The sequence below is a fragment of the Platalea leucorodia genome (assembly GCF_965183815.1).
Source record: "Platalea leucorodia genome assembly, chromosome: 1".
Lineage (NCBI taxonomy): Eukaryota > Metazoa > Chordata > Aves > Pelecaniformes > Threskiornithidae > Platalea > Platalea leucorodia.
The window spans coordinates 50,406,632-50,528,527 of NC_138823.1; the positions used below are offsets into that span (position 1 = coordinate 50,406,632).

At 43.6% G+C, this 121,896-nt stretch overlaps 1 protein-coding gene across 1 annotated transcript; it reads left to right on the forward strand.

The window, feature by feature from the left end:
• Window positions 1-71,195: 71,195 nt before the first annotated feature.
• KCTD1 (potassium channel tetramerization domain containing 1) lies at window positions 71,196-103,855 on the forward strand (the record flags this gene model as incomplete). Its single annotated transcript, XM_082311411.1, has 4 exons — window positions 71,196-71,374; window positions 99,340-99,484; window positions 101,789-102,094; window positions 103,697-103,855. The coding sequence occupies exons 1-4, from the start codon at window positions 71,211-71,213 to the stop codon at window positions 103,853-103,855; spliced, it is 774 nt and encodes a 257-aa protein (XP_082167537.1). The 5' UTR covers window positions 71,196-71,210.
• Between the last annotated feature and the right edge of the window lie 18,041 nt (window positions 103,856-121,896).

The following is a 121,896-nucleotide window of genomic DNA, read 5'->3' on the forward strand; positions in this document are numbered from 1 at the left end:
TGATTATCTGACTCAGAGATGAAAGTTTTACCAAATGAGCCTTCTTGAGGTAATAAATACATTTTCTTACTTCTTAAGAAAATACACCTTTTCTTATCTAGTGCTGACATCATTTGATAAACTCTTCACTGCAGGTAAAGTAACAGCACAAGGATATTTTTCGCATTTTTAAAGGATGCTACATTGCTATCTTTCTTCACCTTTCTCCATAATGGCCACTTGCAAGCTTAAAATTAAAATTTGTTCCTTTACTGATTTTTTCTTCTCTGTATTATGCAGGTCGCTAATGAGTGCCAGGCTGCTGGCATTGCTTTATTTATTTATTAGAAAGAGAAGAGCAGTGAAGCATTTAAAGCAGTCACATACAAGGAGCCATAAAAATAAAAAACACACTGTAAGACAGAAATAAAGTTAGATCAAGACACAGGTCTACTGAACTTTGTAAACTGTTCATTTCATCTGGATGGCAAACTTCAAAAATGTTCTTTATTGTCTTTTAATTGACAAGCCATGAGAATCTTTAAGTTATTAAACCAGCTTTAAGTACTTAAAAATGACTCTGTTGCTAAAGCTGCATAACATTAGTAAGGGTTGTAATGACCCTGTTCCACATAATCCCACTTGGAGAAGGCATAAATGGTTGAGGGGAGTTTTTCCTCTTGTGTCCTACTGCTTTTTGGAAGAATATTAAAAATAAAATATGAAGATGAAGCCATGTTGAGTGTTTCTTGGGGCAGGTAAGTGTGTGGTGGCTTGAAGTTTTTCCTTTTAATTTCTGTCAGCCGTTCCTGGTTAATCAACCAAACATATTTGTACTCGTTATATCGCAGTAACAAAGCATTCACAAATGGTGTGATTCCTGGGTGAGAAGTCCTACCACGTTATTATGCTGATCATTTAAAGAGAAGAGAAAGGACAAAAAGAATGTATTGGGTTGGATGTATTTTTAAGCAAGGGAATTAGTCATTCCTTAGGCTGCAGCAACTGCCTTAGGAGAAAAAGGCGATTGTTATATTTTGCATAAAGTAATGCTTTAAAATACTAAAAACATATAATAAAAAGCTAATTGTAGGTATTCGCTGGACAGACTGGTTCTATTCAGGGGCTTTATCGGGCAGTTTTGGCCTCACAGGCTGGTCTTTTTCATAAGAAATGTCAGCAAAGTCTCTGAATTAATGGACTGTGAAGTGCTTAGAAACATACCGTTTCACAAAAGTATACTGGGAGGATGTGACACTAATGGGAGGTGACCCATGGGTTTATGACAACATAGCCCACTCTAACAACAAGAACAACAAAAAAATGCAGCTTCTATACACAGTAGCTTTGAACAAAGCAATATACAGTGGAGTGGGAGGTGAGGAATGGTAGAATAAGGGAACGCTGATGAAGAATAAGATTTGTAAATGACTTGGTTACCCCCGCTTTTGTTTTCTTCAGGAGAAGGGAGCTGCAAACTCCCAGCTGAGGGAAAGGAAGAAGGCAAGGCTCCGCCGTAATGGCATAATTGGAGAAGGAAAGTTAGTGGCATTTGCGAGCGATGTCACATGAACCTAAGTGGTAAATTCCTGGATTTGCTTACATGGATTTGTTTTCTTTTAATTTTGCTGCTTAAAAAAAAAAAAAAAAAAAAAAAAAGAAAAAGAAAATAAAAAATGCAGTGCAACTCCTTCAATCTTTTTTGCAATTCTGCATGGTTGAACATTTGAAATGAGTTTGTGTATCACCCCCAGGCATTGATTCAGACTTGATTGGGGCAAAGCAGACTCCATGTGCTTATTTTTATACACGTCATTTGGGAAGTTATATAGCCAAGGGAACAGAAAATGTGTTGCTCCACTGCCAAATTATCACATATCCCTCGATCAAAACGGGAGGTGATCCTAATCAACAAGTTGCGCGACCTTAGTGCAATGGCAATGTCAGGTCAACTCGGAAAAGTGAAGAGACAGATCTAAATACAAATAAAAAGAAAGAGAGAGACAGAAAGAGAGAAAGAAACAACCAACAATCCTTATAATTATCATCATCTGCTGCTTTTCCCTCTTCTGGCAAAGAAACACTCCATCCATTTGCAGAAATCGCCCGCGGAAACGTTACATCAAAACTAATCACAACGATTAAAATCAGCTTTTCTGTGCAAGAGGAGAGTAAAAAGCAAGTTGGAGGCTGGAATGAGACTGTTTTTTCCACCAAAAAAATCCGAAAAAAAAAATACACGCGATATGTATCTATCTATCTATATGCACGTTTCGAAGGAGATCAATTTTATGCCCGTGTGATCAGTTAATTTAATTTAACTTTTATTTCGGAGATTGATTCAGACTGGAGGTAGAGACATGAGCTAATTGTATCCTGATCCTTGCCTTGAGGGGTTTCAAAGCCCTGGAGCAACTATTCTCTGTATTTTGCTCTGTCTACCTTAGCCAAGCTATTGCATTTCTCTCTGGTGTAGCGAGGAGAGCAGACCGCTGCCGGGAGAGAGAAATATCGGAAGTGTGAGTTGGGGGGGGGGGGGAAAGGGGAGAAAGGGGGGGAAAAAAAAAGGAGGAAAAAAAAAAAAAAAAAAGAGGGACACTTTTGCGGCTCCGATGTTCCAGGTAAGGGCTGCTCGGGATTGTTGTTGTTTGCAGCGGAGGGTGCGGAGGGACTCGGGCGCCGCTCGCTTCCACGCATGTGCCGGGCGCTCGCACCCCGCGCGGGGACGCGGCGCGGCCGCCTCGCCCGCCGCGCTCCCCCGCGCAACCCGCGCCCCCGCGCAGCGCCGCGGGGAGGCGGGAGGGAGGGAGAGAGAGGAGGGAGGGAAGGAGGGAGGGGGCCGTGCGGCGGGCGGGGGGGGCTCCTCCTTTCCCCACCGCCTCTCCGAGGGGGGGGACGTGGGGGGGTTGGTGTGTGCGGGGGGGACTTATTTAATTTAAATGTGTATGTTTTCGCGCGGGGGGTGCGCGGCTGGCATTGTTCTCCGCCGGGCTGCAGGAGGGGGCCGCCATTGTGTGTGTGTGCGAGAAAGGGAGCGAGCGGGAGGCACCTTCCCCCCCTCCGCCACCCCGGCGCTGCCGTCGCTCCGCGGCGCACCCCCCCCCCCCCACGCCCCGGAGCCCCCCGCGGCTCCCTTTGTTGCCGGGGCGGCGAAGGGAAGGGCGGCCCCGGGGCCGCGGGGCAGCGGCCGCCCTTCCTCCGCGCCGCCCGCCCGCCCGCCGGCCCCCCGCCGCCGCCGCCGCGGGGGATGAGGCGGCTGAGGCGCCGCCACCGTTGGCGGCGGGACGGCGGTTGCCCCCCCGCCTCCCCGCACCCCGGGGCCGGCCGCCGCTTCCCCGGCCCCCGGTGTCCGACGCCGTCCCGGAAGAGAAGGAGCCGCGTCCGCCGTCTCAAAAACGAAAAAAAAAAAAAAAAAAAAAAAAAAAGGAAAAAATCCGCTCGCCGCCTGTTTCCAATCAGCGAGATACAAGTTTATTTGAGCGTGGCCTGCGGGCAGCGAGCGTGCTCGGATTGTTCGGGCAAATTAAAAATGGGCGAAACGCTTCTCCCTTCGCAGCGGCGGGGGCTGCCGAGGGACCTCCGGCTCTGCCCGCCGCCGGGGGAGGCCGGGGGAAGGGGCCGCAGCGCCCGGTGGTGCGGGCGGGGACGGGACGGGGCGGGACGGCAGCGGGCGGGTGCGGGCGCTTTGGGGCCGGTGGCTCCGGTGATTATTTGTCTGCTCTGTCACAAGCGCGGGGGAAAGGCTGCGCCTGAAACGCAACTTTCCATCTTCATCTTCCTCCCCTCAAGCGCCGGGGGCGGCTCGGCGGAGGCGGCCGGGGGCTGCGGGGTGCGGGGAGGGCGGGCGCAGCGGGGAGGCTGCGGGGCGAGCCGAGGAAGTTGGTGCCTTGAGCACGCCGGGTCCGGGGGGGGGGGGCGAGGGGGGAAGAAAAAAAAGTGGGAGTTTAATTGGTGCCGGTTGGGTTCAGCAGCGGCGGTGCGAGGATGCTCGGCCCGCAGGTCGGAGGCACTTGGCGAAACTTCCCCTCGCCTATTCAAAATGACTGCGGTGATTTTGGTGTATTAATGACGCCCGAAGCACAACACAAAATGTTCTAGCACACACTAGAGGTCCCTCTCAGAGCTGTCAGACGTTAGGGTGTTTTCAGGTTGGGTTGTTCTTTATGATTCCCCCCCCCCCCCCCCCCCCGGTTTCACTCTTTGATCAACATTGACTATTGCTGCAAATATCAGCGCAGCGTGCGTTATTCAAATAAGGGTGAAGAAGGGTGTGCGACGTTTCTGTTTGTGCCCTCGTTGTTTGGGCATCAGTGGGTCAGTTAATACGCACATTCCTCTGTGCTCTAAAAAACGAATCTAAACGGGATTAATTTCGTGCCGTGATTTATGAGTTGTGTTTGAAATATCCTCGCAGTTTGTTGTTGGGGCAAAGTTCCAAATTTCGTGCTCGCTTTTCTCGTGTGAATCCTGCCATGGAAGTAAACAGCGTAAAACTTAAATAAGGATTCCAGGCTATGGCTCGTGGTTTTAAAAAGAGAAATATGCAAGCAAGCAAAAAGCTGAATATTAAGATTATAAAAAGTCAATAAAGGTGATGGAGGCAACTAAAAATGATTGATCCCCAGCAATTTTCATATCCAGACCATGTTAGGGAACTAACTAGTTCCCTCAGTCTTCATGTATTACAAGCAGTATTATCACCATTTTAGGGATGGAGAAACTGAGAAATAAAAAGAAGGTCACTGACTTGCCTAAAGCCATATAGCAAATAAAAGATAGATCTGGAATCAGCTAGGACAGATTTAGATCTCTTGCTGATTTGCACTGCTGTAACCATTGATTTCAGTGGAATTCTTCTGGATTTAAGTCAGATTCGGACCTTAGGTGTTGCTGTTTCTCTTAGAACACCGCCTTCGTCTAAATTCCATTTTGAACATGACTGAATTAGATGGAAGATTTTTGGGGGAATATTTGGTGTACATCTAATTTTTAAAAGACAAATTACTGTGAAACTTTAGAACTTTGTTGGCTCCTGATTCTTCTTTTCTCTCTTTTTTTTTTTTTTTCCCACCCATTACAATTTCATCTGTCACATCAGTGCATTTCCCTAGTTGGTTTTTGGTATTTTCTTTTTTTTTAATAAGCAATTTCCTCATGTCTGGTGCAGCTTTTGTTGCTGGTTTCTGAGAAGCACTTCTTACTAAACGTCTCTGAATGAAGCCTTCAGTTTTAGGTCAGAACAACCTGAGAACAAATGATTTTGCACGAGGAAGACTTCCATTCATTGTGGATCTCACTCAGGCAGAAATGAAAAATTACATGACTATCGTATGCAAAAAAGCCAGCCTTCCCCCTGCATAGGGGAAAGGCTGCATGTAGCAGACTTGCACACATAGGCTCTTTATTGGATTATGATAAGTTTATGTATGGAGAAAATGCAATGTGAAAGGAAATATTCACTGATTGTAACAAATGTGAGTACGTTATTCAAAGTGGGGTCTCTCACAATTAACAAAATATCAGATCTGCCAGTCACAGTCAGGCAGCATTTCACATGAGCGCAGTCAGGCAGCATTTCACATGAGCCCAGCTGGGAAGGAATGATAATTTCTGCTTTCTGTATTCCAACTACTTTAGAAACATTTTCAGGATACCATAAAACAGACAGAGATGCACAGATTGTGATTATGGTGCTTTACATTTATTAATGTGTGCTGGTATATACAAACTGCCACCACTAAAGCATAATGTAAAGTTCCTGCTTTTGTGTAACTAGCTGTCAGCTGGATTGAGTACGATGCTGATACTTCAGGGAGCTGGTAGTCCTTCGGTGTTGCTGACACCCCTGCAATGAGGGTCTGACCCCACATCTTAACATGTAGGGAAGCAGACATAGAGCATAGGTGTAATTAAGAATATTCCCCGCTCCGCCCACCCCCCCAATTTGAGTTTATGTGTCTCTGAAATAGAAAGCATTTAAGTGGGAATTAGCCCCACAGAGTGTATGTGGTTTGTTTAAGACAATGTACTGGCTGAGCCAAGTTTTAAATGCCAGAGCTTTAGCCCCCTTTCTCATGTTCTGTGCAGTAAACTACTGTGCCTCACTTGCGATATGTGTTCAACTCTTCTCTGGTACCAGAGGAAAAATAATGTCGATCAGAAGCAAATTTTAGCGGAGATGCCTGCTGTTACTTATTTTGGATCCTTTTACACTGCTGCAGCGGAGCCAAGTTGGATCTCCTTCCAGGAAACAAATTTAGTTAGTTGTTGTTTTTTTCTGACAGAAACATAATTCTTACTTTAAATGGAATCTCTTCTGTTGGTCTGCATTGCACTTATGTTTTCTTTTTACAGCCTGGGTAAAAATCATCTCTGGTACAGTGCCATTGACTTCTGTGTTGTTTCACAAAGAATTAATTTGCCTTCCTGTGTTAAAATACAAATTTCTGTCGCCCTACTTTCCACAGAATACAATTTCATTTTTTTCGGTTTGAAGGAGAAAAATATAAAATGCACATCTTCATTTTTATTTTGTCCAACTTCGCTACTTGTGCAGGCAGAGGTACCTCTTCTTTCACTACTTCTCTGTTAAATTAAGTTGAATATATATATACATTTAGAGGATGTCTGTAGGTGGGAGGAGGGAGTAACTACTATCTTCCTAGCTGATAATACCTTCAAAAAAATTTTAATGTATGTGAAAGCCATTAGCACATTCCATATTGATGATGTGTGTTGTAGCTTTAATAATCCTGGGTTCTGTAATGTATATTTTAATCATGCTTTTGATCCAGAAGTCAAATAAACAACATTCCATATCCAACTGAACCAAAGTTGATGCTGTTGCATGTTCAGTTGGTGTAAGCCCATGTTTATGAAATGAATGGCTCACCTGATAACCTTTTCCTGATAGCTCTTCATCTGGCTGGCTACCCCCACTGGCAATGGAAGTTACCGGTTTGATGTGGTTGGCAGGTTAGCGCAAATGCGGCTTTGCAGGTGGTTTGTATGTAGCCGAAGTCTACGGGTGAGGGATACGAACCTTAGAAGTGCTTGTTGGAGCAGAGGACAACTCATCCTGACAAATTATTTAGTGGCTTTTACTCAACTGGTTTTCTTTGCCCAACACACTCATGAATAAGGAACGGCCTTTAAAAAAACGAAAAGTAACACTGCACAGCAGGGTTGCCCCAAGACGGTAGGGAAGCAAGTTCTGTCTCACCCAGGTTAATGGCTCTTTCTGCTTCTGCTTCTCAAACGAGACCTTTACAATTGTGGCCGTTCCCCCTCAGCCAGCATTGGTGACTCAGTTCTGCCCCAAACCTCAGGTTCCATATAAGCATCTATGAGTTTTCCTTAATTTTCACGGGCATAATTCAGGCTGATTTGCAGGATAGCTAACATGCAGGACTGTAACTGGTAGTACGTCGGGACAGGCGTGTGCATCCCGCTTCTGGCTCTGTGTGAGTGTGGTTGCCTCTATCAAACAGGCAGCTGGAGTGGGGACACAACTGTCTCCTACTGCTGTAGTAGGTTTTGCCAGACCTCACCTGTCACAGCCTTTAGTTCTCACCCGAGAACTGTGAAGCCACGTTGTGATTTGGCCAGGCAGAAATGATAGGAGGCTGTCTCAGGCGAGGTATTTCCAGCAGACATGAGGAAATGTTAATAATTCTGCGTGAGGCATGGGCGAAACTTAATCTAGAGCACAGTGTGCCGCTCTGAGCATCCATCTTTGAGAAAGGTGAACTTAAGCTGGAACCACTGCTAGAAGGATGATCGGGGAATGGAGTATCTGTCTTGTGAAAGGAGATTCAAAGAGGCTTGAATGTTCGTGTTAGCAAAGTGTAGTCTGGAAAGAGATAGGACTATTCTATATAAATACATACAGGTAGTAAATCCCACAGAGAAGTGAAGTGACTGTTCAAGCTAAAGGACAATAAAGACGTATATAAACTGGCCCTGTTTGGGCAACAGTTTCCAAGAACACTTTCCGATTCAATATCTAGAAGATTCAGCATTGAAAGTGTGACCTTGAATTTGGTAATACTCAGCTTTGGTCATGTCTTTAAAACCTGGGCTACTTAGAGAATATTTACAAAAAAAGGACTGCCAACCTTTTACCTTGGTGACCTTACCTGCACAGTCCCAATAGGCTACAGTTGACTAAGTTTTTTCATCAGTGTTTCTGTCAGTGGAGAAAAGGTTTCATTTTTTAAAGAAAAAATACGTTTTAACATATATATAAAAAAAAAAAAGGTCAAAAAGCAATTTGAGATTCTTTTACAAAACTGAAACCGGACCTTTCTCATACCTGAAAACCACTATTTATTTTGAATTTTCATTAGATAGAATTTTGAAAAAGACCATCTGACAGAAAAATGAAAAAAAAAACCCCTGAATTTTTCACTGAAAAAAATCCTCAATGTCTGTTCTTATGATCAGTGAAAATTTCGCGAAGTGTTTGTCAATGGGAGGAATTTCTGATTTGCCCTTTAGATAGGAACCATCATTTCTTCTCGGTTCCAGCTGCAAAACTATTTCTCTTTCTATAGTTCTTCATTTTTTCCAAGTTAGAACTTCAATGCTTACTGTTTTCTTCTGCTTTGTTTAGTGGCACTCACTTCATTTTCATCATATTCTGTAACGAGGAGAGGAGAGATTTAACAAAGAAAGATGAACAAAGAGCCCTTTTCTCTTTTTCTCACCTTCTTACAAACATTAACTTAAAAACATCCTCTTCATCATCCGATCACCTGGTAAACTTTCTGCATGCTGGTTTACTTGTATACCCAGCTTATAAATCCTGGCGGGGAAGGACCGTCTCTCCTACTGCAGCAGAGCACTGCAGGTATTCAACAAGTAATTAATAATAGCTCCCGCTATCAGTGTTGCCAGAGGAGCAGGGGAAAGAGAGGAGAGGAGTGGCAGACGTTGAAAACATAAATAACTGTTGGAAACCAAAGTATTCAGGGGCTGCTAAAGTAGCTCAAAGTTAAGGCAAAGTGCTCTTATGAAATAAAACCAGCTTTATTTCCCTGTGTGAGCTGAACTTGGCAGTGGCATTAGATGGAAGAGGTGCTGTGCATAGCACGTCTTACGAAGGGAGTACAGGCCCATGAGCATGATCACGCAGCCAACCAGGGAGGGAGGTAAGAGTGCCGTGGTAGCCCAGACTCAGAGAAAGGAATGAAATGGGGGTCTCTCAATAAAATACTGATGCTGATCTCCCCAAGGTGCACTGCTTTCTAAATAAGCCAGGACTCACCTAGAGGTTTAGTTAAGGTGTCCTAAGAGAGATTGATGGCCCATCCATTCAGCACCTGGGACCAGTGCTGAATAATTCAGAGGATCATTATCATTTCTGTAGCCCGTTGTGTACCCATTATACCAAACACTTTTCTAAACACTGCAGAGAGATAATCCATGCACTAAGGACCACTCACACAAGGTAAACAGACCTTCCTAGCTTGCCAGTAACAAGCAAATTTGACATGGTTTTTCTATAGCAGTCTGTTTTGCTGTAAGTGGTAAGGCAAAAGGGGGAAGGGGTTAGATGGGCTTACCATCTCTATCAGAGGGGGCCCTACAGGTGATGTCAAGGCAGCTGTACCAGCTGGTGACTGTAGGTGAAAGCATGAAGACCATTATAGGAGAAAATGAGAAAAGGGCAGACTAGATCTACAGAGGACAATTAACACCCTGATTATCAAAGGGAGGTCATGGATGCAAGGAAGTTAGGGAGAGCCTTGAAGACTGGTGAAAATTGGCAGATGCAGCACCAATGGAGGGATTCAAAGAGAGTCAAAAGGGAGAGCTGGACAGTTAGGGCTCCATTCTGTGCAGACAAACAAAAGGCTGATGGATTAGCCCTAGATATCCAAGAGACGGGCATTGACGAGATCCAGGTGGGATCTTACGTGGATCTGCGGCTTGGCTCTGGAGAAAGAGGAAAAGGGAGGAAAAGCAGCAGTGGAGTTTGGAGAGGGCTGCAGATGTAAGCTGAGGGAAAAAGAATGAGACGGTGCAACCTTCCTTACCCTCCAGCTTTTCCTTACAGTGGCCTCTGCGGTACAAAGACAGCTTGGGATTCTTGGAGGCAAAATGAGGACGTGATTTTTGCTATTAGCAGAAAACTGAATTTCTAAGGCTGTTGAAGCTGTTCTGAGGAAGAGGCTTCCTGAACAATGTGTAGGCAGAAGTGTTCCTGGTTTGGGGACACATGAGAAGGCAGCTGCAGTTTTTGCTGGGCCTTCTGCACTCGAGCAGGTGAGACTCAATCAGGAATAAAGAGAGTTATCTCTTTCTCAGGGTAAGAGGTGGTTCTTTTAGGTGAAAACCGTAGCTTTGAAGAAGTATTTTCTATAGCTCAGAAATCTTCTGTATTTATTATTGGCTACATACATTTTTTCCTCTTTTCTTTAATCTTTTTGAACAATTTGCATCAGTGTCCTGCAACTGAGAGTTCCATGGGTTGCTTGGAGATAAGCTGGAGAGTGATATCCTTGTCCATTTATAAGCTAATGCCTTTTTAAATTCCATTAGGTGCCCTCTTATTTTATGAAGGGCATCTGATTTCTCCTTCACACCATTCATTATTTTATATACCTCAATTCTATCATCTTTTACTGTTTTCCTTTCTAAATGAAATAGTTCTGGTCTTAATCTTTTTGTTTAGGAATACCCCCACATGCCTCTAATCATTTTTGTTGCCTCTGGCTCTCTAGTGTAGCTATCTAGCACTCCCATCATTGCGTCTCACTGGATCTTTTAAAGCTAGTTCCAAAGTCATCAGCGTGAAGGAGACTGAAGGATGGTCTTGTGGTTAAAGTACATCACCGAGAGTCCAAAGTTTTGCTTCCAGATCTCCTGCCCTATGACCTTGGGCTAATCACTCAGCTGCAGAAATCCACAGTTCCCTTTTTAGTCCCAGGAAATCGTATGGGGAAATTTCAAGCAAAATATGTTAAGTGTTTCTCCACGCCTGGATGGAAATTATTATAGAAGCACAGCCATATTAGATGTAGTAGTTTCGACTGTTTTTCCACAAGGCAGCTGCGTGTGTGTTGAAATTTGTAACTTCTCCCTGACTGTTTGATTGTATGGCACTTGACTGTTTTCTATTTGTTACACTGCTCTGATATTGGGTTCCAAACAAATTCAATTAAGCCATTTCTCTTTGTTATTTTATGGTGAATTTCATATGGAAAGTATGAGTTACAAACGATTTGGGCCGAACAGACACATGGCTTTCATGCCTCCTTGGGGACTTGGAAAGCCAGCGCAGTCCTGCTGAAAGTGAAAAACAGAATCAAAGTCTGACCTTTTATGTGTAGGACATGGCCCATTCCTGGGAGGCGCTGGGTACCCCTCACTCCCACTCATACTTTGCACACGTGGGATCAAGACTAAGGTATTGCTGGCTTGTCTTCAGTTTAAATGAACTAATTATCCACAACCTGTCAAGACTCTCACAAGGAATGTAAGACTCGCCCATCTGGTTTCCTCCTCTGACGTTTGCAGCTAGGCCTGGCTGTTAGATATTTCTAGCACCTCTGTCACTCTCCAAAAGCCCGCTTCAGGTCTGGGGCACCTCACTGCCTTGGTGTATGATTCGGTGCCTCGTCATTTCTGGCACACAGGAGCCTGCAACACTGCAGCTGGGTGTGCGCTGCTGTCACGGCCCCGTGCTCCAAGGGATCTCACAAGTAAATGCATTCCCAAATGTCATCACTTGCTGCAAAACGGGATAGGAGATCTTTGAGGTGTCTGAACTATAAAACCTACTTTTTTAAAAAACATCTTGTGCCACAAAAGGTGCTAAAAGAATACACTTCTTTGATAGGATGCTACTCCAACAGAGTAGCAAAAGCAAGCTGCTTAGATATTTGTAGCATAAAACTAAGGATAACTAAATTCTGATTTAAACTGCATTTTTTTGTCTGCTTGTTATCCTCCTAGCCCTGTACCTTCTTTTTTGCCTTGATGTTCCTCTTTCCTTTTGTAAGCCAATAGTCAGCTACTGCTCCCACGAATACCCCAGATGGCACTGCCTGCTCCTTTTGCTGGCTGGCTCAAGCCTCTGCGCACATTCCCACCCAAGCCCTGGGAAGTTTGGTGCTCTTCTGGTCTCTTTGAAAAGGGGCCAATCCTACACGACTCTCCTGATAACCCCAATCACGTCAATAGGCCTGTTTGTGTGATTAAGGATAACACATAAGGATGCTCAGGGGTTTGGTGCATCAAGAATCTTTGCAGCTTTAAAAGGGGAAAAGGGTGGTTTGGCCTTTGGTGGGGCTTGAAGGGTTTTGTTTCCCTTATGCCTTATAGCTGGCATTTTGTCAGAGCCTTCTGCTCACTAGCATTCCCATGACACAGGAACATGCTCAAAGAAAAATTTCCTGTGAGAAATCAGTGGGCTTCATTAAATTTTCAAAGTTTAGAGCTGCGATCCTCTTTGCCCCTCTCCACGGGCAGCTGGCCCTGCCAGATTCTGATGGTTTATGTGAACATTTGATAAATCTCACTGTGGACTACATTTGCTCTTTCACCCAAGCAGTTATCAGACGCATTTCCCTAACACTTTAAAATTATGCCTGCCAAACATTTTCTGATGTAAAGTTAAAAGTCATCTATTACTGAAGTGATTTTTCAGCCCTCATGGGCATGTTTTTCTTTCTTTTTTTTTCTTTTTCGTTGTGTAGTTCAGATAGTTTCAAGCTCTTTTAAACAGGCCGCCAAGGGTCAGTTTCGAAATATATATATTTTTTAAATTTTCTGTGCCTTAAAAATATGTTGGTGTTATTCCCTTTTTATACATCTCCTTTTAAAGTCGAAGTCAAGTGAACATAATGTTGCCTTACTGCCAAGGCCACAGAGAACTTAATATAAAACTGGAGGTTGCTTCTTCCTCTCCCATGCAGGTCTCAGTCCTGCACTTAACATCAGGAAGGACACTTTTTCCACTGACTTCAGTTAGCCACAGCCAAATAGGCCCCATACCACTGTGCCAAAGTCAATGACACTCTTTCTGAAGTGACCTCCGCTGTGTGGGGTGGCACTCGTGCCTGCTGTGCTCCCGAGACGTCCAAACGGGGGACGTGGCTTGAAGGGTGCACCAGCTCCCACCTGGCTGCCACACCGGCTCACAGGGAAGGGAAGCAGGTTCTTGCCAGAGATGGGATGGGACTGGATCAGGCATCCAGATTTGAAACACTCCCAGGTCCCCCGCTCTAAGTTGGACCTGTGTGGGTTTGGTTGCAACTTTGCAGTCCAGTAACTTGGTGTCGTTCATGGCCAGCCTTTATATGCAAACCATTTGTTCGTGTTTAGAGCCTTGCCTGACCCTTTCCTCATTTTTGCCCCTTTTCACCTTCTGTATGGATCATAATTCTGCTTTCAGTGAGTGAGCAGAAGGCAAGATGTCACTTCTTTCCTCCCTGATCCTCTTGTTTCCCCACTTCTCAGTATTCCTGGCATTTTCCTTTAAATGCCTCTTTTCTTACTCTAGGTCCCAGAGCTGTGCACGGTTTTTGAAACTGATTAAAGCAGTTTGTCCTACAGTGGCAGGGAGATGCTAAAACAAAGCATGTGTGTCTCTTGGTTTTAAACCAGGATTTTTTTACTCTTTTCCCAGTTTCTTATTTAGCAAACATGGTTAAACAGGATCATGGTGTAAAAAAAGCAAAGCAACTCCTCCCTTCCTGGCGAGCACCAGCCTGATAACATATCCAGGTTTTTTCCAAAACCGTGCTAGTGCCCTTGAACTTACTGAAGTATGCTCCAGCATCTACTGGTCTGACCAATCTGAATTTGTCATTTCCATTCAAAGTGCCTTGGCAGGATGTTTATTTGAAATTGGATTTGCCACTTATTTGTGTCACAACTGCGTTTCATGCAGGATCTAAAAGCATACAGACTTGGGTCCGGGCCAGTCTTAAATAAAGAAGCTAATGCAAATACCCCCCACCCCAGTAAAACACAAGAAACGCAAAACATCATTCAAAGCCTTCTAGGGTGGAGATAGAAATCTAATAACTAGCTAACACTTAAACTGCACTACAATTAAAATACAATCCTTTAAATTTCTTGGATTTGAAGGGAGGAGAGGGTTGGAAAGAGGTACAGAGAAGGAAATGAGTCAGAAGTGAAGACATTACAATCCTGAGCCTCAACATGGAACTACTTAAGCATACCATAATTGCATCACAGAAGGTATGCATACCCCGAAACCAAAAAGGAAGCAGGCAAGAAAAAACAAACACAGTATGATGAACCAAACAGGTAACCTTTGGGAAAAGGAAATCTAGCCCTGGCTAAACCGAAAGAAAGGAACGTAAACTGGCAAGGAAAAATGAAAGATGGGAAACAGGAGGAGTGAGAGGAAATTTCAAGTGCAAACAGACACATTTCTGCAAACAAATGCGAAATATAAATATCTGAAAGAGAATCAGTGGATTTGCTGGACCAAAGGGGCAGTTAAAAATGACAAGGGTGTTGCAGAGACTGTATTATATCCTTCCATCAGTCTTTACTGGTTGGAAATACATTCACTCTCTACATATTTTATTTAATTACTAAGGATGGGGGCCTGTCAAACATTGAGGTATCAGAAGAGAAACCACAAGACTGACATGCTAAAGTAACAAACCTCCCAGAGCAGATGGCATCAATCAAGGCTGATCGCTGTTAACAAAATCATGCCGGTTTCCCTTAAAAATAGACTACTCTCCTATACCAAATCAATGGAACATGACATGTATTTTACTTTAAAATCAAGATCATCTCAGCCACATGAAAAAGAAAGAAAGGCTGAAGTATAAGTTAGTGAGTTATAAAATCTGCACACGAGCTTAATGCTAAGCATGACTGATCCAGTAACAGAAAAGCATGCCTTTTTTAACTTTCTAAAAAAACCTTGAAGTATCTCGCTGAAGCCATGGATTATGCAGAACCATTTAATATGAATTTTAGAGGAAATTTCAGAAAGTCTTTGATAACTTTACTCAAAAGATGCTGTTAAGATAATCTAGCAGTCATGAGGCGAGATGCAAAATTCTGCCCTAGCGCCTGTTTTACAAATGAAACCACGTGTTGCAGGAACGAAGAGTGAAAGGTTAGCAAGGAAGGCAGTAGAATACCTACAGATAGGCCCTAGGGGCGGTCTTTAAAACTTTGATGAATTATCAGAGCAATAAGCTGGGACATTTGGAGGTAACAACATTGTCAAAATTGTCTGGCCCCTTGGCCACCCAGGGTGAGACAAGGCTCTGAAAAAATTGGGGACCCAAATACAGTTATGTGAAGAGGAAGATGACATTCATTTTTTACTTTGATAACACAGTGACAAATGTGAGAATAAATATTTCGAGTTCTCTATACACCATCAGGTTATGAAAAACCTCTTAAAGCCTTATTTTACATGTCATGTCAGAGCAGAGCAGCGGTGGAAGAGGCAGACTGTGGTGCCCGGTTGCTGAAGGCAGAGCCACAGAGACTCCAAGCAGCACCGGGACCCGGAGGGCAGGGAGAGGGGGCTCCCGTAACGCAGCCAGACTCCTCGCCCTGTGCTGGGGCTGCCCAGGACCAGTGGGGTACAAAGCCTGGCCTGCAAGGAGAGAGCCACTGACCTAAGTGAGCAGGTCCAGTCACCCTGTTGTACAAAAGTTAGAGTAAATACAGAAGGGACCCAAACCACACAAAAACACAGAGGCATGGAAAGTCATCACCTGGCTGTGTGCAAGCTGGTTTGTGTAGAGAGGACTGAGAGTGTGATGAAGGTAGATGATATAAAGAATACAGTCGAAAAAATAAATTATATGTTTCTTTTTACTCTTTCAAAATATTAAGAAAAGGTTTGTGTGGCAGTGTTAATTTGTAACAAAGAAACTGGTGTGATTCCTGGAAGACTCAGCTTTCCTAAATTTCTGCCCAGAACTGGCTGCAGCATCACTCCCGCCTATTTCCGTGTGTTTCCCTACCTCTGCAAACTGGAACAGCCAGGGCAATGTTCTCACAAAGATCAAAAATACAATAAAACATACAGCCAGCAAGTCTAAAGCTGGTAAGAGGAATTACATTTTGATACCAAATGGAAACTCCCTGATGCAGGATATAACTGACAGCAAATACCATTTTGCTCAGCGTGGGCTGGCACAGTGAGGTTCACCCAGGCTGGTCCTTGGGAGAGAGACAGGAGAGAAGGCTGTGCAAAGACTGGACTTAGTGCCCTACAACAAATCTCTGATCCATTTGTAAGGAGAACTGTACTGGTTCCTTCATATTTTTTGTCTACAAAAATTACAAAATTTTGTAATTCAAAGGTTCCTTTCACTGTTCTTGTGTGTTTTCCTTCCCTTACTCCTGCAGTGGTCATGTTCTGCTGCAAAATTACTAGCAAAAAATGTTTGGTTTGGTATGAGTTATTTGAAATTTTGTCAGTCCTGGGGTGGGCAAGAAAGAAATGGGGAGATACTTGAATGAGAAGAAATTCTAGTTTATGGAAATGAATAAGACATGATTAAAGCACAGCGTAAGCTCCTTTCATCTCACAGCAAATACAATATTTGTGAGATGTCAGGATTACAAGTTTCTTGTGAATGACTAGAGTTCAAAATACTCCTATTTGTAATTTTGAGGCTAGTGGCACTTCAGGGTCCAAGAGTCACCAGAGGAAATTACAGAGAGGAAAATAATTTAGAGAAGAAACTAAAAGTTTATTATGACACAAATCACAGTGGAGAAACGGAAGGTGAATTTTATTCCCACATACAGTACCTGCTTTAGTCTGCAAGCTAAGAAATGATAATACAAAACCTCTCTGCCTAACCTGATCTACAAATAAAATCAATTGACTTCCTCCACCTTTCCCTGGCAGTAAAGAGTGACAGTATAGGTAAAATGTAGGTGACTTCAGGGTGATATTGCCAATGCTGAATTTTTTTGTTATTTAGCTAAAAAAAAAGGAAGGTCACATTTTGACCTTCTTAATCAGTGTTCCCAGTGGATGTTTCTGGTCTTGCTGTTACAGAGTATTTTATAAGAAACTGCATCTGAGAGCCCAGTATTTGACTTCTTTTTTTGTGTAACAAACAGGACTGATAATCTTAGGTGCAAAATTGCTAACCTGTGAGAGTGCCGAGATGCCAGGCCTTACAAGGGCCACCAGAAAATAGGACGAAAATATGTGATGAACTTCCCACAAACTCTTTTACAGAGACTCCTAGGGTAACACCTATTGCTATGTGTACATGAGAAGGGGAAGGGAGGAAAGAGAACAGCCAGATCACAGTTTTATGTTCTCAAGGGCATATCGTGTAATCTCCATAGGTGGGTGCACATCTTTAAATATATTCTGAGTATTAATGAGTTTGGCATTCATGTCTGCCAGCCACAAAATAGCAATCTGCAAGCTGCTCCGAGCATCCCTCGCTGTGCCAGCGTTCCTGTGGAGGTGGTCAGAAACTCACAGGATTAGATACGCTGGACAAAACCTGCTATATTTAGCTGTGCATAGGGAGTTCCCCCATTTCCTTGGTTATCTATTACATTTGCAAATAAATGTTCTGCTGAAGGCATTAATAAATGCTATCAATAACTTCTTCACTCTGTGAACTGATCACAAGCAGGGTAGAACTGACTGCTAGATAGAAAGTGCAACTATGTCCCAGTAGACTGGCAAACAGAACAGCAGGAGTCACTGTCCCAAGGGAAAGAAATGAATACCAGGGTCTGTCCAGAAGTTAAAACCGAGCAGGTGGAGCATTCCCTAGTCACACGCGGAGGAGGAGAGGGTTGCTTGGTGCACCATGCATTTATGAGAGGTTATGGGTCGGCAGTTAAACAGAGAGAAGTGCTTTTGTGCTCTGTTCTGAGAGAAATGAGAGAAACAAGTTCCCAAAGAACACAGATTTACCTGGAGAGGCAGCCATGGAAATTGTGGACGCGTTTCCACTGTGCTCAGGAGAACCTCTCTTTTGCTATGAGCAGATGACACCAAAGGTTAATTTAAAACGATGATTATTTGAATAGAATAACCACAAAGCAAGATAATGATAGTAATGATAATGGCCTCCTCTTCTGTTGCATTTTTTATCAGCAGATTTCAAAGTGTATAACAAAAGAGGTGTTTAACTTTGGATGCATTTTACAGAGAGGGAGCCTGCTGCACAGAAGATGAAATGACCTATCCAAATTCAGCCAGGAGGCATTTGGCTGAGTCAGGAATAGAAACCAGAGTGCCAGCCCAATGGGGAAGGCTTCCTAAAACAACATGGAACCAAGGAGAAATGGGAACAAAGTCCCTGCATTTCAGCAGTGAGAAGCACCAGCTGCCTTATTCCCCATTTCTTTAGAATATTAGTACACACATTTTTTTTTTTTAAAGATGAGTATTTAATTAATTACTGAGCTGGCTCTGCAGTTCCTCTGCAGGATGAAAACAAACACTTAAACAAGTCTCTCCTGCCAACTCCACCCAACACCTACTCAGTTACAACAGATGGATGAGTGCCACAGACCAGATGTCAAAATGATACCAAATTTGACACTGCACAAGAAACTGTAGCACACTGCAGAAAAGAACCGCTCCCACGGTAACATTATTTAAATGCCAGATTGCACTGATCCCTGTTAGAAGTGATGTGCACAGAACCCAAACAGCAAAGCGTGTAGTTGCTGCCACAAAATCCTGAAATCTTTCCATCTCTTTTAATAGTCTTGCCTAAATTTTGTCATCTTCCAAGGGTGGGAAGCTTTGCTGAAAAAGGATATAGAAATACCTGGCTGGAGTCCAGGAGGGATGGAATGACTATCATCTCCTCTCCTTGGAACAGCTTTGATTACACCTGTGTTTGTAGTTCCTAGCAAACAGGGCTACTCAAGGTGCTCCTTGCCACCCTTGGACACTGGCCTTGAAGGACAGGTGATCTCTCTTCTGACAGATTGTTCCTGAAAGATGAAGAGATTCAGATGTAGCATGGACAGGGACATATGTATGTGAAGAAGGTATAAACCTTTGACGTTTACATAGGTAGTGGCTTCATTCAAATAGTTTATATAAAGTTGCACCGATTGGCTACTTTAAATCTGAAGCAGGGTACCCTTCTGAGCAAATCTGAAGGCCTTGCAGGTTGGATAGACGGCCCAGGGTTACTGGGCTTTTGAAGGAGACTGGTCACCCTTGGTAGCATGGGATGATGACCTGAGCCAGGTGAACTCCCCTGGAGCTCTGGAGCATCTGTAGTTGGTACCACAGAGTTCAGATGAAAGAGGTGCCTTTGCAAGCCTAGTTTGACTTCACCCAAAGCAACAACCTTTGGAAACAGAAACTTGTACGGTGGGACTGGTACGATCTTCCCAGAGAGTCTCAGCAGTCCAGATAGGAAACATGTACAAAGCAGTTGTCTGTCAAGAAAAGTTCTGTCAAAACTGAAGCTTTTTGCTGGAATGTATCCATTTTGATGAAATCCTAACCAGGAAAGGTTTCTCAGTTAAACTGAGTGTACAAATGACCTAGAAATGCCAAAAGTCTGCTGATTTGAGCGACTACATGGGACAACCTGAACACCTGGAAGCTGTATGAGGGGTGCCCCACTCAGAACTGTAAGTGGTTTTCTTTTTGTCCTAATGGGGATTTGAAGCCTTAACATCTTACAGAAAGGAAATACCATTTCCCAGAGACATAGTTGTAACTGTCACACTGTCCCCATACTGCAAGAAGCATTTTGCATAAAGGAAAGGAAGTTCAGGGAGATAATGGCTAAAACTGTCTACTAATTTTAAGTTTGAGCTGCTGAGTGTCTATCTTTTTTGAGAATATTTAGCATTTTTGTAGCATTCTGCTCCAGTTGCATGCAATGAGTGCTTAGCTCTTTCACAAATGAGATCTCCAGTAATTTGATTCAGGCACCCACAGCATAAAAAAGAGGCTCTTGGTGTCCACTTTGGTTTCGTTTAAGTGACTAGTCCAGTATCTTAACATAGGAACTTTGTGGCAGAGCCAGAGATAGAATCAAAGGATGTATCTTCAGCTCCAGGCAAATATGCAGACAAACTGTCAGACTGCAGATGCCTATTCAATGAGTCCCATCCACCCTGGGCACTGAATGAGGCAAAGGCCCTGTAGAAAAAAGACGATGTGATTAGATCGTTAAGTGCAAAAGTAAATGTGGCAGTAGAAGAAGAAGCATAGCCATGCTGGCTTTAATCTAACTAGTGGGGAAGTGGTTTTATTGTAGATGTGGCTGTATGGAAGACTCCAGTGTTGGGTGAGTTGCATTAATGTCACACCCTTAGTTTGCTCAGCAAACTTACCATATTCTCTTTGGTGCCCACAAACTCTCAGCAACATAATAGAGTCAGGATCCATCCTCAGATCAAAGCTAAATCATGTTCCTGCTGCCTTATCACATTCTCTTTATTTGCAGCATGTGCATGGATCACACAAGGCAGGCATGACCTGAAATACCAAGGCACTACATGTAAAATAATGGCCGGTCTTCGGCAGCAAAGTTAGGAATGGTACACATTTTTAATATTCTGTAAGATTTTTGCTTTTTACCACTGTGCAGTCTTGAAGAATATAATCTATTTCAAAATCCTTACAATATATCTGTGTATTCCTGCATTTTAGAGAAACCCTGGTATTATGTCCATAAGGCATAGGAGTTAATCCATGTTAATCATTAACTGACTCCAGAACAATGGCATGTGAATGCAAATTCTTTGTGGATATTGGACCTCATTACTCTGTTCCCGTTGGAGCAGTGACCTCACCATTTTGGCTTGTATTGTGTTAGCACTGTCTAACACTGTGGAAATGGAGGTACCAGAGCTTTTTAAACATGGTTATTGGATCCTGTGTGCTTAAGGAGAGGTTTTTTATGCCACGCAATTTTGTAAGACAAAAGTTTGTAGCGTGTTGCTCTAATTCCTAAGATGGAAGGCAGGCTCCGTCACGTATCAAAGATCAAAGAAGTGATACCCGTTTGTAGCTGCACAGCACTTGGGTGGTGATCTTCTCATCAGAAAGGTGGCTTGTGTAGGTCATCTTCACAACAATGCAGCTGTGATAACGGTGATGAGACTCTATCAGTACAACTGTTGGTCAAAATAAAATGAAAGCTCTTCCATTAATCAGTCACATTAGTGTCCTGGTTTCAGATGGGATAGAGTTAATTTTCTTCTTAGTAGCTGGTATAGTGCTGTGGTTTGGATTTAGGATGAGAATAATGTTGATAACACACTGATGTTTTGGTTGTTGCTGAGTAGAATTTACACTAGTCAAGGACTTTTCAGCTTCCCATGCTCTGCCAGGTGCACAAGAAGCCGGGAGGAAGCACAGCCAGGACAGCTGACCCAGACCAGTCAAAGGGCTATTCCACACAGTATGGCATCATGCTCAGTATATAAGCTGGAGGAAGAAGAAGGAAGGAGGGGACATTTGGCGTGATGGCGTTTGTCTTCCCAAGTAACCGTTACACGTGATGGAGCCCTGCTTTCCTGGAGATGGCTGAATGCCTGCCTGCCGATGGGAAGCAGTGAATGAATTCCTTGCTTTGCTTTGCTTGTGCGTGCGGCTTTTGCTTTACCTATTAAACTGTCTTTATCTCAACTCATGAGTTTTCTCACTTCTACTCTTCCGATTCTCTCCCGCATCCCACCGGTGGGGGGGAGTGAGCGAGCAGCTGGGCGGTGCTTAGTTGCTGGCTGGGGTTAAACCACGACAATTAGTAAAACTGTTAAGGGTAGACAAGTCCTGAAATGGTACAGGAAGCCTAGTAACAGAGAACGGAAGGGACATGGGAGGTCTTTTGGAGGTCTAGTTGGTAATTTTGTACTAGTTGATTAGCAGGTCGCTGTAATTTCTTGTAGTAAATATTTTCTTCGTGACAATTATGTTTGATAAGTGTTGGAGAGAACAAGGCAAAGTGAAGAGCACCAGGCAATGCATATGGATTCTCCAGGTCATGGTGACAGAAGTTGAAAGAGGGGGCAGAGAAAAAGGGATGGTCTGAAAATAAACAGAAGGAGAAAAAACATTGGAAGTATGAGGCACAAGAGAACAAATCAGGGAGTTCCTTGGCAGCTGCGGTAGGTGAGAAGTGCCAAATACGTATCTCTAGACTGCCCCAAGTTCCCAGTGGAGCCCCCAAGTAAGGGTGGAAATCAAAGTTTCAAATGTTTTCCCTCAATGCACTTTCCATCCCATAGTCTGTCCCCAGAGCCAGTTATCTACCCCCAGACATCCAACAGCCCTTCAGGAGCTCTGGAAGGTGGCAAGGGGAAGGAGCATCTGAGGCTGTGGTTTCTGTGGTTGAGAAGACTGATTTCCCTTCATTTAAGGATTTCTCTTTTTCACAGTTCTAAGGATGACTGCTCAAATGTTCTTAATCGTGTGTGTGCTTCCCTGATGGGAAACATGCAAGAGCATTTGGGGACTGTGGCTTTGGTACATGGCAAATGGCAATTAACAGAACAAAATCTGCCTCTGGCAAATTAACCTTGTTCAGAATTCTAGAAGTTTTTTTTTCATTGGTTTTATTTTGAAGTGACTTTATTTGCTGAAATGCAGGAAATTGAGGTTATAATTTCAAAACATTTGGGGGGATGGAGTCTTTCTTCCCTGCCATGTGCACTTATTTTTCAGTCCTCCTTTCCCACTTCTATTTGCCTAGGCATTGGCCTGCATCCTTTTGTGTGTATTGCCTGTGATGTCTGACTCATTATGGCAACAGAAGTGTTGATGCCAGGCCCAGAAGCAGTACTTAAAAACCTGCTATTCTCTCTCCTTCAAGCTCAAAGCTAACCCAGTTTGTGGCAAATGAAAGAAATGCAATCATTTGGCACCTTGTCCATGCATCAGTTTGGAAACATAGGACCTTTCTCCTCTGCTTTTCTGAGTCTTTTTCTATTTGACTACACTGTCATAAAGACCACTAACTCTAGGGTGTGGGGTTTAATGCTTTGGAAGGAAATGACTGGTTTATTGCATTCTTTCTTGGGTTGCCAAGCCGCTTCCCCCACCTCACCTCCCAGTATATTTCCCAGTGCCTCATATCCAGGAATGAAGAGATTCTTGGATTTCAAAGGGAGAAACAATCATCCTTAGCCCTCATGTTTGGGATGGAGGGTGAATGGATAGGGCAGTGGGAGAAGAGGAAGGCAGAATAGGACTTGAAAACAAATGCAATCTGAAAACTCAAAACCAGAGGTTAAGTGAATACTCTCAAATACACTGTTTAAAAAATAATCAACACTTTTTCTCTGTCTTCATGCTTTGTTTGGAAACATCTTGTGGTCATAAAAATACTTGAGATTGACAAGGGCTGGGCGCTGTTGTACCCAAACACTTGCAAGGACACGTGGCTGAAAGCACAGAGATTCCCCTACGTATGGTGAGGGAGATCAGTACTGGCAGACTGCTGCAGGGCTTGGTGCCACCTTGAGTAGAGCATCACAGTTGTTTTGTGCCATGTGCCCAGGCGAGGAGTTGGAACCTCTTGAGGAGGCAGGCAGGGTTATAAAAAAATGAAGGAACTTGGAGAAGGAGGGGGAGGATCATCCTGTCTTTCCCACAGATATTAGCGCTGTCTGTTCAGCTGTTTTTATGCCTCCATAGAAACAACAGAGCAGCTGGGGATTCTCCTGGAGAAGTGTGGGAAGTTGTCCACCCTGAGATACAATCATAGCTCAGAAAGGAAGGGGTTTTTCTCTTTGTCTGCTTTGAAGCTGACAGGCATGCAATTTTTTCCTGCCAGTTTTCAGGGGATTGCAAAGGAGAAGAAATAAAGCAGAAGGAGAAGATAGTAGAAGAGATGTTCAAGGTAGCTTTGCATATCAGCTCAGAGTATTTTCTGTCTCATTTTTCCCTGTTTATCATCTTCCTGATCCCCACCAACAGAAACCTAGGAAACAGTTCAGGCAGCTGGGCACGTACCTCTGCTCATTCCTGAAGGAAGAACAGGTGGTGAAGGAGAGGGTATGGGAGAAAGAACAAGGTGATTTGGAGAGAGTGGAGGACAGATGCAGAGAGGAAGCATTGTCCCAGCTGGGACTGATGTGCAGCATTTCCGTTACCTGGGTGTGATGCACCAGGGAGAGGGGAAAAACTAGGGAGTTTCTCATAGAAGAATAACAGCAGAAAGAACGCCAGGCCCACGACATTTATCAGCCAATTTTACCAGCACTGTCTAGAGTCCTTATCAGTGTCCCAGGAGAAATCTTCTCTTACCTCTGCAGGCACAGCAAATTTACTTAGGCTTTGGTTGCGACACCAGCAGTTTGACTTGAGAGAAGGTTGCTGGAGCTTTTGAGCAGAGCTGACCTGAGGCTCCAGCAACGCAGAAGCTGCTGAAGGCAGCAGATTACCTTGAGGAACAAACTAGCTCTGGCCCCAATTCTACGTCACCTGTGCCAAAGCCGTAGAAAATGAGACTGGCTCCTGCTGCTGCCTTCACCAAGTCACTGCTGGGAGGCAAAAGAGTCAGATCCCTCCTCTTGTCAGCTGTGGGATGAAGGAAGTCTGGCTCTACAGCAGCCTTCTTCTGGCTCTGTCACATCTGTCCCCTCTCTTTTCTGTGTCAAATGTGCTCTGGCCCTGAACCCTGTCCACCACTGCCCCTTCACTGGGACAGCAGAGTTCAAATTTAGTTGTGCTATGGAGAAACATTCACCTGTTCCAGGTATAGAGCTCATGAATATGCCTGTATGTGCCCAAGGTTCATAGATGGATCAGGGCGATAGGAATGCTCCCACAGTGACTCTTTCTATTCACTGGGACTGCTGATGGGAAGAAACTGCAGGCAGCCAGACCACATCTTCTTCTATTAAATGTTCCTCTCAGAAAAGTATAGGATGAATTGCACACAGTTTGACAACAGGATGGCTTTAGGGCTGTAAAGGTTCAGATAATTGCCAACAGACTTAGGGGGCAGACACAGGGACTGTTGGAGGAAAGCATGACCCGAGTGGGAGTAATTTCAGAACTGTTTCATATTCTTCTGTAGTCCAACTCCAGCCCCCCACCTTTTCCTGCCATTCACCGTTGTTCCAGCTTATTTTCCTTGGTTAACCCAGCCTGGCCCTGACATCCTGGTATCAGATCTTCTCTGATACAGCTGTGGCAGTGGTTCAAAAGGGGCAAGACAGGATGCTAATGGAGGAAACAACCATCTGTTTGGTCTGGATTTCTGGGGGTTTTTTTGAGGCAGTTTTTATTCAAGAGGAATGCCCGTGGTGAAATTGTACTTCTATCTGTTATGAATTCGCAAGTCATCATGTGTCAGACTGGTTGTCATGAGTCCAAGATGAGCTCCCCCTATATTGCTGGTTTTGCAAATGTGGTGGGAGATTTTCTAGCGTTCCTGCTCTCTCCTAGAAAACCTTCATGACTCTGAGCTCTGTATTAACAGGAGAACATTAAGGTCTCACATATATCATTAAGGCACAGCAGCAGTCTTGGTATCCTTGCTGTTTACTGAGAATGTCCTTTAAAAATATAATAGTAAGTTGAATGACGGTTGACTACACAAAGCAAGGGCAAGGGGGCTTCCTATTTCTTCCATGAGGAAACGAAGCCAAATATGTGATGCAGATTATTCTGCCGGAAAGTCTTTAGCTCTTGTTGCCAGATTACTAACATTTTCCCCCAAGGTGTATACATTTTCCAGCGAGCACAAACAGCATGGCATGTATCACCACAAGCTCTCAGATGACTGCAAACAGCTGAGACCAAATTCTCCTTTCCCCGGTCTATTTGCTAAGCCATACTTTGTTGGCAGGTTCAACAGAGTCAACCCAGTCTGCATCAGCCCAGAACACAAGGATACTCTTCATGGTAAGATGCAAAAGATGAGGTGCAACCAGTGGTCTTAGATTCAGGATTTTCTCTTTTCTTGCTTTTGGGGTGCTTCTTGAAGTACTTTGCAGTATTAGGTAATAGGTGCTTTGTAGTACTGGGTAATTTCCACATGACAAATATCCCCTCTTCATTACCCGGCCAAGTGTCTTCAAACTGATTATGCCAATACAATATAATTATTTCCCATTTCTGTGTACTGTTCTGTCAGTGACATTTTAGATACACTTGAGGGAAAAGATCCTCTTTTAGCACTGTGTAAAACTCCTGTGTCATCCAAGCCAGAAATTTTATCAACTGTTTTTATTTGTTTCCTTATTTACATTAGTCTATTTTCAGCTTAGGTGATTTTTTGTTTTGGTTTGTTTTTTTATTCTGGTTTAAAACATATTCCAAGTTGTAGAACATTCACAACATTTTTGGTTGTTTCATGTCCTTTCTGCAAAGCAGAAGAAATTGAGAGGAATGGTTCTCTCTCTGAGGTTAAAAAGAAGGGTAAACCTTTCATATAGGCAAGTGCTAGCTTGCCTACTGCCTATTAGAATAATCGTTTATGCATAGGACTTTGAAAACTACTCTGGGGCCAGTATTTACCACCTTTCATTAAAAAATGTATTATAAATGATGTGAAGGAGACTTGCCTAATACAAATATCACAGTGCTTACGTTCAAATTATGATGAAAATTGTTATTTGACTTTTCTGAAGCTTTCAGAGGGTGAAAACTCTTCTTACTTTTTTATTTCAAAATTCTCCTGTTCACCAGAAAATAAAAAGGTAAAAATACTATAAGCGTGCAGGTATTACTCCACTAACATATCCAAAAATACTGAAATTGGGTATTGGGTTTAGGTGTATTTCTTGTTTTAAAAACAGTCACCCAGCTCTAGATAAAGCCTAAGAGATGGGACAGCCCTTCAGAGAGCATGTGCAAAACCAGAATTCAGCAGCCTGCCCCTCGGTGGGCTTCGGAGCAGGACAGCAAAGCGGGGTAGTGGCATTTGTCCATGGCGTTAGGGAAAACCTTCATGAAAGCTCACTGTTTGTGGCCAGAAGCACAAAGAAATGAAGACCTGACAGTCTTCCCCAACATGGAAGTGGCTGTGTAGCTTCTGTGTGTTACTGGTACTATTGCTGAGAGTTGAAACTCTCAACATGACCTCCCAAAATAGTACCAGGCTTCTTGGGCCCCACAGAGCTTAAGAGACAGGTGGAGAGGTACCCCTGCAAGGGGCAAACTTGTTCTGTTGGGTGGCCAAAAAGCCTCTGGGCTCGTACCCTCCATACAACAATATTTCAGCAACCCCAGTAGGTGAGAATGATTATAAAAGTCCTAGGTGGACAGGTTAGCCCACGAGTGACCCACCATGTGTTTCTGCCATGATATAGCACCAGAATTGTTTTCCCATAAGGTTTTGGAAGTGGCCAAAGCCAGGAAGCGCAGCAGGCAGGTTCAAGCAGATTTCCTGTCCGTGAGTACTAATTAGTGCTGCTGACCTCAGTGGGACATCAGGATTTTTCTAGTTTATTCAGCAGAGTGTGGGGTTCTCTCTACGTGGCCCTAATTAGCCCGTGCACTAGTGGCCAAACTGGAATTCAGAAGACAAAATCGTGTCACTCCCTGTTTGGGATCTGACAAGCTCATTTGAAGTGATGGGTGAACAAATTGAATCTAGAGCTTCCTTTCAAATACTGTGCCCATCCCCCAAACATTACAAATTAATCCAGATACTTTGATCCCTTTAGCTTCACAAACAAAGCTCCTGTAATTCTGCCTCTCCACTTTATGTATGACTGAGATTCCGAAGTACTTAAACAGCAGAAGTTTCTGATGGAATAAAACTAGCTCTTAGAGAGTATTACTAAACATTTTAGTGTAAGCAGAGCCCAATATATCTTGCTGAACAAAAGAAAAGCCTTAAAATTTGGGAACTCCGGTGAAAATAGAAGAACTAAGCTGATTAAATGCAGTATCTAGAGTTGGGCAGAACAATCCAACTGTCACTGCTGAAAATGCAGTGAAATAGCAGGAGCTTTCGGTAGCAGCATCCTGAAAGTCACATCTAGCTAGTTTTAGAGGGAAAAAAATTGTGGTACAGAATATGTAAAGCACAGAAAGGATGTATTTTCCTTCAGTCTTCTACCAGTGTGCCAGAAAGACCAAAGGTCAGCTTTTCAGAAGAACACTGGGTTCACTAACTCTAATTTAATTATCTACATAAGCAGCCATGTTTGCAAATAGCTAAGCACAAAGCAGCTCCCATGGAAACGGTATCAGGTGCAAGCCTGTTTAAAAGTACAGCTGGCTTAAATACCTATACAATAGTTTTTGAATGCAGAGACCTTCTAAGAACAAAGTTATCGGTTCTGAGAACTCGAAGAAATCTGGATATGGATTTCTTCAAGTAGTTCCTTGTGATTCTTTGACTCTTCTAAATATATTGCCAAAGAGGTAGAAAAAATGCCTTGCATAGGGTTTGGATAGTGATTTTTTTGATCAAGAAATCTTGAGAGGAAAAGAAGTCAGTAATTCAGAGACTTGCCCAGAAAACCAAGTCAAGTTACCAGCTCAGTTCTCGTAGGCAAGTTTGTCTGGGAAACCCCAGGAGTGCCAACCACCAGTCTTCAGAATAAGAAGTCTATCTTCAAAATCACAGGGATTTCTTCTTCCTAAAATTACAAAACTGTGGTTCTCCACCTGATTTCCAAGTTTTTACAGAGCAGTAATTCAAGGTTTCAAACTTCTCTTCCAAATGCTAATTTTCAACCTCTCCATTCCAGCATATGGAGGAGGAAACTCCAAAACCACTAAGTATCATGTGGCTGTGAGATTTGGCAACCCTGTTATCAAGATGTTACTGTCAAGGCCAAATCCATAGGAATGACCTTGAAATAAAGGCCCTGTTATCTCTCACCAGCTCTTCAAACTATCCATCCCCCAAGAAAGTTCACAATTGGAATAGGATGCCGGGCTGTTTGGAAAGAAATTAAATTGTTCACAGCTGCCTGGGAATTAACAAACTTCTTCCTCTTTATGGTGGAATGCAGCATATTTCTGAGCCAGGTGGAGGAGACCATGTGAGGTTCTTGTAGGACCTGGAGTTGGCACAAAGAACAACATTTTCAAGTCTGCACATATATCTGAGTTACCAGGGCTCAATAATAATTTTCTGGCAGATTAGTCCTGCCCTACAGCAGGTTTCTATGATCACTAAAGCCAGAATGAAAGCAATGGGTCTGGATTTCACACTTGATATCCTTCCACACTGAAGCTTTGATTTTAAAAACTGCTTTTTTTCCTTTGACGCCAATGAGCAAGAGCAAGTCTGACAATACACAGGTAAACAGCAGAGTAAACTGCAGGGACAGGTCCGTAACAGGCCAAGTGACACACTCATAACTTGGAGGAAATTATTCAGAATAACTCAATAAACCTTTGCCAAGATTGCTAATGGAGAGATCATGCACTGCAAATTGCAAATGTGACCTTGTTTTGTCCAAGGCAAAAGAAGAGCTTACAATTTTTTTCTTCCTTATTTTAACAATGCTCATTGATCCTAAAACCCAGGGTCCTTACTAGCAAATAACTACCTGCTTGTAATTAAATAATTCAGTCCATGAATGTGCAAAGTGTTGGCTCTGAGGGTTTTTTAAATTATTTTTATTTATTTGATGACACCTTTAGTTCTGAGAAAAGAAACTGAATTTTAGCCTTGATCTTCAAATAAGGAAACTTTGAATTGGCCACAGCTTAATATTTCATGGGCAGAAAAAGGCAAGGCTATTCAAAGCAAGGTACAACTCAAGGATGGACAAAAAGGTTTTTGCACTCACACTCAACAGTTGCAGACATAATTTTTTCGGAATGCCAGACTCGAAGAAAATAGTGATGCTCACCAGCTGTTAGAAGGTATTTTTCATCCGTTTTAGTATTACCTGATACTGAAAAAACAAGAGAGGTACGTCCGATGCATCCAGTCTTTTTCACTGAGCTTTGTAAGCTTTCTTTATCTTATCTCTGAATCAATTCAGTTTCTTTACTTTTCCAAGCTCTATCCTCTATAACTTAAAACACAGCACTCTATTGCAGTCTGCACCTTCAGATCTCTTTTACTTCATGGCCTTTGGTTTTAAACCTCAAATGAAAGTCCTGACAATATCCTGAAGATTTTTCCCCAGTTTTTCCCTGAAATCACGTACACTAGCAACATTTAGTTTGTGAAAGTGCTTTTGCATAAAGGATGAGTCAAATCCAAATAAGCACGCAATTTTTTTTATCTATTAGTATTCTGTCACATGTTTTACAACAACTTTTTTCTTGATATGAATTAAATTATGGTCTGATAAATGACGTGAAGGGGGCTGGAGGTGAATGTGCTATACTTTTTTACCCCTGTATTCTTCTTCCATATGATCTATGAATTTGTTCCCTTCTACTCAAATGCTGCTTTACCAGTTAGTGCAGTCTGTGATGGAAACCTTATTTAGGCAGTTCCTGTGTGTTTAGATCTCATAGGATAACTAGTGATACTTTAGCATCTCTCACATTGAGAAGGGAATGTGGCATTCTATTACTAGGGCCAGAAAACATCATGACCAGATCATGGTTTAAAAGAAAATAGATGCAAAATTTGCACAGATCAGATTCGCCAACATCATATCAAATAAAATGGGGAGAATGAAGGGGAGACATAGAAAAATGAAAGTTGTGTTTAATTGTAAGTTACTGTCTCAGCAACAGAAAGGTGGGTCTGGATGACAGCTGGAGTGGGGCTCTGACACTGTTTAACAGTATGGTTACACCCTCTGTGGGCTTTGTATGAACTCACCCAGTTTTAAAATTGCTTAAACTGGGTTTGTGTCGACCCAGCTGAGATAGCTCAATTGAGAAAAGAAAATCCAAGTAGACAGGCCATTGATGCTGGGGTTTTTGCTACATAAATACCTGAAAAGGAATTTCCAAATTCACTACGACACAGACATAATACTGGTGGAAAAGGGGAATAATCAGTTTATTTCAGTCACTAAGTCAAAACAAAAATATCTTGACAGTGAATTCATGGTATAAAGAGGCATTAAAGTCACTAGCCGACGGTCAGAGGAAGATTCCCTTTTCCAGGCTGTGCTGAAGGCCAGCTGTTGCCCTGTCCCTTGAGGACCCCCAGCTCTGAGAAAAGCCTGGTGTGAATAAGTTTTGTGGGGTGTAAAGCCCTACCTCTGGTCCTGCGCAGGAATCGGCGCTCAGCGCACCTTTTGGCAGCACGGAAACTTTGGGTCATGCAATGGGGATAGAAAAAGTAAACAAGATAGAATCCATACGGTACAGAAACAAGGTGGAAAGCGCATTTCTTCAGAGTCTCATTACATTACGTTTTTGTTTGTTAAATTGTAAGGACTCAGGTTTTTTTCTTCCTTTTTTCTTAAAGGTGTGTTTAAGGAGCCTTCTCAGCCTGACCCTGTTGTCATATAACCATTCATCCCTCCCTGCATTTCTAGACTTCATCCAGCCCAGTGTGACTTCCAGGCTGAACTTTTAGTTCAAAATAATTTTTTATTGGAAGATTATGAACGGAAAATAGGATTTCAAGAACTCCATATCCAATACAGCATTAATTTATGCTCTATTACGTAGTACTAAAACCACTGTATAAAGTGAAAACCTGTACTGACACAGACCTACAACACCTATTAACAAGGCTTTGTGGTTTCACAGGGATCTCTCTTTGGAGGTTCCTTTCTTGAGCTACTGGCTTGTTCCTTCTAAATTTCCCTCACATAGAATTTATGGACCCAGTTGAGAAGGACTAAAAACTAACTTAAATTATCAGCCTGGATGGAAAGAGCTCTTTCTCTACACGGAGGATAAACGTTATGCCACTAACGTGCCGGCTTGCTCAGTGTCAGTAGTTCATAGAAATGACCAGACAACTGCTAGAGCAACTATAACCAGCTACTGCTGTTCCTCACAGACCAGCCAATTTGTTTCAAGTGCCCTCATCACCACAGCAGCAAAGACAAACATAAACTGAAACACAGCTAAATAAAACATTAATATATCTCCTGGCAACTTACCTCCATTTTAAAAGACCCTTAAAACCTTTATGCAGTGCAATGCAATTTATTACCTGCCTCTCTCCAAGCTGTCTGACAACATAGTTCTTCTATATTTTTGGAAGCAAAAATGCTCCAGCTGCTTGTCACTGAAAATAACGATGATTCACGAAGTCTTGACTTTTAATTTGCCAAGCACTAAACGCGTGCTTTCTTACAAAGATGATGACTCAGGTTTTCTCTGGTTTGTTTTGAAAAAGGAGCAATCGGGAAACAAATCATGGCCTCGGCAACAAAAATATTGCTTTTGTAAAAGAAAAAAAAAGCAGTGAAGTGAATAACAGCAAGTACCTGCAGGAGAAAAGATATAAGTGTACTTCAGAAATACACTTTTGATTGGCACCGTGGAGCTTCATGAGGGGGCTGGTTTGATGCTGCCTTCACGTTTCACAACCTGTCGGTAGTAGCTGGTGCTTTGATATGCGCAACTACCACTAACATTTCATAATATGACAATCTAAGAGGTGAAATAGCTTTTTGTATTTCAAAATTCATTAAGAACAGCTGCAACTTAGCGCTGATGGATACATCATTACTTTCCTAAATCAATGTCTCCTTTGTTGTGTTACATAAAGCCGTTTCATTGCCACACAGACAGGAGACGCTTATCTAAAAAAGAAAAATTTAAAATAAAATAGATTTAAAATCTATTATAGCACATTATATGTCAGCATCAGCTGTCCTTAGAAGTAATGAAACAACTAGAAATACCATATACACAAGTAAAAGAGTAAAATAAAAATGGAATTGTCATTTTGAAGTGACAGTTCTGAAATGCTAAAAAATCTTATCTCAAACCTGCATGTTTCTGGATGGGAGAAGGATTTCTAGGACATGCTTTTTCTCTAAGTGAATTTTCCAAGAGTCCCAAGTGTTATTTGCCTTCTAGTTCTGTAGTGTCAATATGGATTTCTCATACCAATTTCCACATAACCTGCCTCTACAGCGAAAATATCTTGTGTTTAGAAAACATATTAGCACATTTTAAGAACATGTTTATTGCCTTTAAACTAACAGTAAAATTGTACATGGAGAAAAAGCTATTTTCTTAAAAAGATGCCATGTGGTCAGCCTTAGGGTTAACCAACAAACTTGTTTCAAGCACTGTTTTTTAAAATCTTTTTTAGATGCCTAGACTGGATCCTGGGGAACAAACAAGCCCAATGGATTTTCTTTGCTTCTTGGCTTTTGGGGGATATTCCAGTTTAGTTCCTAGTGAAGCTTCATGATGAAACACCTACCAAGAAACACCAAACCAGGAAGGCTTAGGTGGCTGTAAGTGAAATAACCACTTACGGAGGCTACAGGAGAAGTAGCCTGTGTTAGTCTGAAGGAGAACAAGGCTGTGGAGAGCTTTAGCACAATAGTCGGATTGTCAAAGAGCGTGGCTCTAGCAAGCTCTCTGCTTGCCAGGAGCGAGACTGGGGGCCAGGGGGAAGAGTAACTTAAAAAAGAAGTGAGGAAAGGCCTGAAACCAGTTGGTAACGTGGTTACAAGCATTACCTTTATTGTAAACCAACTGGCTCACGGAGAAGGTTTTTTGGTTTTGGTTTTTAACCTGGCGTGCTAATTCTGTGGCATATGGACTGATCTCCAAGTCCATACCAGGAAGGATAATCCAGTCTAGTAGGTGCGTTATTAGTGTTCTGTGGGTATTACATCTTCTTTACTGACAGCAGTAATAAAACATATTCTCCAAGTATGGACAGGACCTGTATTAGAATCAGCCTCAAACCTTGAGTGGTAGGAGAGAATGCTATCTATGCCTGCGCGGAGCTCTCGGCAGGATAAAACTCTGATTAGTGACATGGAGGGTGGAGTGGATGTAAATTTAATGTTGTTATGCCAACTTCCATTAGACAACCTTGTGCAACTCGCGCCGTTTTGGAACGCAGGTCGACTACCTCGTCTAACTTGAGAGATTGAACAATAGGATTTAAACTTCTGGAATCCAACTGACTAGGCTAAATCTTATCTTCAGGAATGTAGACACATAAGTGAACATAAATACGTGATTGACTTACATATGAATATATATACACATTCACACACATATATACATATAGGTTATACAGGTATATACATTATACGGGTGTCTTACCAATTATGGGTGCCTGCAGCATGCTAAACACCTCACTTGCTACTCTCTGAATTCCCCCCTGGCTGCTGAGGTGCTTCCAATTGATGTGTGTAATATGGATGCTCCATATATATTTTTCCCCTCCAACCTCACTGCAAGTTTTTTCTGTCCTTTATACTTACTATTAGTATACTGGGCTCCATATTCATCTCCAAGTCTGTCAACATAGTTCACCTCCTGTAATCAGGAAATGGTGATTAAATGAACATCCAAGTACAGAAGCTGTCAACCTGGTGTTCATCTTTTTTAAAGTTAAAAAAATCAAACATTCAATTACCTTTTGCACTCATGTGGCTCTGAAAAGCTCTTCTTAAAAAAGAAAGTGGCTTCATCTCTTCTACGATCTTAAGACAGAATCAAGTTCAAAGGTTAATGCCAATCATGTAATTTTTAACACTTATGGGAACAATAAACGAAAAAAAAAGATCCCCATAGAAAAGGTATATGTCACAAGCCCTCCAGTTCTCGGTCTTCCAAGGTGGGTTGTTAAAGCTCCTGAAAGGAGCTTGTCTGGGGCATTTAGGTTTTAACCACAACATGGTCTTACTGCTTTTAGCTATCTATTTCAGCATGTGGTCCATCATTGGAAGGTCTTTGAGACTTTGTTTCAGGATGGGGTTGCAAATAGCATATGACAGGGAAAAAAAAAGTTATTTATATCCTCTTTATATGCATAGGAAAAAATTATCTAGATAATATATATGTATGCCATCGACCTAAGAGGGAACATAATCCGCTCTCAAACTACAGAGCTAGTACAACTTCTCTAGTGCATGCAACAACTTTGACCTCGGTGTAATTACTCCAGTCTTACATCAATATAACAGTGCCGGGTTTCTTTTCAATTATTTTCTGGGAGCGGCAGGCTCTCTTCCCGGAGCGCTTATTTGTTTCGAATTGGCCTAATTTGCTCAACAATTTGCACATCCCTTCTTTGGGATCCCCCGTTCGCCCGGACGGCGATGGCTGGGGCTGCCCCGCACGCCCCCTCCGTGGCCGCCGGTCCCCGCCCCGGGGGCGGCCGCGGGGCCCGGCGCTGCCGGGCATCGGCACCGAGCCCCCCCCCAGGTAACCACCGAGGCTGGGGCCCGGCGCCGAGCAATTGCCTACGGATGAGTAAGCACCAAATGTGGTAACTCAGGCCAGCAGCTTTGCAATTAAGGCTATAATTTCAGGTGTAGCCAGTAGTCGTAATGAATATTTATTTCAAGGTACCAAATAAAAGAAATCGCCCGGCTAGACGACATAGGGAGCTCTGTGGGGCAGTTCAGCGTGTGTGGTGCGGGTGCTACCGGCGGGGCGCTGGGGAGGCACGGCCGCCTCGTCCCCTCCTGTCCCCGGTTCCCCCGCCCGCGGTGCGCGGCCGCAGGGCTTGCGCCCTCCGGCCCGGCAAAGGACCCTTCCCGGGGAAGGAAGGGTAAGGCAGTGTGCAGCGAGGCGGCTGCCGGCGGTGCCGCTGGGTACGGCTTCCCCCGGGCAGAGCCGGGCGGCGGGCAGGAGCTCCCCGCCGGGGGGGTGCGGAGCCGGCGGAGGGCAGGGCCGAGGCTCCGCTCCCCGCCGGCGCTGGGCTGCTCGGGGGCTCCCCTCTGTGAAAGCCCCCGCAGAGCGGCCTCGCTGGGTCCGGCGGCTCCGCACCCCTCTGCTCTCTGGCGTGCCCTCGGGTTTTTTTTTGTCCCGTCACTGAAGGGGGCAGCTGAGGACGGAGCGGGGCTCCCTGGGTGGCAGAGGGGGCCGATGGCCCTCCGGCTGTCCTAAAGTCTGCAGCCCCAGTGAGCTAGTGGGCGGCCCGGGGCGGGCGCCCGTCAGCCCCCGAGTCCTTATTTCTCCCTCTCAGCAACCAACCTCGCCGGGGCTCCCGCAATCCAAGCGAGCGCTGCGGCTGCCAGCCGGCTTTTCCCGAGCGGACTCCGAACCGCACGGATGCAAAGCCCCGAGCGTCCATCTCCTCCCGAGCCCCTCGACCGACATCCAGGCGCCCGGCTAAAGGTGCGATGCCGCGGCGGTCCCGCAGGCGGGGACCGGGTCCGCCCCGCTAGCATCCCGTCGAGGGCAGAGCCGTTCTGCCGGGCAAGCGCAACCCGAGTTTGTCTGGGTGGTTTTAGTGGTTTGGGTTTTTTTTTTTTCGTTTTTTTTTTTTCTTTTTTTTTCCTATGTTTGTTTTAAAGTTACTGTGAAATGAGGATGTGCGATGGTTGAGGAGGTGCGAGGCGCGCCGACCTCCGTCCCGGCTGCTTGGTGGCGGTCCGTCGCTACCGAAAGAGCTGCTCCGCACACGGAGTGGGTTGGTTTTTTTTCGGGGATGGGGAGGCGGGACGGGCGCCGGGGGTGGGGGGGAAACGCCGGGCCGGGGCGGCGGACGCCCCGGCCCGGCGTTTCCCCCCGGCGCCCATCTCCGTTGCTCGACGGGACGGACCCGAGGTGAGCGGCGGGCGCGGTAAGTACCGCTCCCTTCCCCGCGGTCCCCCTTTAGCGCGGCTCAGCCTCCTCCCCATCCATCCCAACCCCTCCCGCCCCTTCCCCGTCGCCGCCACTGGGAGCGCGGCCCCTTTAAGAGCCCGGCTTTGCCTCCCGGTAGCTGAAGGTCATTAAAACACAAAAGCGCTCCAGCGCTGCGGTCCAATATAGCGCATGCGCCCTGCCCGAGGACTGGCAGGGAGACGGCAATATGGCGAGAATGCCTGGCAGCGGCGGCGGCGGCGGAGAGTGGAGCGGCGGCGGGGGAGGCGGCGGCGGCGGCGGGAACAATGCGGGGGACCGGCCGCCCGGCCGCGGTCGCGGCGTCGCCCCCCGCCCGCACCGCTACTGCAGCGCCGGCGAGGAGGAGGAGGGCGAGGAGGAGGATGAGATCCAGGAGGTGCAGATAACGGGGGACGAGGAGGAGGAGGAGGACGGAGCCGATGGGGGGCTGCTGCTGGACGAGGAGGAGGAGGAAGAGGAGATGGGTCTGGAGTGGGACGGCGAGGAGGAGACGGAGCCGCTGCCGCCCGCCCCGGGCCGTACGCCGGGCGGCGGCGGCGGCAGCAGCGGCGTCGGGGCGGCCCCGGGGGGCGCCGCGGCGGCTGCCCCGGGGGGCGGCGGCGGCGGTGGCCCCGGGGGGGCGGCGGAGGACGCGGAGCTGGAGGCGGCCCTGCTGCTGCAGCGGCCGGAGCGGGCGCGGCTGAGCGAGAACACGCGTCTGGCCACCCGCTACGCCGTGCGCATCTTCCGCGAGTACCTGAGCGAGAAGGCGCAGAGCCCCGACTTCGAGACGATGGACAAGGGGGCGCTCTGCCGGGTCCTGCGCTCCTTCTACGCCGAGGCGCGCTCCAAGAGCGGGCAGCTCTACTCCAAGTCCTCCCTCATCAGCATCCGCAGCTCCCTCAACCGCTACCTCAACGAGCCGCCCTACTGCCGCACCCTCGACCTCACCAAGGACCCCGAGCTCCGCGCCGCCAACCTCACCCTGGCCGCTGTCATCCGCAAGCTGGAGGAGCAGGGTGCCGGGCCGGTAGTGCAGAAGCAGGCCATCACCCGTGCCGACCTCCGCAAGCTGTACACCTGCAGCGTCTTCAGCACCCAGAGCCCCTTCGGGCTCCTCAACAAGGTCTGGTTCGAGACCTGCATGTACTTCTGCACCCGGGGCCGGGAGAACCAGCGGGAGCTGGAGGAGGACTCCTTTGGGCTGGCTGTGGATGAGGATGGACGCAAGTTCGTCTACTTCAAGGCACTGGGACCCTACCACAAGTCGCGCTCGTCTTCCTGGAGCAAGAAGCGGGCGGAGAGCAGTGACGAGGAGAACCTGCCCCGCATGTATGAGACTGGCACCGAGTTCTGTCCCTACGCCAGCTTCGTCAAGTACCTCTCCAAGCGCAACCCCCTCTGCAAGGCCTTCTTCCAGCGCCCGCGGGACCACTGCAGCGAGGGTGACATCACCTGGTATGAGAACAAGGCCATCGGCAAGAACCTCCTGGGTACCCGCATGCAGATGCTCTCCAAGGCGGCCAAGCTCTCCAAGACCTACACCAACCACTGCATTGGTGCTGTTTCCATCGCCACCCTCAACAGCATCGCCGGCATCGGCACCAAGCTGGGGGGACCGCAGCAGCCGCACCACCACCCCCCTCCCCACCACCACCACCACCTCCTCCACCACCCTGCCGGCGGGGGCTGCTACACCCCTGCCGCCCTCAATGGTGGACCACGGCCCCGGCCGCCCGCCGCCAATCCCTACGTGCTGCCCAAAGACAGTGACACCGTGCCGGTGAAGGCAGAAGCGGCCGCGGTGGCCCCGGCCAAGCGGGCGCTCTACGAGGCAGTATTCCCGGCAGGGGCCGCAGCCGGTGGTGACGCTTGCGGGCCCTCCGCCTCCCCCAAAAGACTCTGCCGCCGCCCTGCCGAGCCCCTGGATGCCGCCGCGCCTGCCGTGGTGGTGGTCTCAGTGAAACATGACCCCCTGCCTCACCTCCTCCCCGAAGCCAATGGGCACAGAAGCACCACTTCACCCACAGTAGTTTCACCTGCTATTGTTTCCCCCACACAGGTAACCGGAAAAAGAAAAAAGGAAGGAGGAAAAAAAAAAAAAAAAAAAAAAAAGCAAGGTGGCGACCCCGCACCCCATCCCACATAGCCCCCACTGCACCCTTCCTTTCTTCCCCATCTCCCCCGAGGCTGGGCACTGATTCACACTGCCAGCCCCTGGGTGGTTCCTGGGGCGACTCTCACTGTTCAGGCACCCAAGGAGCCTGGACGTGAGTTATCCAACTTCTTTGCCCCCTCAAGTTCTTCATTGCTTGCCACTGGTCCGGTGGCTGCTCTCTGCGTGCCTGTGGGTCAGCTGCGAGAGGTGCCCAGGTGCTGCCATGCCTACCCTTGGCAGCGGCACTGATGGCTCAGCCCTGCGGGCTCCCCTTTTCCCTCTTTTTATTTCCCCCTCTTTTCTTTATCTTTTTGCAGGAGATGTGAGTTATGAAAGTCGGGCCAAAATAGTAGATAAGGATGTTAGGTATCGTTAGTGTGTGTGGTGTTCTTGATGTGCTAATGAACTATTTGAATAACCTCAAATGCAGGAAACAGCCAGGAGAATACTCAATTACACACTAGTAATGAGGGTGTAATTTTAAACTTCAGAAGTTAACAAGAGGGTTAATATGGCAATTGCATTCATCTTGTATTTGTTTATTTAAAATAGCCCTGTTTCCTGGCAGTGATCCTCCTCTTCCCCCCCCCCCCCCCTTTTTTTTTTAATAAGGAAAATTGCCTTTAGTTGTGTTAGTTGCCATAGTGGTGAAATATACAGTAAGAGCACAATTAAATGGATTTAGGTGCAGCTTAACTGTGGAACAAACCCAAGTTCATTAGATGTGTTTCGTTGAGGTAAAGCGGTCTTGTCAAAAAACGCTGTTGAGCTGTGCGTTAATGCGTGCCTCGCGAACCCCCTCTGCTGTGTGCCGGCACGTGCTGGTGCCTGCTCCCCATCCCCTCCAAAAGTACTTTCCTTTCTGGTGTTTCAGCACTGGAGCTAAATTACTTCAATTAAAGAGTCGCTGCACCTCTGCAATTGGCTTGAAGTTTGGAAATCATTCTAACTAAATCTATAAAGTGTATGCAGTTATGCTGTGCCCCATAAAATACCGTGTTTCAGGCAAGAACTTTACTGCTGGCTGCCCTACACGATTACAAAACCCCTCTGACATTCTTGTGTCAAGTAATAACAGGGATTGCAGCCGTCAGCCGTCGGCTGGAGAGCGCGGCGCTGGGTGAGCACAGGTATATGACATGCCTGAGCTGTTTCCCGAGTGGAAATACCAGTTCTGGACAGAGTGACCCTTTCAAAGAGTTTGCCAGCTAATCAACCAGCCTGAAGGCTAATTGGGGGGGGGGGGAGAGGGAGGGAGAGGGGGGCTTCTAGTGAATGCCTGCATAAGCATCTATGTTCTTTAAAATACCTGTGACCTCTCCTTTCTAGCAGGGATTTTTTTTTTTTTTTTTTTGGACCACTTCAGTGGAGTACTGTAGTTTGATCTCCTGCTGTGTGTATCTGGTGTCTCTGAATGGCTTAGAGGCTTGATTATGTGCAGATAATGTTTTTGTTCTAGCTCATTATTTCAGGTATAAGCTAATGCTCTTTGCTGTATTTAGCCCTAGACTCCTCTTTCCCTTGCTTTTAATGACCTTGAAAGTAATTTTGAAACTTCAGGCATAGTTTAGCTTTTTTAGAGCAGTAGCGCACATGAGTACGGGAAGGGGAAGAGGGAAATGGGCAGAGCAGTTCTGATCCAGTTAGCGGTAACAGAGTATGCGTGTCTTTAACCTGTTAAATGAGGTGTCTTGGTACCTTCAGTCATCAGGCTGGAGAGCTGGATCTCTACCCTGGCCCACAAATCTCTTCACACTTGCATAAAGCCTAGGTGAGGAGAAATCCAGCCGCTGTACTGTTTGTCGCAGAGCCGCGCTTCCTATGTGAAGCATTCAGAGCTGTAATTCTCATTAGTGGCGGGCTCTGGGGAGAAAGGGAGAAATATCTAAAATAGATGATAGAGTACACAGGCATGTGCTGTTTTCTTAAGTGTATTAAGAAAGAAAGTGAGCAATCAGCAAGGATACTAGACAGTGTGGGTTTTTTTTCAGTCATTATATGGAAATGTTCATCTCTATTCACAATTTAATGAGCTAAACAAGCTGCCCGGCCACTTTTGTAGCTGAATCTTGCCTTCGCTACAAAACTCGTTAATTTAAGTCTTTAGGAGAAGAAAAACTGTCTCCTCCCCCCCCCCCCTTTTTGATCAGCGATTCTTCTCTTGTCAGTTTTAACTTATACACTTCTTCTGGGATGTGACAAAATGAAAAAATATTGGCTGTGGAATAGATTTCCTTGGGAGAATGTTAATGCTAAACTTTTTCTCCCTAGCTACCTTTTATAATAGTTACACTAATCGAGGTCCAGGGCATTTCCTGGGGAAATTAATGACTGGCCCGGGTTAATGGCCCAAGGCATTGCCTCAAGCCATCGACTCTCCCAGCCGGTCATTAATCCCCAGGAAATGCCCTGGCCCTCAATCGTTACTGCTTAATTATAAACAAAGACTTTCCAGGCCTTTTTACTGAATACATCTCATCAAGTAACGTGACACTAAATTCCGCTGTTGACAAATATTACTGATTCCTTGAAAACATGAAGGTCATAAGTTTGTGGTTTATTGGTTGTCTTTGCAATTATCCTTCCAGGAGACAGATTCTGCTGCCCTCGTAGACATGTGCAATACTCTGATGAATAAATGGTGGCGTGATGAGTGGGTTTCTTAGCATGCACGTATGCTCTTTTTTTATAGCATTGATGGCATCAAGCAAGGTATGGAAAAGGTTAAACGAAGGCCCTAAATGGGATGTCTTCACTTCGCACTGACTACAAACTTTAAGTGTAAGAATCTGTGCAAGGATGTTAATTTTATGCTTTTCTATCGTGGTTGCTTTTGTTTTAGCCCCAAGATGTTTTTTCAATGCTGGGTTTGTAGGAGCCTCCTCCAGAGCTAGGGAAAGGTACATTAAATGTTCATCTTGATCCAACTATTGCTTTAGGTTGCAGCCTTGAAAGCAGCATTTATAGAGTGTATTTTAAGCATACAGCACTGTGCCATCATGCAACAACTTTCTTTTCAGTCCTTATTTGTTCTGAAGTGTAGCAATTTTCCTGTCACTGACAGCAGTACTTCAGTTCAAGTTGATGACAGAGGGATGTAATTTGGCTGTTGTTCATCTCGTGTGTTACTGAAAGATGAACAATAGCTAAAGTTTAAGCTTTTGATGCTACAATGTGGTGGTAGCTGTTGAGATTTATAGATCTGGTACACACTGAACTTACTATAGTAGTAATACCCAAAAATAGGTCTAAGAAAATAAATTGGCTTCTGCCATGGGTGAGGAGAGTTGCTTGTCACTTGAAAATGCTTCTGTTATGTCGGTTCCCTAACTCAGCTGGGTTTTTCTGGGCTGCTTGTGAAGAGTTTCATCACCTATTAAGATATCTACCAAACAGTCAGTCATTAAAACATGACCCACGTGCATTTGTCTTGGCTGTTCCAGGGAATCCTTAACCATTTTTCCTCCTGCTTTAAATCCAGAGCTGGGTTTTTGTTTTCTTTTGATCTGGCACATGTCTTTTCGTTGCCTTACGCTGTCTTTGAAGGGCTTGCTTTGACCAGCATTAGATATCTGGTTCTGACTGCAGGTTTCACAGAAGGCGGCAAAACAATAGCACATGATGAATATAACTAGGCAGCAGGCACAACTGGGAATAAATCAAAGTATCTAATAAGTTAGTCTAGCTCTTTTTAGTCTCTGGGTTTTTTTGGAGGTGTATAAGAATCTTTCTGCTTGATCTTTGGTCTGAGAACATACTACATTTCCATAAAATGGCCACAAAAAAGGCTTCTGTTCTGTATGAATATTTGTAGTACTCTGACTAGAATCATCGCTAGGTGCTTTCCATATAGAGGGCAGGAAAACTCATCAGACAGCTTCAGGGAAGGATGCTTAGGATGCCAGTGTTAGGATGCTAGGCTTTATTTCTATACAGATAATAGATGGGGCAATATCCCTATCTTAAAGGCTTAAAGTACAGCAGCTATTAAGACTGATGACTGCTAAATACCTTGTTAGTTCTTGTGGCCGTACTTCTGTTGATCTGGTTTCAGAGGTTAGTACTGGCTGTGCTACTGCCTAGTTAGTGCCATCCTCTTTGATTAATGGATTAGCTCAGGTTGCAAGAAAATCTGGGATTTGCTTGGTGTCTTTTTAAAAAGAAACACTGAGGTTAAAATCTTAAAAGTGTGAGGATTAAAGGAACTGTAAAAACTGTGCCTACCTCAGAGGCTACTGTTTCTTGGTTGTTGTTTGTGGTTTTTTTTAATGGGGAAGATTTTAATCTTCTGCTAAGTTACAGGTGTGGAAAGTGATTAACCTTGGAATGGACCTATTGTATCTGATAGTCATTAAAATTGCTCTGAAATCCTCTGGAGGAGGGGAATAGGGTAGAGCAGGGATGTCAAATATGGTCCCCAAAGACAGCTTTCTTATCAATTTCCATAGTGAAACACGTGAATCATGGCTATTGCTCTCTTTGGTGTAAGTCAGTGTTGTTTGTAACTGAATGCTTCTAAAGATCTTTGAACAGAGAAGTTTTGGGGTTTTTTGAAGAAAGTAGAATATCCCAGGCTATGTTCCTTATAACTAACATGAGCTTTGGTAGGCATGTGAATGTTTCCCAAGATGAGTGCAAGAAAAACAGAATAAAGATTAGGCTTCGTGATCTCATATACAGCTTTGAGGACTGTATATGCACTGAAAGGAATGAAGGAAACTGTTTTTTCTTTCCTAGACTGAAGTTGGTCCGTTTTGGATCAGCCATTGGGGAGGGAGTTGATTTAAGGTGACTCCGGAGAGTATTTCACAGAAGATCTGCGAATGGTGTTTCGATACACGCATTTAGAATTGTGGTTGTGGAGTTTAAAGTCCAATACCAGCTTTGTAGGTCCTCTTAGTTGCATTGGCACGATATATTGGAGGTATTAAATTTTGTAACTACTTCAGATGGTGATTTCTTCCACTATCACTTAAATTTTCAAACTATTTTTACTTTTTAGAAATTAAACTCCTTTTCTTTAGTTGCATCACATGAGCTAGTCAGAGAACTTGCTTGGTCCATCCTTCAGTGATGGCAAGAATGCAAGGGGTGATCCGCTTTGTATAATTCAAATGAAGATGACCTTTTTAGTACGATTAGGAGGAAAAAACAGCATCATTGAAGCGCTGCTGTATTTTGACACTTTTTTTAAATTCTATAGAATCTGAAATGACTACATTGGTACTCTTCCTCTGTGCACATCAAAGATAAAATGCACAAACTTAAAGGCAGCAGAGAGCTTTTTTTTTAACAAAAAGTCTTCTGTGATTATCCTGTAAAAGATTTCCCATTGCCCACTGCTTCTCCTTCTAGAGAGCAAGAGATCAGAAACTGTTCAGTCTAATTGGTGAGTCTGTATGACAGTGAGCTGCCTTATTTCATGTGTGGTGTAGAAATAAATGAGTGCTTAAACCCTTTGAAACACACCACTACTGCAAAAGCCATAGGCTGTAATTAAATTGAATGTGGGGTTGTATTGTCTTGTGCCCTTGGCTATAAACTTGATAACAGACCATGGTACACCCACTATTGTGTTAGAAGCTGGAACCTAATTAGCGATGTTGTAGATTTTCAGTCACTTTCGAAGCCCTTCTGTTCATCTTTTTCCCTGTGTCCTTTCTTTCTTATTATTTTCCTTTTCTGTTTCTGAAGCAATAAATGCACTCTTCTTTTCAGAGGGAAATCGTTAAGGGCATGTAGCCAAATATGTACGTGCAAGATAATTTTTTATCATATTTTGGATTCAAGGGACAAGTGTTGGTAACTGCATTTTATCTGATGTAGAAGAGATTTATTAGTGTTGTGATAGTAAAAATATATAATCATGTTTCCAGGGAATGCTCTTCCAGGCATTTGAGGGGGAAGTAAGGAAGGGATTGGAACGTTTCATAATACCTTGATCTAAAAGTAACATTGGAAGACGTACAACTGAATTTTGTTCTGGTTGTTTTTTGGGGATTATCCACAAGGAAAAATGGTTCTTCCGGGCTTCTAGAAATTCACGTGCTTTTGCACTCAGCCAGTTTTAGTTAGTTGATCTGAAAACCTTCAAACTTGCTAAGGACTTAATCCCTAATGAGGACAAGTGCCTTTGATGTGTTCTTAATGCCATTTTTAGTTTGGGAAGTAATAACAGTTGTAGTGCATAGATGTAATATATACATTTCCAGTAAATTCTTAGTTAATTAATATGCTTACCTATTGTATGCATCTGTACGCTTCTGTAGCTAGGACAGATCATTTAAATTACATTGAAATTGAGTGAAATTTTTAAGCCCTATTCACTTTACCAATATACAAAACCACTTTTTTCACTGTATGCTTAGGGCACATCTGCTCTGTATAACACAGTCCTGTGCGTAGATACTTGAGCTAGTGCCTCCTCAGGACTTCTGACTCGCTTCTTGTACTGGCCTGAGTGGTGCGCTGTGCTCATGTGGCCTGCGGTGTTTCAGGTACTTGAACCGGGTAGCGTAGCCTGGAGAACGCGTTATCGTGTAGCTTTTGGCAAGGGGTGATCACTTCTCTTTGAACAGTGGCACCAGCAGTGGGAAACTGGTGCTTCTCCTGTAATACTCTCAGGGTTTTCCATTGGGGAACAGCAGGAGTCAAGGAAGACAAAGCTGATGTGATCTGGAGGGAAGCATGGGCTGCAAATCCCTTGGTGAAGCTTCCCTAAGGTGAGGGTAGGAGAGGGGGTTTGAGTGTAGCTTTTTCGGTAGTGCACAGCTCGTGGGGGTAGGTAGTGTGAGTACGTGCTGTTCAGCTAACACAGGCTGGAGCACTTCTTCTTGCAAAAGGAGGAGGGCAGAAATCTCTTTATTGGGAGGTAAGGTGCTAGGATGAATTTTGGCTTTCTGTTTTCTTATCCCAAAGATCTTGTGGAGGTGCTGGGGTGATTTCTGAGCTGGGGCTAATCTCTAGCACAGAGCTTCATTTCATTCTCTCCTCCCTGAAAGTGCCCAGGAACCAGGTCTAATGATGCTGTCATCTGTTTTAGTTTGATTTTCGATATGGGGAGTGGGAGGAAGAGGAGGCTGTGTAGTTGGGACTCTGCTGCTTGGTGGCTCTAATGAAGGAGCCACAGCTCTCAGGCTTCCCTGCAGATTGGCGCCTGTGTACGCTGTTACTACTTGTGCATCTGTGTGTCAGAAATGTAACTCATAAATGAATGACTTCCATAAAACACCACTGTGTTTTAAGCTCCTCTTTTTTTTTTTAATGTGTGTCTGTTTTATGTATGTTTAAAATTAAGGATTGCTGGAGAAATTTCAAGAGCGATTTCTCAACACCCTTCAGCTGAATCCTGAGCTTTTACTCACTGCAGCGATGCATATAGCTGCTGCTTTCGCTGCTGTTGGTTTTTCTCCGTGTTTCTAGTAGGCTTCAAAAGTGGCAGGAAGAGGTTGGTCTGGAGTAAGGAGAGCATACTGTGTCTGATGCTTTGACTCTGAGTTAATAAGGGCCAGTGTAGTCGTCCTGAGCTCTTACTCTGATCCGGGGTTACTGGCTGCGAAGCCTGTGCTTGCCTTGCCAGTGTGAGCTTTTGTTTCAGGGGTGAGGGGTCTGCAGTGCACCCGAAGGAACAGCACCGAAACTCTCTGGCGCAATAGGAAATCATCAGTGGTTAATTACCGAGCGTCCTCTGGCTTAAAGCTCCCCTGGAGAAGAAGCAGCGGAAGCATGTGGTGTGTCTGGCCAACGCGGGGGTGGGAGCACGGGGTATGTGGGTTTAGCACAAAAGAGTAAGGGAAATCCGCTTGCATTGCCCTCCTCACCCCAATTCTGCTTGGGGTGGGTTGAGACTGTTTTCTCCTTGTGCCTGAAATGCGGGGGGGAAAAGGAGGAGCGAGGAAGGTGAAATGGGCTTAAATGGCTTCCTTCCTTCCTTCCTTCTTCCAAGGGCTGGCTGTTACCTGTGACGTGCCCGATAAATTCCTTCCCTCCTACTGAAATCGGCCTGTTCAGAAGTATGTGAGTCGTCTGAAGTGCTGTAATTAACTCGTATAGTTTTGATGCCAAATGAGGAGGGCCTACCTGTGAGAGTTAGGTTGACAAGTTGGAAAGTATAAATGGGAGCACAGATGCTGTGACAGACAAACCTGCAGCTGTAGTACGAACGGTGTGTGAATGGCAGATAAAGACAGAACCTGCTTGAACTGGTTGCCTTTTTGAGGGTTTCCCAGTGTTTCTAATAACTTTATGACTAGCAGCACTCACATAAAGGATGCTTGTGTGCTCTTTCTCCTCATCTCAGATATGACAGCGATAACGGCTGCAGTTGTTTATCACAAGAGTTAGCTAGGCAATTATTACAGGCCACATTTGTGGTGATCGGGAGATGATGCTTTGTGTAGGCTTTTATCAAGTTTATCAGTACTAGTTTCCATCCTGGGTTTGGAAGATGTCTTTTTCCTGTCATCATAACACTAGTTTCTGGAAGCTCTCCCTCGCCTGTTGCAAGACCAGGTTCACGTTTCTGCTCAGTTCTTTAAAATGCTTTTTAGAGGGGGGGGAAAAAAAATAATAAAATGTTCTAAGCATGTGGGTTTTGGCAAATAACCAGTTCATAAAGAACTGTGTAGCATTTTGGTATATTTTACACTTGTCTTTTAATTTGGTAACAGTGAAGCGTGTATCTTGCTGATTATCTCTCTTTGAAAACACAGTTTCTCTGACACCACACCACACACACACACACACACCCCCGAAAATGCACACTAATCAGTGACTGGCAAACTTGGGAGTAGAAAAGTAACTGTTCTTGGAGGCAAAAGGGATAATGCAAAGCTCTGTGGTCCATGAAGCCACGTGAGGAGAACTAAGTTTTGTACAACTGACTGATGTTGGTAGGACTATGATTTCTTTCCAGCACAAACACTTGAAAAATTTATATTCCTTAGCAGGGATGGCAATGCAAATCCCCCAGCCTTTGACTCTGGTGCTTTTGCCCAAGTACTGTTTGAAAATAAAACAGGCAGAGTGGGACTAACGTGGTTTCAGTGTCAGGCTTAAACTGCTTCAAAATCGGCTTTCTGAAGCTGCTGCCAATCCAAAGCAGTATGTGTAACACAGTTAGGGTTTGATTTTTTTAAAAAGCAGAAGCAACTTTAATGTCCTGTCAGAACTTTGTAGTTTTGCCTTCCTTTTGGGGTATTTGACATAATCCCAAAGCAGCCTTATTTCTGGTTCTATCTCTTTAGAAGTCTTTGCAAGTCACTTTTTTTTTTTTTTTTTAATTTTTAAATGCATTATTTTTGAAATGCACCTGCATTTGCCAGCTGGGCTCAAATAAAACATAGTGAGGCTTTTTGATATCTCTTAAGTAGGGCCTGGATACAAATGTTTCCACTGAAAGTACTTTTAGATATAAGCTGTTCCCTTTACTTTTAGGCATTGAAAAGTATCAAAAGTAAGGACTGCAAAAAAAAAAAAAAAAAAGCTAAGGAAAAGCCGGGTTCATTGTAACTAGCAAGTACAAATGTGTCAAAATGGATATCGAGTTTAAAATGTACAGTGACTCCAATAATACTAAATATAGTATTAATTGAACTGCTAATTCATTGGTGTATGGAAGTAGCACTACGCTACAATGTAAATGACAGAAGTATCCCCATGGTACAGAGGAGGATAATTCAAGACATTTTTTTTTTTTTAAAGTTTACTATGGTACTTCATTAGGAAAGGATTCCTCATGCCTGTGCTAAAGTGTAATTTTAACCAGTCAGTTTTCCTCAGTATGGTATATTCACTTCCAAACTGCTAATCGATATATTCAGGATCATTAATATAATAGTAGGCTAGATTTGCAGTACAGGATAATGATATGGTAGTAATTGTTGCAGTCATGTAAAACGTATGGCAGACACTTTCAGAAGCTTATGTGTGTTGTTTTAATTGTTGAGAGATACCAAAGCGTCAGGTCAAATCCATATCTTTCCAGGAAAGATATAATAGCTTCTTTATAGCCTTTTTTTTTTTTTTTTTTTTTAGATTTAACAAGGCTTATGTCCAAATTTTTGCTAGAAAAGCAAAACAACCTCCCCTACTTCTGTGCTTGTTAACTTAGCAGATGAATATTCTAACCTGTTAAGGCATTTCTGTTCCTGTAAAGTGCCGGCCTGATTCCACTGGACACTTTTTTTTTTTTCACTACAGGGTTGTGATCTTACTGATGTTAGTTGCTGTAAAATGCTCAGGTGTGGTGATTTTCTGGCATTCTTCTGTGAAGATTTCCAGTGACAGAGCTGCAATGACTACCCAGCTACCCTAGCCCCCACAGCAGCAGCCCCTTGCTTGGTGTGTGGGGTGGCCGAGTCCTCCGTGGCCCCGTCCTCCCTGCGGCGACTCGATTCAGGCTCCAGCACAAACAAATGCCGCTGCTTGAGTAGCGACCGTGCAGCCCCGCCGCAGGGATGCTGGGCACTGCTGCTGACAGCTCACAGCTCTGGGCTCCTTGGGTCTTCTCAGGCGTTCCTCCAAAAAGGAAACTAATACTGTAGGGAAAAACTAAAATGTCTTCCCCCCGCCCCCCAATTCTTTATAAAACCGAAAAGCTCCAAAACAAGCCCTAATCTGAAAACCTTTTATTATCTTTAACATTAATGACAGTGGTATGAAATAGCTGTCACCTCCTTTACCTGAAGGGACTAGATTTTTGGGAGGGGAGGAGAGCAGAGATGAGCTTACTGACCTATCTGGAGGTCCGAAAACAGGGGTTAAATAACTGTGCTAGCAGGATTTTGAAGGCAGAATGTAAGAATTTTGTGAGAAGAGAAAGATCTGGAAATAAGTTGAAATGGAAAATAAGGAGGCGAGGGAAAGCAGGGTGAGAAAATGATACCAACTATCTTGTTGCAGCATGTCAGTTTGGAAACTAGATTAATTTCTGTATACCAGTGTGCTTCTGCTGGATTAGTTTAATGGATTCAAGGGGTGGGAAATAATGCTTCTGTCTGGAGAGGGGCTAAAATTGGAGGAAGAAATTAGCATTAAAAAAAAAAAAAATCCTTCTCTCCTAATGCTAAATAACAAATGTAGTAGATACACTGAAGCCAGATTTGATCAAGGAAAAGATAGACCCAGAAGGACGACAAAGAAGAATTGTGCATTTTTTTTCTTTAAAGTAGAAATGCTAGAGGAAAATGTAAAAGAACAGTGAAGGCAGGGGAAGTCTTGCTTTTTTTCAACTTTAAAGTTAGTTAAAAGAAAATGAGTATGACTTAAGTACATTGTATTATAGCCTCTTAGGGAAACTAAAATCTAAATTTTTTTTTTTCTTAACCTTAAAAAATGTGACATTTAAACTAGTGGTTTCCTATAGGGCTTTGTGTCAGAGTAAGTGTTGGTTCTTGAGTATGTGTCCCAAAAGAAATCCACTGTCAGCGCTGTGGTGAAATGACCTATATAAGCATTGTGTTGGTTTTTATGCCTAATGGACAATAAACTAGTTTCCTCAAGCCACTTGCAATATTCCTTGTGAACTAAAGTGTCCAGATCAATTTCTCATTTGCATCATATTAAAACTCACTGAGGAAGTTGGGAAAACATGTTTTTTTATCAAAGCACTGTATAAGCTAGTCATCTACTCCATTAATCTTTCAGCTACTTAATAAATTTCCTGAGAAGAACCCTCGTGGGTTCCTGCTTTCATCCGTCCCACCTGGATGCCAAACGGAGAGAGAGCAGCTCCACTGCGTGATGGAAGGGCATGCGGGAGGTTTACAAGGTCTAGAGGAGAGGAAACAGTTGGAGAGTCTTGTTTTTCCCATGTTTATCTGACTCGTGGTTTCCTAGTGGAATACTAGGATTATTGAATTATTTCCATGAATAGTTGTCTGCATCCAGAATGACTTGTGAATGCTAGTCTATTCTGTATGTTGGTTTGTTTTTTTTTGTTGTGTAGTCAGTTCATGTTATATATGACAACCTTAAATGCCTCAGTGGTGTGCTTGATCAAAACATATTTTTTTTTCTCTAAGGAAACAAATGTAGAGTCATAGGTCTGAGAAGTCAGGAATTTCTCGTTGCTTCTGGTGGTAGATGGCTGGATGCTATCTTTCAGGAACCCATTCCTGAGAAGAAGTTAAGCTGCTATCATATGGTACTCCACTTTTTCATAAGCATATTTTCAACTTCCATACAGGCTCTTTTCAGATCTCTCTTCTATCAAGTTTCTGCCTGTGCGTCTTAATGAGTAGGAGACCTCAGATCAGTATTTACAGCATCTGCTTCCATGCTTTATATATGCACCTATATCAAGATACATGGTTAAGGACTTTATTGTAAACTTATTCAAGGAGAAATGTTCATCTGATCAGCAATATTTACTGGTTGGCAGTGGTAGGGGGATGCTTTGAGCACTGTTGTAAAAGCAGTAGTATTGTGTTTTGGAGACATTGTCAAATATGCTGGTTTTGTTGTGACTTGAAAATTAAAGCTTTGTGTTTTACTGTGGAAAAAAGTATGACAAGTGGCCACCACAACATAAACCCTCCTTGGAGCGAGAAGTGCGCCGCCTGCGTGCCAGCGGGACGATACCATGAGAGTAAAAAGTTGTGCTTCAAGAGATAGGAGGTGGCAGTGTTGGAGATGGTGTACTAGTTGATTAAAGGCTACAAGGATGAGACAGGCTACATGGCTGAGAAAACTGGTAAGAGATGTTAATCTGGTTGCACCAGCAATCTAGCCCAAAAGTGGGTGGGGGAAGAAAGTCCTCATCTGTAGTAACGGAAAGTCATTAGCTGTTCTTAAAGCAGTTTTTTTTGTGACTTATGTGAAAATTAGTGGTCTCAGTCAGTTCCTAGTATCCTCAGAGTGGAGGAGGCCACCAGAACTGACACTAATTGTCACTCCCGTTGGCAGCCTGAGTGGTGAGATGGGGGAAGAGCTGCCCTCGCCCCAGAGGTGAGCTCCTGACCATCAGGATGGGTTGACGGCCGTGTGTGAAAGCTTGCTCTGCTGGTGCTGCATTTACTGTCTGGATGGTCTACTGGGCTGTGAATGCGATGTTATCTAAAGTAGCAGGCTCCTGTACCAATTTAAGTGGAAAAACAAGACAAATGGGCAAATTCATACTCTCCGTGCTTTTCACTAATTGTGAAAAATAGCAGTTTGCATCTCCATCCCCCTGGCTTTACCTTCTTCTTCATATAACTGCGCTGACTTGTACTGATGGCTTCTTGTGTCTAATCATTTCTTAATGAAGCAGGCGAGTATATTTTGTTTTATCCTGCATGGGTTTCTTTTTGTCACTCATTCTTGTTTCCCTCCACTCCATTTCCACTCCAGGCAAAAATTATTTCCAGCTGAGAGGGGCTGGATGCGTGTCATTCCAGAGCAATTGTAAATGACCCTACAGATTCGCTTGCAAAAGGCAGAACATATTTCCCCTCAGTGCACACCCCCTTTTCTCACCTAGAATGCATGCAAGAAAGGTCATATGGGGCCAGACCCAAGGGGTGTCTGTCCCCATACCCCATCCCCAGAGCAGTGGTCAAGAGCAAATGTTTGCAGAAGAGAACAGGAATGGGCGAGTAGGTGATGCTTCTCATGTGGGTCTTATAAAGATGTTTGCCAGGTCCCCTTCTGAGGTGTAAGTGATGTGGCAGAAGGACATTAATCATTAAAAAGCAGATATTAACACAATCATGTTGGGTCTGTGGGATGAACAGACCCCTCTGCATTTTCCTCTCAAACTGTTTTGATGGGAATGTTGATTACAGACAAGGTAAACTTGTTTGTCCTTTATTCATTAATAACAAACTATAAAATGCCCTGCCTCCCCTCCCCACAGGCAAGGCACTTGAGGAGATGCCAGGCAATTAAAGTACTTAAGACAGTAATTACAGTCAAATATACAACAAAAATAAAATCACTGCACATGATTTTTTTTATGCTTGGTTTTGTTCTCTGCATTTATTAAACCACAATTCTTGCCTCACAAATGAACAGGAATCTCTCAGTTAGTGATACCAAAGTGTGCAACAAGTTTGCTTTAGTTCAGCTGGCTATTCAGTAACCTCTTTGAAGGTCTTACTATTGAATTCTTCACAGCTCTGAAACTCCTGCTGTTTAGATGTATCTTAGTCATTGTATAGAGCTGGTGCACCTCTGAGTGTTAACACTGATCAGTAGAGAGGTGATACCAATGGTCTCTTGAAACTTTTCCTTTCTTGCTTTTCTTGCTAGTTTTCTCATTTGTACAGGGAGTGGCATCTCTCTGGTTACTGTAATACTTAGGAGGGGAAGACTGAAATAGGCTGTCATTCAGTTCATAATCCATACTTGGCTTCAAATATTTGTTTAGCTGATGCATTTTAACCTTCAGAAATACGTGTCCACAAACTTGACTTCTTGTCAACCTGTTTCATGAGTTAGGATCCTGCAGTATAAACTTGTGTGTATGCCAGCTCAACATATTTTTAAGTGAAATTCTTAGTGACTTCCATGTTCCAGATAAAGTACATTTTAAAAAGACAGAAACTTAGCCATAATGAGATCCAGCTGGTGTGCATAAACCTTTCACATTACATTACATAATTAAGTTGGTAAGTAATGTATGGGGAAAAGTTCTTCTTGCTTATTCTTTTGTACCGGAGTTTTACAAGGCTGTATAAATACTGTTAGTATTTAATGGGGGAAATGCAGGATTAAAAGCAAACAGCAGATGATGTATGGTACAAAAACGTCATAAACCATATGTGTAATATTACCCTTTTGGTATTTAATATTAAATGACTGAAACTTGACAGTGTTTTGAATGTCACCTACATTAAAATAGCTCTCATAAGAACAATTTCCAATTGATTGATTTGATTAACATGACTAGTTTAAAGGTAGATCATTTTATGCTGGATGATATCAGAGCATGGATTCCTTCTGAGTAATGTTTTGACCGGTCTTTTTATTCGGTAAAATCCACATTGCTGTGGTATTCAAAGCAGGGTACAGGCTCACAGATTCCTTACCATAACTTAACAACCTGTTCTCCTTTTAACAAACTGTAATTACGAAAACATAAACTACATCTTCATTTATTTTCGACGGTAGAGCATGGGAGAGGAATGTGGGAAGGCATTCTTTGTGCCACCATCAATTTAGCTGCCTACCTTGCAGTTGTTTCATAAACATCCTAGAAAGCTCCTGAAAATACCGAATGTGGAATGTGCCAAAAATGGTTAAAATGCAAGACTTTGTCCTCTGAGAGACAAGCCCTGGCAAATCTTAGCTTGATGTTACTGCCCTCGGCTGCCCTCCTCCTTTGCGGAAGGCTTTTGCTCCCTTGCAGAGTCAGCAAAAGGTACCGTGTGCCTGCGCTTCAGCGGCTACAGCAAACCTTGGTCAAGGGATTATTATTTTTTGGGTGCTGTCATCACCAGCAATTCGAGTTGCCATGTTTAGTCTGAACTGGAACACGGGAGGCATGGGCATACTGTCTGTTTTGCCAGCTCTGCTATGGGGGTGGTAGCCTTGGGGAGAGGAGTGGTTAAAAAAGAGCAGTCCTAAATTGCACAGCTGTTTGCTGCATGATGGTGAGTCTGAGCCCTCAGCTATCCTCATTTAAAAAGAATGGTCAGGCAGGTATCATAACGTATTTAAAGTTTAGGCTGTTCCTCTTGTGAAGAGTGTAATTTACAATAATTGCCACTTTTAATAATGAACCGATCTATTTGAGATGTCTCAATGCCCGCTAAACAGTTAAAATGACAACTTAATTTCAGGATGCTGTTACCAATGTAGGTATATTGACCTCAAGCTGTTCAGGGAGTATATTGCGGGGTGATTTCCATAGCAAAGGTATATCACGCTTAGGCTCCCTTCTACAGAAGGGAAACTGAATTTTGAACTAGAAATAAACTTTCACTTGCCTGAGAATTACTCAACGAGAGGTGAAAGGAACATTAAGAATGTAAGTGAATACAAAATATCTTTTGGTTTTGTGGGTTTGTAAGTTCCCATAAATCAGTCAGCGAGTTCCCAGTCGTGACAACCATGTCCCATGCTCTGACATTGCAGCCACTGCAAAACTCTAGTGAACGGTGCAATCAACCCATAATAAGAGTGGCAAGTCAAATGAGTAGCATTAAAAAAAAAACCAGGGTGCTGTCTTACAGACTTCTGGCTTAATCTTTTGCAGGCTGTCAGTGCACTGACAGACTCTTTAACACCTTCCCTTTCCTCTGTGGGCCCTCACCTTGCCCCTTGCTACTTGGTAAAGCAGCAAGCAAAAATCCATTATGGGACTTTGTGGGGGAAGAATGGGCTGAAGACCTTTAATGGCTCGTTCATAAGGATTTGACATGGCTCAATATTGTGATCCTTGTTTTTAAGGAAATGCTCGTGTTAATCAGCATTTATTGTAAAATATGGAAAAGAAATAGGTTAAAAGTCAGAGTAGTGACGATGAGCGATTCTCTGTCTTTCTCTCACTGCTCCGGCGGGCTGAGGTCCCCACTGCTCCTGGTGAAGCCAGCACGAGGAGCAAGGCCACGCTGCTGGTGACTGGCCCGTCTCAGGGTTTCCAGCAAGAGTGAGCTCTGGACATGCAGGCCAGTGCCACCCAAATGTCCCGGATTAAAAAACAAGGATAGTAAGCAGTGCTGCTCAGCAGCCTCAGATCGCTTGGCAGGGCTGCGCTTCTCGACAGCTTCTTGCTGCGTACAGGACTTGTGAATAGCCAGCAGACCTGCCGAAGTGGTGGGAGCAGTGGTTGTAGGTGCTGATAGGGATGTCTGCAAGCACCCAACACCTTGTGTGCTCCTACTGCGTGAAGCGGCCTTGCTGGGAGCGAGGTGTGAGCTCGCTTCAGCCTTGGAGCGGCCAATTCCGGCATTCTGTTGGACTCTACCCAAATGCTGGCCTGAGCTAACCCTGCTTGGCCTGCGATCTGGTGGGATCACAGTGCAGCAGGAATAAGAGGCACTTTGTTCTCCATCGTAGATACAGTGGGATTAAACTCTATAGTCATGAGGCTTGATTTACTGCTGTGCTTTCACTGTTTCGCATTGCACAACAGCACAAACACCCAGAGAGGGAGCGAATTTGATCTGTGTTTCCTAAGGATTGTGAAATTCTCCTCCTGTATAAATCTGCTGGGTTAATTTTAAGCATGATTTATAAAAGGGGCCTTTCCTCTTATAGTAAACACGATTTCCCTTTCTGTAGGGCTGTAAGACAAATGTTCTTAGTCTGCAAGGTAACTTTTTCAGTGTGCTGTCCTTAACATGGTTTTGGCTTATCTTTCCTGCTGCACACTTACTGAAGCTATTTAACTGAGATGCAAAACGAAAATGCTGTTTCTTCAGCATTTGGACCTAATGTTGGCTTACAAGAAACATAGAGGAAGAAAGGCATTTGTTTTGCACTGTTCAGAAGCTTTCTAAAATCCTCTGAACTGTGCTGTGGTTCTTATTTTTGGTCCGTTTCCTCGGTCTGCTGTTGCAAGTAGACTCTCTCTTGCTAATCTGCTGCCTGAAATACTCTTTGTTCAGGAAAGCAAGTCTCTTTCTGTTGTAATCAGGGCTAGGAATTCAGCTGCAGGGTCACTCTTGGTGCTGTGGAGTTCACTGACCACATTTTGCTTCTGGCAGTCCTAGCTTTGGCCCCTTTACACAGATCAATGCCAGGCTAACCCCATTTATTGCTACTACTGAATCAAAACTCTGCTTCTCCTATTTAATTTAGCTCAAAATAGATGTAATGCAAACAAGCGTCAGCATGGCAAAAGAGCCAGAAGAAGGAGAGGGAGAAAAAAGATACTCGGGGTTTTTCTGAATTAAAGATACCAAATGATGCCAAGCTTCAGATGGGAGGAATTAGTTTGCACTGTATCATTAGACCCTTTATAAAAATCAATTGTCATCATTGATTCTAACTAGCACGTGAGTATTAATCTGGTTGTCTTCAGTCCCCTTTTTGTGTTTAAAGCCATTTCTAATGTAAATGCTACTGCTTAAGCTCAGTCATGTGTTCAGATTTCTTCTGGGTTTCATAGTCCTGGGGATGAATCTCCTGGTTTACTTTGTTTTGCCCCCACTAGGTGAACCCCCATCCTTACTGCTAGATGACTTCCACCAGTTTCCATGGCTTCAGCCTCCTAGAAACTTCCAGACTTGCTTGTGGTCAAATGAAGTTGCTGTTGGTAGGAATGTATTATTCTCGGTGAAGCTACTCAGTGCTGAGCACTTTGTAAGGCTCATCACTGTGAGATGGGTTAAGAGGTTTTGTTAAAGCAAGTGTGTGGCAGGTAAGACTCTTGTGGCTATCGAACCATGTGACTGCAGTACGTTTTTTTTTCTCTATCATCTGTGGCAAACCTCAATATGAGAAAATGTCGGGATCCTCAGGAGCTTACTTGACATTTAGATGATGGGACCTTCATGGTGTGGTTGGCATCCAGCCACCGTTCCCAGACAGGGCTGGAGTTACGAATTCCACTCGCCACACCTCATTCCACACTGCTTGTCAAGTCTGTGCAATAAGGCGCATGCATACCCTCACCCCTTGTTGTCTTCTGGATTGAAGCTCTGTTCGCCGTGCAAGGCAGTGCGGGTGGAAATCATGAGGCTTAGTGTTTCTGCTGAAAAACAAAACAATCTCACCATGCATCCTTCCACTCCACCCCCTCACTCCCCCCAGAAAAACCTCTCCCCAAACTAATCTTCAGTTCTCCAACTCCAGGGTGGTGTTCAGCAGAAATCAAGTGCTCAGTCAAGTGTGTCTGTAATGGGATGGAAGATGGCTGCCATGAGACAAATCCATGATTTAAGAATTGTTGCTGAAGTTAATTTCTGCTACCGTCTACTAGATGATCACCACAAGACCCCTGAAACCTTTCCTGTGTGTTTCAAATGCTCTTTTATTCGTGACATTACAATTCATCTCTTCCTGAAGGCAAGCTTTTTGAGTATTTGTTCCAGAGGGGAGACCAAAGCCTGTCAAATGTTTTTGTGTTTTTTTATTTCACCACCCTTCTCCACACTCTTACTAATTAAATGCCTCCTCCTTCTTCTGCCTGCCCTTTTCTTTTTCTTGCAGGGCTTTGTTGTTCCAACAGGGGATACGTTGGTTTCCCACTCCCAACACACACTTTGTGTGTCTGTTGCCTCCTTTCCTTGCCTCTTGCAGGAGCAGCGGTGCTTCAGCCTCTCTGCTTTCCTTCCCTTCCATGCTGGGGAGGGAGCTGATGGTTTCCTGCACTGCTCCTCTGGGCAGGAGACAAGCATCAGTTAAGACACAAGCTGTAAGGCCTTCTTGATGTTTCCCTCAATCTTACCTGGTTCCAGATAAAATCCTTTGCAGATGTTATCTCCCAGACTTTATCTGGAATTGGTCTTTAAAGACTCCGGATGTGTCGCTGTGTGTGACTGTCCCTTTATCTGCTCTTTTACCTGTCAAGTCCTCCTCTTGTAATGGTTTCTTCTACTTTTCAGGTCTCTGTTGGAAGGTAATGGGTTTTCTGCACGTGATTTTTAAAATTATTATTTAATTGTAGTTGGTGCTTGTCTCTACCTGACACTTTCTCCTGCTTTTGATACTCAAACTGCTCTTGTAAAGATTTTTTTTTTTTTTTTTGATACTTCCAGATCTTATAGTCTTGATCCTAGTTCAAAGTTATTTTTTCTCTATTGCAGAAGCCAGGTGTAGTTCAGAGTTGTCAGTTTGGACCTATAGAGGATGTTTCCCTTTATTGGCATGCTCTTACTGGTTATTACCACTCAAGATATTCAGTGGGTTTGTTTTCCCTAGCTTTAGATGAAGTCTTTCCCCCCTATCCTAACAAAAGATTTCTTTGAGTACTGTTTTGAATGAGGATAATTTCACATAAAGCTTACTGCCTCATCAGTAGTTAAATTAGCCGGGCTGAGCCTCTTGGCAAGGGCCAGCTTCTCCAAGAGCCCTGTTACAGAACAGCCTACCAAAAGAGAAATTTCATACCTAAATGCTTACCCCACGGTGGCTGGTCCAGCTGTGGCAAGTAGACAGTGTGTGTCCCGGGTTGTCTCACTTAACTTCTCTATGTTTTAAAAATAAAATAACTGTGGTTTTTGTTTAGCTTGCATTTTCTTGGTGAAGCTGCTAGTTGCCTTTTTAATTTCGAGCTGTCCCTCAGAATCATCTAATGTGATTCTTCTCTGGTGTTGGCTTCTGTGTCATAACACAGCTATATGGACTATCAGTTTATGTTAAAGTGTCTTTATTTCTTGCTTTTCAATTTTACTGAAATGTGTGGTACATAGGAGGCAATGAAAGCCAATAGCTAGAGAAAGTGAGATAGGCATTTCTTGTTGATTGACAGGCATAGTCTTTTCTGCTTCTTTAAACATTTTCAGGTCCTTTTGTTGTCCAAGTACTGGTGCTTTGCGTGTTAGTAATGACCAGAAAAGCACAAACACAGACTTAGAAATAGGCCATGCCATCCAAAGAAATGTATAAGATTTCATCCGCTATTCTAAGGTTATGTGTGAGGTCTGTTGTGGTGTCGGGTCAAGTAAAAACCTTTTAATATTAAACTAAGAGTTTGCTGAGATAGTTAGCAGAGGTCATTCTGTCTACACCAAGATAGTGGATTGCTGCTTCATGAGGTTGGCGGTGGCAATGATGGCTTCTGTTAGTATATAGCAGCACATGGTTATATAGATTTGGGGTTAATCTACCCTTGTGGGCTGAAATTAGCTGCCAAATGGATGTTTTTATCATACGAGCTACAATGACTACTTGGAGAAATCCCTACAGGTCTGAAAACAATAATAATCAAAATTGTATTTCTTAGCCTTGGATCCTAAAGTATCTTTTACACATAATGGAATCAAATGAACCAAATCTAAAATATGCTTTGTTCATATGCCATATGGTCGTCATCTTGCCAAGCACTCTTCTTGCCTTCCAGAGCAGACGCCTGTGTTCTCCTTTCCTCAAATCCTGCCCTTCACGCTAAGCAAAAAAACTGCCTCTTGACCCCATAGTCATATGCCTTCCATTCCTTTTCTCCCTTCATCCCTAAATGTTTTCCCAGCATCTAAGAAAACCTCAAACACCAGAAAAGAAGTAAACCTAACTAAAAACCTCAGTGCAGTAGTGCACTGAAGAAGCCTTTTGAATTTAACCATGGCTGTATTTAGCTTAACTCAGGACTTCAGCCCCTTCCTACCAGGCACCAAAAAGCCTACCTACTCCTCCAAGGGATTTAAAATCCAAAGATGGTCTGATTTTGGTATGGGGCAGAGGTAGGGAAGTATCTGGGTCACTGATGGTTTTCGTTTCGGGTCCCGTGTGCCACGTGCATAGCCCGTTTCGGGAGCTCTGGGGAGGCCCTGGTTGTGGTGTGCTGCCTCGTATGAGTATTTTTAGCAGGAGCCTGTTTCCTGTCCCCGCACCGGGAGCTCCCGTGTGGTGTCATGCCGCCTGTCCTGAGGTGTTAAGTAAGCCATGTGCATTTTGAAATAGCTAATGATAATATGATTTTTCTCATGATAGTGTTTGGACTTTTTTCATTCTCCTGCTTGTTATGAAATCTGTAGGCTGATAATTTTAATGGGAGTTACGAGAGGAGAGGAAAAAGTCCTAGCCAGCCCTGGAAATGCATGGGATCATGGTAGAGCTGAGTAAACGCTCCCTCTTGCAGTCCATCTTAACGACTTCCAAAAAGCCTGTTGTTTCAGTAAGTTCAGCTTTTCTCCTTTCCTGGCACTGTCCTCCCTCTTGGCAGTCTCTGTCCCTCTGGTGAGGTTTCAGTAGATAGCAACTTTTGAAAGATAGTGTCGTTGCTTTGCTAAGTTCAGTTTCAGAGTCCTTCTGGGAGGGGAGGTGGATGGGAGAGAGGAGGAGAACCCAGCAATGACCCAGGGCTCCTAAAAGTCAGGCTTTTTTGCCCATAATGTTGCATTGCATTGATACTAGAGCGAGGGATGTATAATTTAGGGTTACAATTTCACACTGTATTTCTAATTCTCTACCAGCCTGAACTGTAACTGTCAAAATTGCAGTTCTGTTTACATCTTCATCATAAATTAAATAATTATGAATGTATGGCTTTAAAGCCCTTTTGTTCCTTTTTTTCTGCAGTTAGGTTATAGATGAAGCTATCTATCTGTTTTATTGTCTAGTCTCGTAATTACTAAGTGGACGCAATGTCTTCAAAATTACGATTGAGTCTGAGAATATTTTATTATTGGTTGCTGCAAGAAACATCTGGAGAGTGCTTGGAGCTCTTGTGTGTTACAGCTTTTCAAAGACACAGTTTTATTGGATCCTTATAATTTGCCCCTTTCCTTTTTCCTCTTCATATGGCAGGAAGAGCTAATAGAGGCTTTCTTGTATTTTTAAGTCCAGAGAGGTGACTCCAGATATAAAATTCTTCAGGTAGTCTGAAGGTGGATTTTTTTTTTGTTGTTTGCGTGTTCAATCTGAAGTAGATAATGTTCTGTTGATATGTCCAAAAAACTCATCTTCTCTAGATGGGTCAGTATTATCTCTTTCTGCTCCTAGGCAAATTAATAAACCAAATTTAAAAAGTGCAAAGGAAAGCAGGTGGCTGGCTGATTCAAAGGGAGAGGCTATGTTTTTCATCACCACCCTTTCAAAGCCTCTCTGAATCAAAAGAACCATTGGATTGCGAAGGCAAGACCTATGCCACACCAGAAGCTCCCAGTTCAGCAATTTTCCCAGGGTAAAATTATAACTCATGTTTCCTCAGCACAGGCTGTAACTGGCAGCGTTCCTTCTACTTCTAAGGGTGAAATTGCTGGGGGGGGAACAGACATCTAATGTGCCTCTGGAAGTTTTACAATGGGTGTTAGCCTCCCTTTGTGGAAAGGTAGATGTTCTTCTGGAACATACCCAAAGGCAGGTGCTATTCAAACTGGAGTGTAAATTAACTTCAAATAAGGCAGGACGGGCTTATTTTTGTTCAGTTTGAGAGTCAAATTTAAAGAAGAAAAACCCATTTCTCAAATTCTGACAGTTCATGACGATCTTCCAGTTATCCCACTGCAGTCTGCATTTTTATGGGTCTTTAAAATCTTCAGATATGACTGCAATTCAAGATGTTAATCTTTATTCATGTACTACTGATAGGATCTTAACTCACAAACAAAACAGACAGATTTTAGCAATGCTTGTCTTTTGGTGTTGCTTCTCACCAGAAGATTATCAGACAAATTACAAACTCGGTCCGAGAAGAATGTAACCAGTTGGTTTCTTTCCCACTCAAATTTTGACACCATCTTTAAGGACTTGTTTAACTTTGTATTCAAATGCACCAGCATGATTCTGGCAGACAGAAGTCTTTCCCTTTTAAACCCAGGAGGGAGTGTTGTGGGTTTTTTTTCTTGTCCTTTTCTTATGTAAAGACTCTTAAAAAATAATGTGCAGAGGGCCTGCTAGAAGTGGATAAAAGGCAACACTTGAGTGAGAAGTCTGACCGAAAGTTACATTATTAATATATATCAACCTATGAGGTGTCCACCTGGGAACAGCTGGAAGATGGATTCCGGTGTTCGGAGCTCCTCTGTCCCTTCTTGTGTCCATTCCTGCTCCGAACCCCACATACATGTGTGGGGTGGGGCTGGCTGTTGCATGTCAGTCCTCACTGGTGCAGGAGATGAGCTGGGAGGTCCTCCATCCCTCATGGAGGCAGCAGGAGCTGTTGGCTGCTCTGTGCTGGGCTATTCCCAGTGACAGGGGAGAGCTGGCCGAGCGGCTGCATCTTTCAGGGAGGAGGTATGGACTCGATGGAGCCCCGGAGTACATAGGTGTGTTATCTGCAAAGGCGCTGGCAGGCCACACCTCCTGCAGCAGGGATGAAGTGGTCCAAGGTGTCTAGATCGATGCTGCTGCTCGCTGGAGTGAATGAAGCCTTGTTCGGAGGAGGACTGGTCTGTCATCTCTGTCCTTTGCCAAAAGGTGAAACTCACTTTGCGTGCTTGCTTTCCTATGAGGTACAGGTAAATTCACGTTGTCTCTGCTACCTGAGGTTTGATAGAGGTAAGAGGAAAAAAAGCGACCTATTTTCCAGGTTTAAAGGAAAGTAAATGAAACTGTCCTCGGGGCAGCAGAAGGAAAGACTTTTGTCTTTGCTGTAGTGTTGTGGGCAGGGCTGCCAGGCTGCTAAAGGCTCTTCAGACCTGGCAGCCTCTTTCCCAGGAACTGCTTGTCTCTTTAATAGCGTTTCCTTTTTTTTTTTTTTTTTAAAAAAAAAGTGTCCACGATGACTGCAGCCTTTCTCCGCTGGGACTGAGGGATCTGTTGGCACTTACTAGCTTGTAATAGTTTCTGCAGTATCTGGCAGGATCCCCCTTTTGCCTGTGAGAATAAAGAAGGTTGAGTGAAGGTCAAGGAGGTGCCTCACTATGCACCTCGTGAAATATTTTGAGCTGGGCACGTCTAGTTAGCAAAGGTTCAGGCTGGGGAATTACACTTCCTTTGGGTCACTCCTAAATCAATTTTATTGCTAGTTTGGGTAGAAGCCGGTGCAGAACAGACAAGCTCCTGGTGGAGCAAGTGGCCTGAAATGCCAGGTATCCAGTCCACCCCTATCATAGGACGCCATTAGAAGCAGCACAGCAGGTCTGTTGACCTTTGGTCTGATGACCTCCTGCGTCTAAACACTGCGTCTTCCAGCATGGTTAGGGGATGTTTTTGCCTGCTGCATCCTGGGGTAAACACCCTGTGATTATACAATGCCGGGTGGGCAGTAGTGTGCTCTGCAGTAATTGAGAGCAGCTTTCAAATCCAGTTTTGCTTGTAAATTAAATGGCCGCTATTACTGAGCGAAAATCAAATCAGCAGCATGTCCGAAGACCGTAGAAGTCATCTACTTCCATTATGAAAGCCAAAGTGCCTAGTGGAAGTGTGTGTCTTTGGGGGGTAGGGAATCTGAGCTGGACCCCCAAGTTATATGTGGATTTTTTTTTTAACAGTGCAATGGGTTGGATCTATGCCGAAGATCCTGCTTGCATTATGGGCTTAAGTCAAGTCCTGCGTCAGCCACATTTACCACTTGCTTGACCAAAGCATAGAGGGTGTGCACAGCAAGAAACGGGTAAGCAGTGCAGAAGAACAGAGCTTTCCTTGCAGGGCCTGAATGTAATAAATGAAAACATTTGGGCTGGTCTCAGCACTGCTTACCCAAACAAGCAAGGGGCTGAGTTAATCATCCACAAAGAGTACAAATTTATAGATTATCTTGTGGGAGGTATTAAACTTTTGTCTGCAGTTTCAAGGCTTAGGGGACTCTTCAGAGAAGTTTGTAAGCACTTGAGAAGATATGTGCTGTCTCTGTAAACTTGACCTTTTCCAGGTTTTTTGCCTCGCCTTTACTGCTGTACTGGTGTAAGCACAGGTCATCATTTGACTCCTGCCTTTACCCCTAAATCCTTTTTCTCCAGTTAGAGATTTTTCTTAAACTCTCAGTGGCTGGTTTCTGATGAAGGTGTGGTTAGAGCTGTTCTGCTGAAGTTAGTTGAGTGCTGCAGACTCGGCTACTGGGCGCTGGGAATTTTTAGTGTCTTCAAGCTCTTGTCCAAGGACATTTTTAACTGTCCTGCCTTGCCAGGTAGGCAGCTCTCTCCCTCCCTCCAGCAAAAATACCTTGCTTCCCTCAGCCTCTTGCCTTGCATTTGGTTCTCTGCACCTGTGGCATTTATTCTAGGTCCTGATCAGCTCTGATGAAATCCCAGCAAGGCTCGTTTTACCAAGGAAATGCAACCACAATCTCTCCAGCACTCGCAGCACCGAGCGGGTGTATGTGCTCAGCAGTGCCGGCATCTTGAAGAGGAGGCGGCTGTGAGCAGCCAGCGTGTGGGATGTGGAGCAAGGGACCCCTGTCTCGAGGGGCTGCATCGGTGTTGCACCCCGGGGCCAGTGCCTCTGGGACAAGGAGGATGTAGCAGTTAAAATTGTCCTGTCAGGTAAGTGCTCCAGTCACCACTGCTATAGCCACTCTGGTATGACAAGAGGGCCATCATTGCCTTTGTGGGCTTGATCTGTATTTGGGCTGTTGCAGGGTACAGAAGACAGCATAATGCTGTTCCTGGCACCTCCAGGAAAGGGTTTCAGCCAAGGCTTTGTTTCATGATGGCCTATACCTTACACTCTGGCTCTGACGGACCCCTCTGGGTATCTCTGTCCTCTCTCTCAGGCAGCCTTGTAGCATCCTCCACCTTCCTAAAATGCATTACTGCATTTATTTCTGCAAATAGTAGAGTGCTGCAAACATGGCACTGGTGGTGGGAGAAGTGAGCAGCTGCTTGGTATCATAGCAGGTCTTCTGCTGTGCTTGGGTGCTTCAGCATCTCAAGAAAACCTTCCTGACTTCTCAAGCTCTACATTGTATTTGACTGTCTTGTATAGGATAATTTGACCCTCTGTCAAATGTTGACAAGACGTTCAGGATTTAAAATGAGGCTTTTCCTCCAGAGGTCTAAAATCATAATTCTGGTGCTACCGCTGAGTCTCAGGGGACTTAGTATTTCTGCTTACTGTGGCACTAAATTGCAGCTGATAGTGTTTTGGGCCTGTTTCTCACGCAGCACTCAAACACGATTGTTTTGGAGTTTTGCTTTATAAACATAATTTATAATGTTCAGAGTAGGCAATCCTAAAGCTTGCAGCTGTGAGGGAAAGAACAGTTGGATTATATTGATGAAAGGCAAAACATGAGAGTGCAATTGATGTATTTTTGCTGGGGGAAATGATGCACTATTTCTTTGTTTTGCAGACCCAGTGGCAACAATACAGCCCAACCATCTTCTCAGAGAGCTACCGGCCATCAGTGTAAGAGTGAAGAAGCAGAAAGGGCACGGATAGGCTCAAGTGTAAAGACTTTTTGCTAAAGATCTGGGCAACTTCTTTGTGCTTCCGCACTCTTCAGAGCACAGGTGAAGAGAAGGCACCGCAATGGCACACATGCCTTAAGAGACCGAAATGCAGCTTGCGTGCTCTCCACTGTGCACATGGTTGTCTTTGACCACCTTGCAGGGCTCTGTCTGAGGGACCAGCACAACCTGGTGTCATCTGTGGATGCAGCGTACCATGGCCATAGCCAGAGAATTCAGTGTGAGGACATGGCCAGCCCACAGAGGTGCCCAGGGTGGGGCTTTCCCCTTCCAGCAGGACGAGCACCTGGGCTTCCTGGACACGTAGCTCTGTATCTCTGCCTCCTTGCTACACCTTCCAGAAGTGCTCTTTGTACTGTACTGATATTGTTTACATTGAATAAATGTTTTCTTCAGCCTCTTTGTTGTGGTGACTGTTTTTGCTGAATTGAAAAAAAAAGTGAGGGGTACTTGTTTAAGCATTGTGGTGAGACATAATCATGATTATTTTTTTTAATCTTTAATGAAATGTTTGTTTTGAAAAAGTGCATCCTCAAAATGGGGACACTTGTGCAGAAGCTGAATCTGGGAGTAGTCCTAATATTCCTGGTTTGGATGAGGGACTTGAAATGGGCTTTCCGTATCCCACAAGCACCCCTAAGCATCAGCCTGCTGTTTATTTCTGAGTTCGGTGCATAGCTGTCCATGACACTCTAGTGATTTCTGCTTTGTACGGAAGGAACAGGGATTTGTCTCCAACTTCTGAAGTTTGTTCACTGTTTGGATTCATTCCCCATGCAGTGGGATGTATGTGTTCAGAGGACACTTTTCTGCTGCAGGTGGCTGATGTGGGTGTGCTGACTGCTGTTGCCAGCTCTTCCTGGGCACCAAGCTTTTGTGAGGAGAAACATGTCTCATGGCTTTCTGTTGTGAAGAAAAGTTAATGAATACAGAGAGATTTCATGCTTTAGAATAAACTACTGCATGATTATTGTTTTTAATGTCCAGACTAGATGACACAAGCTTGTCCTCACCTCCCCCCAAAAAATCCAAGAGTTTGAAAGATGTGCTTTTGAGTTTCTCAGCAGTGATAATTGCTTGGGCTGTGGCAGGGAGCATCCAATGATTTTAGAATTTTACAAAAAGGCTAAAGCTACAGTATATTGAGTAGCATATATACACTCCTGCTTGAGCTGGGCTGGCTCACAGGGAAGATGTTGGCTATAACAACTCTAGCCAGCAATGTCTTGACCTGCAACCTAAAATGATCCCCATAGTCTGGTGAGTCAAGTAGATGTTTTGTACTTGAATGTTGGTCCTCCTGTGAGTGAGCTTGGGTTGTCTTGTAGTGGCATGGTTTTTGTCAAGGTTTCTGGCTTAAGAAGGGGACTGGAATGACTTTACTCAAGACCACAGAGCGTAAATAACCCTTCTGAAACCACTTCTAATCGTAGCAGTCTAACATGAGTGAGTATTTTGAGGGGAGGAGGAAGCCTTCTGTCTCTTTGATTTTTGTACACTTATCAGCATGTTGTAATAACTCACGTTCTTAAGGTATCTCTTATTTCTTCCACTTGCTACCAGAAGATTGACAAGGTTCCTGTGTTGTTCTTTGGTAGATCAATTGCATGGGTGCACGTCTCAGCCCTACAGCTACCCTGTTTTTTCAACCCAGATGTAAAGGCTTATTCTTTAACTATATTCTTGAATGAGGTTGGGGAGAAGGTGGTATAGAAGATAAGGAGGAGAAGAGATCTGAAAGCTCTCCTCTGTGATCCTCAATCTCCTTTGGTAGAAAAACTTCTAAATCCTAAGGTTTTTTGTAAATCCTGGGGAGGAGGAGTTGAGGCAGGGCTGCTTTTGCTTCTGTTGAGCCTATGGAAGGGCTTGCCTAGGGCAGAAAATGAGAAGCAGGTTCAGGTATACTCAAAAGACCTGGGCCTACCAACTGCTTGTTGTTGAAAGACTTCTTCAAATATCATCAAGAAAATGGAGGAGCCCCAAACTGCTCTAATAGAGCAGTGTTTTTGTATGCTGAACCAAAACTGAAAAGTTTTATATGATCTAAATGCTTTTAACCTGCCTAGCACATAAATTTTAGCACTTTTGAGTATGTAGTTTTAGTAATAAATTCATTCTGATTGGAAATCAGAACTCACTACGTTGTAAAGTTGTTGGAAAAAAATCTTTGAGTACTAATAATGATAAATGTTTTACAGGGTATTTCAAGTATTTTGGTCCACAGGAAGCATTGTAAAACCTGGGGTTTCCTGTTCTGATTTAATTTTTTGTAGGGTAAATACCAAAATGTTTGAGGAAAAAAAGGTACCAAGTGAAAAATGGACTGTAGTCAGATCAGGAAGGTTGCTGCCCATCCAGCGTGCACAGGCTCTAGCTGTGCTTTGTGTCCAACTTGTGAATAAAGTTGGTGTGGTTCCCGAGGCAGACAGCAACCTCTGTGATCTCCCGTGTGGAAACAGCCATGGCTGAGCTATAAACCCTTCCTGGGTGCAGGTCTCACCTGCCTGACACCTAGCATACCACAGAAGGCTTCTGAAGAGCTTTTCAATCCTTTTTGTCATCAGCTGTTGTAGATATCTTGCTGGATCCCATTGAATTTAGTTTCTGCAACTCCCTTCTCTCCTCCTGTAATTGTTTCTAAGGAATTATATTTGTAATCACTTTAGGTAGTACAAGCTTAATTTACCAGCAATACCTTGTTTTAACCACTTTTTACCTAAGCTTGTTTGCTTCCACGTTTGCAGTAATCCAAGGCAAGCAGTGTACTTCTTCAGAGAGAGTGTTTGCCCCGGTGTTATGCTTTCCATAGCTGAACAATACAGTGATTTAACTAATGCAGCGATTTAACTCTGATATGTTAAACAAATATCAGCGGTCTTAATGCCGTACCCATTGGATGGTGATCTGTGCTGTGGCTGTGCTAGTAGGTTGTGCCACAGAAAAGAAACTGGTTTTTAAGTACCCGGTTCTCTGAATCCCATTTCTGCTTTAATTTCTCTGGGACAACTTCAGTAGAAATACCATTGCCTCATTTCAAAGTGGTCTCCAAAACAGTAGTGAACTGGTTTTATCCAGGGAAGTGTGCTTCGTGAGCTAAGGCTGGAGCAAGGCTAGCAATATCGTATTTAATATGTAAACATTGAGCAGATGGGTGTTGTTTCTTGTGGCATAATAAATGCAGGTAGCTTGAAGGGGGAATGTTGAAAAGGAGGAGGGTGAAATAAGACAGCAAAAGGTTTTATTATAAAGCGTTTTTATTTCTTGGGAGTTTTAGTAGGTAAACTGTGTAAATGGCAGCTTGGTTCTGTTTTGGTTTTGGAAACCGGTTCCCTTTTCTTGTGCTGGTGTGTGGTTTTTTTGTGTTTTTGGTTTTTTTTCTTTCTTTTAAAATGCCCACAATCCTTTGACCTATTTCCCATCCTGGCAGTGATGTTTATACTATACATTCTTCTACCGTTTCATGCAGCCGGCGCTATCGCAGCTATGCTGAATGAGGTCCCAGCCTAACTACAATATTAACCCTGCAAATCTGTTCATTTTCTCCCGAGCAGCCCCAGGCAGGGTATACAGGAGAATGTGTCCAATTGAAAAACTATTACAGACTCGGTGGTGCTGCAGTGTGCTAAATTGCAACAGGGCTGTGTTTTTCTGCCAGAGAGGATCCTGCTAAGGGAGGTGGTGGTGTCTGTCTCATACAAGTTACAGAATTTGGTTTTTGTTTTAGTCTCAGCCTTCGTTGATGATTTTTGTTTTTTATTTTTTTTAAACTGTGTGTCTGATTTTAAGCACTGAAATGTGTTCCCTTCCTCACACCTGCTGCTTTCCTCCTGCTGATCATCCAATACATGCTTTCCACCCCCCTGGTTTGTATGATGTCTTGCCTTCTTACTTTCACCATTCCAGTTGTTGGTTTTAATTTTTTCTTCATTATTTTACTGAATATCATACTGCAGATCAGTAGCATCTTGGGTGGTGGTTGTACCACATGGCATTTATAGCAGACGTTAGTTTTGCATAGCGTGTGTACCTTTTTTTGTCTGGACTTGTCTTCATTGTGCTTCAGGCACCTCCTCAAGCAATTGTAGTGATTAAGCGTGGTATTTCTGCAGATTTATATTAACTTCTGCTTGTTAAGGAACAGAAGAAAACCCAGCCCTCCCCCCCAACATCTAAACTAGATGTTTTTCTTCATCTCCTTCATTTTTATCAGTGTTTGACCTAAGCTTGCTTTTGCGTATGAAAGAAAATTAGTTAAGTACCTTGTGGTTTATAGATGCCTTTTGTTACATATTACTTGGATTTATTGTGCAACACTGGCCTGTAAATCATTTCAGTTAGACATTTACCTGGCTTGTGTTGCCTTTATGGTTTGAATCTTTTAACAGCCATGAAAAATGGAGAAATGTTTTCAGCGGCAAAGGGCTTTGCTAGTCTGAATACCCTGTAACTCTCTCTCACGGCCGTGCTCTGCTTCTGTGAGGTTTGCTGCCCGGCTCTGTGGAGATGTTTACAAGGAATCCATTACCTTTCAGGGCTGAAAGAAGTGTTGAAAGAACAAAGAGAGTTTTGTGATGAAGTGTATCTAACTTCTGGCTGCTTTGCTTACCTTTTAAATGTAAAACTTAGTAATTTGCAAGGGCTTTTAGTTCTCAAGGCATCCCTATAAGATTCCACCCCGTATGGAGCTTTCCTTCAGTCGCAAGCGGGGTTGTCTCAAAACCGCTCTCGAATGCATTTCTATTTTAATCCCCAACTTTGAATGCAGCCTGCCTTACTGGCTCCAGCAAATCGCCCTGCCCTGCCCCACCCGCCGCGCGCGCAGGCTGTGTCTGCTGCTTGCTGGCGTTACATCTCTTCCTTTGTGACTAAAAGTTGGTTTCATCAGCAAAGCATCGGCTCCCGCTCCGCTCTCGGAGCTCGCCTGCCTCGGGAAGTCGCTCAGACCTGCAGCCTATGCGGGGCACGCGGGGGCATCTGTCGCCATACGTATAACTTTTAAATGGAAAATGTCTTTCTCAAAGGCTGTCGATGTCCAGTGGTCTGCAGTCCATGAGCAGTTGACTAGTCCAGGTGTTTCTGCTTCTGTTTCCGTGCTATGTGAATTGGGAATTCGAGAGAAGAGTGTGCAGGATGGAGGAGTTGAGGGTTTGTATTTCTGTTCTGACTGTACGGCAGTGACGGAGGGCTTGGGAAGGAACAGAAGGTCTACCTGGGGTCATCTTAATTAAGGAAAACAGTAATTGTTCTTGGTCTTTCTGTCTGCAGTTTCTTTTAGAGCCTTTATCAGCTCTTACATATGAGAATGAGCCTTTTTTTTTTTTTTTTTTTTTTTGTATGGGTGGTCTGTCACGAGTAGTATTCAGGAAGAACTTGTTTTATTGAACATGATTTTTACTTTGTGGGTTTTATCACTGCGTTTTGCCCCACTTATTTAAAACATAGCCAGTTAAGACTCTTAGAGCTGGATTGACTTTAAAAACTGCCAAATATTTGTCTGTGCTTTAATAAGATGAAAATCCTAAGCTGAGACTATGAGACAGTGCTATTGACTCAAGACTGTGGGTTTCTGTGAGGTTTTTAAGGAGATCATTAACCCAGGTCTATCTCTTCACAGGACAGTCGGCCCAATATGTCAAGACCTCTGATCACTAGATCCCCTGCATCTCCATTGAACAATCAAGGCATCCCCACTCCAGCACAGCTCACAAAATCCAACGCACCAGTTCACATTGATGTGGGTGGGCACATGTATACCAGCAGCTTGGCCACGCTTACAAAATATCCCGATTCCAGGTAACTTTAAAAAGCTTGTTCTGCATGTCTTTGGCAACTCCTTTTCTTCCATTTCATGCTTGGATGTCCTGGGGCTGTCTTAGAATGATAAATTTAGTTTCTTTTGTTTCAAAATTAAATTAGGTTTCTTTGTTCGTAGGAGGTTAGAGACTGACTTGTCTTTCCCTGCTCCACTATGTTTCAGACAAATGGCACTGCTGCAAATCCCTATGTGTGTGCGCTAAAATGAAGTTGATGGTAAAGAGCACTTTCTTTCTACCTCCTAGAATTCTGGTTTTATGCCAGGGCACCCATTCTGTGGTTTATTACATTCAAAAACTGTAGTGGTACTGCATTTTAAGTTCAAAGGTGGGGGTGTTGGGGTATTTGTTTTGTTTCTTCTGGAGCAGTAACCGCCCTCCTGTAGTATCAACGTGTAATCTCAGATGTGTCACTTGAGGTAAAGGCAAGGTTGTATGTAACAAAATATAGGACAGCATTGACTGAATACTTTTTATAGACTTTTAGGACTTTTCAACTAATTAGACTCTTAACTCTCACGTACCTTCTAAATGAAACATTTGTGATTCTGATAGCTTACTGGTATTAAGCAGTTAGAAAACTTCTGCATGCATGAGCAAGTGGTGTATGTAGAGTAGATGAAATAAGAGTGCAGCTTTAAGAAAACAGTGCATTGAACACTGTGTGTGGATGTTACAGGGTGGTGATGGCAGATAAACACTGTAGTGACATTGTAATTTTAAGAGTTAGTTATCAGTTAGCAGGTGTTGATGTCCACAGTATTAGTCTATGCCTTGCCCTTCGCTGCCCGATCCTGCTCTAGAGGGAAGGCGGTGTTACCTTCGTGGTCTTTCCAGCATTTGAGGGGGGACTTTTTGAGTGTCTTGATCCCACAACTCTGACTTGCCTTTCCCAATGGTACCTGGCACACTTTATGAGATGTGATTTTGTTCAAAGCATGGGTTTCATTGGTACTACTGCCTCTGCAGCCTTGCCTACGTAGTTTTAGGTGGGACTGGAGTAGTGCTTCTGACACTCGGAGCTGACAGTGCCAGAGGAGGAGAACAGTAAATAAAGGTGTATGAAAGAGAAATAGCTGGGCACATGGCCTTTCTTATGACAACCTTCTCAAGGAAAGCCAGGCAGGGGGGAGTAGTAGAAGCCATGCCAAAGCGCAGGCCTGCCAGGAGAGATTGAAGCAATGTCTGGGAAAACTGGAACTGTTTTTTGAAAACCAAATCTGTCATTTTGGGGAGCTTTTTTTAGGGCTTGTTTGTGTTCAGCTACTAGGAGTTGTGATTACTTAGTGGTTTTCCAGTAGTTGGAGGAGTGATGGTGTCTGAAACTGTTGTATGTGCAGTATGAGGGGCTTTTGCTATTAATACATGCAGCTTGTCTTTCCATGTCAAATTCACTGGGACAGCATATTACTCTTTTAAGTGAAGAAACACTAAAATGTCTTTCATAAATGTGTATGGTGGCAGTGGAATTTAAGCTTAATGTATTCTGTGTTCAATTGAGCCATTGTAGCACTTGAAAGTGGAAGCTATGCCTGTAGTATCAAAGTTGGTTTAATAAATTAAACATTTTAAAGCTCTTCAAACATAATTTAAAGAAAACCCAAATTGTGAGTTATAGTCATTCTGTTTCAAGTCGTTCTGACATGCGTTTGTGTTTCACTTCTGACAGCAAGTATCTTTTGAACCCCTTGATGAGTGAATGTTTCCAGCGTAGCTATTCAAACCTGGAATTCCCAGCCACTTCCAGAACTTGAGATTTTTTTTTTTTTTTAACATTAGCAACTTCAAAAGAGCAATTACTAAACTTGTTTGGATGTCAAGACAATGGCATGAAGCAATAAGCTGGCAGTCATGATATAGTAGTTTCGTTTTGTCTGTGAGATTTTACCTTAATGTGTTTTTCGGGGGGGGGGGGGGGGGGGGGAGGGGGGAATGGGGGTGCGTGTGTGTGTATGTGTGTATATATATATATATGGCGAGTGCTGGGTATAAATTATCCAGTAATATTTGGACTTTAATACAAATTGTTCCTTGGAGCCTGACCCAGTCAATCTATATCTACAGTCTAACTTTGTTAGTGTTAGGTAATCCAAGGTTTTGGTCAACATTGCTTGTGTGTTTTCTTTTTCTACCAATATCACGTGTGTGAATGAGATCAAAACTAAGGCAGGGTTTCATAGATATCTTTGGATGAGTTAAAGCCTCCTGAGGCTTACTGTTGTATGAAGTATTGTCTTTGAAAAATAAGGTCTTGATTATCTTGCCTGAAAGAGCACTGCTCCAGGGATGAGTCAAGGCATAGGTTGCAGGCTCCAGCATCTAACAGGTTGAGACATGAAAGTCATTAGGCTTCTGACTCGTATTACATGTAGTCTAAGGGCCAGAAGCCTAAAATGAATCTTTCATCTGTGGGCCAGGTACCAGAGTCATCTTTCTTTGCGAGACTGAAAGGGTGATATCCAAATCAGCAGCTTTGGAGTCACTATGACCTGCTGGTGTGAAGGAGACCTATCCTGATAGAGCAGTCTCTACTCTGGAGCGAGTGTACTCTTCCTTCTCCTTTTTGGTTCAGTAGCATCTCATCTCGTGCCTCTGTATTTTCTCCTTCTTGGACAGTAGAGTAGAAACTGGAAAGAATACTTTAAAAAAGGGTTCCTTAAATGATACCAGGTAAAGACTTGTAGCTTACAGAGATCATTTTCCATAATTCTTTTGTTAGATTCCCCCAACCTGGTTTGTGACTTGATGTGTAAAATGCCTACTGACAAGTATCCATTCATTCCTCCAAAGAAACCTGGGTGAGACTCTAAAAGCATCTTGCTACTGATGCTGAGTTCCTGCCCTTTGCTATGGAAAGACCATTGAGGGCTTCTCTCAAATGCTCTCGTGATTGAAGAACCCAAGGAATCAGAGCCTATCTGTGTTTTGGCCAAAGGCTGATACAGTGAAGCAATCCAACAGACAAGCAGCTTATCTAATGGATGGTTTGAATTGAGTCATCCTAGAATTTTAAATTCTGAAGCTGAAATAATGCTAAAAACCAACCAAAAATTAATTTAAAAAAACAGCAGTATAAAATTCAAAGGAGCCCAGTTATATTCCAGACCAGGGAGAATTTGCTGTTTTCACAAGGAAGATCCCATATGATTATTTTATCTCGTCAACAGACTTTGGGTTCTCCCAAGCCAACAGTGAGACCATGCCTCAGATATGATCTCATGCAGCTGAATAGTACAATTTGCCAGACTTAGGCTTCAAGAAAAGGCAATCTGAATCAGTATAGCTACCAAGAAGACCTAATGTAAAGTCAGTCTGCTGAACGAAATGGTAATTTTCTTTAAATGCCTGAGGAGGGGGCAGGTGTCCTTTTGTGCAGCTCTCTCCACCAAGACTGTAGACCTTGATGCATTCACCCATACACGGATTTTTCCTCCTGTTTCTCAGTTGTCAACCAATAGTTATTCATATGTCCATGTGAATTGACCAAACAAATTGTTTCTATTCTGTGAGGAGTTTTGTTATTTTGGAATTTGTTGTGTTTTGAACTAGGTCATGCCCTCCTCTTCGCAACAACCTTTGATTTACTTTAAGTTACCAGATCTGCAGGATGATACTTGGCAACACAAAGTTATCTATTAAAGGTTTGGTTGCCTAAATTTTTTTATTATTTTGTTTTTGCAAATGAAGATTAAAAAAAAAAGTCTGCTTTTCACCACCCAGAAAAAGCATCAAATTTTTTTATTCCAGGGAAGATGGAAACAAGATGAGGGTCTGCTAAAGGAGCCTTTCTTCCAGAGAGCTGAGGCATATACATGCTGTCCCATTGTTCCCTATGGTCACCAGAGAGTCTGTGGAAAATGGGTTGAGGTTTTAGGATTTATGATTATAAGTAGAGGAAGCACAGGCCTGCTAGTTCTGATATTTGAACATGAGCAGCCTACTCTCCTTCTTCCAGCACATTATCATCTTGCAGTAAGATTGAACCCTTTCCTTGGAGTCAGCATTCCTACATTTCTCAGCCTTAATGCTGTCTGTATGGTATCTACCAAAAGTTATTGTGCACGAGGCTAAGACAACCTCAACTGCCTATCAGATCTAAATGGGAAGATGTTTAACTTTGAACGTATGAGCATCAGTTGTCTGATATCTCTGATATCAGCAATATCAGCAGTGTTGTCTATCTCATAGGTTCAAAGCACCTGGACTTTTAATTTGTTCTGTCCAAGTCATCTGGTGCAAGTATTTGCATAACACCATGGCAGTGGTTTACCACATCCTGTATTCCCACCACAGAATGGGAAGATTTCATTAAAAACCTTGTATATATTTCTTTGTAGAACCTTTCGGGGTATCTGTTAGCGCTGCTACATCTCCCATCTTGAGTTACTCCCTGCATATGAAGATGGATTCTTCCCATACAGTATTTCACAATACTTCCAAATTTCTGCCCAGAGCTGTTTCAGGTTTTCATATGAACCAATCCATTCGTGTCCCAGTTTTCTTACCCAATCTTCACTCTCAGCCCTCAGGGAAATTAAATTTCACACACTTGGATCCAGTTAGGACACTGGTATTTTTTTGGTTGCCAAGGGTTTCTTTTGCATCAGGAGCACAGAATTACTTAGGAGAATGCCCAGACTGTCCTTGGCCTTTTTTGACAGCTTGTGAGCAAGCCTTGGTGGACCTCCAAGGACATGCTAGGAATTAGGCAGTTTAGTGCTGTTTACCGGTTTCAGAGCTTTGGCAGTTTCTGTTGTCTGTAGACTGCCCAGTTCCAAAATAAGATACCAATATGGCCCTTAGTTCAAACTTCTGCAGGTTGCAACACCGTGCTGGAGACTTCTGGTTCTGTAGGAGGTCTGTTGGGGTGGGGGTGTTCTGCACTTTGCGTAGGACTCCCTCTGCAATATCGCCACAAGAGCAGCCCTGTCACACGTTTCTTACCTTGGGTAGTACCTCTCAAACTGCTGCCATGTGATGCTAATTGTTTAAAGAAATAAACCCAAAGTTTTCTAACTAATGAGCATTTGGAGATTTTTTTAAAGCAAATACTAACAGAATGGGTGGTATTACATCTTTATTTCCACTCTACTTATTTGAATTCATCTTCCTGAAAGGCACATCTCTATCTGTGGAGGTATTTGGTGATCTTCCTAGAGTAGCAACATCAAAGCCCGATGATGTGGTTGTTCTTAAATAACCATGACACTACAGTAGCTAAAGACTACAGCAGGCTTGCACTTTTTGAAAACAAACATGGTGTTGCAAGTGGTAAACAGCAAGCTTCCCTGAGAGTTTCCAATATTGCTATACACTAGCTCAGCCAGCTGTGTTAGCATGAGTGGTCCAGGTCACAGTTTTTAAATATTTTGGAACATTCCTGGCAGGGGCGAATAGGCAGAAGAAGTTGGCAGAGGCTCAGTTTAATCTTTGTTACCTATCCTGGCTTGCTCATCTAGTTACTCACCTTTTATATTTCATCATGTGATTGCTGCATGGTCTTGTGGCAAGGGGAAGGGAGGGCTTGGGATAGGGAAATACATTGACTTTCTTACTGGCCCGTTCCGTGACCCAAGGTAACTAATTTAACTTTGAGCTTTGGTTGCTTCTTAACAAGGTTAACAAAAAAGCGATCTGTAAAATGCTTTGGGATGATGATTGGAAGTGTAAAAGATTACTATCTCTAAGCGTAAATATTTATAGATGCCAGTAACTGAGATAGAAACAGTTGATGATGTTGCTATCATCAGTAGCATGTATTAGTAAAAAATGAAATGTTGATTCACAAGGACCAGACTCTCAGTATAGTTAGGCAGTACAGTTGTTCTGGTGGGTGTAACCACATATACAAACTTGAGGAGAAATAGAAACAGAACTGTGAATGGTAGTGTACTTTATGCCTATTTCAAGAAATTCAGAGAATTTACGCAACTGATACTGTAAAGAGAAATCTTCTGTAGCACACATCTGTCAATAAAGAGCTCAGAGGGGTATTTTCTGGTCCTGGCTGAACCAAGATCAATTGTATCTATCTCTAGGTGGGTATATTGAACTCAGGGTATATATTGACCTCATTTTGCCTCAATTAATGATCACCACAGGTCAGTCATCACTGTTGCCTCAGTTGAAGTGAATATTTTCTGAATCTTAGTCGTGTGGTATGTCTAACTTGCAAGGTCAGCAAGTTGTTGCTATTGCTTGTGGCTGGTGACTAGGTGAAAGAAATGGCATGATCAGATTAGCAGGTTCTCACATCATGTGGTCAGTAATAACTGGTGGTGAGTCACCACTGAAAGGGGACGTGGAGTTGATGTGTTCCTGTTCTAAGTGTCAGTAAAAGTGGTTTTGTGTATTATTTATTTGGAGGATAAAAAGCAGTGTTTTCTACTTGTTCAATGCTCTTGCACTCAAATGTGTAAAATGACAGTAAAATCAAGGTAGTGGATTGTTAGAGTACTCTTTGCACATACACAGACCCAGAGAAAGTATATGTGCAGACTTTATATCGCAGGGGTTCATGCCATGTTTAACTATGGCTGCATGGCTATGACTGTGGATGGAAATATTCAGGGGAATAAATTTCTACATTCAGGAGTTTTAGAAAGCTAAAGGCTTCAGCTCCTTATGTCTGAGGCTAGTAGTCCTCTGAAGAAACAAACATTCTTCCTGAGGGGAAAGAAGAAAATCCATATCCATATTGTCAGTGTGGCTCATAGATACCTTTCCCAGTAGGCTTGTGTGAGGTTGTATGGGTTGGATCAACCTGTAAGTCAGGGAGAGGGGAGGTTGTCAATAACTAGTTGAAGGGTCTGTGCTCTGAGAAATCCTTTCATTGCAAGGGCTGCTTGATATCAGCTCCATGGATGGAAATTTGTCCGTGAGGAACAGTTTATTGTAGGGTTTGCACTTTTCTACCCAGTAGCATGGCTTCATAAACCAGGCTGAAGGCACTTAAGCAGTATTTCACATTCTAACTGACCAAGAAAATACTCAGGAAGGCAAGAAAGAGTGCTGAGTCTGTGGGTCTTGCTGGTCTGATAAGGAAAAGCCCATTAGAAACTGAGGTGGCACTGAGGTATTCTGCTTAGCGGTCATTTCTGATAGGGCCCAGGTTTGAACCATAGTCTTGAGGTTCAGACGTTTGTTTTGCCTTTTGCTGTACTCGGTCCTTGCACTGTATGTTAGCACTAGGTTCTCATCCTGCTCCCACATGAACTGTTTGTACTTCATTGGTCTTTCATGAATTGCCATGTAGTTGCTAAGCAAATTGGCATCTAGTACGTACGTAATTGCAGAAGTAAACATTTGGCTTCCAGTTTTACCGTCAACACCCGGCCACCTCTTGGGTGTGTTTGGAGCTTTAGGATACAGATTCCAATTTCTGGCTTACTTCTTTCTGGTAACGATCAACCTTCTGGCTGGGTTTCATGTATACAAGTCTGTTTGCCATTTAGGGATGCATTTGCAAAGGTTGGACAGGAAATGGTGAAACCTGCTTAGGACCCCATGGTTATCCACGCTCGTTTTAATGGCAAATAACGCATAAATGCTGTGTTGGCCAGAGAAACGTCACCAGTTCCTGTTACGTGGACGTGTCTTCTAACTTAACTGGTTTGCCGTTTATTCAAATGTGGTCGTGTCATAACTAGACAACTGTCATCTGGCAGGCTTTATTTCTCCTTTGTCATTTTTTCTCAGTTTTTCTTTCCTCTTAGTCTACAGCTCTCAGGATGTTGCTATCTCTGACTCCTGCCCTTTGAGATCTTTTTTTCTGTCCCCATTCTGCTCCAAGCATTGACCCTACTTCTATCATCTGAATTCCCTCATTGCTTTGTCTTAATTTCTTTTTCATCTACACTTTTCTATCTTTCTTGGAAGGAGTCGGAGCTCACAAAGGTCACAACTGATCTTTACCTGACCACATCAAGGCACGTTGTTTGCTTGCTTGTTCCTTTCTCCCCACACATCCTTGGCTTTCTGGCTCCTGTTAATGGTGAGCTTTCTTTGAGTAGTTAAGCAGCCAGCATATTTTATAGATATTGCAGACGATGCTTTCACGCTTGGTGACATCAGTTGGAAGGATGCTTTGAGACTCATTGATATTGATCTCTTTCATCAAGTCTTTGAATCGGTAATGGAAGTAAACTGTTTCTGACTGTGATGTGTACATTAGCTTGGATCTGTAGGACTCTTCCAGCACAGTTGTCTCTACACCTCATTTGGACAATTTTCTAGGCACTTTCTGCCTGCTTCAGAGAACCAAGGGGGTCCTGCAACAATTTGAAAGCATTTAAGCTGAGCTTATAGCTACTTCTTATGGCATGCTTTGTAGGGGCACACCTTTAGGAAAGCAGTGGTCTCACGGTCACCTTCCCACCCAGTCCTTCCACTGTGCAGTGCTGCGTGCATAGACACTCGGGCTAGCTCAGATGCTCAAAGCAATATAGCGCAACACTCCACCTGGACTCGTTTATCCTGCTTCCAGCTAACTCAGCTGTGCCACGTCTGGTACCCAAGCTAATTACTGAAGACCTATCTTTTATGTTTCTACACACTGCTGCATTTTGCAGAACAGGCACTTGGTGAAGGAGAGCAACACCGGTAATTCAGTTTCCATGAATTAACTTTCTGTTTGTGAGGGATTAAAAAGGTGAAAGTAATAGAAAGATTACAGGGGTTTTGTTCATAAGATGAGGTGGTTGAGCATAGCAGTATTAAATGCAATGGGGTATATTTCAGTAGTTCATCAATTTATAAAGACTAATTCTATCTCTTAAACCCCATTGGGGTTTTCATGTTAAAAAGTGACATGCCTGTCAGTCAAATGGTAGACATAATTGTTCTTTGAGTGACCTATTCAAATACCCTTCCTTTTAATTAAAAATTGTATTTGTGTCCTCATACAGGCCATATTTGAACAGTAAAAACCTTTTTCATGTAAGGTGCGTTGCAGGTAGAGAGCTGTCACAAGCTGTGTCACACACACGTGAAACAGGAGGGGTGATTGAAGTCCCAGTGCAGCAACATGTGGCTTGCCTTCGGCTCCCGCTGACACGGAGGGAGATGGAGGGATAAGCAGCATCTCCCAGGACCGCACCCAAACCCTTTGCATTCCTTGCCTAAGAAATTGCTTGTAGTTACTTATTGTGGCATAGAAAGCTATAATACACAGCATTTGCCATAAGTGTGTCACTTCAGAGTAAATGATGGATTACGTCCTTCCACACCCCAAAAGTTGTCTTTGTGCTGTAATTAAAAAATAAATGTTGCAATGTTGAATTGGAAATATTTTCTGCCATACAATGAATTTGTTTTGTTAGGTTGCCTGGATGTAATAGTAACAATGTCAGTATATTAAACCCTTGTCACAGGGTAAAGGTTTCCTGCCGCTACACCAGTGCCAAGGACTGCTTTGCTTAGCAGCTCTATTGCTGTTTATCTCCATCAGCAGTAGTGATTATTTTGCTTCTACGAAACTTTTTTTTTTCTTATTTTGTTCCCTGTATGCACGCTATAAATTATAGTTTTGTGCGAATGCTAACCACAAATCCTAAACAGTAGGAAGTGCTGCCCTGCCGGAGAGCAGCTCCGCTGGGAGCTGGTTTCAGGTTCGCCCAAACTTGTCGGTGATCCAAGGAGAAGGCGGCGTTCCAAACCGTGAAGGTCTGCCGGGCCCCTTCTACCCATCTGAAAATTGATCCCTCTTAAACAGTTTAGAGGGCCCTCGGGGTCTTACAGCTTACATAAAAAATGAAAGCCCTTCCTGTCTTAGGGCAGCACAAGCAGTCAATACAAAAGAGAAAAACGATCTTTTAAGTGTATCCCATTGAATCCATTATCTTGAGGGCCCGTGTGTGATGCTTCATCAAAACATCATCGTCTGTGATACATGGGGGAGAGGGTGAGCTGGTAATCGGGGGAATTCAGAGAAAATGCTGCAGTACTCTCAATGCCACAGGACAAGCTAAATACGATACAAGCCAGAAAATGAGAGCTGCAGAAAAACTGGTATGTTCCTCCTTATGACAAATTGAATTCATATTTTACATGTTAGAAACAAGCAAATCATTCAGGAAAGTTTTTGAATGTTTCTTTTGTAGGTATGAAAGCCCTGTTGGGCATCTCGTACAAAATTGCTTTGCTTTCAATCAGAATACAAACTTTAAGGTTTTGTGGTTTTGTTTTTTTGGGGGGTTTTTTTGGTGTGTGTTTTTTTGGTTGATTTTTTTTTTTATTACAATAATAAAGAAAATAAAGGAGGAAAGAAAAATCAGTGTTTGTACCATCAATGCATTCTAGCCTTGTTTTGGGAGGTAGTGAAAGGGTTGGAGTGCTCTATCATGAGCTGAATTGGTGTTGAATTTCTGGTTCTTGTGAGCAAGTGTCAGAACTGTTAGTTTTTAAACACTGAAGTTTTTTAAATCTTTTGCATGCCTGTACTGATGATTCGTATGTTTTTCTTAGACTAGCATGAAAGGAAGATCTTTGATTTCTGTTGTTCTGAGTTTGCAGTATTTACTTAATGGCATAGTGGTGGTGTTTTTACCAGATTATGTGGTTAGGAGCTGCTCTTTTGCTGTTGGCGTTTCCTTACTGCAAATAATAAGGATGCTGCTCTTTGGTAGATTATATGCAATAAAACAGAGGAAAAAAATCAGATTTATTTCTAATAACCAGTAGTATCAATAATTCAGAAGTGCTATTGAAAAAATGTATTTTTGAAGGGCAAGGGGAAGAATGAAGAAGCAGTATTTTTGAATGCAACGGAGTTGTTAAATGTACGTCCTTTGGGGTGTCCATTTTCTCTGGTGAAAGGTTTGCTTAAATAAACTGAGCAGTAGGCAGTGGGTGTGTGCCTTTGCACAGCAACATACACCCAGGTGCTTTGTTGGCCAGGGTGATCCTAAAGGCAGAACGCTGTCAACATTCCTAATTGGTTATTACCCAATAACGCACACCCTCCAGTGTCTTGGGAGCACAAAACACTTTTTACCTAGCCTTCCTACATGAATAATGAAGCGCATCAAATATTCATCCAATTATAGTCAGCCTCTCTCTTGACTAAGGGTTGCCAAATGCAATTGGACATACTTCTGACATAGAATTTCAGGCTATATCTGTGTTGGAAGGGTTTAGTCATAATTCTTGACTTCTGGGGAGAGATTAGATAACACCATGATGGTAATTTCTCCAGCCTCAAAAGCTATTGTTTATTCACTTTTGCTATTAAATTCTAGTTGACTAGCAGTATAATTTCAGAGTTTAAGAAAAAAGTATTTTTTCTTATTTTATACTTGGAGCTCGTCACATGAAACTGCTGATGTTCTGTTTGAAACAGTAAGGTGATTTGCTTGTTCTCCAAGTGCTGTGGATGCAGCTGCATATGACTGAAGTCACCATCAAGCATATGAAAAGCACACAGCATGTATACTTTTCAAACATGTGAACTGTATTTATTTTCCTCTTCTAGTTTTTTCCAAACATTTTGCTGCCCATCATGATTGGCTCCTGATATACCAGTGTCTGACTTTTAAATAGGTTTTTCTCAGGTCTTGCTAACGTTCTCAAAACCAATATCCTCATCCTTTGCAGAATATTAAGGTTTCATTTTACTTTACTAGTTTCTCCTGTGAATAAGCTCCCCTGAATGTTAATCTTCGCTCTGGCCTTCCAAAACCTGATGAAGGTGGTGTGCCATACCCCTGCTCATGGCAGTTTCCAGCCCTGCTGCAGTAATGCCGTAGGGAGTCACCTTAGCTCCAGCATGCTGCCACAGAAGAAAACCCCATGACAGTGTCCGTCTTTTTGGTGCAAAGGAGATACATGAGCAGGAAAGTGGGGGTAAATGTTATTCTAGGAAGATGTAAGCTGGGGGAATGGTGGCAGGAAAGCTGCCACCCTGCTTGTATTTCCCCTGTGGAAGACCCAACTCACGGGAAAGGGAGAGGAGAAATACTGCTGCTTTTCTGTAGCTAAAGAGTATTTGGAGGCTCCACTTTTTATCAGGCATTCTCATTTTCCCAGTTTCTAATATTGTTGTCTCATAAAGCTGGGCCTTGGGCCATGCCTTTCATACTGGCCTTTTCTTGCTTAGTAGCTAACCCCGATAAACTCATCAGCAGAGCTACAATTGAGCTTTCCCGCTTTGGCTTTGGATTAATGGTGTAGCTCTCCGAAAGTGAATGGATGCTGCTCTCTGGACTGCAGAGGTCTGGTTCCAGGTGAGCGTTTAATTCCCTGCTTGGGAAGCAGAAATAAAAGCCCTAATCAGGTATGTTTCATGCTTCTCTCTTCAGTAGGCTCAACAAAAGGAAGGGTGAAAAGGATGCTTTGGAAGTCGCTGCTTGTCTGGTATCATTACAAGGCACAAAGCATTGGTTTGAAAATAGAAACAGCTGCTATGGCTGGAACTTTCATTTGTGTTTAGCTTCCATGTGGGTCACTTTATTTCCTATTAAAATGCTAAGTAGTGAAATCAGAGGTGTGAGTCCTCCTTCCTTCTCTTTATTAATAGAAGTCCTGAAAACATGACAAACACAAAGGGCTGTGGGAGTGATGAAGAACGTATAACAGGCTTCTGTACCATGCAAAAAGCATAAAGCTGGTAGTGCAGTTCTCATTCAAAGAAGAAAAATCAGTCATGTTGCTCTCCAAACCTGTCCCCGAGCCTGCAGAAGCAATGCTGGGGTGTGCTGAGCTGTTCCCAATTTGGGACAGCTTGGCTGTGACTCCTCCAGAGGCTGTTCTTCCAAGGGCCCTTTCTGTTTCTATGAAGGACTGCAGGAAGGACTCTGTCCCTTGGCCTTGCATGCCTGAATATTTTTCTTTGCAGCCTGCTTCTGCTGGGAAAGATGAGCAGTGATGAAAGCTTTGTCAGCTGGAACTTGCAGAGGCTGCAGACAGAACAAAATAAATGGGGTGAGGTCCCAAAAAAAACAGGGTCAGTGAAATCTAGTCCCGATAAAGGTCAAGTTTGTTGTAGCACATTGCTGGCTAAATGTATGTCTGAAATGAGGGCACATGCATCACAGCAGAGGGAGTTTATTTGCCTCATTGCTATCCTAATACTATTCTGCCGTAGTAACAGAACACTTGTGGTGGCATGGCAGGGCTGGGAGGGTGGGTAGCACAGGGGAGAGCCGGTCCCCATGGTAAGAAGTGACTCCGCACGGTTTGTCCAGCAGGAATGCATTCCTGTCAGCTTTCCCTGCTTTGGAGACTGAGGTGAAACCCCTTCTTTGTCTTGTCTAAGTGTCAGATAATAATAAATAATAAGCCAGCAATGTGCTCCCAAAATTAGATGTGGAATGTAATTTTGCCTGTGTTTACAGACTCTAAAGAGCAAACATGTCTTGTCTGATTCTGATCCTGCAAAGTCGTCCGAGCTGCTGTCTGCAATCATATAGTGGCTGTTTCTGTACCCCTCAGTATTGTTTAGCAGAGGATTTTCCATGAAGATAAACCAGCGCCCTTGAAGCATAGTGGAGAAATACCCGTTCCTTTTGACAGTCTGTTATGAGACTCAAGTCTTAGTCAACACTTCTCACTGATCCCTGCAAAGCCGTCGCTAACTGCCTTTGCACTACTGGCGTAGATGTGGCAGACTCCTTCCTTCCTTACAGTGGTGTAAATCCCTGGGGCATATCCCTGCCAGAAGGCGTTTTAACATCAAAGCAGGGAGGTATCTGCTGGTGGTAATTAGAGGTGGCAAAGATTACTTGTGTGCTTCCACTGCTGCTGCCCACTGCAGCTGGAGCTCAGGGTGGGCTGCTGGATGCAGGGTTGAAGTGGGGCTTAAGGGTGCAGTAGGGCTTGGGGCAAGGATCTGACAGGGGCAGCTGCAAGCAAATCTCAGTCCTTTTGCTGTTTTTCTATTGACTGTATCTCTGCAATATTGGTAGTAATATCACAGAGACCAATCTGACCTCAGGTGCCTTCTCCCTCCAGTTAAAACCCATCACAAAGCTGGTGCTCGGCAGCAGGTTCTGTCTTCTGCTTCACAACTGGGCACCTGGGGCCATTTCGCCTCCTGTGATTTTTTTTTTTTTTTGATAGGCATCTTGCAATCTTCCCTTCTGAGGGAAGAAAAGCTGTGCAAAAGTGAATGGCCGAGGACTGCGTCGTCCGTTTCCCTCAGAGGGGACTGCTTGGTTAATGCAAATGAATACAGACTTCTGTGCGTGCAAGGGTTAGCAGGAGAATATAGTCTGATGGTCTGGCTTCATAGTCGGAGTTGGTTGTTTTAAGACATTATCTTTCCCCAGACCCCTTCCTTTCGTTGTGCTAATTGACTTCTGCCAGCCTCTAAACACTTGAAAAAGTAGGTTTTTAGGAAGGTAATGGAAAATAATCAGAATCATCCCATAGCCCCAAAGTGTTTATTGTAGCACCAGCGGCTTCTGGAGAAGTGGGGGTGGAGAGCTTTGATGAAACAGTGCAGCTCTTGATTACCCCAAACTATTTTCAGGCTTCTGCACCTTTTAGTAATGTGCTTCTGTAGATCTCCTGTAAAGATAGTAGGAAACAATTATATCTGTGCCTTGTGGTGATGCAAGAGGAAAAAAAATCAGAAATCTACCAAAACACCTGGATTTCTGCTAAATTAAAATTTTATTATGTTCAGATAGAGAGGAAAAAAAGTATTGGTATTAAGTAGCTACACAAGTGGAGGGGGTAATGCAAGGTGGTTGTAACACTTTATTTTCAGCAAGCACAGAGAGGAAGAGAACTTTTTGAAACAGTTTTCTGCCCTTAAAAATGCCTATATTGGAACTTGCATTATTCTAAAAACTATAGTTCTGGAATTCAGGATTTTTCTCACTGAATTGTTAGCTTTTTTCCTTCCTGTTGGTAAGGGAGTCATAGCCTTTTGGCATACATACCTGTGTTAGTGGTTGATCAGTTCTTTTGCGGTACCAGTCATTAGTTAGTGCAAGCTGCGACTTTATCTATGGATATGAGAGTTGTGTAGTGGTACCAATATCTGTGGACAAGGGCAGATGCAGTATAGAAAGACCTTTAGGCAATGTTTTTTTTTTTTTTCCTTTTTTAATGCAAGTGTAGTTAAATGTGGTTCTGTCTTTTTAGAGAAAGGCGTCAGAGTTAAAGGAGTACAATAATGAAGGTGTACAAATTCAAGCAGTAGGCTGCTCCATGATCAACAGCTTTTTGCTAGTTTAAAAGCAGTGCTCAGCTTGGTGGGCAACTTCTGGTTTGTTAGCAGCCGGGAAGTGTTAGCAGGGAAATCTTGGCTGTTGGGCTGTGCTGGTTTCTACCAGGAAGATCACAAGAGATGCAAGATCTATATCCTCACGATTGTAAATCTTCCAGACTGATGGAGTTATGCTTATTTGACTGTTTCTTCGCAGATCGTTTGCCATGTTGTCTGTATTCAGAATTTATTAGTTGCTACATCAGAGTTGTTGTAATGTTTCAGCTGTGTGATCACCAGTGCAGTGGTGCACGAGGCGTACGTGCAATGAGATCCAGTCCCGTGTAGGTGGGCTGGGCTGCTCTCCATAGGTGGCTGTGTCTTGTCCATTGGCTGTAGCTCGATCCTAGAGGCAGCTCACTTCAACACCCTGCTAAAATACTTGAGGCTGACTGCCTGCATTTTGGAAATGAGGATCCTAACAACTTGCAGTATTATACGACTTCAGATGGCACCCTTCTGTATTTCCTCTGGTAAAGCGCATCTTGAGAAGCTAAGAAAAGTCAGCTCCTCTGCGAGGGTAACCTGAATTGCAGGGTAAAATAGCACTTAGATTAAAAACACCACAAATTCCTACTCATTTTAGGACCACTGCAAAGTATTGCTCACAACTTCATATCATATAAATTTGTTACTATTTATTTAATAAAGCCTAGTTTTCTATTGACATGAGTATCTAGGAAGAAAACTGTTAAGCTGTGTTTAATGTATGGATTTCAGTACAGTTAGTTTCTGGTCTTTTTGTGAGTGGGATATGTTTGCCTTAACATGGGCAGCTAGTGCTCATGCACTGTTCCTGCTTGGACTCCTGTGGCTGCTCCAGGAGGGCACGAGTCTGTAGTAGTGTCCCTATGCCATTGTCCAGCCTTTCAGGAGTCCCAGAGATGCCCTAGAGCATCTCAGGTGGCACCAGACACCTGTGTTTAGGCAGTTGAATCACATCCTGGCTGTCATGTATTAAAGGCATCATGATGTAACATTTAGTTTTGTCATGTGGTGTTTTTGAGGATTTCACTGGCTGCAATTATAGTGTCTGTTTTCACATACATGGATTAATTATTCCTTACGCCACTATTTATGGGGCTGTATTGCTTCTGTACAGTACCTCCGTTCTCTTCCTTCCTTCTGTCTTTACCTCCTCCACAGAAACACATCTGACATACTGTTGGGTTTGGTATGGCTGCAGGGATGATTACACTATGACAGCATCTAATTTAATAAACAATAAAGCCGCTGGTTTGTATATGTAAAGTTTGTCAATGGAAATAATGTTATCTGTGTGCTTTTTATCACCCCTACCACCAGCAGAATGTGCAGGCATGGCTTTGGCATTTCTAACCTATGCATTAAGCATTATTTATTGCTCACTGTCTAAGCTGTTTTAGGTGGACTTTCCTGTCATCTTAACTGATTAGTGCACAGGTTTTGTATTAACTGATTTGGTTAATGGTGTGATTTTCCTAGTTACTGAAATGCTTAAATCATTTCAGCCTCTAGCATGGAAGCAGTTAAACATGTGAATGTATGGAAATGAGTTACACGTGTGTGTATATGTGTGTGTCCACACTAGGAATCACAGCAATGTAATTGTAATGTACATAAGTTAGAGGTAATCGAAACAAGAGCAGTGTACGGTCCTGTGTTTCTTATGCTAAATTCTGTGCTGATAACACCCACATCTTCGTTGTCTCTGTTGCATATGCTTTCATGCTATCTGGATTGCCTTTCTCAAAGAATTCATAATCTAGGATGTTAGCCTCGAAGTACCATTTTTGGTCTAGGTGGAGGAATCTGTGAGCAGGTGAGCTAAGTAGTAAAGAAACACAAATGTTTGAGAGAGGTATAATAAATGCGTTATTGTGTAGCTGGCCTTGCAGCTTTTCTCATTGCAATTATAAGTCAGCTTTATAGGAAAACATTATTAGGGCAGCCAGGATGACCTTAGTTTGTCGTCTTCATGATGTATGTGTAGTAATACCATCTCCAATACGTGGTTACCTGCTGCTGTGCACAGAGAAGCGTGGTGCCTAATTAATAAACAGGTCATCAGCAGCTTCTGTTCCTCCTCACAGTTCAGCATGTGTCCTTGAGCTGTATTTTCTGCATATTATTCGAGTCCTGTTCTGTAGATTCCTTCTCGCATGCTTTCTTTGCAGCATTCTTTAGTCTAGTACCTTCTTGCTTCACTCAAAGGAGCTCAAAAAAACAAGGCAGGCATGCTTAGCGGTAGCATCGCATGGGAAATCTGACACACGCTTAGACAGCGTTCATTTCTGCAGGGCAGCCCCTGTCTGCCTTACCTGCGTTCCTTTCTTGAAACCCCTTCTTCATCCATTCGACCTTCTCCTGCTCCTCCAACAGATGAAGCAGGGGACCCATGGGCAACAGTCTGCTACATTCTACAACCCTGGCTTCTGCACAGATTGCGTGCTGCCTGGTTTGAGGGTGCTGTGGGAAAACAGTAGGTCATTAAAGACTAAGTCTAAAGTGCAGAGGGAAGTTTGCAAATGAAAATTGCAGGAGAATCTCTAATGTCTGATATATCTTGTGAAGCTTGTTTTGACTACCTTAATAACATTCTTTATATGTGTATTTTTTCCTTTGCCTATTCTTGTACGGCTTTAAAAAAGCAGGTTTGAACATCCTTTCCACCTTCCTTGGCAGATGTGTCTTGTGACAATCCGAGCCCAAGTTCAGCAGCAGGGCTGAAACCTGTTAATCTGTTTTACCGGCTTCTGCTGCACAAGATAGCAGTAGCAAATTGTTGTCCTCTGCATGAACTGCGCTTGAGAAGGATGTTACGAACCTTGAAAATGACTTTCATGGGTATTTATTGAAAGCAGAGGAGCAAGGATGTTTGGGAATACTCTATTCCATTCTGGGCTCTGGAGGATGGTGTTTTCTGGGGATATGGGCTCTCCATAGTTAACAGCTAAAGGTTTTAGAAGCACTTTCTCTGAATTTTATTCTTTAATGAGAAGCTCTTACTTAGGCTGTAATGCAGAAGTGGCCTCTTTCTTTTTTGAGCAGTCCCATAGGATCCCCCGTACAGCACGCAGAGGTTAGTTGTACAGTCTCTTGCCTTTATGGACTGCAATGCAGGAGGAGTTTGTGCAGCTCTTGCAAAGGGAAGGGCAAGTGTGTTCTTGTCCTGTCTATGGAGATGCGTCGGCCTTTCTCTTAGAGGAGGCAGCAGTTAACAAAACAACATAGCCAGGATTTCTGGCTAAGTAGTCCGAGTTGTGAAGATCTTGGAAAGCTTGATTCATCATGGTTTCATTGCAATGGTAGTCGTTTACAGGGGCACAGGCTCCAGGCATATGAAGTGTGATGCCTGGTTCCCGAAGTAACATCCTGGAAAGGGGCAGAATTAGCGATATCATAGCACTTCTTACATAGCATACACATGCTTAACTGGGGTATCTGTTGGTTTTGGATCCAGAATTCATTTTGCTGCTACTTTTCTAAGGGATTTCCTGGAAAATCTCAGTGTTTCCAAATTTCCAGTGATTTGTACGTGGAATTTTGATGCTGAGTCTTCTCAAGGGTACAGAGAAAATACTGAGAGCTGATAGTGGTTTGAATGAAGTTCGTGAAAGCTGAGGGGGCAACCTTGATGTATGAAGGAATACAACAAAGAATTTCCCCCATTCTGAGAAGGTTTTTTTGTTGGTTGGTTGGGTTTTTTTCAACATCCAAATTTTTGAAAGGGAAATGACTCTGGTAGCTTTTTCTAAGTTTCTTTAAGTGTTCTCTCTGTGGAATCTGCATTTACAGGTTTATTGATAGGGATTTGAAGATGGGTATTGCTAACATGTCTTTTTTTAAGAAAAATTGACAGGCTCAAAGGAGAGTGGGTTGGAGCTAATGTATTTTTGCTTTTTATTTAAACATGATCCCGAGATGCAAGTTCTACTTTTTTACGTTGCTGCCTGCAAAGGGGTTCAGTGTTCTGAATATATAGATTATCATGGCCTTTAGGATGTTGTGCATCCACTGGTTTAGCTACTTTCTGACTTTTGGTATTGAACGATAAACACTCTGGTTCTGCTCCTATCCTCCATTATCTGTACTCACAGCAAACCTGACCATCTTAAACATGATTAAAATATAATTCAAAAGTTATTAGCTAATTATGACGCAAAGTACTTAATTTGCCATTGCACCCTAATAACTTAAAGGTACTCCTGATAACTTGGTAATAACCATATCATAAGCAAAAGGACACGGTTGCTACTAACTTAATAGGCAGCTTCCCTCAAGATAAAACATAAATAACATACCTCAATGAAATTGGATTCAAGCTTAGTAAAATTATCTTGGCAAGCAAAGAGAATATTTGTTAGTTTTTCTGTGAAATGTTATCATTGCCAAGAAAACTTGGTTACAAAAAACAGAGATGGAAAAAGTATTTGCATGAATAATTGATTTAACATTTCATTGGTTTAAATGATTTTAGGAAAAGTGGTTTTGATATGCTCTGGAAAAACTAAAAAGTTTTTAAGGACTTATTTGCAAGATACCAAACACTGTAGGAGATGTGGGGCTTAAAGGCTTGCAGTCTGCTCTTCGGTATATCCAGCGTGTGAGTGAGCCTGAAAAAAAAACCAAGGAGAGATGGTGTTGTAAAGCATAAAATACCGGCAGTCAAGCTTGGGCTATGGAGCAGCGGGTGTGCAGGTGAGCCGTTGTGTGTAGCTGCTCATTGCCTGATGTCCTCACAAATGGCTGAAGCAAAATGCCTCTCGTGATGAGATGGAGTCTCCTTGACTAGGCGTGCAGGGTGGGTTGATCAGAAAGCCCGCTGGTCAGAGAGGTGTCTCAGGGTCCTAGAGGAAGAGAGAGGCTGTGGTACTGCTCTGTAGATAGTGGTTTGGCTGAAGGAACAGCCTATTTGGGGATTGCAAGACTTAAGTTTTCTGGAGTCTTGTCTGTATGGTAGCAAAAGGGCTTGAGGGAGTGCTTGGTATCTGGAGACAAACGAAACTGTGAGGGTCAGGGATAGATGGGTTTTCTTGGGAAGTGTCAGCAACTTCAACGTCTGTCGGATGGAGGAACCTCACTTTGTCAAAAGTGATGGGGATTGTGGGGATGAGGATCCTGGTTTGGAGTGGGGGAGCGGCCGGAGAGCAGAGGACAGACCCTTCTCAGCCACATCTAAAGCCTGTAACGCAATCTAGAGGTTCAGGAGGTTTGGCTGCTGCAGTATTGAAATTGCCTTTAAAACATTTACCTGCCCAGCCTTGTGTGAAAAGATGCAGATTTGGGTTGCAGCCTGTTCCTGTTATCTGTCTGTATCTCCTTGGTGAACCAGAGCAGAGAGAGAATACATTTGCAGTTTTCAGGTATATGGTAAACAGAAACTCCCTGGCCCATCATCCACAGTCTGGGGATAGTGCTCTCCTGGCCTCACCCTTGCTGCTGTTGTGCGATGTGGGAGATGGTTTCCATCTGCCCACAGATACAGTTTTCTGGCCATGAGTCACCAGCTCTTGACATCCCATCCCAAGTATTTATTCCTTTTTTTTCCTAAAATGTCAGTGTTTCTACAAGTGCCACTTGGGTCTGGGTGGATGATGGTCCTGAGTTTGGGAATGGGGGTTTGAACATCCCAGGAGAAGGCTGTGACAGAGCCTATGTTTTTTGGCCTACTTCTGTTGGACATTCAGGCACCCTGCACCCACCATAAGGCTGTCAACCAGTATGTTATGTACATCAGGGGAGTTCCTGTATTAGCGGTATTTCATAGTGTAATTATTACTTCTGGTGTGAGTCTCCTAGGTAGCTAGATCACCTGTTTAGCAAGGAAAATACAGGTTTTAATTTTTCTTGGAAAAACTTCCTTTTCAGACAAACAGAGATTAGGGTGTTGCTATTGACTTCTGGAGCCTCAGCCATCCATTTTTTAGTTCATCCCAATGTTTCCTGTGGTCCACATATCCTCTTTTGTTTGGCTGTCAGTTAGTTACACGTCTCATCATCTCTACACTCATCTGTGGCATGGAAAGGCATAGTTCACTCTCGTGTAAGTAGCATTCCTGCAACATGACTACACGGTGTTGTGCAATTTATTCTTTTCCAGTTAATGTGTCAGTTTGTCCATGTGGGTTGGATCCAATGACTATTAGTTAATTTTGTAATATGCCTGATTTGCTTTCATCTCTGTTCCTGGTGCTGCCTCTGCTCAGGCAGGTTTTAGCAAATCCCATGTTTCGTTTTTTTTTTTTTTTTGGTCTCTGATGCGTTCCCTGACGATACCACCTCATCATTTGAGATCCTTCCCATCTGCTCCTCACATGCTTTACTCTGCATTTAAGACTCTTCACCACTTCTTGTCTATCTCAATTTCTTCTAAATGTTTTATTAGCCCTCTGAGCTTGCCCTCACCTTTTCTTTTGCTTCCATTCTCGAACAACAATCTTAAGATGTTTGAAATTATCTCCATGTAAATGGTACAGTTCTTTAATCTTTAGCAAATATTTCCACAAAGGTTTGACATCCTTCTACTCAGTATCTGGGATTTATCTGTTCTTTAAAATGCCATGTAACATTTTCTTTTCAATCTCATAAGAGCTGGTGTTTTAATACCTCCTCCCATACATCCTTCTTGCTCTGTCATTTTGGCTTCTATATAAATACCTTTTCTATAGAAGGTTTAATGAGATTTTAGGTTTTAATACATTTTTCCCCTGTTACCTTTGCTTTATAATCATTGTATTCATGCCTCTTCTCATAATGTAGGAACTGTCTGTGCCAAGGAATTCCTGAGACTCATGGACATGAAACCTTAAATTAAATGTAAGGAGGAAGAGATAAGAACAAATTATAATAGCACTGAGAGCAAGAGATTACAACAGGGTATTTGGTTAAAATGCGGTTTTCATAATATATGTTCCTGAAAATTGCAAATGTATTCTGTTATATCATGTTTATGAGCCAACTTTTGTTATGCAGAGTTATAAAGATTGCTAGGTATTCAGTTACTGTGGATCCAAATGACATGAGGTATTCAAAAAAGAAGAGCAGGTTGTTACTGATGTAGTGGTTCTCTGAAAAAAGAACAGAAACTTTGTCGTTCTCTGTTTGGGTAGGATAGCATTTGTCCCTGGCGTGGATACCTCTTCAAATGTACTAGCTTCTAGGGGACAGTGCAAAATTATATAATTTAGACATACGAGGAAGTAAAATTAAATAGCCATGAGATGAGCATACCATTAAAGAGATCTAATTTATAATGGGCTCTTATGCAAATTGCCTTTGAGCATTCAGTAAAAGAAAATGAAAAGAAATTAATACGGACAACGTGGACTAAAAAGTCTCAGAGAAAAAAAAGTAAAAGCCTATCCCAGCTCGCTCTCCACACACCCCAGAGTGTTAAATAAGCATTCCCATTAGCCACATAAATATAATGATGTAATAATAAAACTTGTATTCGCTTATCCTTTTAAGTGCCAAACCCCAACTCACTTTGCCACAGTGGCTCCAACCAGGTGAGTAAGATTTCAACTAAAATACTTTTCCTTTGCCATGTCATTCATTATTGGAGGGAGAGAGATGTGTTTTCATGAGTACTTTGCGCCTTGCAGGCCACTGAATATCCAACCTTGGTGGAGTCCTAGGCCGTTACTTACTTGCCCGGCTGTTAGCACGGGGTTGTGGGTGCCAGGGCATTGCCGATGCTCTTGCTGCTGCGCGGTTCCCTCTGCTGGGTTATTAAAAGGGCTTCACACCAGCAGTTTTCCTCCCTTTTTTGTTGTTCTGCGAAAGACAGAGAGAGCAGGGAAAGCTGTCAGCTTAGAACTCTTGAAAATAGTTTATTGCAAAAGATTTTTCAATGAGTTTTGAGTTCGTAGTGCCCTGTGATAATGACAACAGTATGAAAAAGAATATGCTGAATATATTCAATAATAAAGAATCTGTTTTCTCAGAGGGAAAAAAAAAGGTTTATTTCTACCTTAGATTGAAAGTAATGCAATATTCTTGCAGACATCAAAGCTTGCATCTTTTCCATGTTCCTTGTATCCCTTTGATTACAAAAGGGATGAGTTTTAGCTCTGTCCACTGAGGCCACTAAAACAATCTGCAGAACTGTGGGTTTTTTTCTTAGTGTTAAGAAAATTGTGCAATAGTTGACTTGTTTAGTTAATATTGGCTATCTTGCTCCTAATTATTGCTGCTTTCCCAAATTCTCAACTGAGGGAGAATATACTAAAGGGAAGTCTTTCTCTTTATGTGTATAATAATATATATAAATATTTATACACTGAGAGAGCAAGGTTATAAACACTTATACTATGTATATAGTTTTGCTGCAGACTGAGTATATTTTTATACTTGACAAACAGTACTTCTTTCTGAAGAATCTGAGAAATCCTGTAAGCAATGCCATCTTCCCATGCTAGCTCTTTGGTCTAGAAATGCTGCTGTGGAAGTGCCGGTCTGTGGGGAGAAGGGTCCATCCCTGAAGTATTTTCTGGAATGAGAACACTGATACCTTCCACGTGCCATTGTTTTCTCCCCACTAAAACCAGGCTTGCGGCTGTACCTGTTTTGTGTCCTTAAAGTGAAACCAAATTCTCTGATGGAAGCAGAGTTTTCCACTGGTTATATTTTCAACCCTTGAAGGATTCGATTTCTGACAGTGGAATATGATACTTAAAGCCACAGACATTAATTATTACCCATTGGAGGTCGCACTTTCAACCCATGGGACATTAATTTTCCTGATATACAGAAAATTTCAGCCTGCTAGTTTTAATTAAATATTTCAGAAGTACATCTTCTTGTAAATGGACTACAGTTTTTTTATCCTTTACCCTTGATATTTGGCTAATTCTGCATATAATTATCAGAGTATTTTGCAAGCCTTCTTCAAAGCACTTTCCTGTTTGGAAATCCATTCAGCTGTTACGTATTTGTCATTTTAAAAAAAACCAAGTTATTTTTGCCAATCATCGGCCAACGTTGTCAAGAAGATGGGGAAAAACATCTTTCAGGTTTTCTTGGGAATTGAAATTATAATAAATGTAACTTAACAGGCCCTTCTTGTGCCAGTGGATTGATGTCTCTTAAGCATTTAGAATTGCAGTGCAAGACCAAGCAGGAGTAACAGTGGAGCTATGGGTGACAGGGAGAATGGTTACTCAAATATTACTGTATAGAGAAGTTGCCAAGCGAGGCACAGCAGAGAGCTTGCCACTGTGCTTCTAGGAGCCCAAGAGTACAGGAGGGTACTCTGGAGGGTGGAGGCATCGGTCGTTCCCTAGATCCTGGCATAGCCCGGTCTGCTCTCCTGAAGGGTGTAGCAAATGCAGCTTAGGAGAAGGACCATGCCACCAGATTTGGATTCCATATTATCTCAAGTCCTTCCCTGGAGGCCACGTGTAGGAAGCTGGAACCTACATTTTCCCACCTGAAAAGGAAAAAGGCCTTAATTTTGGTTACAGAAGTCTCTCTACTGGGGGTCTACCTTTCCAAAGCTGTTTTAACATGTGAAAGTGCAGTTGTGTATTGCAACATGATCCTGACAGCAGATTCAAGGGCAATGGGGACTTTGCAGTTCCTTGTTTTTGCTGCTGCTGCAAAGCAGCAGTGCACTAAGGTAGCACTTTCTGTTAACTCTTCCAGCCCAGACCCAATGGCTTTCAGGTCCCAGGTAGCACTCCTGATGGTTGTGCATTCCTGTCAGAATTACGGTTTTGTCAGAAGACTCCATCCTCTGATACTATCTTGTTCTTCTCCTAAACAATTAATAAAATGAAGACAAAAAGCCTAGAGGTTTAAAATCATAGAATCATAAAATAGTTTGGGTTGGAAGGGACCTTAAAGATCATCTAGTTCCACCCCCCTGCCATGGGCAGGGACACCTTTCACTAGACCAGGTTGCTCAAAGCCCCATCTGACCTGGCCTTGAACACTTCAGGGCTGAGGCATCCACAGATTCTCTGGGCAACCTGTTCCAGTGCCTCACTACCCTCATAGTGAGGAATTTCTTCCTTATATCTAATCTAAATCTACTCTCTTTCAGTTTAAAGCCATTCCCCCTTGTCCTATCACTACATGCCTTTGTAAAAAGTCCCTCTCCAGCTTTCTTGTAGGCCCCCTTCACGTACTGGAAGGCTGCAATAAGGTCTCTGCAGAGCCTTCCCTTCTCCAGGCTGAACAACCCCAACAATCTCAGCCTGACTTCATAGGAGAGGTGCTCCAGCTCTCTGATCATTTTCGTGGCCCTTCTCTGAACCCGCTCCAACAGGTCCATGTCCATCTTATGTTGGGGGCCCCAGAGCTGAACACAGTAAATACGTAATTAGAGTAGTAATTTAGAACTAGGAAAATATTGCAGAAACCAATTACTATTATACATTTCAGTACTGACTGACTTGACCGAATATATATGTTTTGTGTGTGAGTTCCATGATAGATTCCAAGACAACATGCTTGAGTATAGGGGAAAATTAATTCTAAATGCCGAGTGCATCCATATTAGACATAAATGTTACTCATCCACCTAATGAACAGGAACCTGTATTATATGGCCTGTTGCAGCTTAAATTTTGAGCAGCAGGGCAGGCAGTAACAAGTATCTGAGGAAGATAGCTTGAATTGTTCAAAGGGATGGCTTTGAAAAAAATATTTTGTACCTGATCATTCTGCAAAATATATTTAATTCCTTATAAGTTACTGATTTCATGCGATTTGAATGGATTCAGTCATTTCCTACAGAATTGTAAATGGCCAGTTGAGGTTAATGGGATTTTATTTCTTTCCTGGTCTTCATCTCTCCCAGCTGGTGAGAAAGAATAGATGAGACTTGTATTCTGTTCACAGCTTATTACTGGGTGTGCTACCGAGGTCCCTGCTGCGGGCACAGACATCACTTCAAACTCCGTTTGGGTTGGCTGTGCCATTTTCAAAGGGAGGGTGTATGGCTGTGGGTGTGAAGTGGCGTGTGGTCACCTGCAGCCCTGTCCATCTGCAGTTCCCCGAGACCCCGCTGCAAGCCCTGCCATCTCCCCCTCTTTGGGAACCGCTTCTGTCTTTTGCCTCTTGAACCTTTCCTGGAGATCCCCTTCTGTTGGCTGATGGATTGGGGATGTCTCTCGGCCTAGGACACTTTGTGTAGCCAGGAGGGCTGATCACTTCTGAGTTTTTGGTGGGTTTTGTTTTTTTTTTTTTTTCTACTGGTGGTGAGGAATGCTTGATTCTTCACTTCTTCTATAACAAAAATAGTGTGCCATGACTGTTTGTTTTGCTTGCTGTATTCTTTTCTTGAGAAGACAGATTTGTACCTTACCTAGGCCACAAACTGAGTGTGGTCAGGGAACAAAAGTGCCTGTTGGCCCCCTGGCTCCATGCTGATGTATGGTGATGCTACTGCATGCTCTTTAGTAACCTGCAGAGGTTTTACTGTGCTGGTTCCCAAAACGAATTGGTTATATTGGGACAAAAACTACATGTGAATGAGCCTTTTCATTAATTCATTTTCAATAATGAAAAAGCAGAATCTGCAGAATATTGCTGAACATAATAGGTTGTGACAAGGCTCTAAAATCACGTCCCAAATTGTCGGTAGTATTTCACACGGAGTGTCCGTGTGACGCATCGCAAGCAAGCTATTTCGAGACCATTTTGTTTATAGTTCTGGTGTTGGAAAGAATCAAAAAGTACTTCCACATTGCACATAGACGTATAAACAGGCACACAGAATCAAACCTACCAGTCACTCCTGCTGATTCCATTAGGAAACCACCGGTGACTCAGGAGCATTTTGCAAACGCCCCAGTGCAGAAACACAACATATATTTCGTGTTACTCTGGCAAGGGTTTTGTTTGGTGTTTTCAGCCCTTCCTACTGCTCAAACTAAAGCTGGTTTGTGAGGCAACACATCTAGAAAACGTGTGCGCACCCAGCGGTTGATATTGCAAGAACTGTTGGCAAGCAGAGGCTCTCTAGGCGGCTGCGTGGTTCTGGTGGTTGGTGGGTGGTCTCTAAAAACTGAGGCATTTTTCCTGATTATTTTAGAGTGTGTTAATTGATACCTGCAACAAACAGTTAATTTTTACTGTGAAATCATTATCTTGCATTGAAATGTTATAACCTTTGTATCCCCACCTACTTATTCCCGCAATGTGCTGCCCCCTCAGCTGTGCCTGTCCAAGTGTTGGTTGCAGTAAATGGCATCTGAAAAATGAACTGGGTTTAAAAACAAAGAGAAACCAAGCAAACAACAACAACAACAACAAAAAAACCCACCAAACAAACAAACAAAAAAACAACAAAAAAACCAACCCACATTTCCCAAATGCAATTTCCAAACTAAATCAGGTTCACTGTGCAGTCCCCGGGAAAGCAGAATGGAGTCAATCAAGGGGGTTGGTGCATCTGGGGGGATGGGGTTTGCTGATGGGGGCTATCAAGAGAGGTGTCCAAAATAATCGAGGGGGTGTCATCTCACAAGACACGGATTTGGGCAGTGAGGCTGGTGCGAGAGGCTCCTGCCCCGGCTGCTTCCCCTCCACCTCCCCAGCTATGCAACCGAGAAGTTTCTGAGGCCGCACTGGAAAACACGCAGCTTAAATTGTGGTTTGAAACCAGCCCTTTTTGTTACAAAGCAGAGCCGCAGAGCTGCTTCGGTGAAGTCGGCGCGAGGGGGTTTTGCAGCGTTGGGCTGTTTGAGCGGCTGCTGAGCCGAGCTTGGTCTGACCCTGCTGCTTGCCTCTTGTTTTCTCTCCAGAATCGGCCGGCTTTTCGACGGCACGGAGCCCATTGTCCTCGACAGTCTCAAGCAGCATTATTTCATTGACAGAGACGGGCAGATGTTCAGATATATCTTGAATTTTTTAAGGACATCGAAACTCCTCATTCCTGATGATTTCAAGGTGAGATTTCAAGGGACTCGTGTGTTTTTCATGTACCTTGGTAATGCAAGTATCTGGCATGTAGTCAAAACAGAGCCTTAGGTGGGGCGAGGGGACTTGTATAGGGTATGGTGTTTGATTTCAGGTACGTGGCAGAAGTAAGTGTGGGGTTGCTAAAGTGGCATCAATACTAAATTTTCCCCTCCTGGCTATAGCATAATGGAGCAACCTTGCCATGTTTGACCTAAAGAAATTAAATATTGTAGGATGCTGATGGAAATGGAAAGGATGTTACAATCTGGAACCGACTGCTCGTGAGCTGTGCTGATTACTTGTCCTCTCATCCGCTTTTATGCTTCCCCTCTGACTGCAGCAGCTCCAGCTTCCACTCCCACGCTGAAATTCAGAGAATGGTGTGGGAATCACAGTATTGACAAAATAAACTGCACACATGGTAATATTTGAGCATTAAGTCATAGAATATTTTCTCCCTCAGACTCTTGAATGCATACTGCAAGTTTAATTTTGGAGTTTTAGAGAAGTCAGGGATGAATAGTTCCACGTTTATTATTTAAACTTTATTAAAGAGCCTGCTTTTTTTTCTTTTTAATAACAAATTTAATTTGTGGTATATCACCACATTAGACATTAGCCTACAGAGGCAGAGCTTCAGACTCCATGTGATGTTCTGTGTCTATCTGCTTGTAGGTATGTGGGTGTATATGTGGTGTCAGCGAAGAGAGCGCTGGAGACCGCAGTTGCAATCAGAACAGATCTTTATCGTTACTTAATGAATGCATATCAGCATAGCTGGCTGTGCCATTAGTTCACAGTAGGAAATACAGCAATTGAGATTGAACAGGAGAGGTGATGGGGAAGGGTTAGAGCAGTTCACACTGGCATGCAGTCTTTTATCCCTCCTATCTGAGACAGATTTTCAGGTGTTTGGGGCCTAATAGGTGTGAGGTGGAGTTCAAGAGCCACATTGCAGCAACCTTTGAATCATCTGCTGTAGATGCATACTTACTTCTCCCATGCGTGACAAGGGTAGGTCTTCCTGAATAACGTGGGAGTTTGGGCCTAGCCAATAAGCACCACATTCCTCTTTTCAAGCCTTAGCATGGCTTTGTGCTGCTCTCAGCGTTTGCCCTGAGGGTAGTCAGAAATACAGAAAAAGGAAAAGCCACCTTCCATGCAGTATTAAGAAGCTATATATGCAGAGCCTTTTAAACACATAAATACGTGGTAGCTGTGCTGAAATTAAAAATGTAACTCCTGGCAAGTTCACCCATCCAACATGATGTTCAAAGCGGTGTCCTTCCCAGTTATACTTTAAGGTGTCCAAAAGATGAGTGCTTAAAATGAACAGTGGTCCTTGTTTCTTAGAAACATATAGATTAGGTGACTTTTTTGTTACACATTAAATGTGAGCAGTATTTTGAGGATGATTTAGGTGTTCCATTCTCATCAAGTATTTGGTTTCTAGTTCAAATTCAGGGCCATGTTGATAGTTAGCAGTCTTCTCTTGTCGTCATTCTATTTCTCGGTCTTCCCTAATTCTGATGTATTGCTTTTCTCTGTATACGTATTTTCGAAATGGTCTTATGCTCTTAAACCTAGAAAAACAAGATTTTTTTTTTTTTTTTTTTAATTTAAAAAATGGCAGTAGACAGACTCCAGATCATCAGTTCTAAATTACTTCTGTATTGGCTGTGCTTAGAAATGCATTCTCTCTGCTCTGGTGTTTGAGACAATGTGGTAAACAATACTGTTGGCAAAATGGGGAGGTATTAAAAAATACTTAATTTTTAAAATGCAGTAATATGTGCAATCCATTATGCAAATATCTGGATCATTTTACACTAAGAATCATTGCAGGCTCCCTCATTTACATTCTTATACCTGTTACAATGCCTGCTAGTATTGCTGTAAGACACGATGGATCCTAGTGATGAATTTTCTGAATCCTGATTGAATTCTGTTCCATCTGTTCAATGAGGTCGTTATTCTATGACATCACTATGGGGATAAAATACGGGGAAAAGTGGGATTTTTGCCTGGATTATTCAATAGCAGAAGGAAGTTGGGTAAGCATAGCCTCCCCCTTCCCTCACAAGTGCTGCTATGCCCAGTCTGTTTCAAGTGGCTGATGGTTATTTTTTGCTTGCACTGTTATTTTATTACACCTTCCTACACAGTAATTACGAACTATGACTGAAGGATTCCAGATCTAGAGCAGCGTTAGCCTGAATAACCATATACATTAAGCGGTACATTAGCAATGGCTCTTTCTTAATTGTGTACAGTAATATATGTGTCTTTCAGGACTACAGTTTGTTATATGAAGAAGCAAAGTATTTCCAGCTTCAGCCCATGCTAGGAGAGATGGAAAGGTGGAAACAGGACCGGGAGAGTGGCCGCTTCTCAAAGTCTTGTGAGTGCCTGGTGGTGCGAGTTGCCCCAGATCTTGGAGAGAGGATTACACTGAGTGGCGATAAGTCATTGATAGAAGAAGTGTTTCCAGAAATCGGTGACGTGATGTGTAATTCTGTCAACGCCGGCTGGAATCACGACTCGACGCATGTCATCCGATTTCCACTGAACGGATACTGTCACCTCAACTCAGTTCAGGTAGGAAGTCACGTATGCATTTTTTGGAAGGGAGCCTGCTGGCCAGGTGCCAGTGGGTTGGCCCTCTTCCCTGTCACTGGAGCGTTTTGGTGAACAAAATCAGCTGGAGGCTGTGAGCTAGTTATTTACTTCTATGGGTCAGGGCTGCTTTCTTGACTTAATTCACACATATCATCACCAAATCTCTTTGTGAGTAAACGGAGACATTTTGGGGGGATTTTGGCTTATATTGTTAAAAGCTAAAGATCAAGGTAAACAAAAATTGCACAGATGTTCTGATGGTTGCTTCCGAGTCTCTTTTCCCACCCCCTTCTTTTTGAGTTTTGTCTGCTGTGCAATTAGCCGTGCTTGGGTATTTTGCCGACCTGAAGCAATACATGTAAAGGCATGGCATGTCTTGTTTTAAGCATTTTTAAACTACAGCTTGTTTCTCCCCCCATCCCAATCCTCTGCAGCCTTCTGCTGCTCTGCTTGCCCTTGCTGTCCCAGCACACATGCAAGCCCGTTTGCTAATTGGTGAAACAGCTGGGAAAGACTAAGTAGGCACCTGCTCCCAGCACAACCCCAGTGAGGTCTGGTCATGCTGGACAGAGGGTCCCACGTCCGGCGGGGTGCGGGAGCTTCAGCCCCCCTTTGGGGCTGGTGGCCATCACAGCTGGCCCTGGTGAAGCCCTGGAACAGTCTCCTTCACAAGTGAGGTGAAGGAAGCCCAGGCAGCGGAACAGATAAAGATGATGATGAAAGTAGCAAAGAGTATAAACAAGGGAAAGAATGCTTCAGCCCTGCAGTTACAGTAACCCAGCATGAACATGGGTAACTAAAAAAAAAGAAAAAATAGTGGAATAGTGGTGTGGAAGGAGACCGTGTTCTTAGCAGCCTGGAGCTGGGAGCTGAGGTCTTTGTACCATCATTTGTTGGGTGAGCTGTGTTGGGCACATCCCCCTGCCACTCTGAGAGCCCTGCCTGACTCTTCTTTTTCCCTTGTGGTGGTGTTTTTTTGTTTGTTTGTTTCCTTTTTTTCTTTTTGCCACTGGAACCAACACCCAGGTTGTGAAAAGGGAGGAAAGAAGGTAGAACTCGTTAGTCCCATAATTAAAGTTAAAAGGTCCCAGGTTTTACCACAGGTAGCCGTAGCCACAAACCTTCGTAGTCGCGGTTGGTTTTTAAATATCTGGAAAATATGATGGTAACTTTTCTGAAATTATGACTGCAGTATCTGCCTTGTCACCATTTAGTTGAGGTGTTTGCTCAGCATCCTCCAGTATCTGCTGTGCAATCCTCTATTTGCACTTTTGTATTGTAAATTTTGTGAAGCAGAGAATGCATTTTTCCAGGCATGTTTCTGTGGCTAAAAGAATACTGGATTTGTTGACAGTACTGAAAAAATAAAACATGTTTTTCTTCATTTTTCTTATTGCTCAGTGGCCAAAGTCAGCAAAAATCAGTCCAATACAATGAAGCTGAGGAAACCAGTTAGCGGATCTGCGTAACCACTTTTGTTTCCTAGCTGAATCCATTTGAAAACAGCAGTTGTCATCCTTGGACAGCAAATAGTCTGTTTATTTATGTATACATCGGTGTTTGTTTCCTCTTTTTTTGCAGGTACTTGAGAGGTTACAGCAAAGAGGGTTTGAGATTGTTGGCTCATGTGGAGGTGGGGTGGACTCTTCCCAATTCAGTGAATACGTACTGAGACGAGAACTCAGAAGGACATCTCGTGCACCCTCCGTCATTCGAATAAAGCAAGAGCCTCTGGACTAAAATGGACATGTTTCTTTATGCAAAAAAAAAAAAAAAAGAAAAAGGAAAAAAAAAAAAAGAGGGGGGGGGGAAAGGCGGGGGGGACACGTTTCATGTGCAGTTTGGACTCCAAACAAGTCCTGGAACTAAAATTGAATAAAAGACACATTTATATCAAATATAGAGACCACACCTGAATTCATATGGGAACATTTGGAATAGTAGTAATAATAATAATAACCTCAAGGTGTAAAAGAAAACACACACACACACATATATAAAAAAATATGTATGTATATGTATGTATGTACATATATATATGTATGTATATGTCAAAGGGTAGGAAATGCAACAACAAAAAAGTGGTAGATGAGGTTGGTGCTGTGATGGCCATTAAGTGTCCTAGGCCTTACTCGGGCCCACTTAACGGTGTACAAGCCATTACCATTGGGGGATACATAGACTACTCTTCACCCACGTTCCATTGCCAAACAGCCATCCACTTTTTAATGTGTACACACCTTGACTCAACTTTATTTGCATATGGAGGTTTATGTCTGTCTTTTTTAGAGGTGGATGGGCAGGTGTTCAGGAGACAACCATCCATTGCGTTGGAAAGCTAGTCGACTGAAATTTTAAATGTAGTTTGTACAGAAGTCGCACACTTTTTGTCTGCCCTCACAGATGTGAAAGGTTAACTTTTCTTTTGAATGAGTTTTTTTGTTGTTTTTGTTTTGTTTTGTGTTTTTTCAAAGGGGGCCAGAATAATTAATATTTGGTAGAGATGCTCTGGTTTGAATCTGCTGCTTTCCTACAATTTTTTCAAATTTTATAATGTATTAAATACAATAAACTCTGTTTAAAGTAACAAGGGTCTGATTTAAGCCAACAGAAGCAGAGAGGTGGGATTTAGCTCACTGCATTCTAGTGCGTGGAGTGGTGGCCGCTCCGGCAGGCAGTGGGCGGGCGGCGCTGCCCGCGCATGGTGGAGTGAGTTAAAGGCAGCAGACGCTGTTGCGGGATCTGTCTGGTGTGCCGCAGGTTGCTGGTCTTCCTTCAGTGCTGTCCTTTTTAAGCTTTGTCCCGGTTTGAAGAGAGGCTGTTGGTCAGACTTCAAAATAACACCAGCTCAGCCCAGGGAAACCCATCAAAAAATGACACCTGGTTCTGTAACCTTCAATGTAACGGTCAATAGTTGCATCCTTCCCTCTTGACTAAGGAGTTGGCAGCTTCAACTCTCCAAGTCCTTGCCCTGCTGAGTGTTAGCCAGCCTGTTTGTTTTTAATGTTGTTTGTTTCCCTCATTTAAAGCTAGTGTTCTTCTGCCTAGAGGGTGAGATGGTCAGCCCTTTGTGTTACGCCATCGGCTGCGTTGCTCTTGATAGCAGGCGGTAAGTCGATGTCCTGCGTAGATGTCCTGCGAGTTGTTCTCTTGCAGAGTCTCACCAAGGCCACCTCTGCAGCTGCCTGGTTCGGGCTGGTGAGATTTTGCAAAGGCATCACATCATGATACCGCTGCACAGACCGTTCACAAGTTGATGCTTTCACCACCTAAGATGCACCAGCAACCACCATCTTTCCTCCAAAGTATCTTTTTATGCAATATTCCAGAACATGACTGTGTATTCATCCTAGTATGGAAGTTTCTATCGACGCAATGGTGCCGGCGTTACATTCATTTTGGTGACACTTTGCTATTTATTTAAGAAAAGAAAAAAAGAAATTGTTAAATACATGTAACAAGGTTTTTAATATAGTCTGATAACTAAAAAAAAATGCTACCATTTTTCTGGTTTTTATTAAAAGATGTCAGAGAGCATACTTAACTCTCTGGCAGCACATATCAATGGTTTTGAAATTATTGAAATGTGGAAATGTGTGAGGGAGGGGGCTCCAAAAATTAAGGTTCATTAGCGGGTTATTAGATCTTCAATGTGATGCTGATCTGTCTATTCACAGTACTGAAACAGCTGCCTCATTGAAAATGCTTGTTTTCAATTAGCAGCAAGTAGTCCTCTTACAAAATAAACAAATGCTTGCTCTTACTGCCCACAATTTGGTTGTTAGTTTGCATAGAAGACAGAAAGCTAAAATCCTGGGAAATAAATATTTTTAACAGATCTTCAAGCTGTTGGAAGTGGTATGAAATTTGTGATGTTGAAAAAGATGTCGGTCCCCATGGGTTGAGAGTACAGGGGTTACCAGTGCAAGGCGACGTGATGTTTCAGAGACCATGTGCTGCAGAAACCCTCCCTGTGTTTCCAGGTGGAGCCTCACTTTCTGAGGCCTCCCCAGTGTACCCGGGGATATGTTTATACTGTCTGTTAAGCCCAAAGGTACTCTCAAATCCAGACCTGCCCTGCTAGCCACCATGTTTATGTATGGGCATGTGCTCCAGTGCAGGCTGGAGCCGGTGGGCTGTGGCTCCTTTCCCTGCTCCCCACTGCTTGGCCAGCAGGTAGCCTGGCCAGGAGCATCAGCAGCCCTGAAATTGGCCCTGCAGCGCCTGCCTCAGCGCTGGCAGCACCCGCGCCGCCCGCAGCCTTTGCACAGGCTGGGTGTGGAGGGCGAGGAGCTTTGCCACTAATGCTTTTTGCTGCGTTGGTCCCAAAGCCGGCAGGTTGTGCTTGGCCGGCGGTTTTGCTTGCTCAGCACATACCTGTCCGACTCAATGACATGGAGGATACCTTTGTGCTCCTCCCAAATCCCCAACTGGCTGGTCACCCTCCCACCGTTCGTTGTTGATGGAGTCAAAAATCACTCTGAGACCCTGAATGTAAATGTCACTGCAATTACGGTGTGGTTATGGAGTAAGAGGTCATGAATAAAAAAAGCCATGGCTGATGAAAAATGTATGCAGGAATATAAGCTAGATGTAGTTTTTAGAGCGCAAATGAGATTAGTCCTGTTTGCAACTGAGGCTTGTAACCATGTGTTTTTAAAATGTTCTTTAGAAAAACTGATCAACTGACAAATGAGCAATATATCCAGGAAGGGGAGAGTGGGGGGGACTAAGGACAACCCGATTATGGTCAGCTCTTTTCTGGAAGTTAGTAATTTTGACATGTACAATAGCTAAATTTATCTAATTTTTTATTAAAAAGTATGACTCCATCTTATGCTATCAGTGGTGCTGTATTTAATAACAAGAGGAAGAGCTGCAGTGAACAGTAGCTGCCAACATTGTACTTCAGCAACTTGGTTAAGCAGCTGCCAGGAGAACTGCTGTGAACATGCGGAGATTGCAGATGCCACCTCACGCCCCTTCCCAGAATGAGACACAGGCAGAGGAACTGGGTCTTCACCCTTTGTTTTGGTAACATGAATGCTGGATTTCTGCAATAACCATCGACTCAGGGTTTAATTCTTCCCCTATTGCCTCCCTAATGTACCAAACAGCTACGTAACGTGAGTATGGATCCTGACGCACTTGGATGAACCTTTAAACTGTGAGTGTCCCATTGAAGACTGAGTTAATTTACCCTGCTCTGGAGAAAGCGAAGTCCTGCTTAGTCACTAGGTTAATCTCTTTCCAGAAGCACTACTTGTAAATAGGTGCTGCTAAGTTATTCTGTCTCCAGGTACTTATTGGCCAGGTAGTCTGGCCCAGCGTACGTTTTTCCTCTCCATTGCCAAGCTGGTCATTTCAGTGCTTGATTGGTACAAGCAGGTATAGTTGAGGCATTGTTTTTTTCATGCCTGATAGAATCCATAACAAAATCCAATGGGGACAACCTACTACCCTCTGAAAACATGAGAGCTGAGCCACCCATTCAATTATTTTTCTTTATGCTAAACAGGCACTGATTTTAATTTGAAGAGAAACATTTTGTTCATGAGCATAATTTTTTGCAGCAACCTTTAAAAATCAATTGCCATACTAATTACAGGGTTTTTACCGTCACCCAAATGACTTGTCAAGTGCGTTTTTCTTTAATGTTCACATTTTTGGGGAAGGATTTGATTTTGGAAGGGTTTGATTTTGGGGGGTGAGAAAAGAATTTTTATTGACCAATGGCCAGTTTTTCAGAGAAATAAAAACATTTATTTCCATCTGTCATTTCTTGACTGTGGAATTCTATATTATGAATTATTTCTAGGGACAACTGTTATTTGTATGTAGGCATTCTTGCTGCCTGAGGTTTATTTACAGTGGAAATGAAACCAAGATATCCTCAGGGCCTGTAGACCAGTTGCTTTTTCTCAGACTTCAGTTTGAGTGGTTTATTATTTCTTGAGGGTCTGGAGGGATCGCCACCACCAAAAATCAATACGTTGCATCAGGTCCCTGTGTTGGCTTTGGCTGCCATCTCATTGATCTGGTTATTGAAGACCCCAAAACTGACTTAGCATTTGGGATCATCTATTTGAGATTGAAACTGCTAAAATTGTATCCCTACCCCCTTCCAAAAAAACCAAAAATTCATCCCCTTGTAAGCTGAGCTAGCGCTGCTAGCTGGTAACCAGGATGCTAACGTCTATGCTGGGGGGAAACCCTAGTGCCAACCTGCTGAAGCATCCTCTGTTTGTGCAAGGGGGTGAGCTCCAGAAATGGAGGTGTCCTCTGGCAGATGGGGAAAAGTCCACTTTTCCTTGAGTCTGTGATTTTTTTTCACATGTCTTTTGACTAGGGACTTACTTAATACATTAATGAGTCCTGTGCACCTAAAATAAGCAAGAGTATATAATTTTTCAACCGATGTCAGATATTATGGGCCAGATCCCATCTTCTGCCATCGTATTCATGGTGAACCTGCCCCACACCTAAGTTATGAGCTGAATTATAGATTAGTGTAGTTTAGGGATTATGAGAAGAGGCGTGGCGTGGTAATTGGCTGTTCGTACTGTTGCATGACAGCAACTGTACATCATCTCTGTTGAGTGTTGCTTCCAAAAAATACAGTATTTTCCGCTGCAGGTCAGAGGAAGCGTGGTTCAATCAGGCTTTTCTCTCTCAGCCTCACTGAAACTATATGTCCATGAGCTCTTCTCTCCAGAGAGGCTGTCACTGGTGTCAACAGTCTGGGTTTGTGCCCTTCAGGGAGCATGGGGTATTGGTGCCCTTGCCCAGCCCAGCGAGCCCCATTCCCTGGTCCCCAGAGCAGAGCTCTGGCTTGCTGGTCTGGGGAGAGACGGAGGGAGGGAGATTTCTCTCTCTACTCTGGAGTTTGGACTGATAAATGATCTCATCTACAACCCCAAATGGTCTTCTAGCTTCTGTTCTATTATGTAGCTTGTCAGTGTTGTTATTAATTTTCATGAGGAAAGTGCGTAGCACGGGATGCCTGGCCTTGCCTGCTCGCCATTAGGATGCAGTCTAAAAGGGCAGGGCAGCGACCTGTCGAGAGCACACCTTGCTTTGGGCATTGACTTAAAACAAAAGTTGCACATGCTGAAGTCCCCAAAACTCATGTACTGCACTCATTCTGGCTTTAGTTCAAACCAGGGGGCTTAGCAGGGATCACCAATGGATGGCTGATACTTCATTTGATTAACCTCCAAGCAATTACACTTAATGCAAAAACAAAAGACAAAACCACCAAAGTGTGAACACTAGTTCTGAAGATCTGTAGTCGTGATTTCACTTAAGCACTGCCGCTTCTGAATAAATACTTCAGCTCTGGGTGGCTCACATTAAAAACATTTATTACTAGATAAATAACATTTCTTTCCCTCGCTTTCTCTAGTTCAGGAGGCTTGGTTTTCTTCTGCTTGGGGCTGTGCCTGGGCAGTTCAAGAGTAATAGTTTTGGCCCTAATGCAGTGCTTGGGCTCTTCAAAGCTTTGTACAAACCTTCAATTAAGCATCTCTCTACCTGTAAGGGAAGAAGGTAGCAATAAGCTCATCTTGCAGCTGGGGAGGCTGAAGAGGCTTGACTTTGAACCACCCGGGTGCAAGCTGCACTTCAAGAGTCACGCTCAGCTGCCACCTTCTTTCACAACCCCTCTTGCGGTACAGAAAGAGGCTGGAATCGGTGAGGTGCTATGACACATGGTTTTTAAAGCTGAGAGTTGCAGGCTGTTCAAGCAAATACTTCAGACCCTGAGATGCCTGAATAAGCTTCAAAAGTAACACTACAACCATGTTAGGCTTGATATACCTTTGGGATTTTTCTTCTAATTTCTTCCCAAGTGAGAGAAAAAATAAATGAAATAAAATTCCCTTCACCCTTCATGTTTTAAGTAGAGTCTACTGACATCTCCATCTCCTTCCTCGGGCTCAGCTCTTCAGCAGTGACTATAATTACCTGTTTACGATGTTTCGGTTCCTTACCACAAAACTCGGCATTATGAGGGGGAGGGGGAAATAATAGCAACAAAAAGCTCCAGTGCAATTTGTGAAGGAGCTTTGGTCAGTCATGTAGTGGTCACAACAAAATCCTGACGCGCACCGGGATGGTCGATGGCAGGAACGTTTTTCAAGTGTGGTTGCTGAGATGGGGCAAGGCATGGCTGGCTTCTGGCTTCAAAAGCTCCAAAATAAAAATGCCAACAGTGGGAAAATGAGGGCTCAAACCCGCACGGATTATCTTCCTCCTTAAGCATCTGCTCCTCCTTCTCGCAGCTGTAGCCTTTAGATGAGTAGTTTAAAAGCTGTGCTATCGTCTCAGCCGTAACCAGCGCAGCTATTCCAGGAGAAAGCTGCTTGGCTCAGGGACAGCTGTTCCGCAGAAAAAATTCTCTTCTGATGCATTATTGATAGGTGTAAGTTAAAGCCATAAAGCTTGCAGCTTTATCAGGCAATATCTACTAAATCCTGGAAGCATGTAAGATAACCTAAATGTAATCTACTGCATACCAGCTCCTTCAGTGATGGATAGCACAACAAAAGCAGGACTAATGAAAAATTAATGAAAACAGTTACTTCCATAAGAAAAATGATCTGTTTTCTCCCACCTTTGTATTGATTTTAACTGGCCCTGTAATTGGAAGTGTATAATTTTTTCCTAAGGTAAAGAGGATTGAGGGCGAGGGAGAACGAGCGTATAATTCTATTCATGTTTGTGACATACTTTCAGGCTACAAAAACAAAGCATTTTCCTTAGGATGTTGAAGCCGCCTGTGAATGCAGACTTCAAGCATATTTTCTCAGCTCAGGCAAACTGCCACGCTGGTTGCCTGAAACCAGATATTGCATGAACAGAGTACTTGGAGTACTTTGAAGGCTAGTGAGGAAGTACGAAGAAACAGTGGTTAAGAAAAATCAAATACAGTACCTATAACTTGGTGGTTTTACCTGTTCCATGCATTCAAGTTCATTCCTGATTGATCTGCCACTTTCTGGAAGGGAAAAATCCTCCAGTAACTCTTTGGAGATGAATGAATGTCAGGCTCAGAGAAGGACCTTCTCTGTGAGACCAGACCAATGGCACCACATTGTTCATGCACTGGCTTGGCAGTGAATTCGCTGCCACATGTAATCTCACCATCTTCTCACTGACATCTTTAAGGACAACTGTTTTATTCTCTAAGTTTAACAGAGCATTTCTGTTTTTTTTTCACCATACAACAGCAGAAATCAGTCTGATCTGCAACTCTGCTGTTCGACTCTATTTTGTATTATTCTTAAGTCTTTACCTGCTTAATGTTAATATATCCACTGAGCCCAAAGGGCACTGCTGAGATAATGAATCAATCAGAGTAGGATATAGTTTGTTTTGGTAGGGAAAAAAAGTGCATTTCTCAAAGTGTTTAGGAAATGCTTCTTTCCTGTTTCTTCCTGTGTATGGTCTGGGTCTTTTTCTAATCTCTTCCATGAGTGCTATCAAAGACGTGATATGGGGCTGTATTGTGACGAGGAGCTGAGAAGCAAGATGTTTCTGCACATATTGGTAGTATATGTTACTCTTTATTTTAGACTTTTTCTAGCATCTTTTAGCTAGTATGCCTTCACTTTAGACATCATCTATTTTTTAACTTGAGAGATTTAGCCACATCCTTGGTTGTTGCTTTTTTTGTTGTCTTTCCCACTGGCCTGATAACAGCTGCAATACAAGATGAACCACCTCTTTCATTATCGTTATCATTTCATTATCATTATAATTTCATTGTCGTTAAAAATTAGGGCATTTACTTGTCCTCAGTATTCGGCTTGGCTTTATTTTTGTTGCAGCAGTCTCAGCTGGTCCAGTCTCATCTGGTGCTCCGTGCAGCAGATACGATGGCCAATTGGCATGGGTGACCAAGGGCCTCCTTGTAATGGTGCCCTCCCCAGCTCGCTGGGCCTTGCTGCATGAGCGAGTGCTGCAGTGAGGAGAAACCACCCAAAAAGTTGCTGTGGCTGTAACCAGTTGGGGACTGCCCAGGCTGCAGGTGTGGGAGGGGTGCTGCTGGCAGCAGGGTGTCCTGGGTGCCCAGCTCCCTGCTCCACCCTCAGGTGAATCCTCTGGATCCCCTGGAGACACTCAAAATCCATCTGGAGCCAGTCCTTGGCAACCAGCTCGAGGTGGCCCTGCTTGAGCAGGGGGAATGGACAAGATGATCTCCAGAGGTCCCTTCCAACCTCAACCACTCTGTGTTTCTGTCATTCCCAGAAGGATTGAACTGAGCGAGATATGAAAAGTTTGTCAGGGAGAGAAATGTGGCCCTACCCCCCACTTGTTGCTGTCAAGGTCCTCTTATTTCTGCAGAGCAACATACCAGTAGCGCAAAAAATTTCCAGAGAGGCAATAGTCTTGGCTACAGAAGTGCGTGGCTAGGCCAGGAAAAGCACTATCTGCATGAAACAGCGTTACTGTAAGCCTGGTGCTCCCAGCACCTTGCATAAACCAGCAAGACTTGTTTAAAAAAAATTACACCGGGGAAAGCAGGCTGGAGAAAGGCATCAAAGTCTGTCGTGGAAAGGCACTGGGGCCTCCCGGGAGCCGAGAGTGCTGGCGAAGCACATAGGGGTGTGAGCAGGACATTACTGGGACGGGCCAGTTGTGTCCCCGAGTGGCAATTAGTGCATGCTTGAGCAGTTAGCTGGATGGAGGGCTCAGCACCCTGGGTCCCAGTCTGGCCGCTCTGCCGTGCAAGCTCAGCTCTGCAGGGGTGGAAGCAGCATACGGAAGGAAGAACACTGTAAACAAGAAAGGGTCTTAATGTGGGAAAACAAAGCTGTAAGTCATCGAAAATGATTAATGGCAATGTCACAGGTGAAGCATTTAGGATCACCGGCAACTCTGGTATTAGGTCGGTATTTTGTATGCCACTTGTTAATTCGGGTGAGCGATGGCAAAATGTGGGAATGATAAACGATGAGGGCAAGTAAAATGTGCATGCGAGGAAGTGATTAGCACATACTTCTTTCTTAGCATGCCAGAGTGAGAGCAAGACAGTACTTTGAGTGAAAGTGCATGGAGGAGAAAATTATCTTGATTGCTTTCATTCTTTAAAGAAGAAAAACTTAACTGTTACATCTGTTACTACAACAAAAAATACAGGCCAGCCACTTTATGCTGGGCAAGAAAGAAAAGACATCCTGAAAAAGCCTGTTTTGTTACAGATGATGTTCTTATTACTTTCTCTTGCCACCATGTTTACATTAATCACAAAATCAATTTTCTGCCTGGCCATCACTTCATTCTGTCTTGCCCAACAGGTGCTATGGACTGTAAGAAAGTTTGTCAAAAGAAACAGAAACAATATATATATATATTTTTTTTTTTCAGAAACAATCATTATTTACACTAACACATGATTGTTTTTCTTAAAAATGAATATGCACTCTGTGCCTGGCCGTTCCCCGACCTTGGCATGCAATGGTGTTTTGAGAGAACCTGGGCAGGGCAGAGCCTGAGTAAACTAGGAACTCTCATGAAACAAGCCTAAATAAAAACAGAGCCTTTCAAGCAGCATCAGAGACAGAATAGTCTGCATGTGTTGCCTCAAAATTAAAAAAACAGCAGGGAAAGGGCTTTCATACTTCCTTGCACTTCTCAGAGATCCGAAGAGGCCACAAATGCATTTCTTCCTCCAAGTGTAATTCTTAAGTTACACCGTTTATTTCTGGAGCATCACTTGCATCTTCTTAAAAGTAAGACATCACTTCACTCTGCTTTCCTCCCGTTGTCGTATTATCTGGGGTTTTAATTCTGTCCTCTTGTTTTTTTCAATCAAGTGAGATCTTTTACAGTATTTTTTTTCAGTAGGGAACGGAATGGGGATTCAGTCCCAATGGGGGTTGAAAGCCATCAGGTGCCAGTGCTGAGCTTGATGTAATGAACTATATTTAAAGTATTACTCATAGAAAGTCTGTGAACAGCGAAGCTGCAGCTCATAATTGCATGACATTGTTGCTGAAGAACGAACAAATGAACAGCGGCGCTGCCAGAAAGGTAGACCCAGTGCTCCTCACAGCTCCCTTCTGGGGCCCCGATTTGGGCAGGCATTTCAGGGTGTCCTTAGCCATCAGTGCAGTAGAAGTTTAGTCTTCATTTCAATGGGACACTCACAGCACTGAAATTGGGCATATATTTCCATACCTCACCAAGCTAAGACACAGATGCCTAAAGGAAAGAGGGGCGAGAAGACACCAGAGAAAGCTTCCCCAAAGTTCGTTCTCCCTGATTTTTTTTGTTTGTTTTACTGATTGTAGGGCTAAATATTGATTTTTCATCTCTGAAAAACTGAAGACATAGCATCTTCTTCTGCCATGTTCTCAATATGCTTAAAAAGAAAATCACTCCATGACCACATTTTTCCCCTATAAAAATGTGAGCAATTAACACAGCAGGTTCTCAGTTCAATATGTATAATTTATTGTAAAATGTATATAATTGGTTTGGCAGACAGCAAATGCACCAACACAAGCATAAACCTTTTTATGAATCCATATGTAATGCTGGGTGTTGATGGATTATTACTACAGCAAGATGTCATGTTAAATAACTGATGCAGATGTACAGTAGCAAATTACTGTTTTTGCCATTTTCATTAAAAAAGGAAACAAACAAGCAAAAAAACCCTATTCACATCACCATTATTTATTGAAGAATTTTTTTAATACACTCACTGCTGGAGCATCTGGGTGTATTAAACAGCTGAATTCAGTATCACATTAAGCTAAATTGCCCGCAATGGGCAGCTGCCTCATTTCACTGTTCTTAAAAGTCCAAAATGTGTTTTCTGAACCTGAGATATTTGTCTCCTTGCCGAAGCGGTTTGCCGGCGAGTATTTCACCCAAGGGAGAGGAAGCAGGGGGGGGAGCGTGTTGCTCTGCTGCCGAGACCCTGGCCAAAATGTGGCTAAAATTTTCCAAGCGCAGGAGTGAGGACAGAAACAGGAGGAGAGGTCAAAACTGCGCTCCCAGCTTCTTATTCATGGACCTGGTTTAAAACCTGGTGGCTGAGGAGCATCGCGTGCCGTAACTGAGCTGCCCGGCAGCTACGGGGCTGGGTCTGTGGGGAGAGCCACCCTCCTGGATTAGCTCAGCAACTTCTCAAGCCCCCTGGCTCCCAAATATCTATGTGCCATGTAGGGGTGTAGCAGCGGCACACCATAGCAGTGATGCAGCCCCTTGGCCACCCAGTGTAACCCCTGGTTTTACAGGTACCCCCAGTGGGACACCCTTAACCCATTTTTCGTCATCTCTTTCCAGTCATCTGTTTTCTTTCTTCTCCTATAATCCTGTACATTTGGATAATTTTCATTTGGACTGTTTAACATAACCACTAGATTTGTGTTTTAGCCTTGTTTGGCAAGTTAAAGGCTCCCTTTTCTATCTTATGTTCTGCATTTTCTTCTCCCTTTTAATATAGGCCAGGTTGACAGACATGGGATCCAGCTCAACTTCAGTGGGAAGCTTCACCAGTGATTTCCGTGGGAGCAGGGGGAAAACATTCAAAATGTTCCAATGCGAGAGGCTAAAACGAAGTGTCTGGGTTTGTCTGTGGCCAGATTTCTCAAGCTACTCCATGCTTCCAGCACCCCCAGCTCCAGAGGGACCTGTAGGTAGAAAGAACAATGTTTCTGAAAAGCAGGCCACATTGCCTTAGGTTACAGATGACAGAGGCAGCATCCTACCTGGTACGATCCAACATGTCAGAGTAGGAACCTTATCTCCAGCGAGTCTCTGCTAGGCATTGTGCCCAGTCCTTCTGCTACATTTATATTTATCAGTAGTACATTTGGAAGGAAGAAGAAAATCTTTTTTTGCCTTCCAACTTCTTTCCAGGGGCAGTGTGTAGAGGTTCACGTTTCAGATAAGCCAGAAGTGTCTGTCCCATCACCCAGCTTACACACTCACGTGTTCCCTGACTGTGGTGCTGCCCCATGGTAGTTTCCTGAGCACGTGTATCCTGTAGTCATGCTGTGGCCATCCCAAACCAACAGCTATGATGGGTGAAGACCCTCATCCACCCAGCTAATCTAACACCCCCCCCCCCCCCATAATGTACATTCAGTGATATGCTAGAAAATATGCTTTTGCTGGCAGGATTTATTCTGTGACCCTGCTCTCCTCAGCCAGCAAAGCAGGGGCTGATGCGAGGGATGCCCACAGGAAGCCTGCTCAACCACTGCATAACCTGGGATGGCTGCGCTGGCAAAGCACTGCTAATGCAGCCCTGGAAACAGGCAGCCCTGGTTGTTACCAGCCTTGGTGTGTAGAAAGAATGACTCCCACATTGTTCAGATCATCTCCCATCACGTTCAGATGGTTTTTATTCTTCAGTTGCAAAACACCACAGAAAAGTAATCCAAACCAATCTCAGGAGTGAAAGAAAAATGGAGCGGCAGCTGTTTTTAAGCGAGGCTCCTTTATCAAATGATGTCTGTTCAAACCCCTTCTGTTCAGTAGGAAACGTCCCACTAGAAAAAGAAGTCTCCCATTTCCAGCTTATCTTTTCTGCAGCTGTCATTGCGCTGCTCATTGTTCGTGAAGTTGCCGGCACCTGTGTCTCCCCGCGATGCGATCTATTATTTCAATGTAAATATTTTTTTTGTTGAGAAACAAAAGGGCTGGAAAAAAGGAGGTTATGGGAATATTCAGGATGAGATAAGGAATCTGAGGCAGAAAAGAACACACCAATTACCTCAGCTCACACGCTCATCTGCCAGATGAAACCAGTTTTACCGGCTGTTGCCCAAAGGCAAAACACCATAGGGCTTCTGATGTCATGTTGGCCTTTGGTTATGAGCCCGGGTAAATGGGTACCTGGCAGAGAGAGAAAATGGGCTGTGCTGCTTAATGTCAGCTTCATCTATTTATGTTCGTCTAGCATCAATTAAAAATATCTCTGTCTCATTCTGCCTGCCTTCCTGCCTGCCTGCCTGCTAGTGTGGTATTCGTTTTCTTTCCGTAACACTGTAGATTGCCTTGCCTTACAGTTTACAACAGCGAGAGTTGGCATTTGCCTCTGGGCAGGGCAGAGGACGAGAAACCATTTCACTTTCATACTGCTTTTCCTCCGCTCTGTCTCTGCGCAGAGCAGGGAAGGTGTTTGATGTGCCGGTTGTTGTGGAGGGGTGAGGTACAAGGCCGGGGCTGTTGTTAATTTGCAGTGCTTCAATAGGATTAGCTTTTTCCTTAGGATTTAAATTGAATTGGTGGCATGGCTGGGACAATATACTGCTGTAGATCTGAACTGTGTTCCGTGTGCTCACCTGTCTCTTTTTCTTTATTACATTAACCTCCTTTTTCTTCCTTTTTTTTTTCTTTTTTATATCAGCAAGACCCAGTGAAGCAGACTTTATGTTGCAATAATTCTGCATGTTTTGGTTATAAATATCCCAGGGCAAAGTTAAGGGTTTTTTCATATAACTATCAAAGCAAGTGTCTGCTTCAGCACAGAGTGAAAGGGACGTTTTACACATAAAAGCTCATCAGTGGGTGGTAAACAGCTTTTGTCCTAATGCATATTGCAAATATTCTGCTGCGGCACAGACTGACGGCTTTGGTGAAATTGGTAGCATCTGACTGAGACGCAACAGTTCCCCATGCTAGTTGCTGTCGTGGGAGCCTAACCAGGGTCTGAGCACTCGGGAAATCCCAGGAAAATCAAGTCTTTTGCCTGTTGCACTACAAAAGATGTCTTGCATTTTAAATTTCCAGTTTTCTCCTCGAGAGCAAATAATGCCATGAAGTACTTCAAAAACAGAGGAGGTAAAAATCAGTAACTTCAGCAATAGCAGCGTAGACAGTTTCCTCCATCACAATCTCCTATCTAGATTTTCCAAGCAGACTAGTGGTTTCAGCAGCCGCCTTGGCAGGTGCCCAGCGTGATGCACCTGAAAGCAGCCAGGCTGTCTGAGAGCGGATGTGCAATGCTTTCGGAAAATCAGAGGTCTTCACGAGTTCTCAAGTCAATCATCAAAACCTACTAAATATTTCACATTTTTCTTCTTCCTCAGTGTTGCATGCCCTCAGAATGGCAAATGCTTTGTGATCTGAAGTCAACATACCAGTGCTGGTGTATCACTGGCTTGCAACAGCATCTATTTGAAGGGATGTTTTAACACAGTCTGCAGTGCTGGAAAGAGGCTTTTTCTGTACTGCTTCTAGCAAGGATGTGCTGATCTGAGCACTTGGCGGCATGATTTATTTATTAGAACTTCATACCATTTTTTTTTCTCCCCATTGACACAGGATTAAAATTAAACATCCTTAACTGCACGAGATGAAAGTATAGCTTAGCTCATTCAGGTACGTCTGTATTAGATACGTGTGTAAGCGATTGCTCTCCTCTAGCTTGATTTTGCATTTGTGTACAGGCAAAACTCCCCTGAGATGGCTTGCCTCAGTTGGATGTTCAGATGAACCGTAACTATGCCCGGAGGTGGCAGTGATTGGACTAGGCCAGGGCAAACCTTTGCAGCCTTTGATTCTCTGAAGACCCCATCAATAGCTGTCACTGATACTAGGGGGGGGCAGGGGTGTCATTAAGGCTGAGGTCCTTGGGAATGCATCGGATTCGTGGTCCCGTCACTTCACCTGCTGAGCACACTGCTGCGCCAAGAAGCATTAAAGTTCAATAACTCACCTCTTCACAAGTTTGTGAAGAGGAGATGTGTTCTCAGGTCATGCAGCCACCTGGCTGCTGAGTGCTGCTCTCCAGTGGTGCGAGAGGCCCCGGGGACACCAGTGCTGGAGGAGCCTGGCCAGGTGAGAGGCACCTCCATGAGTGATGGCAGCACAGTGGGGGTTTTATATGTTGTAGGAGCACCGAAGAAAAACTTGATGCATTGGCAGCAAGTGGGGCTTGCATTCAAAGACCCATTAGAGGCGTGCTGAGCCAGGGATGGTGCCTCAGCACGTGTAGATTTTGCATGGCAGCATGGGGAAGGAAAGGAGTGCCAGGGAAGGCTGTGCTGGAGGCACGAGGCAGCCACCAGCAGCATGGCCAGTGGTCATTTGGGCTGACTCTACTTCATATTAAGACTTTGCTCATAGAAGTTACCACGTCTCAGGCTAAGGGCAATGGTGGTACCCTACAGTGGTCTCATCCCTTGGTGCTGCCTCTCCCGGAGACAGTCCAGGCACATGGAAAACGTCTAGCTGGGTGTCCTGCTGTCGGTGCACAGCGACATCTCACAGAGCGGCATCGTGGGGAGCCAAAATGCTGAGAGCACACAGGACCCAGGAGAGGGAAGGGAAAGCATCCTGCACTGAAGGTCCCCTGTCGAGGAGGTGCCACTGGCTGCTTTGGCTGCTGGGGAAAGGAGCAGGCACGTGCAGAAACCCATCTGGCAGGGAAGGTGGTAGATGCAGAGTAAAGGGACTCCTCCATGTCCAGGTGCTGCCGTGGGGACCCGGGTGACCCAGCCCTGAAAAACACTGCTGGGCCAGACCACGCTGCTGCAAGCAGGCTGCATTCTGCCACTCCATCGTTCAAGTTTCTCCTGCCCCATCACAAGCACCGTTACCCCAGTGTTCAGGCTAACAGACATGAGTTTGAGTTTGGGGTTTAAACAGGACAGATGGCAGAAAGGGGCTCCAGAAGATACCACCAGCTTTTCAGAGAGGTGGTTTGCCTGTGCCTCTGTTTACCTCAGGGTGTCTGCTACCCTCGCAGCTGGAGAGGAGAGCGGTGGGAGGTGATGGCCCGTCCTGGCCGCGGGTCAAGGGGCCTGCTGGTCTTTTGCTGATGGACATGGTATGGAGAAGCCAGAGCTAGGCAAGCCAGTGTGGTGGTTTGTGGCAGAGTATGCATGATGCAGACTTGTTTGGACTGAGTAGAGTCTGAAAGGGCCTCGTCAGGGATGCAAGGGGTTTTTTTTGGGAAAAGTATTGCCTACGAGGGCCCCTAAGTTTTGCAAAGCGTGGAGGTGAGCATGGTGCTCTGAAAGGAGCTCTGGAAGTGGGCTCTGCTCACTCTGCCAGGGGATTTACAGAGCATCCATCAGACCCGTGCGGATGTGGGCTTCAGGGGAAAGCAGCCCCTGTAGTGTCACCTAGAAGCTGAATGCTTCCCCAGCAAGGGTTACAAAGGAGAGATGAAGTATGTTTCTTGCTGCAAAGGTCATTGAATGCACAACTTGTTGCCTTTTACACCAGCTACTTTGAAACACAACCTCATCCTGCATGCAGCCAGCTACAAAAGCAAGGTCTACTTTATCCCTCAGACTGCAGTTTCCCTTCTTTTGTGATAACTAAGTGTATTACTTTGTCCATTGCTCTCTGTGCATATGTTATGTGGTGACATATGACGCGGTGATGACACTGAAACCAGCTGCCCTGTGCTCAAGATTCCCAAGGTTTGGAAAGGTGACCTGGAATGAAAGCTATATCTACCATGAAGACCTTCACACATGGGTTGGTTCATTGGTGATTACAGAGTATGAAGGGATGAGCTAGTAGAGCTTGGGCAGTTTTATTGCAAACACTGTGGCCAGGATTATGCTGTAGGTGTTGAGGTGTCCTCGTTCATGAAGCTTAAATCACATGACAGGAGAAGCAGCCATGTTACCAATGCTTGCAGAAGCACGATGTATATGAAAGTACTTCCCGTGCTTCCATCTCCCCAGAAGTAAACAGAAATTAAAATATGCTCTAAGTTTGCACACACAGAATCATTAACTTTGTATAGTTAGGGACTAGAGGGAGGGAGGGAAGGGGGATTTTTGGTAGGTTTTTTTTCCCTTTTTTTTTTGCCCTGGGCAAAATTTTCAACATTAACTAATTAATGTTTATAAAGCACTTTGCATATATAGTGCCTTTCATCAGGGGATCTCCGAGTATTAGATTATATTATCTTGAAGGCCTCAGGCCTGTGCATACTAGCCTTATAAAGTATTAGCCTTATAAACTTTAGTAATTCACTTTGGGTTTTTTTCTGGGCTTTTTTTGGTTGGGTTTTTAATCTTCCCTCTTCTGAAAATGTGCCGAGCATTTTGGCTGTGTATGTAAAAAGGCGGTATAAAGGGTGGTGTCAACCAGAATGACCATATGAAAAATCAGGGCCCCATAATACACTTCTCAAATCCTCTAATTGCTGGAGTTGGGGAGTAGCAACCGTGCCAAACTTAAATTGAACTATAAATCCCACATGTCAAGTAGGAATCAGGAGGAGGCATCATCACCGGTGGGGGAAGCAGCTCTGATATTTGCTCTGCATTATCTGGTAATGATAGTGGAGATAGATAGATAGGGAGAGAAAGAGAGACCTCTGATCTCAAGCAACATCAGGAGGCAAATGCAAGCTCCTGCATGGGGGCAAGCTGGTGGACCTTCTGTATCGCATTAAGTTTCTGTTATAGAGAGAAAAGGGTCAGTGGTGGCTGGGAGCTGGGAACCCAAGGATGGGCATGAAAATGGCCACATTTAGCCCATCTGGAGTGTCTCTCTTGCTGTCACCCTCCCGGGTGACGGCAGGAGACAGAGTACCCCAAAGCCACGCCAACAGTAGTGAATCTCCCATATGTCAAATCCGAAAAGCCTGCTTGGGCGTGGGCTCAGTGGATGACTGAAACAATTACTTAACAATAGCTGGTTGTGTGAGCTGGCAGGGATGTAGCCAGGTTCACAATGGAAAAAATGTGTGGGCATCTTCGGCTTTAGCAAAACACATGGGGAGCAGACTTGCTGCTGCATGCAGGAACTACCAACAGAGAAAGCAAGGCCTTGGGGAGCAGAAACTTGAC